This window comes from Lepisosteus platostomus, chromosome 3 (assembly GCF_059453375.1).
Source record: "Lepisosteus platostomus isolate fLepPlt1 chromosome 3, fLepPlt1.hap1, whole genome shotgun sequence".
NCBI classification, from domain to species: domain Eukaryota; kingdom Metazoa; phylum Chordata; class Actinopteri; order Semionotiformes; family Lepisosteidae; genus Lepisosteus; species Lepisosteus platostomus.
Window position 1 is genome coordinate 64,933,937 of NC_142613.1, and position 144,179 is coordinate 65,078,115.

The 144,179-nt window shown below is 37.4% G+C and overlaps 4 protein-coding genes and 2 long non-coding RNA genes across 12 annotated transcripts; 2 read left to right on the forward strand and 4 right to left on the reverse strand.

Moving 5' to 3' along the window:
* Positions 1 to 17,126: 17,126 nt before the first annotated feature.
* Positions 17,127 to 22,489, forward strand: LOC148675285 (ALK and LTK ligand 2b-like). 2 transcript variants are annotated; one of them, XM_088626458.1, is made up of 6 exons: positions 17,127 to 17,956; positions 18,407 to 18,741; positions 19,324 to 19,377; positions 19,470 to 19,550; positions 19,979 to 20,052; positions 21,660 to 22,489. In XM_088626458.1, the coding sequence occupies exons 2-5, from the start codon at positions 18,462 to 18,464 to the stop codon at positions 20,041 to 20,043; spliced, it is 480 nt and encodes a 159-aa protein (XP_088482584.1). In that variant the 5' UTR covers positions 17,127 to 17,956; positions 18,407 to 18,461; the 3' UTR covers positions 20,044 to 20,052; positions 21,660 to 22,489. The 2 variants fall into 2 exon arrangements, with proteins under 2 accessions (XP_088482584.1, XP_088482583.1); XM_088626457.1 differs by having other exon boundaries at positions 17,128 to 17,988.
* A 2,824-nt stretch (positions 22,490 to 25,313) lies between these two features.
* Positions 25,314 to 28,282, reverse strand: LOC148675286 (uncharacterized). The gene is made up of 2 exons (XR_015935486.1): positions 26,103 to 28,282; positions 25,314 to 26,072 (listed from the first exon to the last, which is right to left on the reverse strand). It is a non-coding gene; the product is annotated as an uncharacterized LOC148675286 (long non-coding RNA).
* Positions 28,283 to 28,715: 433 nt separating this feature from the next.
* acp1 (acid phosphatase 1) lies at positions 28,716 to 51,778 on the reverse strand. 4 transcript variants are annotated; one of them, XM_088626466.1, is made up of 6 exons: positions 51,663 to 51,778; positions 50,312 to 50,385; positions 49,286 to 49,399; positions 33,983 to 34,044; positions 32,399 to 32,504; positions 28,716 to 29,132 (listed from the first exon to the last, which is right to left on the reverse strand). In XM_088626466.1, exons 1-6 carry the CDS (start codon positions 51,703 to 51,705, stop codon positions 29,055 to 29,057), a joined length of 477 nt encoding a protein of 158 aa, XP_088482592.1. In that variant the 5' UTR covers positions 51,706 to 51,778; the 3' UTR covers positions 28,716 to 29,054. The 4 variants fall into 4 exon arrangements, with proteins under 4 accessions (XP_088482592.1, XP_088482591.1, XP_088482590.1 ...); XM_088626465.1 differs by lacking the exon at positions 49,286 to 49,399 and adding an exon at positions 49,461 to 49,574; XM_088626464.1 differs by lacking the exon at positions 51,663 to 51,778 and adding an exon at positions 51,411 to 51,636.
* A 137-nt stretch (positions 51,779 to 51,915) lies between these two features.
* sh3yl1 (SH3 and SYLF domain containing 1) lies at positions 51,916 to 106,579 on the forward strand. 2 transcript variants are annotated; one of them, XM_088626461.1, is made up of 10 exons: positions 51,916 to 52,073; positions 68,509 to 68,619; positions 69,612 to 69,725; positions 73,413 to 73,477; positions 87,933 to 88,045; positions 91,266 to 91,394; positions 91,752 to 91,905; positions 94,150 to 94,222; positions 94,946 to 94,996; positions 106,146 to 106,579. In XM_088626461.1, coding segments are annotated over exons 1-10 (1,005 nt in total). In that variant the 5' UTR covers positions 51,916 to 52,072; the 3' UTR covers positions 106,340 to 106,579. The 2 variants fall into 2 exon arrangements, with proteins under 2 accessions (XP_088482587.1, XP_088482588.1); XM_088626462.1 differs by lacking the exon at positions 51,916 to 52,073 and adding an exon at positions 52,272 to 52,471.
* Positions 64,993 to 67,665, reverse strand: LOC148675289 (uncharacterized). The gene is made up of 2 exons (XR_015935593.1): positions 67,354 to 67,665; positions 64,993 to 65,394 (listed from the first exon to the last, which is right to left on the reverse strand). It is a non-coding gene; the product is annotated as an uncharacterized LOC148675289 (long non-coding RNA).
* A 7,099-nt stretch (positions 106,580 to 113,678) lies between the features above and the next one.
* LOC148675290 (solute carrier family 22 member 13) lies at positions 113,679 to 125,681 on the reverse strand. Of its 2 annotated transcripts, none has more exons than XM_088626460.1 (10): positions 125,316 to 125,681; positions 124,552 to 124,652; positions 120,255 to 120,409; positions 119,264 to 119,432; positions 119,068 to 119,170; positions 118,093 to 118,223; positions 117,524 to 117,741; positions 117,252 to 117,360; positions 115,142 to 115,369; positions 113,679 to 115,023 (listed from the first exon to the last, which is right to left on the reverse strand). In XM_088626460.1, exons 1-10 carry the CDS (start codon positions 125,538 to 125,540, stop codon positions 114,963 to 114,965), a joined length of 1,500 nt encoding a protein of 499 aa, XP_088482586.1. In that variant the 5' UTR covers positions 125,541 to 125,681; the 3' UTR covers positions 113,679 to 114,962. The 2 variants fall into 2 exon arrangements, with proteins under 2 accessions (XP_088482586.1, XP_088482585.1); XM_088626459.1 differs by having other exon boundaries at positions 113,679 to 115,026; positions 125,316 to 125,675.
* Between the last annotated feature and the right edge of the window lie 18,498 nt (positions 125,682 to 144,179).

Below are 144,179 nucleotides of genomic sequence, written 5' to 3' on the forward strand. Positions count from 1 at the left end.
GCCCTGAAATACAGTTTTGATACTAAATACTGTATTAATATTTCAGCTCAAATCAATTAATGAATGTGTTAACAAATATGTGCTTATGTGATTGCACATACTGTATGCAGATTAGCAGGACTAAATGTAGTGACCTGATCAGTCAACACAAGCAATTGACAAGATACTATGCCAAAAGGCCAACTCCGTGGTGTGTGTGTCATAAATGATATTATTAGGAGTCTTGGGGAGTGACATAACAGTAGTGGGATCATATTACACAATAATGCCTTGTCACATGCATAGTAGATGTGTCTGTAGAAAAGGCACACAGATTCAACAGATTTAATAATCTTTTCTAAATGTCCCCTCTCTGTGGAAAAATCTGTTATCCTCATCACAAGTTGACATTTACAGGTCAGAAGTTCTTAAAACTCTTCCCTATGAAAAGAGTTCATAGGGAGAAATTAGTGAAACAACACACTACAAGGGACAGCGCACTACACATGACTGCATTGATTCCCTGGAGTTTAAATATAGGGAAATAAAGGGAGTAGAAGATGCAATAGTCACTTTGGTAAACATTGTTATGACTAAGCAAAGTGAATTGCTTGAATTGTATTGGCCAATTTTTATTTTGACATGATTCATCTGGGATTTAACAAGATTCTACTACTCTTTCTTAATCTCTCAAATATCTGCAAATTACAGGTATATGCTTACTTGATTAGATGGGTTACATTGTTTAATGAATAAGTCTCAACATGTAAAAGTGGGGAAATGGTTATCTGATGGACATTTTACCTCTATTGGATTACCTCTTGTCCTCTTTATTGTACATTGTGTACATGAATGATTTAAGAAGAAAACACATACTGTATAGATATCTTATTAAATTAACTGACTACGCAGCCCAGCTTACCTTAATAAGGAACTCGGTGTATCATTTTGGGCTCATTGTAAATGATTTTATTGAATGCAGCAATGTGTTCCCTTCGGAATTAACTGTTTTGAAAACAAAATAACTTAACATTGACTTTAAGAAAAATGTGGTTCCCTTCCAAACAATTGAATAAATAGTCAGATTGAAGAGGTTGTCGATATTTTCAGGTAATTGGGACTGGTCAGAAGTAAAAAATTAAGATAGGACAAATTTTGTGAAACCATTTTATAAAAGAAGGCCAAACCCTTTCACCTTCTTATAATTTCAAATCATGTATTGAAAGTGTTTTAGCTTACTGTTTAACCTGTTGGTTGGTAACAGTAACATTAGTATTGCAAATTGTAATTACAGTATGTTCTGGAAAATAGTGAAAATAAGTAGCAAAATCATTGGGGTAAATCAGATCAGCCTAAATTCACTCTATAAAAATTGAGCTCTAAAGAAGCCTTACAGCATTATGGAGTGTGTAGCGCCCTTCATTGTGCATCTGCTTTAGTCCATCTGGGGGATTCTTCTGTGCCCCAAGATGTAACGCAAATAGACTTTGGAAATATCCCCACTCTTAAACAACATATAACCAATCTTTTATTCACAGAAGTATTGTTTCCCTTAATCTCTTTTGTTAGTGATTGCTGTGTTGGGGAAAATAAAAAAGGTTTGAAATGAATAAAGGACTGTTCAGTACTATGAAGTAGGTCAGGTGTGTAGCTGCATCAGCTGCAAAGGAACAAGTAATACGTTTATTCCTCTGCCCCATTACAGTGACGGGGACACTATACTGTAAAAAGGTGCCATCCTTCACATGAGACGTAAAAAAACTTTCTGTCATTAAAAATCTTAGGTTGTTTCTCGAAAAGAGTAGGGGTGTTGCCCTGGCATCCTGGCCAAACTTCCTGCTGGCGTTTACCAAGCATGGTCTCCTAATAATCCCCATCTATGAATTGGCTTCATTACTCTGTTCTCCTCCCCACTAATAGCTGGTGTGTGGTGAGCGTTCTTGCGCACTACTGCTGTCGTTGCATCATCCAAGTGGATTCTGCACATTGATGGTATTGGAGAGGAGTCCCCATTACCTGTAAAGCACTTTGAGTGGAGTGTCCATAAAAATGCTATATAAATGTCAGGAATTGTTATTATTATTATTATTATTATTATTATTATTATTATTATTACTATTAAAGACAAAGGGGGCCACATTCTGGGAACATTGCTCTCAGAAATGCTGCAATGTGCAGACAGTAGGGTTTTCAGACTCCATCACTGAAAATCATCCACCACCACTAGGCTGTAGCAGTGCTGCTACCTGACAAGAAATGCTGTACATATGATTGACTAATAGTCACCCTGAGGGCTCACTTCTGCTTGTCAAAAGCCATGACTGCTAACATACTTAAGCAGAACCCTAAATCTGAGTAAAGCCATCACGTATTCCTACAACGCTAAATTCTGACTCAGTCACCAAAATGTATATCTGTAGTTTGTTTATACATATGGATGTCAATCCACACAATGTTGGCAAGAGGTTTTCTTGTGACTACTGTTTTTGTGTCTGGCAGTAGTAGAGCAGGAATTTACAGAATAAACTGTGAAGGGTTCACTGAGGTTTGCATAAGGGGGGAATTTCATTTTAGCATGAGGGGTTGGGTCTATCAGTGCCAGTTTTAGGACCTGGCATATTGTTACTGAATGTGTTCTCACTTTCCATGTGCAGCATTATGGTGACCATATTTTGAGACTTGTGCTCCACCTGGTGTTAAAGTATTACCAACATGAAATCCTACTTACTTCTCAAAAAAGCAATATTGCTCATTTGCACACAACAAGGGTCACATAAAACACCTTAACCCAATGAAGGATCTGTGGGATGAATTGCGTAGATGTGCAGATTAATACCAATTACTTCCAAACTATGTTGTTGGTCTGGCTGTTACTTTGTAGTTTTATATTATAGCAAAGGAACTGTGCCTTGTGATCACTTACACAGGTCAGCCACATTTGCTTTGTGCCCCCTTTACTAATGATCAAAAAAGACAAACAAAACACAGAACAAATTTCAGTCTAATCTTAAAAGTAATGATGGATAGAGTGTTCCTTATGTTTCAGTATAGATAAGACTTGGTTAGATTTTTCCCACTGCTTCATTCCTTGCATTTTTTACTTTAACAACACAGGAATTCAGAGCACTTCTAATATAAAAACAGTTTAAAATGATCTTCTGTCCTAAGTGAATTCCAGAGAAAGCTTTCCTACACTCTTCTAATCCATGGATCAGGAATGGCATGGGTCTGTTGCGGATTTTATGGGTGCTTTTGTGTTGGAAGGTAATTTCCTGTCTTATTCAAATCATGAGTTCACTGAACAAATTACTATTTAAATCAAAACTTGAGGACATATCATCCCTCAAGGACTGGAGTGGCCCATCACTGATACATACACTTTCTGCAAGCTACCTGATCTGTTTGTATGAGTTGCTAAGGCTGAGTCTTACCCTACATTGATTGTGCTGTCCCATACGGTTACGAGGAGCAATAAATCAATAGAAAATGTATTCCCTATGCATAGCAAAAGTTTCTATGTTTCTTTTTCCCAAATTTCATCTCATTCCTTTATTTGCTCCATGATTAGCTTGTTCAAAGACTCAATTAGAGGGGGAATTAAAAAGGAGAAACTGTATTATAATATCATGCAAAACAAGATTTTATATAGACAAGAGACATTTAGCAGTATGTTGCAAAATGTCCAAAGGGTGTGTCATTTCCAGTTCACCTCTTGATTGCACTAGTCAAGGTCTTACTCAGAAAGCTAAGTGTCTGCCTAGCTGCAGGTGCGCTAAGAATCAGGTAAACACAGATGATCACAGGACGTTTTTGATCGTGTACTCTGGTTAATTAACTTCATGGTAAATCACTGGAACCACAACAAAGAGTAAACATTCAGCAATCATGAAGCTCAGCATAAATACAGAGGCAAAGAAGGAGAGAGTAAAGAGAGAAAAAAGAAGAATAGAGGAAGAACAAAGACAGGGAGACAGATGAACAGAGGAGTAGATGCAGAAAGAAGGAACATGACTGTCACCCTTCTCTTCCTCCAATCTTGTGACATGCGAGAAGACCTTGTTCTGATCAGTCTTGGAGGCTTAGAAACTAGCTTGCTGTCTAAAATGTTTTAGGTAATTCTGCTTTCCTGTTTTGTGGAATCCTTAGACTAAAACATTCTCTATTCAAGCTGGTGATGCATTTTTAGAATAGGTAGATTAATTACTATTGACTTTTGGGAATGTTGTAGGAATAGTGACTTAGTTTAGAGTATTTTTCATTTTCTAATATTTTTGTCTGTTTTTAGCCTGTTTAGGCGTTGTAGTGCTTTCAGATTGTGGGGGCAGAATTCTTGGTTTTCAGATCTGTAGTACATTAGAATGCAATGCATATTGCAAAATGCAAGATTTGGAGATATACATATTTTCTATATCGCATAACAATGTAGTTGTCTTATATATCATCAAACAATTTTTACTTTTCATTGGCTAGTTATTATTCTATCACCAAAGCCAGACAATATAAAGAACACACATGTCTCAAGAAACAATGCTTTTCAGATTTATATTTTATATTCATTGGGTACTGATGAAAATACAACACTATATTTTGGGGAGTTCCCAAAGAGTGCCTCTTTTATTTTCCTGATAATATATCATATAAGGATTTGAATTTATGCAACAATCATAAAATGTACTTTTATTCTATTCATTAGAATGTAATACACAGTGTATAGTGTAATATTGCTTCACGCAGATTAAATAAATCTGCCATACAAACATATCAGACTGGAGATACTCTTAATTTTGAAAGGTGAAAGGGTTTGGCCTACCTGTCACAATCGCAAACCCCTCCTCTTAAGGGCGCTCCAGCCCTTCCTTGTTTGTTATTCATTCCCCGCTCCTGCACCCTGTTCCAGCCCCTTTTCAGTTCCCCCTTAAAAGCCAGACGCTGACGCTATTCCAGGCTCTGCATTGATTACCGCATCATGCGAGCCCGGAACCTGGATGCGCCTGGCTCCGTTATGGTTTTAGCTTCTGTTCTTGTTCCCGTTCCCCCTGCTGTTCCCGACCCAGTTCTGGATTTTAATCGTCGTTCTCGGATGGATCGCCTGGCCTTGGACTTTTTGCGCCATTTTGGATTTCCGTTTGACTCATCCCTGGATCGTTTGCCTTGGCCACACCTCCCCCGACCACTAGCATTCCAAGGACACGCCATACCGCTTCTCATCCCCGTATCCTGCATGCTTTTTCCCCCGTGTTTTCTTCACTTTCCCTGGATCGTGCCATCTGCATAGGGTTTGGAAAGAACGTTCCCTGACACTACTGTGTCAATCTATACCTTGCTACCTCTTCTAAACAATATCTGGTTTAATCTTAAAGGAACACATTACTTTCAACCTAACACCTCACTAGTGCTATGATTCCATTCATGGTAGACTACCCAAGATATACATTACATGCAGAACTATCTGAGGTAAGCAGATAAAGTCTGTACTGAATATACCCTTATTGTATTTTGGATGGATTATCCAATCACATTTTGCTTAAATCTTATGATGTTGGTGGCTTTTCCAACAGACATTGAAATATTGTTCTGCAAAGCATAGCCAGTGGGAAAGACACTGTACAGATACTGTATATTTCAGAAGCTTTTCTGTAAGAGGCAATGATGTAGAGCAGTGGTTCTCAAACTATGGTACGCGTACCACAAGCGGTAAAATCAGCATTAATTTTAAGAAAAATGTGGTTTCCTTCCAAACAATTGAATAAATAGTCAGATTGAAGTTGTTGTCGATATTTGCAGGTAATTGGGACTTTTGGGAATTTTGTGAAACCATTTTATAAAAGAAGGCCAAACCCTTTCACCTTCTTATAATTTCAAATTATGTATTGAAAGTGTTTTAGCTTACTGTTTAACCTGTTGGTTTGCGCTAGTACTGTGAATTGTAATTACAGTATGTTCTGGAAAATGGTGAAAATAAGTAGCAAAAATCCCTGAGGTAAATCAGAACTGCCTAAATTCACTCTACAAAGATTGAGCTCTAAAGAAGCCTTACAGCATTATGGAGTGTGTAGCACCCTTCATTGTGCATCTGCTTTAGTCCATCTGGGGGATGCCTCTGTGCCCCAAGATGTAACGCACATAGACTGAGAAAATATTCCCACTCTTAAACAACATATAACCATTCTTTTAATCTCAGAAATATTGTTTGCCCTAATCTCTTTTATTAGTGATTGCTGTGTTGGGGAAAATAAGGAAGGTTTGAAATGAATAATGAACTGTTTAAATTCCAGATTTATTTAATCTGCGTGAAGCAATATTACTTCTCTGTAAGAGGCAATGATAGAGTGTGAGGGCAACCATAATTACTTTCCACATTGAATATTTTAAAATAAAACATAAGTGGAATGAGGAAGAGGAGCAGCTACTACACTCAGAAAACACGGGCTTGCAGCAGAGGTCCCAGTACCCAGCTGGGTTACCACCAGCAAAACCAAAGAGATGGCTGCCATCAGGATCCCAAGACCTGGAGAAACGATGAAGGTTGTCAGTTTTTTCCACCGAGTCTACTAGTTTCTGCTTTGCTAGTTTCCACAACTCTGTAGTTTTTGCTGTTCCCTGGCAGTAAAGTTGGCCTTGTAATGACAAATCGTCAGGTGGTCGTGTCCTTAAGGGGGAAGGGGGGAGGGTTGGTCAGGTGACTGTATGGGGACAGAGAGCAGATCTGAGAAACTGAGCAAACAGAACTTTGTGAAGTTTGAATGAATTTCAGAGAGAGACTGTTTTGAAGCCAATATGTAGCTTAGCTGCCTGTCTGTTTATAGAGAGGGCTCATGAAGAGGTCTAGTTAGAAGCTGAAAAAGGAGTTTAGGCTTGTTGTTTATGTTTTGAAGTTTTCGTTATTTTGCTTTGCAATGTAAATAAAAGAGCGCTGTCTCTTTCGTTTACAGCTGTTTTGTGTGTCTGTTTTACCTTGACCAACCTATAAACAATCCTTTTTTATGGGATCTCTAGGATGGATCATAGCCCAAATCAGTACCCGTACACCTCAATTTAAATAATTAAATGTACTAACGCAACAAGCCCTTAGGATAGCCTGGAACCTCACCATTCGGTGCCCCACACATGAGCAAGAGATAGTCAATAGTCAATGCAATTTAGAGAGGACAGAAGTAACGTACTTTCTGGTCAAGATTTCTGGTCATGCTAATGCATGAGTAATGTAATTAAATTAATGTATTAATATTTCAACATTAGACAGGCAGAGCAAGGATGTTTACTGAGCAACGTATGTCATTGAGTTTCAAATGCCAACATGGGGTCAAAATTTACAACAAGGTTTCTAATATCAATTTAGGTTTCGATTTTTGATCAGTCAGCAACACTGAACAGTTGATGGCACCGACGATGCAAAGCCAACTTAAAGCCATTATAATAACTGACATAATTTTGCTGTACTCCGGCTTAAAAAAGTTTAGCTTAAGTAAATTCTGTTTCATCCATGTTGGAATATGAGGTAGACACATCTACTGAAAAAGTGCTGAAACTACAGATGTGGTATTTGAGTTAATGTGAGTCTCATAAGCACAGTATGGAAACCCAGTGCCAGGATGATAAATAATATGAGATTTTAATAGTAAGGAAAACGGTAATGCAGATATTATGTGTCAGTGTACTAAATCTGTTTTTGTATGGATAACTGTAAATGCTGTTCTTTCCTTGAAGATTAATGGAGCTGCAGACTCTGGAAATACTCCCCATATGTATTCTGTCATTATAAACAGAGAGGAGGAGAGCTCCGTTGCTACAGGAAAGCAGCAAGCACACAAACCTAAAGTGGACCACCAACAGAATGATTACAAAGATGGGCTGCACCCACAGACTGAAGAACAGATTGCTCATTTTTGCCAATGAACACAGCGTAAAACCTGGCAAATGCTCCCTATGATTTTAAAATAAAAACATGGTTAATCATGTTCATTTACAAACATATTCTTTTCTGGAAAAAAATATTTACTAAGGGGTCATTAAATTCTCTGAAGACAGTAAACACAAAATATAAAGTATTTTAATAAGTGTTGCATTAACTATTGTTAATTGTGCCTTTTCAAATTGTGAGCTTAGGTAAATACAATTATTATTTTGAATGAAATCAGAGTGACACATCTTCTAGGAATTCTGAGGACTGGTAAGGGAATTGGCAAAATCAGCAAATCAATTTCAGACCCTAATGTTTGTTATTTTTGAGTAATGTAATTTACTGAAGATTTACTAGTCTGTTAATGCATTTTAGGTCATTATAATGGCAAAAAAAATCTATAAACCACCTCCCCCAAGGAAATACAGTATGTGATTCTGGACAATGTGCTAACACTGTACCTTTAGGTTAACTTTACACAAAACCTACTCACCTCACTGATACTCCCCTACCGCTTTCTACCAATCGACCCCTAAGACATCTATACTTTATAAATAAATGTACTGTGAATCTTTATGTACAGTATTGTGAATCCTCCAGCGCTCTATCTGTAACCAATTCTTAATATGTATTCCCTGCTACTTTTCAGAAATTCAGGACCACCTTTAGCAGTCCTACATCTTTTCAGAAGCCATATTCTGTATCTCTTACCTTCTCAGATAAATTCTCCAGAGCATTGCACCCTGAACATTCCACTCATTCATTATCTAAAGTCAGTCACTGCACTCAGTGCTTTCAGATGTCACACCCTCTGCAGCCAGAGGGCGCTCCTTCTCTGTCCTGTCCCTAGTTTCCGGTCTGCTGTCCTTCCTGTCCCTCTCTTTCCCTTGGGCTATATATTTCCGGGTCTTGCACTCTGTCCTCGCTCAGCATTGATGTTCGGATGTCCTGAGACCCGCCTAGCACCAGGGCGCCCCACGTCCGCTCCCTGAGGGCATAGGTTTCTATACAGCATTCCTGAACTCTTTGCACTAATGAGCCCGGGCCTTTTTCCCGTCTCGCTGCTACGCATATGGGTCTTTTTCCGCTCTCCTGCTCCCCACGGTTAGTCCCTTTGGACGTCCGTGACATCAGACTCCCTATTTCTGCTATGAATTACACACACCTCAGACCGGCATCCTTTCCTACCCTCTATTCTTTGACAAATCGACAGTTAGTGACTTCCCAGTGGTTGCTGCACCACTTTCTTGATGCACTGAATTGGTTTCAGCGCTGAAAGCCTTGCAGCCATTTCTTTTTCAGGTACAGTTTCGTTCACCTTGCTGATAGAGGACTCTCAGTTGCTCAGGTTTAAATTCCTTGAGCGCTGGTCCTCTGAAGATCGGAAGCTTACATCCCTCTTTAATCTCACCTCGTCCCGCAACTGAAGATCTGAACGGATCACAGGGTCCTCCATCCATTCGGTCCTCTTCTTCACCCTCTCTCAAAAATTATTCTGCAGAGCATGGCCCGCACCTTCTCTCTCTGGTCGATTTGGAAAATTTACCGAAACGTCCTTCACATCTTTCATTTTTGTCTTATGCACTCCTTCTGCAAGCTGTATCATTTTTACTGTATATATGTTATATACCGTATGTTTAATTTTTGTAACTTAAGAAATCTGTATTGGCATCATGGCGGCTCTCTCATTTCTTTTGGGGGCTGAGACAGCCTTTATGGATAGGGTTGTTGTCCTCTGCCATGATCGTTCCACCAATAAAAAGCTCTCTGTTTGAATCATGCTTCTTCTTCATTTAAATTAGTGTTTGAGCAAATCGCTAAATTAAATATTCTTAATTTTTGTTTCCTTCCCAAAAGCAATTTCAAGACTATCAATGAAAGTCTTCATATAGAAAAAGGGAAAGATTTACCACTCTACATTTTGAAATATACCCTAATCTTTTATTTCCTAATGCTTGGAGAAAAATCTATATTTCTATTATTATGTGTTACAGGGATGCTAACTTATCTTATTTTGTAAGAATGGCTTTACTTTTCTTCTTTTACTGAATTTTTGTCTCATTGACTCACTGTTTTGATCTTTTTGCCTCTGAGAGACGTGGGTGACTTAGACTCAAATGCATAAAAAATTTACTGTACTCAAGCTTGTTGTAAAAGGTTTAAATAACAGTATTTTTTTTTGTTTTTATCCTGTACATAATATTTTAATGACTGTTACAGGGTCAGACATTTAGGAATATCTTTACATTCCTTGATTTCCTATTTTTATCATTCAATTTGCTGGACACATACGTCTTGTTTTAAACCAGTTTTAACTTGGCATCTGAGCTTGACAATTCCAGAAGACTATCTAAATCTATCAATCTATTTTGTATATATCAAAGTAATTTTAAACTGTTTAAATTATGAGAGATTATACATGTAACTCACAGGATATATTCATCTTAACAATATTGTATATCTTTAAATTTACTAAACAAGAACAATGACTGAACAGACAAAAGAAATAACATACTGTAGGTGTGGTCTAAATATATTTTTATACAGTATGTGCATCATACTGTAGATATCTGAATAATATATTAGATATATAAATCCTTAGTTCTCCTGTATAACAAATATTTATCTTTGCTTTATTCTCTCTCTTTATTCTCAACACTCTTTTAAAATAATGACTTCTATTATTGTTACTGTAGGTCCTGGTACTCGATTTTGTTTGTAGAAGATCTGAGCATTATGCAAACGATCCCTTGACAGCTCTAAAGGATAGAGAGGAACGCGTCTAAGGAACATACTGTATGTATGAAATAATATGTAACATATAAATGTACTCTTATACAGTAAATGCTGCACATGCAATGCATGACTGTAATGCAATTATATGGAGGAGGACTAGTGATTAATGTATTAATCATATTTTATGTTAGTAATTCAACATAACAGAATTCAAACCATTTGTGCAATAGAGTCAATCTCTTTTCATCTGCAGAATACAGGTCTCTCTGTCCATATGACCACATCATTTTCAAGTGTATTTCTCATTTATATTTTCATTAAGTATTTTAAATTAACTGGCTTTTTGTGGTTTTATTTTTAGAAAGCATAATTGTGATGTCAAGAACAAATGAAAAGGAAATGAATTGTAATGGGAGCCAATAGCATTTCTTCTAAGCACGCATGAAGCTGAAGTACTGCTATCACCAACAGTGGCTCAAGGGACCCACCCACATAAGCAGAAGATGTCAATACAAGTGGTGATGGAATGGATTTCTTTGAAGAGAGTGTGTCTCATTAGGACAAACACGGTTTCTATACCAAACAGTATCACTTGAAAATAAATCAGTGTTGGCTTTAAAACTCACAGGGCATTTAATATCAAATGTATCTATAACCCAAATTTTATTTTGTCATAGTATTTTTTGCCATGTGATATTATGCATTGCAGTCTTCAAAACATGTTTTATTCTTAAATCAAGGATTAACCATTTTTTTGCAACCATTAAAAAATCAGATTTTGTATTTGAAATAAGAAAGATTTTTTTTTTAGCAGATCTTTTTAATGGCATTTTAAAAGAAATATCACATTTAACTCACAGTGTAAAACTGGGTCTCCCCTCCCAGTATTGACTAGGTCCAGTCTTGCTTAGTTTCCGAAACCATGGAGATCAGTCAAGAAAAGTTATCTGGTAGATATAGGAATGCCAACTTGCTATATAAATAATATACAGTATATGTGTCTTCTTTGGAGTTGATCACTGCATCGCCCTACTCGATGGACTATCTGAATCACAATGAACAATGTCCAAAACGTTCAGAATTTGGCAAACAGAATCCTAACCAAGTCGCATACAAACAATACACCCGAAGAAGGCTCCACAGCTGAAATGTTCTGCTGATGCAGCTACCCACCTGAACTACTTTTATATTATGTCTGTCTTGGAGTCCTTGTACTGGCTTCCTATCATGTTTTGAGTCAACTGCAGGATTCTCATGCTCGCCTTATGCTCGGTACCTATCTGGCTTATTATCTATCAGCTCCTGACCTCCCAACCTTCATTCAACTGACTCTTGTCTTCAATTTTGTCTCCCAAGCTCACCTGCATTCTATGGGTGACAGAGCCCTAAAGCTCTGAATTCTATCCCCAGTGTATTAAAATCTGCTTAAGTATAGACATAGACTCAAAACCTTTCTTTTAAAAAAGGGTTTTTACTCAGTTAGTGTCTGTGTCTGCTGCATTTTCTAATGGCCATGTGTATTATATATTATTTATTCATTCTATACAGTATGTTGACCAGCTTTTCTGCTACAATCAAAGACAGCATAGGAAGTAATCTGTCCGTAATTCTGAGATGGGAGAATGATGTTTTTAGAATATTCTGCACATGAGGGCCAAAAGTCAAGCCAGGATCAAATATCACCCCTTAAATTAATCAATTTCAATTGAAATTCAAGCACACTGCCATCCACAGATAGGGTTACTGCACTGCCTGTATGTGGATGAAGTCCCGATTCTTGTCACAGTTTAATTGAAGGACATTATAAGTCATCTAGGTTTTTATATCCAATATGCAACTAGATAGTGCAGAAACAGCTACTTCATTCAAGCCAGAAAGATGCCACCTACAGTACATTCTAGTTTGTGGAAGACTTCCTTCTTTTAACTTAACTGGTCAGTATACCATGGGGTACAGAAGATGGATCGAGTTTATTGAGGAGCTAATGTATAAAGAGGTTATAAGCGATGGCAGCCATAGAGCACACAGTATGCTCACCACACACCAGCTACAGTATCAGTGGGGAGGAGAACAGAGTGATAAAGCAAATTCATAGATGGAGAGTTTTAGGAGGCCATGTTTGATAAAGACCAGGGGGATATTTGGCCAGGACACCCCTACTCTTTTCAAGAAACACCCTGGGATCACTATACTGGGGCATTAGGACCCACACAGACCACAGGGTGAGCTCCCCCCCCCACTGGCCCCTCTAACACCTCTTCCAGCAGCAACCTTAGTTTTCCCAGGAGTCTCCCATCCAGGTACTGGCCAGGCTCACACCTGCTGAGCTTCAGTTGGTTGTCATTTATGAGCTGCAGGGCGACATGGCTGCTGGCCTTAGCTATGAAGTCCTTCATGATTTTTTAAAAATAAAGTGATACTGCAAACATGTGCCAATAGAATTTGTAGTCAGACAAGACAAAACTGGAAGTTTTTAGTCTAAATGCAAAGTGTTACAGTACATCTGACACAAATCCAACATTGTGCACTATGTGCACACTCAGTCAACACAATCCCTACTGCCAAGCATGATGGCAGTATTATGTTATGGGGTTGCTTCTAATAAGCAGGGACAGGGAAGCTCATGAAGATTGAGGGGAATATGGACAGAATAAGGTACCAACAACTTCAGTAGGACAATGACTCAAAGCACAAGGACAAAGCTACACTGGATTGGCTTTTTGAGAAGAAAATAAATGTCCTTGAGTGGCCAAGTCAAAATCCTCACTTGAATCTGGTAAATCTTCAATTGCTGGTCGTTAACAATCCCCAACCAACTTCACAGAGTTTGGCAAGTTTGCATAGAATAATGGATGACACCTGGTGTGTAAAGTTGAATTTAAAAAAGGGTGAGATGCCTGTAATTGTTGCCAAAAGTGCTTCCACCAATTATTGACTCAAGGGGGATTTTCTCTCACTCATAAAGGCTTTCAGATTTAGCATTCTTGTTTCCATTAAAAATATTGATTTAAGTGGATTGTGAATATTTCATTGATTTTCAATACCTGCAATACTGAATGATTCAGGCTCATTAACTTACATTTTCATCGTTACAGAAACAGATTTCTCAACAATTACTTAAGATCAATCCAAATGAAAATTGACGACACAGGCAATAAACGTGCAAAAAAGTCTGAGCAATAAATAACACACACACATAAATATATGGCAGTATTATGGTGCATAACAGTAGTTTGGCCTTGAGTACTGTGAAAGGCCAGTTATAGACAGAATTCTTCTGTTTGCCCCAGTCTCTACTATTTAGGATTATTTTTCTGAACTTGCAGGGCCCTGTACATCACAATCTGAATTTCCATTGATGGTTTTTTTCCGCATTCCTAAACATACACATCAGAGATGACATTATTAAGCATACAGGTTTTATCATTAATTAAAGAAAACTCAAGTCTCATGATGTACAAAAAAAAAAGAGTCGGAACAACCGAGTACGAGTGAAGTTTTCTTGTGACAGAATACAGAAGCACCAATAGACTATACATCTATTCATCTAGAAAGTGTCACATCTCCAAATCAACAAAGCTTGAAAATCTGTCTGAATTTAGGAAAAGGTTATCCCTTTTCATTCCCTTTTCACAGTTTCTATAGCACCATCCTTTAAACGTATATTCAACAAAAATAAAACAGCTAATTAAAAAATGTTAAAAGCCCGTTGTTGTGGGATTTAGAAAGCATATTTAACTCCACACGAAAAGCAGTACAGTATGTCAAACCTGTAGCACCTCTGTTTCATTTAGGGGTGAAATTCTTATTTGAGCGCTAGAGTAGCTTTTGCTGACAAGAAATAGTGATCAGAAGCAGATTAAATTGTCAATAGCCAGACTGTGCTCAGGGAAAAAACCTAGTGGTTGTTAGACTGGTGTTCAGAGTGAAATGAGTCATTTCAAAGTCTAAAGCATATTGCCGAAAAAGAAACATATTAGCTCTAGCTACATAACATGAAGCATGTTAGCTCTATTTTGCCTGCTGCTTATGGTGTGATAGGCCAGAGAACTGAAAAGGAATTAAGGTTAGATTTGTTTCTTCTGAAAGGAATAACACACATTTTTTTACAGTTCTAACTTATTATATATGTAGAGGCTACACAACTGAATACTCTATTTTGAGTTTTATCAGTGACATACTGTACCAGTAGTAGAAATTGCTTAATCAGTGGATATACAGTACTGATGTATCCATAACTAAAAGTATGTGTTTCAATGTGATCTTTATATTTGAATCAATTTTGTGGGCTCTTGAGAGAAGGAAAGACTAAAATGCCTTAAGAACAACCTTTTTGTTATGAATCCACAAGAGGAATACTTATTTCTTGACTAGAATGTTGTAACTGATCCATCGACACACTTACTTCCTCAAGGTAGCCAACAGGCGTTTTTGAATTCAAAAGACGGAGCCACAAAAGAAATGAAAAAAAAAAACCCAACATAATTGCCTACAGCATGAAATGTGTTTCCTGTTCAACTGTTGGTAGGAATCTGGTCTAGGGCTAGACTTTGATGTGCAATTACAGAGATTCTCCAACTTCTTATCTGCAGAACTTTTTGATATGTGGAGAAAAATCCACAATTAAACTTTACATTCAATTTGATTACATGCCATTTTCATTCTCACAATTCAATATAATTGTTATCACAATGATCTAAAAAAGCTTGTATTACCCTTGTATACAGTACAGTTAGAAATATTTTGGATATGTGTCTTTACATACAGTACAGTGTAGGCCAAACGTGACAGCTAGCACTGCGATTAAAGTCATTTTTATTTTAAATAAGAGTTCATCCAACTGGGTACAAAAAGTCTTTAGAGAAAGAAAGGAACTATGGTGGATTTGGATATTCATTTTTTTTTAAATAAAACCTTCTTAACTCCTTAACCACTGCTACCCCTAAATAATTCAATCATTAAAATCAGGAATGGATAACTGCTATTCTTGAGAGCTACCTGACACTCATCACCTGTTTAATAGCCTAAAATTCCAAATGAAAGTGTTATAAAACTTATTCAAGGATGACTCATAAAGTCTGCTGAATTGTGGCTTTCTAGGTCCAGGACTGCCCACCTGTGGTATAGAGTTTGTTTGCCCAGCTGGTATAACTAGCAATGTTTTAACCACATATTATTCAGGATGCTTAACTATGGTTGTTGGAAGTATTTGTCTGGTCAAATATTTGGATCATTCAGTATTGAATATAGATAAGTTTTATTCAATTCTTATTTGAAGCCTGTTGATATTTTGGGAATGTAATCTACTGTCCCTAACCCATGAAATTAAATGTTATTAAAATTTAAGGAATTAAAGAAACAAAGAAATGTCCTTTTTAAAACTATCAGGAAAGGACTTCATTTACAATGGACAATGTGAACAATATTGTGGACAGGTATACTTAAAAAATAGAACTGGGTAATATGGATTAACTGTAGACTTCAGTAGTTGATTCACTACATTAGATACTGTATAGAGACTAAACAGTGAAACTTGGAACTGGGAGGTAGGAGAGAGATTAATGAATGCTCATTTTGCGGTTTATGCCACAGTGCCAGGAATAACACAGCAACCGTTAGGATGTTTTTTTGCCGGTCCATTTTCCAAGAGGTTTCTGAAAAGACAATCTTAATACCTTAATGCAGTCAATTAGTGTTCAAAGCAGCTGAGCAGGAAGTCAACAAATATTGCACCTTAAAACAGCGAATAATTACGTCTTCTGTGGGAAATGACACTTTGCGGATGATGTTTGTCATAGGTTTCACTACAAACCTTATTCTTAGTAAAGGTGTGCATCCGTGCACTATCCCTTCAGCACCGAATTTACAACAACAGCTAATTGTATAACCAATTAGCTTCGAGAAGGTGAAAACAAAGTTTAGCGTTTTCTAATTACCCCACACCGGTGTTCTAAAAAATATGCTGGTGTCCAGTTAATGTTGTAGAAAGAAAACTTCAATTGCGAAATTTCTGTTTGATGTATCCTTTGAAATGGTATGATTTATTTGATAGATGAACGGAGATAAAACACAGGTCCGGACTGAGGAGAATAGTCATAAAGGCTAGATAGGATAATGCAATTAACATCGTCCACACCACAATGAACTGAAACCTTTCGAAGTTTTGTTTTTTCTTCAACGAACACGTTTTCAAAGTTCTGCTGATGTTTTTGTTTTAATTCGCTAAGTGGCGGTATTGCGCTTGGATTGCTAGATACTGTATGCACACGATGCAGGCAATCGCAAGCAATCCTTCAGAAATACTGTATACAGTAACTTCTCCACGCTTCTCATTGCATAATATACTATAACACTGAGAATATAAAATAAACTATAATTACAATAAAGTAACACCCACAAGCCTGCGCTTCTAAGCACTCACAGCATGGGATGGGGACGGTTAAAAGCTTGAATTACACTGTTTTTTATTACTTAAAGGGTGTGGTATAGAAATTTAAATAGCGAAAGCATTCTTGGCAGAACCAGCTTGTGTCTCCTCCTTGGTCAGGTTTCTGAAGCGTTTGCCATTGCCTCGAGGTCTCCCGCACAAGAAGCTTGTTTTCTTTTTCCTGTTCCAAAAGAAACGCTAGGAGCATACTTACCATAATTGCACATAATTAAATTTAGTGTTTGGACTTCCAGTCAATGCTCTGAAATATAAGTGAAACATGAAGTTGCTATTGATCGAGGCATCCTCTGCAGGAAAATTGCGAGATAACGACCATTTAACCTGCGTGATCTCTTAATGTTCAATTCGGACGTAAATCATTCCCGTTTAAGAAAATACAAAATAACAAATTCCTGGTAAATGCTTATTTCCAATCTATAAGGATTGACGAAAAGGAGAGAAAAGGATCGAAAAAAAAAGAAAAACCGCAACTGCGCTTAACACGAAACGAAATGATCGGGAAAATAAAATGATTTTTTCCGAGAGGGTTCTCAACGCGTTTCTAATTAAAGACATGCCGGGCTAATCCACAAGGGACAGCTCCTTACGTCTGCAAGCGAAAAAAAAAAGTGAGCGAGCCCTGTCAAAAGACTGGAGAGAAACTTCCATCAAGACACAAAAAAAGTTACCCAGTGGACTTTTATTATTTTCCACCCACTTTCAAGTCGATAAAACCAGCCGATGCCTATACTGGCATCGTATAAACATATATAAGAACCTGCTTCTGGGCTGTCATGGTGTACTGCGAAATCTAGGAGTGTAAAACTGCATCGAGGATTTGAATTTCCTGCTGTACAAGCTGCTTCTTACAATCCCCGAGCAAAGTGGGAGATACACTGCAGGAACCAGAGAAAGTAAGGATACGATTTCAAAAAGGGGGAAAAAGGTACATTTTACTTTTTAAGTTCGATACTGATACCATTAGCAGCTGAGAAGCGCAGCGTGAGAACCGCAAGTACTTGAAATACATTTGTCGGAGCTTTTTGAAGTGTAGCTTGGAAACATTGCATTGAACAATCTTACATTTTATTTAATAGATTAAAGATTGCACAATTTATATGTCAGCGACTTCTCCAGCAGCATTAATCTTGAATGTTACTACTTCAACATAAAAACACCTGCCAATTTGAAGCGTGTTATCAAGTTCATATTGCAACTATTGTAATGTACAATATGAACTGAAGTGTGCGCTTAGCGATACAAGTAGAATCAAGAGAAAGACATACTCACAAATGGCATGTAACTTTCTCTATACTTTAACATTGAAGCAACCTCATCTTTTATTATCCTTATCTGTCTTTCAGGGCAATAAAAAACGACGCAGGGCAAAAGGCTGGTTTTAATCAGATTGCAGTAGCAATGAGCAAACCGAGATCACCTTTATTTCTGGGACTGGTACTGTTACTGCTCACAGCTGGATACTGCAAAGAAAGCACTGAATCCACAGACACGAAGAACAGTCAAGCCCTTCTCAAACTGATAATGGACACGGTGAAGCACTTGAAAAAGCATCATACCGAGCAAAATGAAAATATTGTGCAATACATTTCAAAACATAGCGACTATTCTCTTGATCCAAAGGAGCAACAACACATTGACAAATCCTACCACGAGGATCACCACGAGGATCACATTGTTGGTAAGTTTATACAAATCTACCTGGATATGGAGTGTTTTCTTTTTAGTGTAATAAAGCACAGGCTTCCTCTTTGGTGCTATAGTAGTGGTTAACCATTGTTTTTCACGAATTAAAAGTAAAGATAAAGTCATTACAGGTTTATATGCAAATAAAAATAAGGTTGCTTTGTTTAAAGACAACCTTCATTCCTCCTATTGCTGGTAATCAAAAAAGTAAATCAGTAATCAGTAGGATCCTGTTGTATACAATACGTCAGCATGAAGGAGTTTATAACTTGCAGCTGTAAAATACATCTGGATTTTCAGTGTTGCGGTGCCGAGGAGAGTACAACAGTTAACCCTTTAGCCAACATTAAAGCATCGCACAGGTAGAAAGACCTGAAGTGTAACATACGGCTTTCAGTGATTGAGCTCTTCAAGAATTCAATGGTTCGTTTTTAAAATATAAAATGGAAAACAGTTTGAGTAATATTCTTTTAAATAGACTCATCACTGCCAAGAAAGCTCTTTTAGCAGCAGCTGTAGCTTAAGAAAGGTGATTATCACAACTAATGCAACAATTGTGCGTTTCTTCACTTTACAGAAATCTTTCCTAGAGATCTCAGGACAAAGGAAAAATTTTTAAAGCACTTAACAGGTAAAACTCTTGCTGCCTCTGTACTGTGTGCATGTGTAAATTGACCAAGGGAATTTGAGTTAACTAATAGATATTATTGTTCCTTTTTCCAGGACCTCTTACCGTTAGTCCAAAGTGCAGCAAACACTTCTACAGGCTCTACCATAATACCAGAGACTGTACAATACCTGCATGTAAGTGCCACCTCCCTCAATGATAAATGAGAAAAACACCTGACTTGACACTGTAAACACATGACCATATACAGTTATTACAAGTACATTTGATATTTTAAACTAAGAAGTTGTGATAACGTTTTCATTATGCATTTTCTTTTAGCTTTGATAGATTTGAACCCGGCTACAAGTACTGTACCAGTGTGTGTTGTAGTTCAACTCCAGAACATTTTTTTCAATCCCAAATGTAACATGCAAAGAATCTAGTTTTTACGAGGATGAAGTAAAAAACCCTATTGATAGCCTGTTAATTTCATGTTATTAAGTGCATGTATATAAACTGCCAGAATGTCAATTTAGAACATAAGAATTCTGCATTAGAAATGCTATGAGATTTGTCTGTTGCAAACCAGCATTATATATTGAAGTCTGATTTTTTCATTTAGATTACAGAAGATGTGCCAGACTCCTCACGAGATTAGCTGGAAGTTCACGATGCATGGAAGGTTAGCTTTAACAGGTGAGCTTGCTCAACTTACAAAAAAAACCCCAACACAAAATAACAAACCATCATTTGCGCTGTTAACTGCACAACAGATTTGTATGAGGTGAACCAAACATAAAAATAATTTTTACTTTGGAGGTACAATTTCCCAGATTCAAAGTAGTTGAAAGCAGATAAAAAAGTAACCAGATAACTGCATGCTAATTGTTTGGAGCAATGCAGGTTGAACTGGGAGGAAATTGGAAACAACACTGAAAATATTTATCAGTTGTGATTTAAAATGGTGTTTTAATTATTGAAAAAATATAAAGAATGTTGTTATAATTAAACCACCCAAGGGAAAATTAAACATTTTAAATTTGCATTTCTTAAGCCAAGAAATGTGTACATTACTATAATTTAGAACAGCGGATCTCTTTGTTCATATCAGTTATTTAATGAAGTCACACATTTAACCATGCTGCCTACATATCACATGAATAAAACAGTAAATTAAAATATATTCTGGATAATTACATTATTTTCTTCATGTGATGTGGTTCAACTCCAGAACATTTTGTTCAACGTGTGTTACTCACAGAAACCAAATAGGGTCTGAGTGTTTCATGTACTGTAAGCATGTTTATAGAGAAGAGAATGACAAGTTTAAAGGTGCTGATGAGGCATGCCATATGGACAACTAGAAGATAATGTGAAAGAGCAGCACGTTTGTCAGTCATCAGAAGTGGCCGATAGGCAGCTTGGTGATTTTGAACAATACAAACCCCCATTTACTAAAGATACATTATGAGACTTGTTTGTAGCTCCAATACTGTTCACTAAAAGTATGCATAACTGATTTCTAGCATAATAAATTCCTTTTTAGTATCTGGATTAAAAAACAACAACATTTATTTCAGCCATAATATATCACAGAAAGTTCAAATGCGGTTAATGTTTAGTAACTGAAACATGGACGAACGCCACTAAACAACTTTCATCTCATCTGTTCTGAATCACAGTCATTCCCAATTACTTTTCTTGAAGCTATATATACACATCATACGCAAAACTCTTTTTAAATCTCACCTTCTCCACCCCTCTTCCTAGTTCCTACCCCTTAACTATTCGGGGAACGTGCCTCCTCATCCTGTAACCAGTGTGTTTAGCCAGATCTTACCAAATCTACATACTCTACATCCTCAAACGCATCTAACTCTCCGCTGTCATTTTCCCCATGGATTTTACTTAAAATGTAGAATGAGGTAATCGTAACGTAAATACTGGAGTGCTACAAATAAATATACCTTTGCACTGATCATTTTGAATATGATCTTTACAATAATATTTTCTTGACGATTAAGTGGTTCATCAGGATATGGTTGGAAGTTTGGTTTAGGGATTACAATTACTGTTGCTTTAAAAAATTCTTATTTATATCAGAAGTTCAGTTACATGAAAGAAAACAGATTTTTGTACTTACTATTTGTGTTCATTACAATAGATAGACTCCATATCCTAATCTGTGACTGCTCTGACAGTTTTCATGTTAACCTTCTTCGTTCAGAATTAACAGACAAATTTCGAATAAAGGCAAGCATAAGTGAAGTGAAATAATTCTTTATTTTTATTTCTGATTTCAGCCTAACTAGGAAAGAAATCCCAAGAACCAAGAAAAGTGCCTTGGAGAACAACAGGGAAACGACTGAACTGAAAACATTTTTATCTGTCATACTTCATTGTGAACTGAACAAAGATTTATTTTTGCAAATGAATGGAGTACTTCCATAAACTTCACTTTTTGTATGTTGGTCAGCATCATTTGCAGATGTATAACAATCCTATAAAACGACTTCTGATAACTAAAAAAAATATATATTTAGGAAAACAAAATCCAATGTTCTGCTGCCAAAAAGAAACTAGATGCTTTTTCATACAACAAGCAAAAATAATGAAAGCTACTTTTATATCGTCTAACATGCGTTTTTGGCTCATATTTTGTTACATTTAGTTTCTTCTCAGCATTGGTTATTACTTGACAAATAAGGCTTGTATAACAAAATCCTGGACCACTGCAACCACAATCATTAAATGCTGGGGTCATAGTGTATCCCACAATTAATTTATAAATTGCATGACAATTTTCATGCCTTTTTGTCTTTGCAAGACATTATCTCTTGACTAGAGGTGATTTATGAAGTGCTGCCTATAGTTTACATTCTGTAAAAGAAAAACAGCATTTCCTGAAACTCATTTGAGTGTGGTAAATATATATATTCAAGCTAATATCATTAGTCTTTCTGTACAATAAATGTATAAACATTCCAGCTAACGTGCAATATGTAAAAATTGTAAATATAAAATATATCTACTATAAATGAAAGTGTTTGGTATATGATATCATCAGATGTGATGAATTACAAATGAATATTTAAATAAAAGATATTTAAATAAATTATGAGGTTGACCTTAACAGTCAATGTTTTTATTTCAGACATGTGGGATTCGTAATTAAGCAGTAAGCAGTGATTTACAATATTGAAGAGATTTGCTTTACAGTTTTTGCAGAAACATGACCTCTGTTTACACAGTACACGAAAGGCTTAATATCTGGAATGATGCATGAAGAGAAGCAAAGGGAGAATTCAGAAGGAAGACATTTGAAAGTGTGTGGCACTTTCAGAAAGAAATTTAAGTCACTATATGGAGATCAACATGTGCATGCTCACGTCTTTTTCATTTAGATTATTAGGCGTGTCTCCGAAAGGAAATACATTAGGGTGAAAGAAAACATAGGTGGTTTAAAAAAAAAACCTACATCAACCTTCAATCGCACTGGCGTAGAGAATAACCATAATTAATAAGAATTACTTGAATTTGTAGGGCTCTTTTCATCCCAGGAGCCCATTAGAGATGGGAGGGGAGCTGCTTAATTCACCACTGAAGTGCAGCACAGCAGCCCTTATACTCCAGCAACCCCACTTTGTAGCACATCAGGTGGAAAAGGGAGAAATTAATTTCACAAACTGAATTAGGGAGGAAAAATACAATTGGAAAAGAAAACCAGAAATAAACAACTGAGTAAGTTCTACATTTTCACCATGAAATGAAATGGCTAATAATATGGTAGCGCTTTCACCATTTTTTTTAATGCAAATACTGCATGTTTAGTATTTTGTTTACACCAATGTAGGTTTTCTTGTGGTTCCCTTACAGCTCTGTTCAACAGTTAATCTATTTTGAATCAGCTCTTTTCAGCTGAAAAGCCTAAGATGATACAATTATTATTAATAATAATAACTGTCATTAGGACAAAGGGATCAAATAAAATAGAAAAAAAACATGAATGCAATTATAGATCATGGTACGTTTTCAGCAAGAAATGTGACACCGTGTCAAAATAAAACTACAAACCTAGTACTGGGTGTGACCTCCACAAGCATGACCACAATCCTCGAGCTGAGTCAATGACCTGATCAACCTCTGAACCAGCTATGGGAGGATGTACTGCAACTCTTCCTGCAGACTTTCAGTGAAGCGTGAAGCCACGTGTCCCCTGCTGATGGCGTGGCATTGTAAAACTGGTCTCATTAGACTTTCATTTTGTCTAGGACCAGGAGAAGGAGCGGCCCACAGCACGATTTTGACATTGTTTTAAGTTGTGACATTGTAGATGGGTCTAGCACTGTGTGGCTTTTCACTGTGCCGCTGGAACATGAACACTTCTAGATTCCTTTTCAGGAACAGAAACAAAAAAATCGGCTTTAGGACTTTCACTGTACTGGATTACCGAGCAATAAGATTGCACAAAGTTGCACTTTTATGTTGAAGTAGATTCCTCTGCACATCTTCACACTTCCACTGTCTCACCAGGTGGCTTGAACAACGCAAGAGCACCATGCTTTCCAAGACATTTCCACATTCATGGTATTCACTGGTCAATGGAAAAGACTCCAAAACTCTGACACCAACCCAGATGTTCTCTGGGTTACAGGATATATCGATTTAATCACCCAGATAAAGGTTTTCTTGAATAGCCGGTGAGCTATTATGGGGACACACATCGTCCCCATAAACTACAATAATTTCATCCTGAAATTTTTTGTGCTGCACTCACAAAACTGTTACATAGCTGGATCAGACAGATTTTACAGTCCTAGGCCAGTGCAACAGTGCTCCACCTTTCAAGATGTGGCCTGTCCAATACAAGACCTGGTTTCTCTGGATTAGTCTGCTGATTGTCGAAGATCATCTCTTTCTCTGGACAACCTGACAAGCTGCCTTCCTTAAGGCTGATAGCAATCATCATTACTCAAAAGGAGCATGGTTGTATCTCTCATTATTCTGCATTATTTGAATCCTGCCTTTAGAAAGGCTATACAGTTGACTCATCACCAATACTGTCAATTTTAGCACAATCTGAATATAAAACACAGCATTTCATGTGATTTTTTTACTTTAACTCTTTAACTATTGTTATTCCAAGCAACAAACTACTCAAGCAACAAACCAAAAAAAATGCAAATAATGTTATGCAGTCATTGTGCATCACTGTATCACTATACAGTAGTTATAACAGTATATCATTTTAGTTATAACACTAAACACTGGGTTTAAGGATCATCTGCGTCACTTCTTTAATCTTGAATACCATGGCAGGTGTGTGGAGGGAGTTTTACATCCTGTACATCCTCAAATCCTGTAATTTGAGCAAACATTCATTTCTTACCCATCATTAATACTTCAGCTGACATTACCCTCTTAAGACAGAGAATAATCAATTCTAATGGAATTCCTCAAAAACAGCAGCATTCATATCTTCATTTGGTTATTTTTGATCCACCTGCATAGACCCGTGTTTAACAAGCACAGCTGAACCCTTCATTGATGTTTTCTGTTAGAATCTATTGATATCTCTGCTACTTTTCCAAAACACTTTGGATCTTTTAAAATTGTCATTACCAGCACTGAAGATGCCATTTTTTAACTGTAAAAGATCAGTTCGCAAGTTAGTTGTTTAAGCTATGTTTTTTGAAGCAACATAGCTAAATGCAAAAAAAACAATAAGATTTCGAGCACTTGGAAGCTTTTAGTGAAATAACATTCAGTTCAGTAATTCAGACATGCCCCTATATCAGGTAACTGTTATTACCATCCCTATGGTACCAATGGCTGCTGGAGAGGTAGTGAAACACGGATGGTGCAAGACAGCTGAGTAACAACTGTAGGGAAGGAAATTCTGATTCATATTTATTCAAAGTGATGTGGTACCAGGTGAAGGATAGGAATGGGAGAACTGACTTCCCCTCCCAATTTTATTAACGATAATGAAAATAGAAGCTCAAGATCCCTCCATGTTTAAGGGACACAATCATTCCCAACAGATGTTTGACAGAAGAATGATAAAAAAACACATTTGTTTATAAACACTAGAACTTCGTTCTAAGTAGCTGATAACAGTTCCCACATATGCTGCTACAGAAGCAAAGAGAAATGGCATTTTTCACAATTATTTGTATTTATTTAGTCTCTTGCTCATTTTAGAAAACATGAAAGTAAATGGCATGGGACAGCTGTATTCCGCATTCCAAATGCAAAACCAGATTTGTGTAATATCATACCAAAAATGGTAACAAACACCATTTCAGACAGTCTCCTGCCAAGATTAAATCTTCTTGTGCAGGTCAGGAGCGTGATAGAAGAGCAGTGATAGATTAAGCATGAGATAACACAGTAACATCCTTAGCATGTAAAATATTTCTTATTATCTACTGTACCTTGTGTAGACACATATTAAACACTGTTTTAAACAATACAAGAGCTGATTAGATGTCTAGGTATCTTATTGTTTAAGACAACATTTTTACACCAGTAAATGTGTTTGATCCTTTTATTTTCACATTTTAAGTGGAAATAAAAGAAAGCATTCTCCTTATAAAGGAGGAAATCAATTTAAATTAGATACAAATGTGGATAAAATCTGAAAGTCCCCCAAAGTGGACCATTTTGACCCATTAAGATGTATTTGCTCTCATTTGCAAAAGTCAAGATTGGGACTGAGGACAATGTTGTTCATTCTGTTTTACTGCAAACCATGTTCATTGCTAAAACTACTTAAGCAATAGTGCACTGTAAAAATAAGAGTCAGTTGAAACATAATCATACATGCATGATCATTTTTGATAGTTTGTGCAAAATGCATTGTTTGGATTCATTCCTACATTCCAGTCTGTTTATTTAGTTGATTTTTTACAGGTACTTATTTCTTATACAGTAGGTGAGTAAATTAAACCTTTTTAAAAAGAAAAAAATATTGAGTATAAAATTGAGTATTTTAAATGCTGAAGAAAATATTGAATGAAGAACAATCAAAAACTAGGAAAGAAGTGGCTGTGGCAAAGGCTTGGCAAAGCATCTAAAATGATGACACTAAGGCTGTTCTCCCCCCTGCGCTCTGGCAAGTGGTACTGCACTACTAAAGCGAGGACCACTAGACTCAAGAACAGCTTCTATCCCACTGCTTTACACATCCTCAACAGGTAACAGGTGGAGCTGCACACTGGTGGTGGTGGTGGTGGTGGTGGTGGAGTCCCCACTACTTGTAAAGCGACTTGAGAGGAGTGTCCAGAAAAGTGCTATAATAGTGTAAGCAATTATTACTAACTGCAATGCCTCTGACAATACACATTTTTACTACGGACCTTTGCATGGTCTACCAAGTTTTTTTCCTCACTACTACATATTTACATATTTCTCATTCCTCTTGTTATTATGTTTGTAATGTACTGTCAACATTGTGTGGTGCTGTCTGTGTACTGTGTATGTCCCGAGAGATTAGTGTGATTAAGAATTCCAATGTACATGTAGATATGGCAATACTCTACTCTTAAGATTAGTGATTTCAATCTGTAACATACCTCAAGTTGTTGCTTCAAAGGGATACACAACCATATACTTGAATTTAATACGTTGAATTGTACTTAAAGTGAATACGCCCCAATATGCATGTTCATTTGAAATCAAAACAAAAAAAAACAAGAACATACTTATCATTCATATTTTTCTCTTAATCATAAATACCAAAGCTTCACTGTAAAGCAAAAATATTTTGACTTTGCTGTCCCAATACCTTTGGATGGCACTGCACCGTGCAGAAAACTGGTTAGTAAGGACAACAGTGACTTTGTAAGGTTTGGAAATATATGGTGACATACAACATAACATATGCCTGCAATGTTAAGTTGCAGTATATGCATTGACAATATACTTTTCCCCATCATAAACCTGAGTTTTACGGTATGGTCAGATTAGACCAATTTAACTTTCTGATCTAAACACAAGGCATTACACATCAGGTGCAGACCAAAAGCAGCCTATCACCCAGTCAGAAACATCCCAAGTCAAGCACAGTGGCAGCAAGAGCAGTTTAATGGGCAGCTTCTCATTAGCAGAGGCAGGAATCAAGATGAGGAGCATTTGGACTTGAGTGATGAGTGAGCAAAGTACAGAAGAAACCTGAAAACAAAACACTGCTTGAGTCACCCAAGAATAAAAAATTGACATTTTGGTATGGCAATGATCCAAAGCACAAGGGTAATACTATAGGCTTTTAACATTTTAATGAACACCTTCACCATGAGCAAAGATATTAAAGGTCTTTGAAATGCTTTGTATACCCTTCTCCTGATCTGTGTCCTTGATTGGCCCAGTCAAAGCTCTGACAATAGAAAATGTATGGATAGACATGAAGATTGCCAAAGTATTAAGCCCTCTAAGTCAGTACATAGTGGTAGCTCCTTTGGTAGTAATTACTGCAATCAGTAAATTTCACTTTTATTGTCTTCTTTCAGGTTTTGCTGACATTCAGCCTCCTTCACATAAAAATGTGTTCAATGTCATTATAGTTTTGAACAAATGCATACATGAAAGTCTTCAAATGTGTTATTATTGGCAGGGGGTAAAGCATTTTGCAAAACACCATATGCTGAATATATAGCAAAGGTTATTCCCATAAGTTGTGGGACGAAGTGACAATACCGAAAATAGCATTCTATTTTCTAGGGGTGTCTTACAGTTTAAACTATGTGAATTTATGACATTTACAAAACTTTAAATAGCATAAGCCTTCCAGCTTTCTACCAATATTACATATATGTAATACAATTTCACACACAATCAATTGTGTGTGCATAAATACTCCAGATGGGTTTTCTGTGCGGCAATTTATATTGTAAAAGCGTTCCATATTTTAAGACCATGTTGTGCAACTTAAAATATGTCCCGCTGTCATCAGACTGGCATCGCACAGGAGCCCCATCCTTTGCGGATCCACGTAGCCATTTCGAGCTGAGCCCGGCCGAGTTATGCGAGTACGGCGCTCACCGGCAAACACCACGCCCAGGCCCGGCTCCAGGGTCCTAGAGTCCCTGATTCAGGAGGGTGGGTTCACTCAGTTTTTAATGGAACCATCACGGAAGTCTAGTTTGGATCGTTCTTTCTCTGGCCCCTCACCCTAGAGTGTCTGGGTGTCTTTGAAACGAATGAATGATTATTCTACTTAATGTGTAAAAGACAGATCTTACTTTTTTTGTACAGAAACTAATATTGTTGCAGATAATACCTCTAAAACCATATAACCTCTGTGTTAAAATATCCAGATAAGTGTTTGATACAGTAAATCACTAAAAATGAAGCTGGTATTTCAAAGGAATTCTTTTATAGACAGCGGTATTCATAATTTTACACAGCTGCACATGTACAATAATATTTTGTTTAAAGTAATTATTTGTCTTAATTACATTTACTGAGAACAATTTTTGTTTGTAATTTTCTAAAACTGCCAATTAGTTGATTTTAAACTAAATAAGTAACAGAATGCACATTATAAAGGACATGAATTTAGGTAGGCAATTGTCAGATGATGCTATTAATCTGATGTTTAACAAGAAAAAAGGATACTGAGTGATTACAAGAACATAAACATTGTCATTTTTTTACTTATTCTGACAAATAATGAAGTTGACAAAAAAATAGAAGCATCAAGAATATTCTTCCAAAAATGCTTTGCAGCATCTAAGACATTGCTCATAAACTGTTTCAAAGTCTTCGTCGTTCCCCTAAAATAAAAAACACAAAATGTTGAAATATAAATGTGCACATCAATAAGACACCATTGTAGTGATGTATAAGCTAATACATGAAGTACCATTGTCACTGTATGTACAGCACTAAAAAGTTCATTTTCCAAAACGCTTGTGTGGTGGTTACCAAGCTTTTCAGGCAGTTTCCAAACATCGTCAGGTCAATGGCTGTGCTAAATAAACAATTTGAAAAGCACTTTGAAGCTCTTAAACCAGGGAAGTAAATTTGAACAATGTCTTAACACAAGGAAGCACAGTTTGGGCATATTCAATATTAACTTCAGGAATAATTTAATACAGACAAGTGTGCTATTAACATTAAATCACATTCTTACTGCTTGCAACTTAGTACCAATGATATTTTATTTCAAACTGGTTTGCATTCTGCGCTAAAAACTAGAGCTAAGGTATCTGAAAAAAAACACCAAAACACAAAGAAGGGATCTCAACTCTCCTGTTTTCTTTCATTACCTTGTTTGCTTAATGTATAAAGACTTGACAAAAGCAAACAGACGCCTCTAAAGCAATCCTGTGACGTCACGTAAAAAGCTCAGTCATGGCATACCACAAAAAACAGGATCAAGAGGAACAAACTCACACACACCTGAGGTAACTATGGAAATATCTGCAAACCTTCCTTTCTCTGCTTAAAAATGAAAGTCCTAAATTTCTCTTCAAAGACTAGTTATTCCTTTTTTAATATCCTCTACCTCTTAGAAGCTTTCATAATCTTGTATCATACAGTGCAAGTATTTTTTAAATTGAAATCGACAAATACTTATGCCTGGACTATGGTGCTAAACCTGTGCTTGAGCTTGCATTTATTGTTAAAAAAACAGAATGTAGACTTCTGGTTAAATAAAGAAAAAGGTTATATAGGTCAGTCACTGTAGTGTCAACTGAAACATAAGAAAAAAGCTACAAGTGAAAAGAGAGCATTTGGCCCATCTAGGTCTGTTATTAGTAGCAGATTAATATGAGGGTCTGACTCTGATTCTGTTTCTTGAAGAAAGCCAGGTTATTGGTTCCTGCAGCATGGCTTGGTGGCTTGTTTCATAGTCCTACAAAGCTTTGTCAGTTGTTAAGACACTTCCACACGTACTCACACAGCAAACAATGCCTTCACATAGCTTCTACATGCATACTCTGGTTCAGTTGTCACAGCTGATTCTGAAGATAACCTTTGGGTTGACTTGGTCAATGCCTCTAAGGATTTTGGATATTTGAACCCAATCCTCTCCTTGTCTTCTCTTTTTAAGACTAAAAATGCTTAGTTCTTTTATCTGTCAAGCATGTCATTCCATGCATCTAGTTGCTCTTCTCTGGACCAATTCCAGAGCTGCATTGTCTATCTTGTATCTTGGCGACCTAAATTGTACACGATAATCTAAGGATGTTCCACTAGTGCACTGTATAATCTTAGCATAAAATCCTTTGATTTAATTATTCTAGGTTTATATCTTAATATTCAATTTGTTATTTATTGGTTTATCATATTGACTTTTTCCATAAGTACTTTTTTCAAGCTCAGTGTTAGCCATATTATATTCACAGTTTGATTTTTCTACCTGCACAGTCCTCTGAGGATGTCCACTTTTAATAAAATCCGTCATGTACTGTAAGTCTTGAATTCCGTCTAAAGGACGGAATAAGCCTTGCTTGCTTCTACCCATACCTGAAGTACAACTCAGATCATTGATATACATCTTTAAAAATAAAATGGTCCTAGTACTAATCCCTGTGGTACTCCATTCATTACATCACCCCAGTTGGCATTTTTACACCTTATCTTTATAGGTTTCTATGATTTACCCTTCAAGACATATCTCTTATGAACGCCAACTGCCTGCCACAAGAGAATTAACCATTTATAAGGTATTCTGAAAACCTAAATTCAGTAAAAGCTTTACTATCTGGCCTTTTACTAACTGGAATGGTCTACTAACTGGCATTTTCTTAAAGAACCAATGCAAAGTAACGCTTTACAATCCAGGAATATTTCTGATTCTATCCAGCTTGTATTCTTTATTTTTGTCGTCATTTGATACGCTTGTTACTGCAAGCACTGTGCTATGCTGGATGCATCATCTTTACCCAATTTTGTCTTGAAATATTAACACTATTCAGCATTCTATGGCCTTAGCCCTCTCTCGCATTGCTTCATGTGCATATCTTCGCTTACTGTACATGTGTGTTTCTGGAATAATTTCTGGTGTTTGCAGTGTTACCCTCTTCGTCATGGCTGAAAAGCAAGCAAACACTTGGAATTACAGTATGTGAATTTTTATAATACACAATTTTTTGCAATGCGCTTTGCTTGAATTACAATTTTTGTATTAAATAACACTGTAATAGTGTAAATATGTATTACTATAGCACAGTAATTATGATAATGATAACTGTTAAAAGTGTGAATGTACTGTACAAGATTACATTTCCGTCTTGAGCAAAAACCAGTAGTATTTCAGAATAAATATTGAATAACGTGCATTTTTCACAATCCTGCACCTTTCAGTCCCCAAGGATGCCAAATAGTAATGCTTTTACTTACTATACTGTACTGCTGATGTTCTTTGTTCAAAGAACTCTAACGTGTTAATCAAGAAAGATCTACCTTTACTTAAATGATATCGATTAGCCCCTAGTATTATAATTCTCAACAGTTCATCCTTTAGTTTAATTCCTATTATCATGAGCATAACTGTAAATTTAATAGAAGCAAGATTTAAAGGTCTTGATAGTTGGTTTGATTTTGTTACCCTTGTTATTGCTGGGCAATATACCAGTACTTTTGCAGTTAATTGTTACTACCCTGTCATAAATTATATCTGCAAGTTTGTTAACGGCCCATGAATCATATTCATGTTTTCTTAAGTACAACTGATAAAAGATCATCAAGCAATACTTAAGTGCTTCTAGTATCTGCAGCACTCTAACAAGTTAATTAAGTTAATGAATGCTTCTTCTTTGCTGCTTTTATTAAATATATAATTTTTTTCAGACTATTTTTGATTTCTTACTTGGTAATCACCTAATAAAAATATTAAGTACATCAGACATTTTCCTTTCACCATCTAAACGTTACTGTCCCAGATACATTTTTCTTCATCAGTTGCTTCTTTTTACACACCCTACCACACACTTCATACATGAGGAAATCTTGTCTGATCTGATGAGCTTTACTTATGTTATGATGTGTGTACAAAATAACTAGAATCTTTTTCAATAAAATGCACACTTACATAATAGGGGTCTTTAATAATCAGCTGCTTTTCGGGGTCATAAATCCCAAGAAGTTCAATTTTAGCACTGGAGTTTTTCACTTGGTTAGCCTTCCTGTTGAGATCCCTGCATTGTACAAAATAAGAAGTTTTATTTAAAAGGTTTTTCCTCTTCGTTCACAATAGATTGAACAGTTAATTACGCTAATTTTATAAATTCATATCAAACAGTATAATGATTTATGGTAATAAAAATAAATCCTAAAAAGTATATATTAATTCATTAACACAAATAGATTATTAAGATTTAGTAGATATTAAGTTCATATTTTAAAAATGTCAAGTTTTATTCCTTACATAAGTTATTAAAATAATACACTCCACTTATTCTGAAATTATGTCTGCTTTATTATTTTTCTTGTAGGTCCAACTATCATCAGATTGTATATAAAATATGTTTTGCAACACCTATAGATTATATACACACATATATAATTAATAGACACTTAAAAATCTATTTTTAAAATAGATAACCCAGACATAGTTGTCTCTCTGGTCCTTTCTCTGATAATCAAAAGAAAAAAATTAATTCTACTTCGGTGGCATCAATCACTGAAGGAACCTCAGTAAGCTGATTACAAAGTGAACCCATATAAGCACATGATTACTGATGGCATTCAAAACAGCACCATGTATTATATTTGAAAAATGAACAGCTTAGGGTTATTTACAAAAAGACAATTGCATGCAAGCAATAGGATTGACAAGAATACATTTCTGTCGATTAATATCATTAGCGCTGGTAGATATTTCAGTAATAATCAGTGAACATAAGTTCAAATAAAATAATAGAAGAGGGAATATTTAGAAAACAAGTTGAATCACAAACTTGATCAAATTATTACACATTAAATCACTGCAGTTCTCCTGTGAATGTGGAGAAGAAAAGGTAGACCAGACAAACACAAGAAAATTACATATAATTACTATCACATTTTTTCTTTTCATGCTTTTTGTCTCTAGGCTATGCTGGTAGAGATATCTGTTTCTCAGACAAAAGACATGTAAAGCAGAAAAACAAAAACAAAAGCCAAACAAAAACCACACAACAGGATTGATTACTAGAACTTAGCTGGGAATGCATGGATTATTCAAGTTCTCATCTCTTTTATAACTTGAGTTTTAGATCTATGTGGCATGATAAAATATGCAAATACTCGCTAAGTATAAAATACGTTAAGGGAAAAGAAGATGAAAGATAAAGGTACGACTAATATTTAAAAAAAATACAGAAAGGGTTGGGTTACTGTAGTACTCGTTAATGATTATTTCCTTTGATTTACTGCTACATAGAGCAAGTTTTGGTAAAGGGGAACTCAGGGAACATATTTACAAGAACCCTGCAACACCAGAGGGCGCTACATCAGCAGGTGTGGCAGTGGTTTTGTACCTTAGAAAATACAACTTAATCTCTGGTTGACACTGGTAATGTTAATGCCCTCTGGTGTGTAGTCTCATTATTGGGAAGTGTTCAATGTGGTGCCATTTGCATGCATGCATAACACTCTTGTTCTGTGGTATACTGGCGAAATTGCAAGCACATACCTTAAATTGCTTTCATCCATGCAAAGAATGTGATCAAAAGTTGTAAAATCGTCCTTCGTAACCTAAAAATACAGAAAATGTTGTTTTTCAGGCAAAATTTTTACATTAAAAATTAAGCTTAATGTACAAGCATGAACACAATCACACCTCTGACACAAAAAGCCCTACCCATGTCTATAACATCACTATGTGATGCTAGCTCAAGTGAGTCCTTAAACTTCTGGATTTCACATTCCTTTATTTTTTTGTTTCTTGCATACAATTTCTCATTCCAACTCATTTCTATTAAATGCCAAAATATGCAGATGATGGCGGACAAAGACAAAGATGGCTGTAGACAAAGTAAGATCAGATAGATGTAGCCTCATTACATAAGAATTAGAATACAACAGAATCTACTTTAATGTCCACATACACTGAAAAGCAGAGGTGTGCTTAGCAGATAATTTAAGTCAATGATTAATTTTTTATCTGCTGATATCAATTTTTTGTGCCTGGGCAGTAAGAAAATAGCCAAACGCAGGAAGGCAAGTCCATGGGCAGTGTCTTAAGCATTGTGTTAAAAGGCTGCTTCATACTGGCCGAACAGAGAAGCTTGTCAACACAGAGGAAAATGGATGATGCACAGCACACGAAAATCTTAGAGGAAAACCCGCTTCAGTTTCTTAACCAGAAGAAAAGAGAATGACCTTGTTTGGCCCAGTCAAAGTGCTGACTTGAATCCAACAGAAAATCAGAGGAAATACTTGAAGATTACTGGCCATTAACAAACTCCAAACCAAAGTGACAGAGGTTGAGCAAGTTTGCAAAGATAAAATGAACGAAAATTATACTATCCCTGTGTGTAAAGCTGATGGTGTCAAGAAGACGCATAGCTGTACTTGCTGTCAAAGGTTCTTCCTCAAGAGCATTGAACTGGGGTAAAACTCATGAAATCAATACATTTTAAGCTGTTGCTGATATTTAACCTTTCACTCATTAAAGCATTCCATTTGATTCACGTTTTTAATAAAAATATTCACTTTGACATGTGCATTCAACACTTGTAAATCAGCAAAACGAGAAGGACATCATGAGAAGGGGATAAGCAGCTTGGCAAGGGACTGCTCATGGATTGGGGAAAGGGTTGAGTGTTACTCTGCTCTGTGCACTTTCCCAGCATTAAGGGGGCACTAAGCGACGGCCTTGTTTACATAAAAGTACCAATTCACTGCAAGAACAAACTGCCAGACTACCAGCGTACCTCACTCTGTTTTGTAGAACTAGACAGCCTAAAAGCAACAAAAGGTACACTATACCTAAAACCTGGCAACTTCAACAATTTGGCAATAGAGAAGAGAATTCTGTGGGAAAGATGCCATAATGTAATAGACCAGAGCCCAGGCTGCCAGTTACTGTAATTACTTTCATTCTTCTTTAATATTAAAATAACTATTCGTAAAAAATGTTAATCAAATTACAGTAAAAAAGCTGTACCCTTTACTGGATTTAAAAATCTCTCCAATAAGCATAAAAATCAGTCAGCTGAAATTCCTTAGAAATTCCCGTCATTTTCCTCCTTCAGTACCGGTAGCTGCCAATGGCAGTTTATATTTACCATAATGCATTTTGTGGTTCTTATTTATAGCATGCTGCAAATTGAAGCAGGCATGTAATGTTAGTAGGGCTCTGATAGTGGTTTGAAGTGTGTGCAGTGAGTAACATCCTGAGTGAGTTCATCTTTGCTTTCCAGGATTTTTCTAATATTGGTTTTGAACTAATCTGATGCAGAATAACTGGAGAAACCACTGATTCCTGAAAACTACGTAAAGAAAAAAACACATAAAATGCACGCATGATTAATTTTTAACCACATTATACATATATTGCTCAGAGAATATTATCCAGATGAGCATAAAATAAAGTCAGATGTAAAGTAAATTATCATACAGAACAGCAGTTTTTCAACAACCGTTTTCAAAATCCAGTTATATTTAATGCTGCTTTCCCCTGAAGCAGAGCTGTTCTCACTGTAAGAAAAATAATACTCACACAGCACAACTCTGAATGTTTAATTTTAACAATGTAGATCACACAACATATTACCATTCCACAAACAGATGTCTCATCAAACCTTACAATAACATTTCCAAGTACAAATACATCTTCATTATTTTAAAGCTTTGATTAAAAATACAGGCAAAAACTGCATGAATGATCGAAATTGCATTAGCATCTTTAATATCTCATAAAAGCAAATATTTGCCTCAGGGCTATTTATGAAATGCAAGCATTTCCAATTTAGGAGCATGCATATGTTATGCTCTTTTGGTGTGCCTGGAAAGTCACTCAAAAGTGAATTAAAGAATTCCTTTATCTGTCAGGCCAATGTCTTAAAACTCTCCATCTGCTACTGAGCTTATCATTGAAATAACTCCTCAAAAAGGGTTTATAAGGTTATAGAATGGATCAAAGACAATAATCTTTGCAAAAATGAATTCTTTACTCATAACTTGTGTGGGAGTACTACAAGACATAGATTATCCTTAAGGAGATCAAAGAATGTCATGATGAGTACAGCTAATTCAATTCAGCACTAGTCTTCAAAGAGTACCGTCTTGAAGCAGCCCTTTAAATCCTTGAAAAAAAAAAATCTTTGCAGAGGAACATAAAACTGAATAGTCATTTGTCCAGTTATAGATTCCAGGTGACAATAAACCCTTCAATAATTTTCTGAAAAGTACATGAGTAAAAGTGATGTAGCACCTTTTACAGGTTTGCAAACAGAACCTGTGTAAAACCACTGCTGAACAGAAAGGGAACAGGAACGCTGAGAAAAACGTGGACATAACTGTTTAAGATAACTGACTAACTTTACATACATAGGTACTGTGTCATTAGGAAACCGACTGGATATTACAGACTGATTAAAAAAAGTAGTTCAGGTGGGCAGCTGTGTCAGCATGCGTTGGTCGCAAAGGAACAAGTAATAGGTTTATTCCATACTGAAAAGAGAAGAGAGAAAACACAATGTTTTGGCATTGGAGCCTTCTTCAGGAAGTTGGCACCTGAAGAAGGCTCCACGGCCGAAATGTTGTTTTCTTTCTTGTCTCTTCAGCATGGAATAAACCTATTACTTGTTCCTGATTAAAAAAAGTGGCATTCAAAACAGCCGCGAGGGATGCTGAGGGAAGCATGGCCCGAGATACACACCACCGACACTGTCAAGGGTAGAGTTAGGGAAGCAGGTGTCTGCCACAGCAGTAAGAGAGACAGCTCACGGGATTGAACAGAAGCACTGAAGGAAGTCCAACGGCAGTACATGACACAACAGACAACAATATGTAACAAGACAAATGGAGCACACCACTGCAAAGAAGGACCAATGGTGAAGGGAGCTCGACAATAGACTAGACGTATTTGCAAGGGACAGGGAGAGTATTTGTGAGAGAGTAGAATTTGTACAGAGCAGACAGATCTGGTAATAGAGCCCTAGGATAGTCAGGACAAAATGCTATATAGGCCTGTGAAAGATCTGGTGATGTGTGGTTTAGAGTACCATATACCATGTTGGAACAGAGAATATTCTGTGGAGACTTCTGTTGATTTTTTTGTCAAAATCCTGAGAGCTAATCTAAACAACTGGATTAGAAGAAGCCCATGGAACAGATGTTAAAATTATTTAAGGACAGAAAATATGACTTTCTTTACACAGTAACAATTAAGAAACTAAGAATTCTGAAGAAGTTGAATCACTGGTATGCCTTAAAAAGCCTCCTGGCAAGTTCTTCGGAGCAATGAACTAATAGGAATTGAGAGAGGAGATGGACCTAATGACCTCTGCTAATTTTGATTATCAAAACTGTTATTCTATGCTGTTACTGCAAGTGTGGTTGAATTGATATTTGCCTGACTGGGTTATCTGATCAGATTCTTCAAATGGAAGTGTTTTTTTTTCTGAAACAGAAGATTTGAAACTCAATACATTTGTCTGCCAGAATCAAGGACATTGGTGTCTAGAAGAAGCTTCTCAACTATGCTGTCAAAACCATTTCAATAAATTATTTCAAGTAATCTTTTGCAGGTGCAATAAAATACAAAACAAAAACACCTTTGGGTATAATGCTAAATCAATCCATATTACAAATGTATGTAAGCAAGAAAACACAAAGATCTGCATAAATCTAACTAAAGCAAAGCATTTGAATAAGAACAAAAAACATATTACAATGTGTCAGCAGAACACTTCAATGCGTGATTTGAACGCATTAAGTAACTGCAAAACGCAAAGTGCTTGACATTGCACTTATGTCAAAGGACTTGATACCTAATCCACAGAAGCTTGATCATACCTGATCTTAATTTTTCTAAATCCTTTATAAATTACATTATTGCGGGCTTGGTGTTTACTGTTTCTAAACAGTTGCTGTATATTAATCTTACGGGATTAGTTTCACCAGGTATTGAGTTGCACCTCTTTCGAAAGGTTAAGGAAGACATTTCTGACATTTCTTGCATATTTGGGTGTGAGAAGTTGGCTACATTTCTGGGAGCTGTTGGAGAAGTTTCATGGTTGGATTGCTGAATGTTCTTTTACTTTTTAGGTGAGGTGTTAAAACATTTTGTTAAATGCAGACCCGACGGTCTCATGAAAGATACCATATATTTCTTTTTATTTTCAGTAATTTGTGTATTTGTTTCATTTTGCTAACCTTTGGTTCACAGTAACTGCACATTTTCAAAGCATAAGGTAATACTTGTTGTACTATCAAATATTAATTAACTAAAATATTACCTTGGGCTCAACAGGGCTCATGACGCATTGCAAAATGAGTCAATGTATTGTAACAGAAAGGTGTGGGGGCTGTAACAGAAATTCCCACTAGATTCCCAACACTGATAACCCTAAAGAATATGGAAGTACATTACCCTTTGTAAGGGTAAGGAAGGCCACTTTCAAAAAGTAATGAATCCTCCTAGGAGGTGTGCCTCCCCCCCTACTGATTACAAAAAAGAACACAAACTTCACATGGTCACATCAGTTCCTGGTTATCATCAGGAACTTCAATCGTCATATGCTGGAGAAGTTCCAGCAGGATAAGGAGGCATCTTGTCTCCTCCACAGCTGGGGTCTGCTTATGGCTTAGTTCAAGTGGGCTACTAGTCTGATTAAATGCCTTAGCTGTCCGAACACCTCAAGAGATATAATGCCCCTGCAGCCAGAAAGCACTCCATGAAGAGAGACAACAGCATCAGCAGTCCAAAGATTCATGATGGATTCAATACGTGTTACCAATATTGCAACAATCCGATTCAGGTCGGAGAAAAGAGAGTATGGTATCTTTTCTCACACACCTGGGAAGATGTTTTTTCATACAGTGTTGCATAAAAATCATCAAAGGATTTCTTAATCAAATGCAATTATTTTCTACAAAGAAATTAGTAACTGTTTATAGGAACAATAGCTTTTGTAACTAACCATCGTTTAGCCCTGCACAAAAAAACATTCAGCACTGGGTGAAATTTCAACTTATTTTTTAATAATGCTAAATTCAGTGATTTAATCATTACAAATAAGGATTTTAAAGTAAAAAACAACAACAAATGGACATAAAAAATAAATAATTCACTGTCAGGCCATAAACTGTCATATTGTAGCTAACTAGGACCTTACAGTATTCAAAAGATTATATATTCTGGTCAACTAAAGACCCAGTGCCCCTATTCCCCGCAACCTTTGTTCACATTGTTCATGAACACTTAACTCTTCCAAGTGAAAAACAGAAAATTTTTCAATTAAAGGATATTTAAGTAAACTGTGGTCAGCATTACTGCCTTGCAGCACAGGGGCGAGAGGTTCAATTCCAGTCCTGTGTTGTTATCTGTGTGGAGTTTTTATAGTCTCCCTGTGTCCATGTGGGTTTCTCCCAGGGGCTCTTCCCACATTCCAAAGACATACTGGTAGGTTAACGGGCTTCTGAGAAGACTGGCCCGGGTACGAGCGTGTGCCTGTCTGTGTGTGCTTGGAGGTGGACTGGTGTGCTGCCCAGGATGTATCCCAGCTTGAGCCAGCTGCTTGCCAGAACAAGGTCAGGCTGCCCCGCAACGCTGAGTTGGATTAAGCTGCTGGAAAACGGATGGCTGAATGGAGAGATAATTAGTCAAAACAGTTTATTTGAAAAAACCTGCAATAGAAAGTGTTGAATTAATATGTAGTGCTATGAAAAGTACTTCCAAGTGTTGCATTTGGCTGAAGTCTAGTTTTAGCTGACTGTTATTCTAGTTGTGCCATGATTATAAGACACAATACAATTTAAAGTAGAAGTCTGAAAATCCAACAATAATCATCCAAATTAGTTTCCTCACTGACACTTATATTCATTTAAAATGCGTAAAGAATATTACTCATGTAGTTGACATTTACCTACTGTAAATGACTTGGCTCCAATCGACCATCAAACTGAAAGCTGACCAATGTTAAAACAAAACTGAGACAAGTTGGAAAAAAAACGACTCATCTGGAAAGAATTTTGGAGGAAGTGCAATGGGAAACACCCCATGACTTAAGGAACTGCTACTCATACCATTCTTCTTCCCCGGCGGGTTTTTCTACGTAAAAGCTATAAGACCAGGCCTATTCTTCTCTACTCACCTCACAGTCCACACCCTTGCAACTCTCTCCCTGCTGTCCTCTCTGCCTCACCAAACCACACTCGCCAAATCATCCGAAAGTCTAAAACTTAAATAGTATTCTTTCTGCCTTCTTGTACACTACCCCCTTCTGCACAGTTTTCACTAATTTGTCCTGTCTTGATCCAGTCCAACATCCTTCTGCTTACCTATTTCTCTCCTTTCCTCTGGTCTTGCCTATCACCAATTCTGCACTTCTGATATTTTGGTAAATCTTTTTCAAATTTTGATTCCCAAATATAATTACACTTAAAATGCAATTGTTCCTTTGATCCAATATCCTAATGTTGTGTATGATGGTCCAATGTTTAGGAACAAAGAGCTGCACAGTATTGTCTTTGCATAAATAGCATATATTAAATCAAAACGTGTTGAAACTATGTTCTTCTATGCCTGGGTATGCATCAAACTAACATATATTCAGCTAACTATTAACCTTGCTTACTTTTATCTTATATAACTAATACTTTGTTTCTAAAAAATGCAAATTAATACAGGACTGGTCATAAAAGACATACATAATCTGTCTTGTTTAATCAACTGGCACAAAATGGACTGAAAAGAAATGAAACCCATTTGATACAATCATAACTAGTTGGTATAAAGAAATTAATGATCCTGAAGATTCTTTTACAAAAAATTCTAGCTCTAAAATTTTTACTTATTTCAAAACAGGTTTGTTAAGAGTGAATTATTTCATATTTCAATACCTAGCAACAAGGAAATTCAGCTAAGAAAAAAAAGAAAAGAATCCCTCCTAAATTTCTACCAGGGGCTGGGAAGAGTTATGAAAAATGTTTTACACCACAAGGAATGCTGATCTGTTACAAAAACAATAAGAGCAAGTTTAAGCCAACTCATGATTGCTTTAAATAGATTTATACCTAGTAATGTTAAAACACCTATGCCTTAAGCATGGAGATTTGTACACGACAAAAACAACAGATGTGGGCCACCTGCTATTTTAAAGTAAACTGCAGTAACTACAGCTCACTTCAAACATGTGATTATACAGCGGTTATGGACACTTCGTTGTGTTATAAATGTAATAACCACTGTAATGCACTGTGCAATAAATAGAAGTGAAGTGCAGTGAGTGAAATACAACATTTGCAGCTGTTAAATTCATATTTGCCCTTGCCCAGTGTCAAATAATTGCTTTCAGTTATACAGCATGTTCTATTCTGAAAGTTTCCAAAACACTTTATATACAGAATGCACTTCATCCGCCAGCCACCTAGTAATAATAATAATAATAATAATAATTGCTTACACTTATATAGCGCTTTTCTGGACACTCCCCTCAAAGCGCTTTACAGGTAATGGGGACTCCCCTCCACCACCACCAATGTGCAGCATCCACCTGGATGATGCGACGGCAGCCATAGTGCGCCAGAACGCTCACCACACATCAGCTATCAGTGGGGAGGAGAGCAGAGTAATGTAGCCAATTCATAGAAGGGGATTATTAGGAGGCCATGATTGGTAAGGGCCAATTGGAAATTTGACCAGGACACCGGGGTTACACCCCTACTCTTTTCGAGAAGCACCCTGGGATTTTTAATGACCACAGAGAGTCAGGACCTCGGTTTTACGTCTCATCCGAAGGACGGCGCCTGTTTACAGTATAGTGTCCCCATCACTATACTGGGGCATTAGGACCCACATGGACCACAGAGTGAGCGCCCCCTGCTGGCCCCACTAACACCTCTTCCAGCAGCAACCTTAGTTTTTCCCAGGAGGTCTCCCATCCAGATACTGACCAGGCTCACACCTGCTTAGCTTCAGTGGGTTGCCAGTTGTGAGTTGCAGGGTGATATGGCTGCTGGCTAAAGTAGCCCTTTACACCAGTAACTGCACTACACAGCAGAGAGACTGCTCTGGCAACTGAATTAAGAGAAACCTTAGTAATTTAGAAAGCAATATACACTTCCCAAAAAATAAATAATTGACTTCCTGTTTTTCAGATCAATTTCAATAATATATAAAAACATACAGTACATACAGAGTAGAAATTATATAATATACATTGAGAGTAGAAAGTCAACCTAAATGTGAATTTGGCCATCCTTTGTTTTTTAAGTGAGGGTGGCCACACAGTCATCAGTATCTGCTAATTAAAGTAAGAAATCTAAACCATAAGCACATTATGCGTATGTGGATTGGATTTCTGGATTTCTCAGTAATTAACTCTTAAGCTTTGAAAATTGAAGAAAAAAAGTTACCTTTAGTTAAGTACACTAAATAAAACCTTGATATTAACCAGTTAAATAGTCATGATTTTGTGATTTTTTCAGTGATCACTTTTTCCACATTCGAAGACCAAATCGGCCTATTCACAGGCTGCATAGTAGCACAGTATATGCGGGGACCTACTTGCACATTTTCATTTCACTGATCTACTTCACCCAGCGTGCATTGGCCTATGTAGTAAAGTTTAGCTGTGGTGACAAAGAGTTAACATGCTGATGTTTAAGTGCATCCTGGCTAATCTTTACATGTTCAGTTTTCGTTTGGTTATACATGGATTATGTGTAGACCTGTAATCAGCATAATGTCTGTATATGACAAAGTTTTGTACGAAATAAAAGTGAAATAGAAAAATTCTGTAGTCCCCTAAGTTATCACAGTACCAGTTCTTGCGTGTCCTGAGGAAAATGATAGAAAATAAATAGAGACAAAATTATATAAATTGCAAGAGCAGCAAAGTTGAGTTGAGCTACAGTTTTTGCTTACTCAGGTATTTTATTATTTAATTCCTAAGCTATTTCATATTTTTAATCTTTATTTCAGACAAATGCATCTTATTTACATAAAGCATTTAACTTACTCCTGTCCAGTATCTTCAGCCACTTTACCTATCCAGTCTTAATTTGTGATCAGTCTCCATTAAGATCAGACAAGAATTTAATAATAACCACATTGCCTTGTTATGGTCATTTAATACAAACACTGATTTAAGACTTAATCTTATATTCATTAAGGAATATTTTTTGGGAAAATTCACACACTGCAGAATGCAGGCAGAATGTCAAGAAAATTAAAACCAAAATAACTTAAAACAAGGGCCAAAACGATCTCTCTTACTGTTAAAAAGATCCCATCCACTTTCAATGCATAATGTGGCAGAAACTACTTGTCTAGGATGGTCAATTAAACCCCCTCCCCAAATACGGTTGTAGGAAACAGGGTTGGGTCTTGCCCCCATTTCTTGCTATGTGCAGCTGCTCCTTTGATCTGACATCAACTTCAGTAAATGTTATGTTTAAAGAAACAAAAGCATTTAACTTCTCACTGGCCAGAACCTCACATGCTCCAAGCTGAACAAAACGTAGTTGCAGGAAAGTATCCTGAGTTACTTTTAAAAAAAGACTGTTTACAAGCTCTAATAACAATAACAATAAATATTTTATTATTATTCATTATTAATCATTATTATCCCTTACACTTATATAAGTAATTTCATTCAACGTGCTTTACAGGTAATACGGACTCTCCTCCTCCACCACCGATGTGTAAGGGAACAGCCAAGTGTTTATTTTGTAAATGCAATAGAAAAATGTGTGAATTAACGAAAATAAAGGAAAATGATGATGTTTATGTTTTATTTTCAAACATCCACATAAAGTTGGTACTGGCCATCAAGTTCAGCACACATCAGAAACACAATAAAATCTTTATTTGTACACTCCTAGTTACCACTGTAGCAGATCTTCCTTCTGAATAGTGGATGTAAGGGACCTTCACATGCAAACTATGTACTTGACAATTTTTTTCCAGGTGGTTCGTGCAGTATTTATTCACCTATTTTATTTTTATTTTAGTGCAGCATTATTACAGTCAGGCTGGCCCATTCCTGTTATCAGTCATTTTTAACACTCTTTGGAACGGCCGTGAACCTGCTTATTTGTACTTAAAATGACTTTCAGTCTCAGAACTTACTTAAACCTGTGGCTATTATGCATGCTGCTCAGATTAGTGCCATCAACCGTTTTCCTAGGGTTCTCTTCAAATTACCAGCAGAACAGATCAGCCTGTCGACTATCGAGTTCATAACACCATACCAATGCAGCAAACTGGCTTGACCGCAATAGTGGTAGCTATCTCTTTCCTTTCACTGTGACTAGGCAAAGCACTGTGCTCTCTTACACGCCGTTAAAACTTCAGACCATAACCCTTTTAGTTTTTGTCGAAGTATCAACTGAATATCAACCCAAGAGAATATCCCCTATGAAAATTCCTGAAATCTTTCTCAGGGGAGTTTACTGCAAGACTGGGCATTTTAGTCTCAAAGAAACATCTCCATTCCTTTAGGATCCTTTTAGTTTATTAAAAGATGTTATATTCATATATAGCTGCAATTAATTTACATCTCAAGCAAAAACATGCTCCAGGCACTGTCTGGATTCTCAGACACTGCCAAGCAGTCTTACCCTGCCCCCTGATGTCTAAACTTGGTGTCCGCAGCAGTCAACCTCCCACGCACTGGTATTTCTTTTTTAATTTAAAATTGATGATTATTTTTTATATCTGGAACATCAAACTGTCTTTCACTTTTGGCCTCACTGCTATGAGCCCTGTGACTGCACCGTGGAGAATGAGGAAGTATAAGCAGATTCTTGCGAATCACTTGTCTTTCGACACCTCGCAGGCTACACTTCACCGACTGAAAAACAGGCATATCCCTCACCTACAGAACCTACACATTTTCACAAGAGGGGCTGCAGAAGAAATAAAACAGAAAAAATTCAGTGTTGAATAAAATCCCTATTCTACAACTCAACATGTCACTTTTACGCATGAGTAAAAGTTTGATATATTATGTGTACAGTTGCATCAGATAAACTATTTAAACATGGTTCTTGTATACAAACTTTAGAATATGTTATGATTAGGACCTAAACACCATAGAGATGCTGTGGCAGGACATAAAGAAAGCTGAATCGACCAAAAATGTTGCTGGCTCCTGGATATTTCTCAGAGCAGAGGATGAAGTACCTACTGATTGGAAAACCACAAATCTAGAACAAGACAACAAGAGGAACTGTCTAAACTACAAGATTTTTTCATTAGTGCATTAGTTAACTTCAGGAAATGGGACATGATATATCTGAACTTTTAGAAAGCTTTTCACTGAGTAAAACATGAGATTAATCTTCTAACTCATTCAAGTGTCAAACTCATTTGCTAAGCGGGCCACTTTTCATTTCAAATGCAATTAATAGTCATTGCTTTGTCACTTGATGTCAGTAAATAAAATACTGTAGTTGGGATTACTGCACATTATGTAAATCTCTATTCCTGTTCGTAAAATAATTTAGTTGGGATAGGACATTAAATGATTTGTGAAAATAAAGCATCAACTTTACTCATCCACACCTTGCTAAATAACACTCAAATTATATTAACTGTTCCTACAACAAATTGTGCATTTTAATACTGTACCTGCTATTTTGCAGTATGAAGCAATTTTCACAACAGTATAGGCACTTCTATTTGTAACCTTGTGACGACTCTCATACATGACAGATTTGGATTATGGATCTGTGTCATAATCTTAGGTTGGCACAGTGGAACAGGTGTTTTCTGCCTTGCAGCCCTGGGGCATCGAGTTCAATTCCTGGGGTTCCATCTCCATGGATTTGACGTGTTTTCCCCATGTCATTTCCCCATTCTCATGAAGGTTTCCTCTGGGCGACACGGGTTTTCTCCCACAGTTTAAAGAATACAGATAGGCTTCTGTAAACTGTCCCTAGCGTGAGAGTGTGCACGTTTGCGTCTGTGTGTGCCCTCCAGGGTGTATCCCGCCTTGCGCCCAGTGCTTCCCAGAACAACATCCGGGTCACTGTGACCTCTGGACGAGTGGTAATCGAAAGTGATGTGATCGTGATGACATGCTTCTTATTTTTGGAACATCGTGATGAGAAAATGTGTTGCTGGTGCTTCAGGTGTTACAAAGAAAATAAAGCATTTCCTTGGCTTAAATAAAACCGTGATAGAAGGATATAAAAAGGATTTGGCTCACACAAAAGGAATAAAGAAATCCCTAATAGAGAAAAATGCAAACTATAAACCTACAGTGGAATTAACTTCTAAATTCCCCTTTACTACTACTAAAGAACTAAACTTATGAATTTTAATACTGATGCTTTGCTTTTACTTACAAATCTCCTTAAGTATTATTAGATCAAATAAAAGTTTCTTCATATTCAGAACTGCTTCAGCTTGAAATAACACTATAAAATGTTATTATGTTTATGATTGGCTGAATAAAATTAAGTGCTATGGATCATTTTCAGACTCAATTAACATTAATCGGACTTATTCCTCTTAACAGTAAAATCCAGGTGTGTGGTAATAATGAATGTTTTTTACATATTCAGAACTCTATAGTACCCCGCCTACTCTTGCATTACTCATTAAACCCTCATTTACAAACACACCTGTGACACTTAGAATACATATTCAATGACATAAGTCTTCTGTACTCTTACTATGCTAGTTTGGTAATTAGTAATTAGCTTGCAGCACTTTAAAAAAAGCATGAAACAACTATGCTTTAATACAGAAGACTAATCTAGACCCAGCAGATAGGGCACTCATCTTATCTGATCAAAACTGAAACCTTTATTTTCAACTTTACATTTTAACTTAAAATAATGTTTTGGAGTAATACAATATGGTCACATTGTGAAACACTAAATGATTTTATCTTTAATGCAGTGATCACAGATATGACCTCTATCTGAAACATCTGTGCTTATATGATTAAAAGGATTTCAGAACTTGTGGATGTCATTAAAACAGCAATGTTTATAGCATAAATATAGAAACATTTCTGTTCATTAATCATTACTTTTACAGGGAGTAAAATCTAGCCAGGAGAGACTACTGCCAAAAAGAAATGGATGTTTATGTTGACATTTCCATCTTGTAGACAATATTTGGAAGTATTTAAAAAGCAAGGAAAATGTTAGAACAATTTCGTAGAATAATTTATAATTGTGTACCACAATAGCAGGGTCTCATATAGAATACTGCATAGAATTATTTCACCATTGTACTGAAAAGATATTGCTGCTCTGGAATCAGTCCAGAGAACAGTGACCTGATGCAGTGCAGGGCTGAACACATGTCCCATTCTACTGGAACTGAACCGTGATTGACTAATACATAACCCGGGCGGAACGGGCGGAGCGGTGGCTCTGTGGCTCAGGATCTGCGCCTGTGACCGGAAGGTTGCCGGTTCAAATCCCGCGGCCGGCAGAGGAATCCTACTCCGTTGGGCCCCTGAGCAAGGCCCTTAACCCCAACTGCTCCAGGGGCGCCGTACAATGGCAGACCCTGCGCTCTGACCCCAAGCTTCTCTCCCTGTCTCTGTGTCTGTTTCCCTGGAGAAAAGCTGGGGTATGCGAAAAGACGCATTCCTAATGCAAGAAATTGTATAGGGCTAATAAAGAAACATTAAAAACATTACATTACATTAAACATTATTAACCCAGTAAATATAACAAGAATGAACATTGGAACACGAACCAGATGGCACACATGGTAACTACACAACAGCGCTTGCACTTTCTGCGATGATTAAAGAAATGCGGTACAGGGAAGCACTTCCTCATGAACTTTTACCGCAGCACCACAGAAAGTGTCCTCACTAGTGGCATCACTGTGTGGTACAGCAGTACTGCCATGCATGACAGAGATGCACTACAAAGGGTTGTGGTAACAGCACAGATTATTATAGGATGTGATTCACCATCAATCGGTGAGAATCACAACATCCACTGTCACAATAAAGCCCAATCTATCATTCAGGCCACAAACCATCCAGGCCACAAACTGTTCTTCCCCCTACCCTCTGGCAAGCAGTACTGCACTGTTAAAGCCAGGATCACTAGACTCAAGAACAGCTTCTGTGCCTTAATACACTTCTGCACTATGCACTTTTTACATAGTGTACCATTTTTCTGGCATTACTACTGCATATTTATTTATTTTTCCACAACATATTTGTTGTTCCTGTTGTCTACACTGTGTGGTGTTGTCTGTTGTACTGTGTTGATCCCGAGAGATCAGGACAATTAAGAATTCCAATGTACGTGTACATACGGCAATAAATGACTCTACAAAAGCGCATTAATAACCCAGAACACAAAGCACATCTTTATCGAAGGGGTTGTGGGGGTCTGGAACAAACTACCCTACCGCGGTTTTGAAGCTTATACCCTGGTTTCTTTCAAGAAACAACTGGAAGAGATTCGTAGATCAGTTAACAATTAGCGACCTAATGGGCTAGATGTCTTCTTTCTGTTGCCATATTTTAGGGGAACATCTTGACAGTCATAAAAATGCAGCCTCTGGTTAAAAAAAGAAAATCAATTCTCGGTTTTCTTGAACAGACACATCAGGGCAAACTTTTTCACCAGCTGCTATTTATGTCTCTTCATTACCGTTTTCTTACTGTGCATCGATATTGTACATAGGTAGAAATGTAGGCACCTTTCCATTCAAAACAATCATCCAAATCAAAATCTGGCAACCTTCGACAGCGGTACACATGATTTTTATACAATCAATTAGCTGAATTTATTTAAACACACAGAAAAATGAAAGTGAGATGAATCTCTCTACCTGTCTCGCCCTGTGGTTTGTCTCAATGCCATGTTTTCTAAGGCAGGCAAGAGCTCGAGCATCAGGAGAGCACCCCACATTCCAGTCAGACACTGCACCACTGTCTATAAACCACTGAAACACAAAACACGAGACTACGGCTCATGAAGGAGAAAGAGAAAAATTAGCACTGTACCTGTCTGGCAACATGACTCATGGATATGCCATGCTTCCTCATACAGGACTGTCCTCGATAGTCAGGTGGGTTTCCTATCTCATATGTGGATGTTGCTGCACTGTCTATCCTCCACTACATGAAGAAAAAAGCACACAAGTACAGAACATGTATATATATCTAACTGTATTACCTTTTACAGATCACTGATTGGTTTGATGCATGCCAACTTGGGCAAATATGTCTGATAAATAAAAGCAAAAATTCTGATAACGCAAATGCACATTTTTAAAGTATCTTAAGGACATTTGCCACCTGCACTCTTCAATTAAACTACCTATTAATGCCCTTTTCTTACCGAATAAACTTCACAGAGGAGACTGTGTAATTTGTGTTACTTACATATTCCGTATTGGGAACGTTTAAAGATGTAAAGTTTTCAAACATGAAATGCTCACTGTTTGTTAAGTACCTCTTTGAGGAAAGAGCAGGTACCCTTGCTTGATTAATTACATTGAAATAGATTTCAGAATCTCAAATCCAGCTGGCGCAAAAGTGATACAGTTCACCTTCATTCCTGACGGGAGCTCCAGATTTGAGATCCAGCACTTGTACCTAGAAACTTTTATAAGGCCAAAATAAACACTTAGTAAAATTAGCAGAAATAAGTTTCAAGTTAATTGTTTTTTAAAAAGTCAGCTGCTAAAATGCAGCAGAAAAGTACTTTCATGGTTTTCATTTCATGTTTTGACCTGCCAAACAAATGGGAACTCACTTATCTGATGCCCTGGGCGTAGGCCATCTACAGTACATTACATAAAGACTTTTGTCAAGAAAGCAGAAGTAAAAATAATACACAACTATATACTTACATTACCTACAACACCTCTATCCGTTGCCATTTTCCTGAAGACAGCTTCAGCTATTGGGGACCGGCAGATGTTCCCTTAAAAAAAAATACTGTATGAGTTTATCTAAGAAAATAAAAAATAGTGTAGAAGTGTGGGGAATATTTTTGAGGCATATGGATACTGCCAAAGATTAGTAACTGTCTCCTATTCAAAAGACTGGGAAACAATATTACAGGATAATATAACCACAGCTAAGTTATTTACTGAAGTGTCTCAATACCAGCACAGATGGTAGTAATTCTCAAGATATTTTAAAATGAATGTCAACTGCCATTACAGAAAATGTGAAGACCTATAAAATGACAAGATGCCTGTTATTGGAAGCCACAAGATCTTTAAAGGCCCGATGTTTTAAAACTATACCGTTATCAAAATGCTGCAGCGAGCAATGTTTGGTGTTTACTGCCTGATAGTTAATTGCCAAACGATAACGTGTATTACGCTTCTAAGCCCCCCAGAAAGGCACAAACATAGACGTTTAATACAATACAAATAGGCATTTGCCATCATTTTTACATAGTTCTACTGTATATAACGTATTGTAATGCACCTATAATGACGATGTTAAACGGAACATGACCTACATCACGTTTATTACTTCTCATAATGCTGCGAGGCCGGTATCGCTTCATTTTACAGGTTCATAGTTATGTCACTCAACTAAAAACAATTGCCCACTAGCACTTGGACGTATAAAGTCGTGCTATCCATTCATATGTATAATACAGTAACAACTCTGAAATCGGTGTTTTCATATGAACCTTTCACCGAAAGCAAAGTACACCATTCCGCAAGCGCTGCTCCGTTACTGGTATGACTTGCAGGAAATGCATCGCGACTTTAATTAATGCCTTGATATAAAGTATTTTCGGTTCGGCTGTGTCTTGTGAGAAGGTTCCGGTGAAGTAAAATTTTAACCAATGCAGCCCAATTGGCTAAATCAAGGATAACAACCACGATTCACTTAAACCTTATTACTGTATATTCAGCAGTAGGTGCAATTCAAAGGTCACTTTAACAATCTGCTTTCATGTGAATCTTAATAGACAGCAGACCCTACCAATTAATTGTAATCCATTTCGGATCCCTCCAATCGGAAAAAGCACTGGGCTCATGAACAGTTACGCATGTACAGTACATCCACATGCCGGTTGTAGCACATCTACCAGATTTTAATTTGCTTCACTGAGCTTGCTATGAAATATACCCAAAGAATAACTTAATCAAATCAGTTACATTGGTGATTGAAACATGCTTTTGCTGCACGTATGTTCAAAGGGCGGAATAAACTGAAAATATAGAGTTTGCTCACCCAAACACACGAATAAAACGGACTTCCCACTGTTAGAAGCCATCTTCGCTGGAAGGGTCCTATGTCTTGTCTGACCGTCAATCGAATACGTCACCACTTATTCTTAGTACCTGTAAGAAATGCCTGATTACAAATAAAATAATATTGAGAATAACGGTGCACTACAAATTCTACAAAAGATATATGAAACTTGAAAAAAGTAAACTCTAATAAAGAACTATTTTAAACTGCATATGACATACTTTTTTTCCTTCGTAAGGTCGAGTGGTTGGGTCCTTATTTAAAGCTCACAGCGCAACAGGTTTGGCAGGTGTGTTGTGAGTTACCTGTAACAGGTGAGAATTGCTGAATCGTTGACAATATAGTTCTTCTGTATCTGGCGACGTCTGTGGATAAAACATTCTTAGAAAAGTAAGTGGAATAACTTTTTAATATATGTTTTACATTTACCGAGTTTGTTTTTATCGTGATAAATTGGTGGATTCGTGGTGTAGACTATACAGGTCTGATGCTCGCTCCCATAGTGAACGAGTAACTTGATATTCTGTTATCATTATTGAGTGATGAGCAAAGTTTTAGAATTGTTGACAGTGGTCGGATGTTGACTAAATGCTTCCTGCTCTATTTGGTTAAAAAAACGAAAGGTAAAAAGTCCAAAAAGAAGCCCAGATTGTCTCATGAAAGATGAGCTCTTTGAAGAAAACAACCGAAAAGAAAACATGAAACTCATTTGCGACAGTGCGCTGGTGTAAACTGCAGGAGAGAAACCTGGCCGGCTTTTCCCTATGAGTGTACGGACAGGAAGGAAGGTAAAAAGAGTTGGAGACTGAGAGAGAAAACTATGCCCAATATGCAATATGCAATTTGTTTTTATTTAGCGTAAATAGCGCAGGGTAAAAGTTAAAACCGATTCAATAATCAACTGATCAACACGTGATCAACAAAAAATTACCTTAAAATGTTTCTAAATCTTCCTTCAGAAAAATAGTGTCTGGCACTGAGGATTCTTCCTGATATCAATTTGGTATTGGAGACATTCAACTTCAAATAGTTCTGTTCACACCGAATGGCAAATCCACCTACAATTGGCCCATGGCCCCACTCATCTACTTGCAATAAGTGAAAGAGTCGTCTGCAAATTTAATTATGCCATTGAAATAAAAGTTCTAACTCATTATTAGTTACAGATTATAGTGCTGTACTTTTTCATCTGTTTTTTTTAACTCTGTGTATAGAGAAAGGTAGCATGTCTTCTGTTGTATATGAAAGGATATTTAACTGTCAGCTCGGATGTCTGTATAGCTTCCATCAGGTGATATCAGAAACATCACACAGCTACCTTAAGGAAAGACTGTATGTAACACAGTTAAAAAGGCTACAAGGCCAACATTTTAAAAGGCTCAATCTCTTTTGTAGATCAAAATATGGGTGAGTCAGTGTCGGTTCCAATCAGTAATTTAAAATCTTCTGCCCCTTCAAATATTTAGCGAGTTATTCTGTTTAAACCAAAATTATTCGATGTTTTCTTCTGCTAGGAAATGCTATAGCAGTGAAAAGAAATAAATATACCATTCAGGTTATTCAGCATACCTGAAAGTGTACACCTTATTAACTTTCGGTCAGAAGAAATGTTTAATGTTTCTGCTAATGAACCATTACAGTATATTTATTGGGTTTTCAATCACTGTTTCTCAGATGTATTTTTAGAATTATGAAATAGATTTAATTTTGACATTCCTATTTTCTTTCCCCACAAACGTTTGTCTTCTACATACCCTTCATCAACCTGTGCTGTGTGCAGTGTCTAAAATTATCTTTTATCAAGAATGTATATATTTTCAAAATGTTTCACACCTGACGGGCAGTAAAAACACAATCTGAAAAAGACATGCACTGTAATATAAATACAGGAATCATCTACCTATACAGATGACTGGCAATAGGCTTTTGTTTTCCTATATTGTAATTCTTTTATGCAAGTGATATAAATACAAACTGTACAATTTTGAAATTCATAACAATTGTGACGGAATATGTTAAACCAACCTGTTCCTTGGAGTTATTCAGTAATTGGAACATAAATGTCATTTTATGTATAACATCATATTGCTTTACAATGTTTTGTCCTTGTCCTAAATGGTGGTAACAACAGAGGTTGACAAGGGTTTAAAGAAGACCACGTAATAAGTTTATTCCGTTCTGAAAAAAAATAGAAAGAAAACGCAACGTTTTGGCCAGCCACTTTCTTCAATACTGCATTGAACTACACTGTGAGGTCTTGTATGCATACAGAACTATGATCAATTACATTGTGGGAGGCAGCGATGGTCCATCCTTCATGCAAATGTAACAAATAACATGCGAGTCTGAATACACGCAAAGGTACATTACTCTACTTCTGTCTCCTGCTCTTTTCACTTTCCTTCATGCCTGTACACCAATAGTAAAAAGCCAGCCAAGTTTCTGTCCTTTACATTACACTAGTGCACATCAGAAAATGATATTCAGGTGTTCTTTTGAGCTATTGTTTTCAAAATGGTTATCTTTCATGTAAAAATCTTTCCTTCCAAATGGAGAAGGATGCATTAGTTTATAGGTTACAGTACCTTTAGTGATGTGAAATGTTCCACAGGACAAATTCCTCATATCTCGGGTTTTGGAACTTTAAAATGACACTAAAACAGTGTCTGTAGCACATGAGAAGTTACAATGCCTTCAAGGAAGACGGAGAGAATAGAGAAATGGCTGGAAGTGACCACTTTGAAAGGCTATATGCCAAAAACATTTGAGATATTAATAGAAACATTTGCCTTGACTCCTTCCTTTACACAACAAATATATGCACTTAATTTCTTGGAAATCTAAGGTGGTTTTGCCAAAATAAAAAAAAGGGTTGATTTCGCATAGAGTATCCCAGTTGTTTAATTCACAACACATGTTGGGAATAAGAACACTGGCAAACAAACTTTTAACACAGACGCTACCCCTTCCCGTCATGGAGATTGATAGCCCTATTTTAACACTTGAGCAGCTGGGCTTTGCTCTGTTATTTGCAATTAGCTGCGCTTTGGGTGTCCTTGCTTGGTCGTTGAGCTGTTGCTTAAACAGCAAGTGCTACATTGCTGGTTTTTGCCAAAACAGACATAAAAGGCTCCAAGCCTCTGGTGAGACTTTTTTTTTTACCCAGCTTTAGAAGTCTTGTTAGTTTTATGCATGTTTTGGCATCTTTCCCCCACTACTTTATGTGAGTGGATGTGAGATGTGGTGTTCTTTCCAGATGTTCTCCACTACATACGCTCTGTGGGGCTTCAAAATAAATCACGGACGATGCAGTAAGTTCATTCTCGTATTCTCACTTCTCATAGAGTAAAAGTAAGGCTAGTGCTGCAAGGGAGGTTAACTCATGTTTTATAACTCATGGTTGTAGTGCCACCTTTTATTTGGGAAATTTAACTTTTAACTTCATTGCAGAAACTATAATAATAAGAAGAAACTTTATTTTATATAGTGCTTGAAAGATGGCTTCTCAAAGCGCTTTAAAGAATGACAACAATAAATAAGAAGAATACAAAAGATAAAACACAATTATAGTATAGAGAGGAGACCGTGGATGGTGGTACTAACTATAGTAGGAGCAGAGAGGTAAAGAATGGAACCAGTTAAGTAAAGGCTCTTCTAAAGAAGAAGGTTTTGAGTCTGGATTTGAAGGAGTTTAGAGAAGGTGACTCTCTGATATCCTTAGGGAGAGAGTTCCAGAGCTTGGGGGCATAACAGGAGAAGGCCCTGTCACCCATACAATGTAGATGGGCTTGGGGGGACAGTTAGGAGACAAGAATTAGAAGAGCGAAGGTTGTGAGGTGGGGAGTGGGGCGATAATAGTTCAGACAGGTACTGAGGTGCCAAGCCATGCAGAGCCTTATAGGTGAACATGAGGATTTTAAAGTCCACATAGAATTTGACAGGAAGCAAGTGCAAGGACTCCAGGATAGGAGTAATGTGAACACTTGCACTAGACCTGGTCAGGATTCTGGCTGCTGAATTTTGGACATACTGCAGTTTGTTCAATGTAGATTTAGATACCCCAGTGAGTAGAGCATTACAGTAGTCAATTCGAGAGACTACAGATGTGTTGATCAGCTTTTCAGCCACGGTTAGTGATAACATAGGGTGTAGTCTAGCGATTATTTCTGAGGTGGAAAAAATGTTTTGACAATATGCTGCACATGTCGGTCAAATGTTAAGCCAGAATCAAATATCACCCTGAGGTGATACCTATGACGCCCCAACTGTGCTTCTCAGAATAAGAATCAAAACATATGTGACATCACACAATGGAAGCGGTCAACATTTTGCATTTTAACAAATACAAATCAGTGCATCTGTGCATCCACTGTACTTGCAGAATATATAGTACATTACATTAATGCACTGATAAAAGAATCGGTCTGCGTATGGAGTGTTCCTGGTGAATGAACTGACCCACTAAAGAACAAGTTCCAGTTGTGACATGCAAAAGCTAGTCCTTCAGTGTGGATGGTGACCTTCCCACGTCTGTGAGGTGCTGTAGAAAGTATAAGATGTTTGGCATAACATATGACATGGAGTCGTTGTCATGGGCTTGAATATTTTGTGATATCCGTATATAATGAGCTCTGGTGGCAAGTACATGAGCACCCTATAGGTTGGCCATTACTAACTCCATTAATGCTGTTGTGCTTGAGCAGACCCATTTTGCAGCCAGAAGCACACATGGATTACAGAACATCCCTTCTCTTCCAACTCCACAGCTGTTTTCACTAATCAAGTGAACTAATGAACTGAATCCAAAGCAGAAATATTCTGGCTACTAAGAGCCAGTGACACCTCCTCTGGAAGCGGCCGAAACCTGGACATACTTGTCTCGTTCTACGTTCAGAAGGTGCTTCAGAGTTATAGGCGATGCTCTTCAATAGAATAAGGTGTATCTAGGACCAAGTGTCTGCTACGCAACTTTCACACCCCTTTCATATCGCAAACTCCCTGACTAGACGTGGTTTCATCTGGGATTATGAGTTCTTGGTGGTGCACCAGTGGCAGAGGTGGCTCTGCTCGGGGGCAGGTGTCTTGGAATGTGCCACCACACTATAATTTCATGGCAAGGGCGAGTGGCAGTCATGAGAGGGTGGTGGAGTTCTGGGGAGTGAGGAGCTCTGCAGCACAGTCATGCCTTCAGGTGTGAATACCTATTAAACCCAGTGGGTGAAACTGGGAAGCAGCTATGCATAGACCCATCAGTGAAAATTGTCACTGTCAATGAGGCACCCTCTAAGAACTGAAAGAGGCATGAGTTGTTTTTTTTGTTTTTGGATGGAGGACATTGTAAATAATTTGATCTTTGATATAGTATATACTTTCTGATGGAATCTACTGGGGCGAGATAGTATCTTGCCAAAATGTACAAACTTTTCAGAATAAGATTTAATAATAATACTTATACTTTTATAGCACTTTTCTGGACACTCCACTCAAAGAGCTTTACAGGAAATGGGGACTCTCCTCCACCACCACCAATGTGCAGCCCCACCTGGATGATGCGACGGCAGCCATAGTGCGCCAGAACGCTCACCACACACCAGCTATCAGTGGGGAGGAGAACAGAGTGATGAAGCCAATTCATAGATGGGGATTATTAGGAGGCCACAGGGACAGCTAGCCAGGACACTGGGGTTACACCCCTACTCTTTTCAAGAAACACCCTGGGATTTTTAACGACCACAGAGAGTCAGGACCCTCGGTTTCAATATATATACAAGTCTCAACCTAAGGAGCCATCTTTTTTTATCGTATATTGTCCATATTTGGTATTTCAAGGCCATGTTGGTTGATTGGCTGAAGAGATTTTATTTGCAAGATCAACTCCCACACATTCCCTGTTTTGTTTGTTCCTGGTTACAGCAGTGTGTTAGGGCTTTGTTTGCCATTTTAACCTCCTACTTCAGAATGTGTAATTGTTTTATACCTGTCATACTGTACCATGTATTCTTTTTCCAGTTGATCATTGCCTGCTCTGTTTTCTGTGATTGATTTTCTGAGAGAGTATTCTTTTGAGTCCAGAATTGTCCCTGGTTTGATTCTGCTGCACTAACAGCAAACATATTGCACAGTGAATTTAAACACTGTTTTTATGCGTCTGTAATTTAATTTGGCTCCTGCATAGAGTTACTGGGAACTATTATAGTGAGCGTTATCAGAGAGCTGCCATCACTTTTGTTCTTGGTTTCTAACCTTTTGATTAATTTTATATTGTTTTCACCAAGTATAACTATCCTACAGGTACTGTAGGTGTTCCTCCCTAGCTGAAACGTAGCAAACAGTCAGGCCTTATTTTTGTATGGCATAACAACCTCTAGTTATGTTTTGTGGCAGTTTGCGTATTGTGCCTTCAGTGTTAAATGATTCCCATGTCTGTTAAATTTCTATATCTGTTTCTCATACATTATATATTTTTCTTTTTTGAATGAGAGCTATATTAATTAGCATTAATAGCAGCAGATGTTCATGTACCTTTACAACAGGGCTGATGCATTCTGAAACATTGATTATCATGTCATTTCAATTAAAGAATAATTGGAATGTTGCAAACATTTACTTTTTTTATATTAATCCTAATTTGGTATTCTCCTAACCTGCATGAATGTCAATTATTTATACAGTACTAATAACAAAAATTGTATTCTACTATATCCTTGAATAACAACAGCAATGTTAAAACAATAATGTTCAAAATAAATGTTAATACTTGACAAATTTAGAACCGTTACTTCCTAGAACAAACAGGAGAAGGCAGCTGTAAGTTCTAAAAGCCTTAAGATGAGAAGTGCAAGATCTGGCTGCGATATCCTTCAACTCTAGTTGGGAGTATCCACTCGGGCTGAGCCCTCCTATATTTAAAAGGGCAATCATAGTATAATGTTAATTCTACGATCTCTATTGATCTTGCATGGCACACTAAGCCTGATATCTTGTGCTGCAGATACAGGAGTAATCTGAGAAAAAATGGGAGTTTCATGACCCTTGGCACTGGTTGGAACAGTGGGTAGTGGTCCCTGATGAAAATTTCCATAATTACAGTGTATATATAGTTCCATTAATATATAATTCTATTGGCCGTTATAGCCTTATAACGTGTAATTAAGTTGCTTTGGCAAACACTTTCTCGCAAATTTCATAATGCTCTATCTGGCTGTTGAATGCCATTCCGTGCTTTTTATCTTGAGTCTGCTTTTACCACCTCTGTAGTGAACATCAGCAAGGCCATCCTCCTGCGTGAACCACAGAACATCAGGAATGCAGTCGCCTCAATTAAGGGGAGTGTAAGAAGAATGAAAGCAATTAACAAAACATTTAAAAAAACAAGATGCAGTTAAAGAAAATGAGTACAGTAATGCCCCAGTATTTGTGAGAGTTAAGTACCTTGAAGGGTCCGTAAATCGTGATTTCATGAATGTGGGACTTACCCTATTTTTCCCATAAGGTATTATCTTCCACGGCTCGAGAAACCGGCATTTCTGTAGCAATTCAGATTGCAGCCTTTTGAAAACAAATTAGATCACTATTATGATATTATGGCTTACCCTGGATTAGAGTTTTTTTTATCTTAGTAGTGTGTATTTTCTTCATTTTACATCATATAATTACAATAACTGCAGCACTTGTACTGTTATTAAATTTATTGCACACAATAATAACAGACAACCAAACTACTGTAAGTGTACTCATTCCTCCCTGATCCTGTGGCTTGTTTAATTCTCTGTCTTCTAATTGAATGTGATCCTTTTCTGCAAGAAGTGCAAATGTGAGAATTTAGGGGACCACTTACCTTACTTGCTAAGTTAATTTAACATTTCTTTTTTTAAGGTTTTACTGTATAATGAGCTGTAAGCAGAGATTATAAGGGATTTTACGAAGGCCAAGGGAGAGAGAAATGAATACAGCAACAATAGGCTAATATTTTTTTCAGTATTGCAATCGCCAAAAGAACAACAAAGTATGAAGCAAAGTTTCTCTGACAGAAAAATGAGAATTTTAGATTATGATGATGGGGAAATGAGCGATGTACCATTTGTCATGCAGTGGCAATACCCCAAAGGTGGCCACGGGGGGGTTCAGGTCAGATCCCAATTGCTTGGGCTCGAGGAATTCCGGAGGTTTCCGGAGACATCCGAACATTGAAGAATGAGCTCGCCAGAGAAGCCCGAAGGTCATCCCTTCAGTCTGTTGAGTGGTAGATGGGATCGCCACAGTGGGTGGTGGACTGGAAGTGGCCATGATGGACCAGCAGAGCTGAGGCAGTTGCTGTTGGGATGGGCTGCGAACTGTTACTTGACTCAGTTGTTGAGCTCTCCTGGTTGAACTTCAGGTACAGAGACTGGCTGCTGGTGTATGGCGGAGCAGTGGAGCCACAGGGTGTTGAGAGGACCAACTGTTGGCTTGCAGCTGACTGGTGGTGCTGTTGAAACTGTGGCAGACTGTGATCCTAGAGAGACCATGTTGGGGGGGGGGCTATTGGCGTGTAGCCGAGCGGAGTACCACTGAAGTCACAGCGGGGGTTGGCTGCCCATTGTAGCTGTCCAGGGGTACTGAGGAGATTATGACAGTCTGATGAAGCTATCAAGACTCCAGTGAGCCAGGCAGGCGGCCTGACAGCTGGCTTGTTGCTGCGAAGCCGCAGAGACTGGTAAACTGACCACCGCAGGCTGGTTCAGGAACTGGCGGTTGGGTAAAGGCAGACCAGAGAGACCGTTTTAGTCATAGCTGGAGCAGACTGTCAGCTGGGGCAGGAGCTGACACCCTCGAAGCAGAGTCTGGCTACTGACTGGAGTAACAACTGATGAAGGTGTTGCGGAGGCTGGCTGGCTGTCCAGTAGGGTAGCAGCTGGCACAGTCACAGTGGTGGCTGGCTGCTGACATGGGGTTGATGACGCAGGAAAAACACTCGGTGGCAAAGACTGCTTCTGGGATCCACGATCCTTAGAAAGAGTCCGCATTTACTGATGGACAGTAGGTACTGCCACTGGTAGCTGAATGAGCTCGAGAAGATGCACCCCTTCTGTGACGCTTCAGGATTAAATAATCCATGGAGAGGGGGTGATTTGGTAGAGGGAGGAGCCACCTGTAAATTGGTCCCTACTGCAGCCTCTGAGCTACGGATGACTGCGATTCCCCATGGGAAGGTTCTGATCTCCTGTGGCAAATTAATATGGTCTCTGGTGTTTACCAGAAAAGGAACAGATATGTGTGACATGTTCTAGAAACACCCAAACAAATCCCCAATGTCTGGTTGTATTCCACCATTTGTATTTATGAAATATACAGTATGTAAGACAAGGATAGTACTGACTAACTGGAATGATACCAAGGCAAACGCATTCATGAAGGATAATCAATTCTGAAGATTAGTACACAATCTAGAGGCACTCATAAAATTCCAAAGGATTAAAACATTTAGGACTGGCAAGACACCTGACAGGTGACATTTAATGTAGGCAAGTCTTGGCACGCAGGGAAGCATTTTGTATAAACTAGAAATATAAAATGTGGCATGACTAGCTTGGTGAAGATAATTATGGGAGAACCTTAGGTTTCATCTGTCGGGAAGCAATAAAAGATGCACATCTAATGTTAGGTTATATGTTAAGACTGTAGAATTTAAACCAAGGTAGGCTATGCTAGATTTGCACAATGCATTTGTAATACTTTAATTTAGAATATCATGTACCATTCTGGTCACTGAGCTACAAAGAAAGTTATCACAACCCTGGAATCAGTTAAGAAAAGAAGAACCAAATACGTTTGGTGAACAGAGTGGAGTTTATTAGGAAATTGTGGTAAAGCCTTTAAATAACACTGCCTTTTCTCAGTGATGCTGGGCGTGTTCTGGTGCTGTTTACTGTACACTTAAGGAGAAACATATTAAGACCTAGTCAAAACAAACACTCTTTCTGTGGAAGGCAATGCCTGTAAAGTCATGAAACCGATTTTCTTGACTTTACTTGGCCAGAACAATTCCAAGATCTTAATCTTACTGAAACCAAGTGAAACTGGTAGAAAATGCAGTTCAATCCTGTAGATGATTTGCTTTCGTCACAAATTAACTTAAAGGCAATCCTGCTGGAGGAATGAGGTGGGATGTGCTGCAGTTATTTCTGAACTTTTTGGAACTCGCATCATGCACTGATCTGGCTCTTTTTTTGCTGCTTTTGGAAGTCCAGCACATCATTTGGTATTGATTTGAGTGAATGTAAATTGTCCACTTGCCATATTTGCCATCCTGTTTTGTTAATGTGCATCTTAAGATATCACTGGAATTGCATTTTAATCAACAAGCCAACTCAAAAAGTGACTTTTGCACTTGATCCAACTTTGCATTGATAAACTGTAAGAACTAATCAACTCTTTAGATTTAGTTTAGATTGACAGGTTAGCATACCGGTTACATTAATGTAGTGAAGGCTCGTGAGCATTCCCTTGCTGTTGCATTATTTGGCCAAATGAAGGATTTTACATGTACGCAGCTGCAGGACTTGTTCTCTGACATACACAGTCCAGGTGTACAAATGTGAAATACAATGCAGTGAAAATCAAAGTATACCACACCCTGGGTGGCAACAAAGCAAGGTGAATAATATCTCTTGTCTTTAGTCAAGCAAGAATTGCAGAATGGCATAGAGGTAAACTATCGCAAAACGTTTGGGAATTACTGTCCATTCAACTGCTTTAGTCCAACTGGGGCTCTGTGAACTGCTTCAAGTTTCAGTGTTAGTTATGCATTCTAATCGCATATCAGATGGGTTTTTTTGTTTTTATTAAAACTGGTGTTTCATGTTTACTGTGGGTTAAGAGCAATCTGTAGGAAAGTACAGTAGAACTAAGATAACTATTCATTGTTTGTTGCTATCACAGCCATTATGGTCTTTAAAATGGTGTTGTAGTTTAAAAAGAAATGGTATTGGGCAAAAGCATTTTTTTCTACTAGACTTTTGGACACAAAGATCGCAAAATAAGTGACAGTAAAAAGGCCAGATTAAAAACAATGAGTCCAATATATCTCAGGCTAAAGTGGTTTTCCAAGGATGTTGATCCAACAGATTTCAGAATTTTGAGTGAATGGGTGAGATATAGCATTAAAAAAAAACAATAAACCCTTTTCATCAGAAAGTTTGCATGATTTTATGGACAAATTAGACATATCTATAATGCTTTGTAAATTATTTGGTTATTCTCTGTTTAATATGAATTTTCCACTATTTTTCAAGGGCAGATTATAATGGTAATAAAGTAGTTCTAAACCAAAATCGGTAACTTTAGCATAGTAATTGGCAGTTATGATGTTCTCTGTTCTGAAGTGAAAAATGTTGAGAAAACTAAAATGGTATCATTCTTCCACATAATATCACCGAATTACATCCCATCCTTTCCCATTTGGATGCAGACAAATTGTTCTATATCTTTGTAAGACCTATGTTGGATTATTGTAATGCTCCCCTTGCTGGTGTTTCTAAACATGTTCTTAATTGGATCTATCATGTCCACACAATCTCTAGAATAGCATCCAAGACTTAGCTTTGTGAACACCTTCATCATATTTTTTTTTAATTCATCTCTGCGTTGATAGTCCAGGATTGATTTTTAACATTTTAAATTTTGACTTGGCCTTTAAGAATTGGGCTTCTTGTTTTGTTAAAGACTTTATCCACACTCCATAAAGAAGTCTAAGATTAGTGGAATGTGGGTTTAGGTGTGTGACTCTTAAAATTATTGGTGGAAGGGTATTCTGCACCCAAACTAGAACTGCAAGGGGAAAGCCATTCATCCATTCATTTTCTAACCACTTCATCCAGTTCATCATTATGGGGGAGCTGGGGCCTATCTGAGCAAGCAACAGCTGCAAGGCAGGCTACACTCTGGATGGGACGCCAGTATATCGCAGGGCAGAGACACAGACGCGCACAGACATCCACCTAGGATATGTAATATCCTAATGTTAACCATTGTGCCGCAATGAATGGGAATGAAAGACTCTAAATCTCTGCAAGTACACTTACATCTTATCTTCTTAAACATGCCTTTCCTGGATCTTTTCCGAATTTTTCAAGCAGCCTGAGATGTTCTAATGAATGTTACTGAAAATTCAAATTATTATAGTTGCCTGGTATATGTACAGTTTTTTTACCATAATGATTTGACTACAGGACAATTCATGTACAACTGTGCACAGGAGCCACTTGTTTTCACAAAGGGTTTTGGGAACAAGCTCTTCAGCCTTGTTGTCAAAGCGGGTATTATTTCAGGAAACCAGTGGAAGAGGTCCTCAGCTCATTTAACTACTATCATCCAGAAGAGGTAGATGGGTCAGATAGCCTTCTCTCAAATATAACCTTTATTTTGTTCAATACTATTTCACTCACGGTTGTCCAATCCTAGTCTTGGGGGCTTGGTTTATCTGCAGGTTTTAAGTCTTGGACATTATTAATGACTTTAAACATCTTCTTCTAGCTTTTCAAGTGCTGCTGCTGCTCTAAAGAGAGTGGAACCACTTCTTAAACTTTTTGGACCGAGTACCACCCATGATCAAACCAACGCATTACCTACCAACGTGTGTGTGTGTAGCCATTTTCTGACGCTTGCTAACAAGAGCAGTGCCGTCCCAAGAGCAGTTTAAGAAATACTGGATTAGAACATGTCCAGACACACTGACCCCCCGGGAGCAGAATCGCACAACCATGCCCTTGCCTCTAGAAACTGAATGAGCTTTATGAGCTGAATGGCTTCCTCTTATTTGTCAATGCGTAGTCTTCACATCTCACACAGTTGTTCACTATATCGAGAGTTTTTTTCAAAACCTGGAAGCTTATTTTTATACAATGCAGTACTGCTCCACCCAGACTAATTTATTCTTTTAGTGTAGTTCTTTTGAAGAACAAACAATCTGTAAAACTGTTTTTCCTGGGGTGATATTTATGTCATCAAGTTTAAATAAAATCTCACAGATTGATATGCCTTCTTTAGGAATATGTCTATTAAATGGATTTATTAGCTTTGACGAACTGGCTGACGTGAAGATATTGTTGAACATTATTGACTGACATTACAGGTTTTTCTTGAAACATGAAAACGGGTAAGACGGCATTGAATTGAGTATTTATAACGAGCTTACTTTAATCACTTTAAGTAGAGGCTGCCCCCCAAAAAACACTTTGCCAGTGATTGTCTATTTTAGGTGTCTAATGATATGATACTTTCACGTGGAAATCTATTTTATCACAATCTTATAATAAAACAATAACAAATATTAATTAAACAGGTCTTTAATAATAACTAGGATGCATTAATGATCATAAAATAAATGTAAACATCTTTTTTTTTAATCACAAGAAAGGACATAGTATATTTCTGCATTAAAACTGTTCATCTTAAACTATAAATCGATAATATTTCAGTAACAGTTTTTCAAAAAGAATAGTCTTTTCCATTGAAACTGAGTTTTTCACTTCCTTTTCTTTTGAAGCAAAGCTTATCACAAAGCAATACTTTTCTTTTAAAGTTGCAAATATTTTAAAGAGAGTTGTTAGAAGTATTGAAGGCTTTTGGCCACTGCCTTTGGTGGGTTTATGTTTGAAAAGCTTGCCCAAGAGCTTCTGTATCAGCAGATCAGCTGGTCAGTGTGGTCCCAGGAAGTTTCCTCCAATATGGTCTACAGGAGAAAGACGGAAACAAATAGAAAATGCAGTCATTTAGGGTGCCTTTTGTAACATGTCTTTGAATCTTATTCCAAAAAATATTTTTGCACCGTTTTGTTTCAAGCATGAAATGAATGTGTTCACCAAACTCACATGTGGTATAATCGTTGGCACTACTGTACTGTACCTGGTGGCATGTGGATCAGGCTGAATCTATAAAATCTGTTGCCACAAATTGGTAATATGAGTAAATCATCACAGAATTGGCCATCAGATTTTGTATGTAAACGTTCTCGATATTAAATCTTGGAGCACAAGTGCTTAAACAACATATTGGGAAGTCAACAGAGCAACCAACGGATGAGTCTCATGAGTGTTGGTGATAATACACAATTGCGTGAAAATTTTGAAGTATCTTTTATATTTATCGGTTTAAAAATCGAGAGGTGACTATACCTTAGAAGATTTCCTATTTAAAATTAAACATTTGTTTTAAGTTAAAAAAAAATCTACAACTATTTGCAAAACATAGGATGTGGATGTCTAAATTTCTAAGTCACAGGGTGGTGAACTCGCAGTATGAGATTTTAAAAAATATAGCAGTTCAGAAATATTTTAAACAAGATTTTCTGTACTTCTTGTGGGTTATTTGTTTAATCAATTAATGTGTTGAATCCTTAATGCACCAAGTAGCATAAAATATGACTGTCTTCTAATCTGGCTAAAAAATACAATATTGCAATGAATAATGTACATATTACAAATTCAAGTCATAAGGAATGATTAAGAAAAAACTATTTTTACAATTTAAATGAATACAGCAAGACATTCGTGGCTTAAAGGAGCTCAGACATCTGTTGTGACTAAGGTAAGAAAGTCAATGTAAATACAGAACTAACTTCTAGAATCGAATGGCATATAATATATACTGTATATGTGCTTTTATAATGATCTTATTGATAAAATAGCCTTTAAGCATTCTAAGGGGAATTTAATTAAAATGCCAGTACTTTTCTATTTCATTCACTAATCATGTTATACAGTAAATGTACTTTATGGGTTTTAGTTTTCTTCATGATGATACATTTTGGGGGTGTTTTCCATATTAATAAGCAAGCTACACACATTTGGATCATGGAGCCTGATGGAGAAAATTAGTTACTGAATGTAAGAGGGCAGTATTTTCAAAGAAAATGGCACATTTTATCAAAGAAGGAATTGGAGGAAAACAATTTAAAAACCAAGAAGAGGAGGCTTTAGGAGATCTGTTGGTGCCCAATGTTCCCCTTCAGAGGGAGGAAAGAAGGACTGATTGGCTTGTCCTATGGTCATGGATTTGGTAGTTTAGGAGTTAAAAGAATTTTTTTTTGTAAGCAGCTTAGCTGTCTGGCTATTATAAGAAAGGGCATATAAAGCGCACTGACCCCAGGCACTCTCCCTGTCTGTGTGTCTCATGGAGAGCAAGCTGGGGTATGAGAAAAGATCATTCCTAATCCAAGAAATTGTAAAGGGTTAATAAAGTGATGTTGTTATTATAAAGAAGACTTTTAGGGCTTTGTTTGTCTTGCATAAACACTATCTGTGTACCAGATTGTGGTCTGCTTTTGTTTTTTTGCCAGAAATCGCCTAATTTAAGAGGTATCCACCATACCGTCAGTTGTGTTGTACTGTATATTGTGGGGTTTTTTGGCATAGATTACAGTTTTGGGAACAATGCACTCCTGAACTGATCAGGATGATTTTTTTTTAAAGGTTATTTTTTTGTGAACAAAAAAAAAAGAAAGAAATGTAGACATTTGGAGTGGGTAAGCAGTTCTATGAATCCACTCCAGCTGAAGACAGAAGGCAGGAAGGGACTGTAAATTATTTTCGATTCCTAGCAGTCCTCAAAAACTTGCTACGGTCTCTTAAAACCCTCACATCACTATACAACAATCATTTATATTGAAGATCAAAAGAAACTTATCACTTACAGTATTATTGCAGCAAATCTGTTTGTGGCAGGTGCACTGGAATTTTAAGAGAAGATGCGAACCAGATAATGTCCTTCTGCTCCTCAACATTTGTCAGAAACAAGGTTGATCAACAGGAGGTCAAGCACGTGTGGCCACTGTGTACTCGTGCGCTGTCGCTGAAAGTGTAAGAATACAAGCTGCACATCTGTGGTGTATGCTTTGTCTTGTTGGTTTTATATTCTTTCCTTCTTTGGAGCCTGGACAAGCATGTATGTTCCATAAATGTTCAGTGGGTGAAGTCTCGTGAAATTCGTGCCACACTCTCATCTTGTAAGAATGCAGTGACGCAAGCAGCAGGCAGTTGTGCGTTATCCTGACTTGACAGCATTCCAGAAGGAGCAGCTCACGCAAAGCGCAGCAAGTGAAGAGTTGTTTACTGTGGTACCATGCAATCAGGTTGCCATTAATTGGTGAAAGTAGCGTTACACAGTGAATACACATATCCGCCCACACCATCACACATGGGTCTCTTGTACGCAGAACTTGGCAAATCCTTCTGTATTCCCTCATGCCCATTGTGCTGCTCTACACACAACCTGACTCATTTCTAAAGAGGAGTTTGGTTCGTTGAGGTTTTGCCCCAATTTGCCAATGGCACAACATAGTTGTTCCATTTAGAAGCAGGGCATAGCAGAACCTTCCTGTATTATTGTCAATTTTCACAGGTCTGTTCACGATTTTAATAGCCTTACCTATGCCACATCAGCTCATTAACTAATGAGGTGATTTACTGTAAGTGCTTATTCAGCAGTTAAAATCACCATATCACAGCTAGTCATGAGATATCAATTAATCAAAATGATGCCAGCAGCATTTAGTTAATAACCCGAAACCATCTACTTTTGACTAATGAAGTATTTTGACAATGAGAACTATGAAGAATTGAGACTACGGGATATGATGGTTCTTGCAGTCCATTTAATTACAGAAGAATGTGTATTTTATGTACTGTATGTCACCTATTACAATATACTATTTCCTAAGGACAATCCTGAAAATGCTAATACACTATATGATTTTATGCTATATATTTAAAGTGAATACACAACCTAACTTTTTAGATCCTACAGTGTTACCCACCTAACCACTAATTCTTATTGTTTTTATTCCTAGTGAATAACCCAATTCCATCAAACTTGAAGTCTGAAGCAAAAAAGGCTGCCAAAATACTCAGAGAATTCACAGAGATTTCTAGCAGAACTGGCCCTGACAAACTCATACCTGGTAGGCACAAATCTTTTTTTTTTTTTTTAATGTCAGAAATATTTTCCATAGAGGATAACCTTTGTGAATTATGGAAATTGAGTCCAATAACTTCTGACATCAAACACATAAACATGTTTATTAGCGCATGTTGTTAGATTTATTGCCTTGTAGTGTGATATTTAATTGTCCGAGAACAGGGAATGAACTTTATTTTGTTTAGCATTCTTCTATACAGAAGACAATAATCTGAAGTCTTTTGCTAGTATTTTTTACATACTTAATTTAAATTAAGTACACTAAGATAAATAAAGAAGAGAAGCATAACTTATTTTACTTATTTTTTTTGTAGGAATCTTATTTATCTCAAACCAATTCTTTAACAATTTTTTAATGTCTAAACAGTCACAGTTAAACAAGCATTCCTACATCAAATGGAAATGCATGTACTGTGCACATCCCACAATAAACTCAAGTTTTCAATAGATGCTGTTCCTCACTAAGTACTGAATATTTGGAAAAAGCTTGTGCATACAGATAGACATTCCTACAAAATGACTGCACAATTGTACAAATGAATTCCACTTCATTTGCCACTGGTTTGTTTTCCTAGTGCTTCAATATGACTTGTGTATCTTTTATAATAGAGATCTTATTACTTGACCCTCAGATTTTCTGTGAATATAGTATGGGCCTATACCAAGCTTAATAACTTGTTTTATAACTAGTATCTCTAGCAGAACATCAGCAGCAATAGCTATTCTACAGTATCTTTGCAGGTTTTGCTGACATTTAACATTTTTGCCCATTAAAGTCTTCAGTTTCAGCATTCAACATTTGATTAAAAATATGCACTTTAAAAATGTATTGTTTGTAATTAACCCAAATGAAACATCATTGGAAGGAGATGAATGCTTTTGCAAGTCTCTGGATGTGTATGAAGTACAGTAAATTTTGTTCCATCTTCTTTGCGTTCCTTGTAGAGCTTCATTTCTTTCCCTGTGTCCTTTCAGCTCATGTGATTGCCAAAGCTCAAGGTCTTGCCATCATATCGGTGATAAAAGCTGGGTTTATGATCACCGCTCGTGGAGGAAGTGGGATTGTAGTGGCCCGTCTTCCAGATGGACGTGAGTTTAACGTTTTTCACTCAGTGCTTCTAATTCTTTCCTATTCCAGAAGGTTTCATTGTTTATGTAGGCAGATTTAGGCCCACTTTCTAAAAATTACAATTTGAAGAACAAATATGCGTTGAATCATCTGGGTTACACTCATATAAGGGTGCTTTTCCCCAATTATTTGGAATTTGCTTGCTGTAAGGTGACTTTTTTTTTTATTTCCAACTTTACCTTTCAAGTTAGATATTGCCACCGCATCCACCACAATGTAGAAATCCACTTTGTCCAATGCTCTCTTACAAGGTGACTCACACTAGTCTTGATCTTAATGTGAAGGAATCATTAGCAGGTACTGGGTATAACTATTTTTTTGCATTGTGGAGGGAGACTAAGAAGATTTCATAAAAAAATAAACATGAAAGAAGAATAAGCTTCAGGTCAACCCCTAAAACCCCCAAAATAATATGCAGTGATGTTATAGTGTTATATAAAGGTAGGATTGGGGTTGGCTTTAGAGGTTAAATAGGCATGGCAGGGTACACCATGATAGGACACCAGTCCATCACCGAGCAGACGCACAGATGCGCACACACTCACAACCAGGGGCAGTTTTCCCCATATTAACATACAGTGTGTTTTTGAACTGTGGGAGGAAACCAGAGCGTCTGTAGAGGAAGCCAATGTGAACAAGAGGAGAACATGCAAACTCAATGCAACGTGTGTCACAGGACACCAGGGCTGAAAGGCTATTACGCTAACCTCTGTGCCATTGTGCCATCCTTTTAGGTAATATCTTCAAAATAAAATTACAAAAATACAATTTTAGAAACGGCAAGTACACAAGATGCGAAACACAAAAAAATAATATTTCGAGAACACGTACATCTGGGGTGAGTTTCCGAGCCAAAAACACTCCACCCAGTTTTCTCCATTCAGTTTCTCACACTGACACGCCTGAATACACTCTGAGGTAGACACAAATGTTCGAAAATAAAACTGTTTTAATTAAATCCTTATTTTTTAAAAATGTATTACTGCAGGATCCAAAGTACGTCCACACCCTAAACTGATACTTAAACGAGGGAAACATTGCTTCCTACAGTATATCAAAATGCATCCAAATACAAACATGAATGAAAATGTCTGTCTGGATAGTTAAAAATGAAAAATATATAGTTCCTCAAATATGAAAATGCAGCTTGTTTCCATAATTGCATCTTTCTTAAAGTCTTTTTGGTATCCAATACAATATACTGTAGGTTTCAGCTCATTAACTAGGAAACCAAGTGATAAGGATAAGCATTCAATTGTGGAATATGCTCACACTGGTTTCAGACCACTCGTGACCCTACCAAGGTGTGCAGTGTTGGTCCCATGACCCTGGCTTTCTCATCCAGAAAGTCCAGTCTGTAAAGTTGACAAGCATGTCTTCCACTCGGTCTCGGGCTGCTTTTCTGTTCAGGTAACACTGAGCTGCTAAGACACTATCAACATCTCATCCCCCCTCTATCTAGTAGTTCAAATAAATCGGATGCTGCTTGGGATAATGGGAAATCACCAACCTTTACATCCATAATTGGCACATAACATTGCAAATCAAAGTGCAAGAAAGGCATTAAAATCTCAGATAAGAAATTGAATGTACATGTTAATACATTAATTGACTTTTTTGCACAGCTTTTATTTAAGGTGGGTTACAATAGGATAGAGCTGTTTAGGCTGAAGACATGCATCCTGTTTTTTTAAATGTCCTCTTGCTCTCGGTGGCTGTATAATATTAAGGTTAAGATAAGGGGAATTAATAGAAAGCAAATAAAATATAGAATGGAACCCCAAGAACTCTTTGTAGGTTATGAGATACCTCTGAAAAATACAACTTTTATTTTTCAGTTGGTTGATCGATTACTGTATCTAGTCAATGCGAGGATGTAACGGATGTCTCAAAAAAATATGATCTAATCAAGGTAGATAATGTTCAAATTCCGCAACTCTGTAAGCGGTCTTATTTAGAGCATCTCGTCCATCTCTGGTCACAGTATTTATTTTGGCTCCCCTTATTAGATTCTGCTTGTGTTTCACTCACAGCACTGCTTGACAGTGAGAAATGTCAACTGAAAAATACTTTGTTAGTCTCCTTCTTCTTTCAGACCTGCAGCAATAAAACAAATAACCTAAATGCAACAGTTTAATCTTGGTGGATTAAAAAAAAAAACAGAAATCTTGGCTGTAGTTGGCTACCGTTAAGGTCATATAACAAGCATCTCTGACTCATAGCAATGCTTTTTATAGCACAAGGATGAATTTCTAGTGGTTCAAATAGGTTTGTTGACATCAGAATGCTCCCTAACATTGAAAGGATAATTAACAGTTGAATAAATCTGGTAATATCGCCAGTATGAAAAAAACAATGAGAAAACAGAAGTGCCCAGAACAGCTTTTCCTTGAAAACATTTAACATTCAGTTTGAATTTGGGAAAAATTGTAATATTTAGCATATTTGAAAAAGATTTAACATCTGGACACTGCAGCCTTTAATTACTTCAACTACCATATACATTTTAGAATTAAAATGTGTTGTGGATTGTCAAGAATCCTAACAAAAGTTTTTAATTACCTTGGGTCACGAAACAAGAACCTGAAACAACAGTAAGATATAAGCTGTTGTTTTTCTTAAGAACCTTTAATTGAGTTAACCTGCTACTGAAGTACATGCAAAAAGATTTTAAACTAGTTAATATAAGTAAATTTCTCATTACCATGCCACCCACCACAAGAATAAAATTTTATTAATAAAGGCTTTGAAGTTAAAGACAAGGAGATACAGTGCAGAAGAAATTAATGATTCTCCACATAAATTAACAACCTCCTTTACTCTGGGCACAAAATTATCATAAGGACTGTGTCCCCTTTGGTAATATGTGAATGATGTTCTTTGCTTTCTTCTCTGAATCATATACAGTTACTTATGATTTGTTAGCACTGAACTAATTGCAGACTTCACTCAGTACCTACTAAAGTACAGCTTCCCTGAACCGCATAGCAAGCTAGACTGGGTTGTAGGGAAAATGTGGAATAAACCATTCTCTACTCCTTGTATACATGTTGTATTTTCACCCCTTGTGCATGTATTTAGTTTCATTTATGGAACACTTAAAGAAAATGTTCATCCATCCATTTTCTAACCGCCTCATCCAATGTAGGGTTGCAGGGGCCATAACCTGGCAAGCAGGAGGCTCCAGGTAGATCCGGCCCTGGAGGGGGTACCGGTCCATCTCGGGGGGGGGGGGGGGGCCCACACAGACATTTACACTCGGAAAAGGGCAAAATGTTAACTGGCTTCTGGAAACCTCCCGGCGTCGTTTTTGGACTGTGGGAGAAAACCGGAGCTCCCGGAGGAAATCCACACGAACACGACGAGTACAGACTCCATGCAGGTGGCACTTCTGGGTTCACAATTGAACCCAGGGCTCCAGCACGGTGAGGTTGCCATGCCAACCACTGCGCCACTATGCCACTCTGTAAAAAAAAAAAAAAAAAAAAAAAATGTTTTCAAAGTAATAATTGTTATTAATGTACAAGGTATGCATTAAAACCACTACTTCTCCCCCCCCCCCCCCCTTAATGTTCTTACTTTGTACCTTTTTGCCCGTTGTATTTGTGTACTTTAAAGGGTATTTCTTTTTTTTTTTCTTGCGTTAGGGTGGTCAGCTCCTTCTGCGATTGGCATTGCAGGTCTTGGTGGTGGATTTGAAATAGGTGTGGAGGTAGGTTGCTTTGTTGTTTGAATTGTTTTCTGATCTAAGGGGAGAAAAAAAGATATCAGATGGTAAAAGTAAACACACCTTTCTGTTCTTAAGAGCTTTTAAGACTTTTAATTTGTATCACTTTCTTTAGAACTGAAGAATGTAGTGTAGCGAATTACCCCTTGATAATGGCCTGTTCAATTCATGGAAAAGATGTCCGAGTCCAGGGGTCTGGTCTTTAAAATTGTAAATGAGTTTTTAAAAATAATTTTAACATCACTGCTGATGATTTTTAGAGAAACTCAAAGCATTGGTGATGGTTGATTTTGCCTCACATGAAGTAGCTGTAAAATGGCTTTTTAAGATTATAAGGAGACTAACTTGCAGTTTTTATAGTATTTTAAGAGAATAGAATAATGTACTGTATCTCCTAGATGAATGTTTCATTTCACAAGTGAATAGGAAAATATTGCCTACTCTTAGGAATACATCATTACTGTTACGTCCCAGTGTGTGGTCCATGTGTGTTTTTATGTTCCACACTGCTGACCTTTGATTGTTCTCCCTCCCCCATTGGTCCATCATTACACCACTGTTTCAGTATGATGTCCTCATCAATCAGCTTCTCAGCCAATCAGCGTGCATCTTATTCAGTATATAACATGGAGTTTTTCAGAAGGAAGGGGCCTTTCGTTTGACTTTGGTTTTTGCTTCGCTTTTGATTTTGCTTCAGCTTTGTTGGTTTGTTGTTTTGCTTTGTGTGTGTGTGTTCGTATAGCTTCGGCTTTGTAGTTTTGTTGGTTTCTGTTTGTTTCTTTGTCTTTTTTGTTTGTTTGTGTTATCCTTATTTTGCCATAACTTTGCCCAAACTTGTTATTGTATCAACCTCTGTGTTCTTTTGTACCCTTTTACTTGTTTACTCTCGTTTGTATTCATAGTTCACTTGTGTATTTGTGTGAACTCTTGTGTATTGGGTTAGTTTAGGTTGTTGGGTACACTTTACACACGTACTGTAGTTGATTTTTGTATTAGTCACACTAGTTTAGTACGGGTGAGTGCCGTTTGTCTTGTATGGTTTTGGGTAGTCAGTGGAGGTTAGCTAGGGTGTTGAAGGCGCCGAAGACCGTGTGTTTCGGGTTTTCTTTTGTAGACAGGTTAGCTTTCCCTCACTGTCCTAGCCAGCTCCATTTTGTTTATTTTCTTTTCTGTGGCACCACTCTAGTTCCCTTTCCCTGTGTGTTATTGTGTCCAATTACAAACCAGTCACTTATTCAACTTAAACTCATCACTTTTTGCACCAACCCTTGTTATCACGCTTCCTAAGTCCCTCACCAGAACCCGCCTGCATTCAAAAACTCTCCTAAATGTTACGCCCCTTTACCCCAAGACACTTGGGGCCGTAACAATTACAATCGGAGAGACATCTTCTGTCTGAAGATCTTACAATGCAGGAAATCTGAAATTATCGATTAAGTATGACACCAAGCTCTTATCCATAATGACATGCGGGACTCTTTTCACTGTTCAGATTACCAGAATAAAATCTGGTTTCAAGTTGTTTGGAAGGAGAAGCTCTTCCAGAGTGCATGTTTTGATGATGCTGATAATGACGCCGAATGATGATTTTCTCTTCTTCTCTCGCTGTTCTGTCTCCTTTCTCTGTATTTCTGTTTCTGTATGTACAGTATTTTATGGTCCATTCCTGTGGCAGCCACTTTAATGAGCTCACTGCAAATGGCTCGGTCGCTGTTGAATGTTTATCCTTTAATATGGGGGTCTTAATAACTTACTGTAAATTATTAGAACACCTTTTGATATGGAGTGCCTCCTGGCCCAAGAACGGCAACAAAAATAGTAAATAATACCGACTGCTCCAAACCTTCTGATTAAGGGAATCAACCTAGGAAGTGCAAACCTTGTATAAAAAATGTATTTTGCTAACCTTTCTCGAACTCAGCTGCATCCTTCCCTTCCCAGTCACAACAACATGCCTGGGTAGTTCCATGCTTGCAGTGGGTCATATTTTAAAATAAAAACATACTTTCCAAACAACCTAGGGATTTCAAGTGACTATAAGTCTAGGGAAACATTCAATTTAAGTGCATTTCAGAGTGTAAAAGTCAGGAGTTATTACAGATCCCTTTGAGCTAATAACTCCATGAAGTCTGACCTATTGAATTTGCCAAAATCATTATTTAATCATCATCATTTTTACCCAGGCTTTATTGCAGTCACTTTCAATTCTTGCCTGTTCTTGGGGTGTTCCGACTTCGTTTTTCTTCCCCTTATAAAATGCATCTTGTTTTGGATTTAAAACTAGAGACTGACTTGGTCAACGTAAGGTTTTCTTTTTTTCACCGGATTAAATTCTTGGTTGCATTAGCTGTGCATTTTGGATCATTGTCATGCTGCATGCCGATGAGCTGTGAAAGAAGTTTCAACTGCTTGCAACTTTTCAAATCAAAGTTTATCAAATGCACAACAATACAGCGTGCAGCAGTAGTTGCTGGCAATGAAATGTCTTTTCTGCGAGCTCACAAGAATCGCAAAAATCACAAAACTAAGGTTACAATCACAAAATTAAGGTTACATAATAGATGTAATAGAAATTGAATAAAGCTCAATATGAATAGATATTCATGTCTTGTTATAATGTTCCTAGCAAATTCTCATATTGTGGAGTAGCCTGTGAATTTCTGCTTTATGGGTAGTCTGTGAAATATGGGTTTTGATACCTTCGATACTCCTGAACTCTGGTGCTTGTTGGTTATATGACAGTAGTTTTAGTGTTCTCATTGAGAGCCTTAATACATTTTTCTATTGTCAACGTAAGTTTTTCTTTGCTGACCCAGTCATGGATGATAATTACAACTGTTTTTTTTTTTTCAAAAGTATAGTACAAAATACTGATTTTGGAGTTTTTCTTTCGGCTTCAGAATTGCCTACTTTTAGTTTGGGTTTTCATTTTTACTTTCAATTACAGACTCCAGAGTTTTCAGCCATAGCGGCAAATAATTAATCGATAGATTTTATGGGATGCTCGCAGCTCTTTTATGACACCAGGCCATCCAGAGACACCTGTCAGCTAATTATCCCAGTAACGTTTCTCCTTCATAATAGAGATTCATCTACTAGGAAGTTCTTCAGTTAAACCAAAAGGTTAGAATTGCATAGATTTTATTAAATATAAAATAATTAGGAGTTGTACTTATCAGTAATGTTTTTTTTTTATATGAGAAAAGATTATTTCATAGTGAAAATCCCATTTTATGCTTTAATGTTCCAATACTTTTGGAGGGCACTGCAACTGGCAATATGACCTGAACAAGATTAAACATTGGCCTCGGTTCACTATTTTTAGCTGTGCTTATGCTACATGATTAAAATAAGTATTCCCTAACAGTAGTACTAATGTTAAGAGTGATTCATTAAAATAATATGATTATTCCACTTTATGCTGCTGACAATATATTGTTCCCTTCTGAAATTTCTAACTCAATTCCCATTGGTTTAAATATTTTTGATAATTTTGTACATTTTCTGGGTATAAGAATGTCATTAAGTCTTTGTTTTTCCTTGTATATGTATTAAATTGTGATTTTATCTTAAATATTTTCTTCACAAAGAAACACATTGGGCCCTACGGTACAATATATTCAAAACACCCATGTTTCCTGTAACCTTAAAAAGTAATGGGAATTATAGTATTTACTGCAGTTATTTTGAATGTCCCCTTCTGCTAAAATCTCCTCGCCTAAGTAAAGGTGACAACTGGGATAGCTGGCTCTCTCTTTGATTTGAGTTTTCATGTAATCAATGTCACTTAAATCTAGGTCATGTGTAATTTGGATTATTTAGCAGGAGACAAACCTAACAGCTTTATTAAATGTGAATTGTAGGTGTTGATTGTTATTATATAAAAGTTTTAATTTTGAACAGAAGGAAAACGGATGGAGAAATTACTGAAAATTATATTCATTGTGATAAATAGCAGTCGGATATTTCAGTTAGTGTTCCAGCATAATTAATCGGAATGATTACTGATAAATAGAAAAGTTCAGATAATTAACTACATGATCTCATCCAAGCTCCAATAGTAACAGCTTGGTAAATTATATATTTGTTCACACTGAAACTCAATTTGTGTTTTATGAGTCATAAACACACCACATGAAACAAAGGACTGCTAAATAACTTTAAAGCCTCCCATAAAACCGACTACTGTGTCAGTAAAATAGGTGTCCTCAATGACAAAACTGTAGAATTTCTGTTTTGCCCCAAGCATTTTAATTTGTTTCAAAACATTTGGTGGGTTTTTGTTTTGTTTTTTTCCAGAGGTGTGGTTTTGTCAAACTTCTTTGAACTGATGTATACAACTTACAATTTAAAAGTCTTCTTTTTAAGTTGGTGAAAATATAGTTACGTTTTTCAAATATCTTTATAGAGAGCTGTTCCAGTGCCTTATTATAACTCCTGTATGCAATTTGTGCAGCTGAATTAATGTGAAAAAATGTATAATAAATATGGGGGGGTGTAAAGAACTCTTACTGACATCATTGCAAAGCAGATGGCATAAAGTGCCCTCTGCAATTATTTATAGCCTTGATAAATTTATGTGTTTTGATAAATTGGAGCACAACACATCACATATTGGTCTTATGCATTGGATAAAGTGGCCAGGACAGGCTCTGGGTTGCCGTGACCCTTACAGAGAATGAGAGGCTTTCTGAGAATGGATGGAGGAAGGAAATGGCAATTGATGGCAATAATAATCTTCTGTGACCTGATGCCAGCAGTATTACCAGGCAGAGAGTCTGTTGAATAGTAGCCATCCCACAGGTGGATTATCTGAATCTGATTATGATGTTGCTGCTTTGTGACATGAGGTTGATGGCAGAAACTTCCTGTCCGTAGGTAGTGCTCATGGCGTCTAGTGATATACTAGCAACTTTCTCTGACCCCATTCCTTTTGTGCATGAATATACTGGACAAACTCTTGAGGGGAAAAAAGACCTCCTATTTATATATTGTTACGTACTTATGAAATAACAAAGATGGGAGGAAAAAAAACTTTCTCAAGACGCATGACCTCTCATAATATCATGCTTGAACACGTTAATTAAACCCAACTATTGTAGGTAAATCATTTGCTTTGATTTACTTTTTTTAAAGTATGTACTTTTGGAATGCCGGTCAGTTTTGGTGGTATACGCGGTTTTGGCAGTTAATTGGTAGTTTGAAAGAAACAGTTCTGGAAGAAAGTGTAAACAGAATTTGTTCAACAGTTTATTATAATGCAAAAAGTGTTAAGCTTATTGGTGGTGAGACGTTGTCAAAGGGGATGGACAGTCAGTATGCCCAGAATTTCAATAAATTCTAAATAAAGACTAAATAGGCATAAATAGTGTTTAAGCATTGAAGCCTTACTACAAATTGGATTTAAATTGACTTTATTTACATTTGTGTAATAATGTACAATGGTATCCAATTTGCTCAATTATCTTGATAATTTTGTCTGCCAATAACACGAGAAAAGCATGAAAATGTTATTGCAGTAATTGTGCTGGCTATTATTATTATTGTTGTTGTTAACTTGTGTATGTAAATTTGAATTTCCCCAGTGAGAAATGAAGTTATGATAAATGTGAATGAGACTGACTGTTTTATAACAAGATCTAACACACTTGATGACATTCTAAGTCCTCTCAGGATCTCATTTCCCTCCAGCTGCTTATTTGTGGAAGAAAAACTTACATGCAGTTAATTGCTGTTTTCAATTTTTCCCAGTTTAAGCTTCTTTCCAGTACCTTGTCCAATTTCATGCTGAATGTAAAGCAGATGAAGCTGTGCTGCAGGTCTTTTTTTTTATATTGTTTCCAGCGGCCAGTTCATGTCTTTAATCTAAAACAGGGTTTAATTTCTGACTTCTGTAGGCATTCTATAAAATAATCAGTAAACTGCTTGTTTCCCTAAAACACTCTTTTTGTAGAACAGCAGGGTGAACCACTTCAGTTTTTTTTAAGTTCGTAATTAAACTGCTGTCTGAAAAATACATGGATGTAAGATCTTGCAAGAAAAATAGTTTAACTTTGGGCTTAAGGACCGATTTAAACAATTATAAGGCTTTTTTTTGCACTGTTATATACATATCATATACACTGGTGGCTCTGTGGCTAAGGATCTGTGCTCATGGCTGGAAGGTTGCCAGTTTGTATCCAACAGCCGACAGAGGAATCCTACTCTGTTGGGCCCCTGAGCAAGGCCCTTTACCAGCTGCTCCAGAGGGTGCTGTATAAATGGCTGACCCTGACCCCAAGCTTCTCTCCCTGTCTTTGTGTCTCATAGAGAGAAAGTTGGGGTGTGTGAAAATATACATTCCTAATACAAAAAATTGTATATGGCCAATAAAGTGATCTGATCTTATTTTGTAAAATGGCATGGAGTGCAAAGTGTCTACTTAGATAAATGTATTTTGTTTTCAGTCAATAATGACATATGTAAGGGATTATGGTACGGCTTACTATCTGACATTAACAACACAGGTTCTTTAGCACTCATAAAAAGTTAATGGAAATGCACTGCTGTGCAAATGTCTCAAATATTTGGCTCAACCTAATGCCGTTCAAAGAACCCCAAAGCCTCCATTCGTGTGTTTGACCTGTTATAACAGCTTTGACTATTACTATATCTAAGAGGGAGAAGATGCCAAGCTCTGTTTCACACTCTTTAATTCACGCTAATCAGATTGCTTGCGTAGAGAGGAGGGAATTTTGGGCAGCCAGTATCGCGGCATCATGCCCCCTTGGAGCCTGCACTTCTTGGGTCTGGGAAACTAAACGAGGGAGAGCCTGAGCAGTACGGAGTTGGGAAACCTCCAAGAAAGAGCGTGTTGCTGCTGTAAATGCTTTGGGTGGGCCGCTGTCATTTTGGACCAGATTTTTCAACCCTCACTCCACAGGGAAATCAGGTGGAGAAGTGAGAAAGTTGTTCACTACCTGGATTAAGGGGGATTCTTTTTTTTTTTTTTTAGTAGGCCTGATCCTACAAGCTCAGAGATTAATTTGGCCATGGCACAGGGGTTGATGATCCTATTTTTTTTAACAGCTAAATGGTGTGGGGGGAGATCAGCTTTAATGACCAAATAGTCAAGACCTTGGTTTAAGGCCTTGTCTGGAAGATGGCCTACTACAATCACTGCATAAATCAGTGGGTTTCGATGGCCTTTTTCCACAATTGTTCATAAGGAAGAGAGGAATGTTGTTCATAATCCCTTAACTACGATATTTAAATCTCGCATAGAAAAGGAGCAGTACTTACAGTTTGGAGACTTCCAAATATGACACCAATTTAGAAAAAGGGAGCTAAAAATGACCAGGAAACTATTAAGTAATCAGTGGCTCTGCTCTTGCTGTTAAAGTACAGTAACGCTAATAAAAGCTAAACGTGAAATGTTTTATGAGACGGCCAGCCTTAGAAACAGGAGGCCCTGTTTTTAAGTAACATGCTTGAATGTCTTTGAACAAGTATCAAGGACAGCTGATAACACTGAAGCATATACTCTAGCACAATATATTTAGACTTTCGGAAAGGTTTTGATAAGGTTCCTTCTCAAATTTAAACACATTAGGATTCAAAGGTATCCATGGGAATAGGTACATGGATAAGGAACAGGTTATCAAATAGACAATTTAAGAACATAATTGGTCATATTTAAGTAGTAGTCTTAATACGAAATCAGCTGTTTTAGGCTCATTGCTCTTCGTGATATAAGTGACCAATTTAAATTCTGGTATAACTAGCAGACTATCTAAAGAAATACAAAGACAGGGGGAGTGTCAGACAAAAATGAGAATTACAAAAAGACTGGGCAGACACTTATTAAATGAAATGTAGCATTGATAAGTACAAGATATCCACATGAGAAGCAATAATTTATACTGTTACATAATGTGACTGCAGGATTCTGAGGTGTGTCCTTATGTTATGATTTTTAGGTTTAAGACAATGTGGAGAAACCATACAAATATCAAACTGAATGCTTGGGTATATAGCAAAAAGAGTAGAATATACATGGATGGAACTTGTACAAAAGCATTGCAACACATTAATTCGGAACTGGGGTAGAGCATTTTGTTCAATTTTGGCCACAAAGGATATTATTGTGTTTTTGCGGTTTTGAATGCCACTATTATTTCATCTTATAAAGAGACCCCACCCTTGACACAACAATGGCTGAAATTGCTGGATAATATAGTATCTTGCTAGATAACAGACCAATAGGAGTAGAAATTGGAAAGCTGGGCTACTTCTTAGGCCGAACATTTCCAGAAAATTTGACTAGGTGATAAACAAATGACAGGCAGCAAGGAACAGTAAAGATGTATGAGAACAACTTACAGCCTACAGCCCCTCTTCACCACTGAACCTATTCTTGATGAATGGAATCCTATCAGGGACATGGACTCAGATTTTGGGAACATTTGTTAACGTGTTTTCTTATTAGTGGAAATAGGGTGGGAATAGCTTCAGAAGAGGATAGGTTAGTTCTTATTTGTTTGTTGGTTTCATAGGAAAACAGTTTTTGGAAATATGTGAAATCTACCTATTCCTCTGTAACTTGCAGCATATTTGTTACAGTATTATACTTGCAGTACTAATGTGTGCCTGAGCTATCCCTTGACATCCAGCCAAGTTTGAAATCAGGTCAGAGTCATATTGATTGGAGATATTTAATGTTTCATTTTTCTGAAGACAATTAGCATCCGCTTTTCCCAATACAAGCAATCTTGGAAACATTCACAGATAATATTTGACTTATCTCTAAAAATAGTGTATACGTGTTGGCTTTTTAGGACACTTTTTTGTCACAGTTTGATTTCATTATCTTAACATAGTGCTTCCAATTTTGCTTGATGTTTAGACTTGCTTGTTTTAATATTTTAAGGCATGAAAATATTATATACTAGGAATTTCAGTGAAAACCGCATGAAAACTTGTATTTAATATGCTCGGTGAAGTTACACAAACCTTGCCATTTCCCTTTTTTTTCATGACATGGGGGGGGGGGGGGGGGTTTCCTAAAAAAGTGGTCATTAAATGGCCTGGATCTGTATTTGCCTTTGACAATATGGCATGTTACACACAGGAATTAATTCCATGTCGCTCAAGCTGCTGTCTTTGAGGGTGTCTTTAGAGTGGCACTTTTGTTGTTTAAACAAGTATGTGATCTGCAGGCTTCCAGTGTCTGTTCTTGGATTTTCCTCAATCAGTATAAAATGTGATTATTCCAAATTATATTCCCAGGTACTGTGTTTTAATTTTCTTTTACATCCAGGTTCTCCATGAAATTCATTAAGTCCTCACAGGAGAACTGTTGCATTTTAGATGACATTCAAAAGAAATCTCAAGAGCATTAGATAAGAAGCATAGCTCTCTTCAGTGTTTGAATAGCAGCTGCAAGGAAATGAAGTGTTTAATTTAAAATATTATGTTATGAGTTATGTACATATGTTTTCTTATCTGTCCAGCCAGTAACTATGAGTTTGCATTTAAGTCCACCATAATAAGCAGTAAGCTGAAAACATGCTGAATTATATATCATCCACAAAGTTATGATATATGAAGTTAGGCTTTCTGGCTTTAAATTGTAAAAAAATAAAAAGAGCTTCACAGCAAGGTGAAAATAATTGCTTGACAAGAAAAATAACTTGTCTTGTCCAGAAGTATTCCACACTAATAAGTGGTGGACTTCTTCCTGTGCAAACTAAATTTTAAAAAATCAATACAGACAAGTACAACTGCCTTCCCGAAGTTGGCCATCCTGATGATTTTATGATATATCACCTCCAAATGCGCAGGCTGAAAAGTTGCAGAGGTTGCAATAGAAATTGCCAAGCTAGGCGAGAACCAATTGTATAAATTACATCCGATTTCCTTAGATAATAAAAACCAATGACTTATTTCCTGTAGGTTTGTTGAAGCCTCTGTAGGAGGATGATTCACTGCACTCCCAAATCTTTTGGGTAAAACAGTAAGCCTTGTTCCCTCCTTAACTAAGTAAACTTTTAATTCATTACCGAATCAGCTGTAGCTTTACTTTGATCTAATTGTTTTAAAAGAAATGTTTTCAATATCCTTTAGTTCGATGGTTAATGTATTTTACTACTACTTTTAATGATTTTTATTGGTTTTGCTCAGTGTAATGTACTTACAGTATAATAACAATATAAGATTAGATCACTTTATTGCCCATATACAATTTCTTGCATTAGGAATTTGTTTTTTTTGCATACCCTAGCTTGCTCTCCATGAGACACACAGGCACGCAGACAGGAAAAGAGAAGCTTGGGGTCAGAGCGCAGGGTGAGCCATTGTACAGCACCCCTGGAGCAGCTGGGGTTAAGGGCCTTGCTCAGGGGCCTCAACGGAGTAGGATTTCTCTGCTGGCCGCGGGATTTGAAGTAGCAACCTCCCTGCCACAGGTGCAGATCCTTAGCCACACTGCCACCACTCCGCCCCATTATAATGATTTTAAGAAATGTTTGCGGCAAGACGCCGTATCCAATCCGTATCTCAATTTGTTCTTTCCCCCTGCAGACAGTCCCAGATATAGGTCGAGGTTTGGGAACTGAAAGTAAATGTAATAACGGAGGGTTCAGGACTAAAGGGGAGCTTCAGTCCCATTTCTCAGATTAGTTATTACATTTTGGTAACCAAATAAATTAAAACATATCACAAAATTTGACAAATTTTGTGTTGAATAAAAATCGTGGAATATTTGAAAGTACTGTATGGTTGCTATATTGCAAACTCCTGGTTTCGCCACAGACAAAAGGGAGATTTGTGTGAATTGTGACGTGAAAGCGGCCCTACCTGCTCACTAGGCACTGTAAGCAAATGAGAAACATGGGCTCCTAACAACTTGGATTTTTATGAGTGCGTTTTTGTGGATTATAAGGTTGCTCTTTTTATGCAATACTTGAAAGGGTGTCTCAAAAAAAATTGTCTCCCTGTGTGTGTCGGTTTCATGAAAATATTTCAAATTAATAAGCCGTAGTAGCAGAATTCACTTGCACTAAAGCAGTCATTCTCGAACTGTAGTACGCCAGATGACCCTGGAAATGTGTTTTGTGCCCTGAAAAATTTGGCATTAAAAATTTGAATAATTAAAAATTGTTCTATTGATTGGATTAGTGACTTATTGCATGGTGGCGGGAACTTCAATGTTGCAGAATAAGGATTTATATTTATATTTATGTCATGTGCCACTGAGATGCTTTTACCTGTAAAAAGGTACTAAATGATGTGCTTCGGCTGAGTGTAAAACCCTGATTGGTACCCAGGGAAGAATGAGAGATGCTCAGTTTTGTAGGAAGTTGGTGCATAAGGCTTTAGAAAGTTAATAGTAAAATATTTCCCTGAATGTGCAGGGTAACGGGGAGCCAGTGAAGATGTCCTATTCTGTTCTACTGTTTTAAATACCTAGTGTTATTAATTTGGTTCTTAACAGATACAGTAAAGGCCTCATTAATGTCCTTGTGCAGTAAGGACTGTATTTTATGTATAGGCTTATTTCTATATAAGCCTCATGTTGTATCTTACTTGTAAATGAGGCCCCATCGCCTTTATCTCGTCAATCCTCATATTGCACAGTATGGTAGCCAGCAGCCATATCATCATAACATTTAGCAGGTGAGCCTGGTCAGTACCTGGATGGGAGACCTTCTGGGAAAATCTAAAGTTGCTGCTGGAAGAGGTGTTAGTGGGGCCAGCAGGGGGCGCTCACCCTGCGGTCTGTGAGGGTCCTAATGCCCCAGTATAGTGACAGGGACGCTATACTGTAAAAAGGCGCCGTCCTTGGGGTGAGACGTAAAACCGATGTCCTGACTCTCTGTGGTCATTAAAAATCCCAGGGCGTTTTTCAAAAAGAGTAGGCACACTGGCTCACGTCACATCATCCAAGTGGGGGCTACACATTGGTAATGGTGGAGGGGAGTCCCCATTTCCTGTAAAGCGCTGTGAGTGGAGTGTCCAGAAAAGTGCTATATACTGTAAATGTTAGGAACTTATTATTGTTATTACATGTTTTTAAATGTCAACATACTGCAATATGTGGATTAGACGTGTGTAAGTCATGATAAGTATGCATTTTTGTTTGCCCTTTATTGCACATGTACAGCTTCAGAACTCTAAGGAATTGAATATACTTTTTTTCAAGTTTTCAGGCCATCCATATACATTTAATACACTAGCTGCCATAAATCTGTTTTTAATCGCGATATTATGTATGATAATTGTTGTCTTACACGAAAGCTTAAGGGAAGCAGTCTCGCATGCAAAGATGACAAAAGGGGTACAACTTAGTTTATTAACATGGGAATGGTTCCAAACCTGGTGTCATATTCCTGTGATGAAATGAAATAAAAAGTAGTCGTCAACTGTCAATTATTTTTTAGATTCTTCTGGTGATGAAAGACTGTTGGTGGAAACACCCCTGTCAGCATGATTTAAGAGATACTGTATGTGCACATACACACTTGTCTTTTACACTTGATACACTGTGTTTATATAGGAATTTAAAGGTAATGAAGAAGGTTGTAATGTTTTAATTCCTGCTACTGCAAGTACAACACTTTGAGTTATTATGCATTAGCCCAGCCTGGCTTAAGCTTGTTTGTTTGCAAGCTTGCCGTTATGCTGCTTGCATATTACTTCAATGTTCCTTGTCTCCTAACATGCATTTCAAAGCTCATCCTTGTTTCTTTACTCTTAAAAAGTATAATAGTCATGCTGAAAACTCAGCCTTTGAGCTATTACTGTAATGTGAGCTCTATTTTTAGGTACAGAAGAATGTAGTTATTCTTCATTTGAAAATTTGGGCCCAAAATACTTTAAGACCCTTCAAAATGTTACTGTGGGATGGAAACATGATGTTGCATCACTCCTTTTCTGTGTTGAGTCTACCTTTCACAAATCTCAACTTTTAGACTAATCAAATCTGACGTTTGTGGAGTCTGTCAGTCACTTATGTTTCAGTGGGCATGCGGTCTTGAAATGTAAAAATGTTATACTATTTTAAGGGTTTAAAGAGAGCTTCTTTGTGGAAGCCATACTGTATGGTTAATCGTCTTTCAGTCTGAAATAAATTGTGGTTGTGATTCCATGTGTTTCTTCCAGTCATAGGAATATATAAACATCAGAAAAGTTGCAAAAACAGGAGGCAGCCATTCAGCCATTCCTAAAAGACCTGAGGATATCGGTTTCAACAGTATGGCTAGTTGCTAATTCCACTTTTCCACAACCCTTTGTGTAAAACAAAGAAAACCTCCTGTTTTTCTATTTCAAATGTACTTCAAAATCGTTTCCACTTGTTTCCCTGCTGATTGTAAAAAAAAAAAAGTCCATAGGAGTGACTACTTCAACTCCTTTGAAGAATTAAATTGGGTCTCCTCATAGTTTCTCTGTTCAAGACTAAAAAAGGTTCTGGTCTTTTATCCTGTTAGTGTACAAGTGCCCAAGAATGTATCTAGTTGCTCTTCTCCGGGCATATTCTAATTCGGCAGAATCTTTTTGTAATGTTGTACACAATATTCTTGAAGAGGCTTTTATAGTGCATTATATAATGTTACCATAACATCCCTTGGTCTCATGCATTTAATATTTTAAAACTGCTGTACCTGCAGTATCTCTTAAGGTTATGGGTTATAGCATAGATATGCTTTTCTTTTGCTGATTTACTTTCATAAACATGTTTCAGGGCACTCCAGGCACCTTCAGGGGTCACTTGTAATTTGTTTTCCACAATTATTCTTGTGCTGCAGCTTTTTCTTAGAAATTAACAACCATGTGCGCCTCGGTAGTAAATAGAACCATGTGTGTCTTGAAAATAGGTCTCATCTGTAAATCCGTGTTGTGATTTTGTTTTGTTTGTTTTTGAGCAAATGTTAGTGCTTTGGAATGTGGAAATCTTTACTATGTGAAGTGTTTATTAAAAAGTTTGGAAAAGCCTATTGTTTTATTGATTGTACTGAGAAAATTTACGTTTTTCGCTCTGAAGTTTCCTGCTGTTTGGCTTTTCCAAACTTTTGAATAATGCTGCGATTTCTTCAGTGAAAGGGAAGTTATGGAGTGTGATGTCTATTAAGATGCTGTACTGTTTTTGAAAGCCTTTCCATACAGATTGCTAGCTTTCCCCTGATTAGACCTAACTGTTCTGCTGTAATACAATGTCAGTAAGGCTAAGTGAAATTAAAGCATAATGACACTTTTTAAAGACATAATAATATAGAATGACTACCTCTGAATTGTAGAACCTACAAAAAATGTCAAAAACGCAGAAAAAACTGTATTGACATTTGCAGTCGTTCTCAAAATACAATTTGCAAAAATCTGTTAATCTGATATTCATATTGATATAATAGTTTCCCATGTATTTCACTTTTTATCAGAATAAAAAGTAATAACATTTTTTTGACAGGTGTCAGATTTGGTCATCATCTTGAATCACAGAAGAGCAATTGAAGCTTTTGGGAAAGGAGGTAACCTCACACTAGGAGGGAATTGTACAGTGGCAGTTGGACCCCTGGGGAGGTAAGAATATTTCTTCTTAATTCTAGCTATCCTTCGTGGAAGGCAGACAAAGTTAAGTAGATTTAAATATGAGTGTTTAAATGGGTTTTATGTATTTGTTATTTTTAATTTAACATTAAACTACAGAGCGGATTTCAATAGAACAGTTCCCCTTTCTAATGTGTTTTGGTAAGACTGTGTTTTGGATAATATACTGAAGAACATGTGGTTTTATTTTAAGCCTGAGCAAACAGTCAGTTCTTTGACTCATGGTTTTGATAAAACAAATAATTCCTTATACAGTAGCTTAGGCTTTAAATCTATTGAAATGATGCTGAAAATGTAAATCAGTGTGGAATACCTATGATATATTGCTATTCAATGCAATAGTGCCATTTGTAGCACATTGCTGTAACCAATTTGGTAAGAGTATAGCTCTTTTAAGATCATTATTGTAAAAAATTTTCATACTGTTGCTGCATATGAATTCTGGAAACATCTGTTCCTCTTTTGTTTTGAAGTTAGATCAAAGTATGCAAAATAATGCATTTTAAGTGTGTCAGAAACTCTAAAAAAATATATTTTTTAAATATATAGGTTTAACACCATGAAAGTCTTTTATAATGATCCAATTTGCCAGAAATGAGAATAAATGAATAAATAAATGAGAGAACAACAGTATGAGTGCCAAAGACAAAAAACAGTCACAAATAAAGAAAAAGGATTTTTAGTCGGTGTGGTTTCTTCTTTCTCTGCATCCTTTGCTGAGGTTAACGTAAGAAATCTTAAAAGCAACAGAAGACTATCTTACTTATTTGCTGTTAAGGTAGCATATTGGTCCAAAGGGCACATTAAAAAGAGCATGAGTTGGAAATTGAAATTACAAAACAAAAACAGCCCATAAAATAAGCAAATAATTTATTCAGAAGTATAACATGAAAGTAAAAAGTGCTAAATGTATTTAAAAGAATCTTGAAAGGAGTAAAAAAAAATGTGAAACATGTGGACAAAACACTTTGACAAGGATGTCCAGAGGAAAAAAAAATGTTGTTGGCTATTTAGCTCTTAAAAAGATGCACAAAGACAGTTAGGGTGTATATGCGTGTTGGCATACTCTTCTGACCTTTTCCAGGGAACATCCCTTAAAAGCTTTTATAAAAACAAATAAATGCAGCGAGGAACAAATGTATAATAAATTCAACTGACATCTAAGAAAATTAATCTGTATAGAAATTCACAGGTACCTGTAAATAGTCCCATCCAACATGCTCCCACAAGCCTTTGATTTCATCATCGTCTTGGCCTCTTTTTCTCTTTCTTTCCAATTTTTTCTTGGTCAATAAAGATCTGTTTTTGCTTTTGTCCAGCCTGTTGCCATGTTAGTTTCTCAATTAACACATATTATGATGTCTCATACTCTTTGATTTATGATTCATTGATTTTTTTTTTCTGCCTATATATGCAAGTGTACATTCAAGGTGCAGAGTTTTCTTCTTTATTTGATACAAGCAGCACAAGATGGTCTTAGGCTTCACTTTTAAGGTGCAAATCAATTTCCACTTAATCAAAAGGCACTCCAATTTTACTTTTTTTTTTCAGACCTTTGATTGATTATATTTTTTGTAAATTCACAGAATTGTTGACCTCTTTAAAGTCCAGGACAAAAAGTAAATGTTATTGACCTTTCACATAAATATTAAGGCATTGCTTTTCTTTTAAGTTAATCTTCGAACTATCTTCATGTAGTTATTGAATTCACTATTGTTTTTGTTTTTCTTGTTGAGTGCAAAAACAAGGATATTGTCAATAAATCATAAGTGGTGTAAGTAGGTTACGTTAATCTTCAGAGTCTTTTTTATCTTAATCCATTGTATTGAACGTTTTTTCCAATATGGCTTAAATATTTTTGCTGTACTACCTTGATGATAATGATAATAGAGCTGTAACTATCGGACGTCTGTCTACTTTTGAGGGTAGATGTACAGCTTAACTGGAGTAAATCACATTAAATCACTAAAACATGTAGAACTGCTTATTTCTGTTCCGCACTGCTACTATTAATGGTAAAAACAACTATCTTTATTTTCCATATTGCTGTTCATGGTACATCTTTGGTGCTGTACAATCCAGAAAATAGGCAGGTATACATATTTTGATATTAAAGAGTGCAAGGAATTGCTAGCTGATTTGCGGGATGAGATATGGACAGTCTGGGAGGGCTGTGGAGAAGGAGGAGGGAGAAAGGTGACATTTTTCATATTTCTGTTTTTAAGAACTACAAAGAAAGTTAGATTTTTTTGTTTTTTATTGTGGAACAGTGTCTTGAACAGAATCTTATCTTCTTCAAGCCATCAGGCAAAGTCATACAAAGTCAGTTCTCTGCACTCCTGTTAAAATGACCAGTTTGCCTTGTTTAATTAAATGCTGAGATACCCAAGCAGTGCTATGAAGCTGAAACTCTTTTCAGGAGAGTTTAATTTTCACATCTTCTTATCCAGCACAAAAAAATAGAGGACTTTGCAACATGATGGTGTTAGGTGATCTTTTGTGAAGTTGACTCAACCGTGTACATGATTACATTCTTTCCCTGATTGAAAAAATGTTGTTGGTGTGACATTAGAACCACTAGGGCTCAATAGCCATGATTTATCAAAAGTATATAACATTGTTTGTAGTGCTGAAGAACCTTTGTTTCTGGCTATAAACTTTACATGAAAGTAACCATCTACTGTCTCCTCTTATTGTGTATATATTTTGCATGTGTATATGTTTTTGTTTTGTAAAGCACTGAGAAGTCACCTTTTAAAATGAAGTTCATTATTATTATCTTCTGCTAAATGTCTTTAAATCACATTTAACTTGGAAAACCCTCAAGTATGTAAGATTAGAAAACAATTGAAAAATGTCTTTTTAAAATGTATTTAATACTTGGTGTTTTTGAATGAGCAAGAGCAGAATCCCAAAAGTGTTATTTCTGGTGTAATCAGACGTTTCTTATGAGATCTGTATAGTTTTTTTTTAATGGAGGTCTCAAACTGGGACTGGAGCTTGGATTTTCACCTACCTGGTGTCATGGTGTCCTCTTACCTCCTAGGCTGTTCTTAAACTTCCACCTCAATGAGCCAAAAGGCTTCCCCACATCTGTGGACTCCTTGATGTCCTGTCGAATAGAGGAATATAAAGTACCAAAGTCCAGAGGAGAATGACTTCCTAACTTAACATGCATGCATGTATGTTACAGAAATGTTGAAGCAGATGTTGCCTTAAGAAGTACTGCAGCTGTGTACACATACTGCAAGTCACGAGGGTTATTTGCTGGCATTTCCCTGGAAGGATCCTATCTAATTGAAAGGAGAGAAACCAACAGGAAGTAGGTGGTCTCCAACAGTTGTCATAAAGGAATTACTGTGTAATGAACAGTCTGTTGTAGTATTGTCCATCAGTTTTCTGAAGTAATGTTCGTTGAACAAAAGCTTTTTATATTGAACAAAGGCTTTTAATGTTTGAGAGGCTGCAATATGAGCCACATTTTCACATTGTTCCGTTTCTTGAAAATGAATATAGTTTTAACACAGAAGTGAAGCTCATTGGGGAAAAATGCTTCTGTTATCAGGTCATCATCATTACTGACATATCTTCTATATTACATTGCAACCAGAAATTTACAGGGACCTAATTTTTAAACCTATGTTATTAGATTATATTTCTAATTGTATTTTTCTGATAGATTTTATGCTCAAGATATCCGTGCCTTTAACATTTTGAATGGTGATGTGGAGCCACACCCAGCTGCAAGTAATCTTTATGAAATTCTTGAGGTCTACACCGAGAAGTATACAACTGATTGGCAACGTAAGAACTTGAGGGCAGCCTCAAGTAAGGTTTGTACAACACATTCATGCATTCATTGTGTGTGGTGTGAACATTGCTACAAGATTTCTTATCATGCTTTGAAATCAAGGGAATTCATGATACCTAATTGTGTATTACTTTACGAGATTACTTTGCAGACTCACTGAAATTCATGTACTTCAAATAAATGTTGTTGGCTGCTTTGAAGATGCACTGTAATAGGTATAAACAAGGTTCGCATCCACACTGGGGAGTATTTTAGTACCAGGCAGTAACACTACCTTAGAGACCACCTCAGACATTCACTTCAAAGGAAGGGTAATTCTAAATCGTAGATTGCTTCATATGCAGTGGTTTGCCTGATGCATGGATGGTGGAAAACCCAGCTGACCCTTTTTTGTTCTGTCTCCAGTGACTCAAAATGCGCATTTTGCAGTTGAGAATACACGGAACAAGCAAGGATTATTAGAAGGTCCTATGTTTAACACAATTCCAGGGCATTAAAGCATGCTCACATAATGAGTGTAAACCCATCTGTTCTCCACCCAGTACTGAAAACATGCAAAAGATATTAGGAAACAAAGGCATGCACATCATGCCAAGAAGTGAACTTCCTTTTGGATATGGATAGCATATTTACGAGGTGGTAATTGTATAATAAAGTTCAGCTGCAGCATTGTGCCACTAAACTGTTAGGAATGGTTGCCAAACAAATGTAATAGCGTTTGTTTAAACCTGATTAAACAAAATGCAATGCGTCAGAGCTGGTGCTTTCAGCTGCTCAACATGCATCTTCTGACATGGATAAATAATTGCACAGTTAGATTTTGGGACAATTTATCTGAAACAATATTATTCACTGATTTTTTTTTTCTCCATTGAACTGTGTTTGTTAGTGAGGGCTTTAAGTCAGTTGGATACCTTTCTTGAGATGAGATGACCGTGTGTTCTTTCAGACTTAGTCATGATGTAAGTAAAGAAATGAGAAAAAAAACAAACGAACACAGTATAGTAGTACTATCCTACACTTTTCTGGACTGCTATTTCTAAATCCCATATAGCTGCCAGATTTGAACTGCTTTGAGCGTCATCCCACCCCAATCAGAACTGACTCTTTCCCCATTTAAGTCTGTGGGATTTGAGTTATATAATCAGATATGGAGGAGCTACATGATCAATTGTATATAATATCTTCTTAAAAGCTGTAGAACAGACAACTAATAGCATAAGATCAGCATAACTTAACAGAACTGTCTAATACCAGGAAAGAAAACTATAGCTATAGTTATAGCTATAACAGAATTACAAATGTCAAGGCTTCATAGACACAAAGAAGCTAACTTTTCCAAATACCTGCACATTATTTAATCTACGGACATCTAGAGCAAGTGGGTTCAGCTCTTTAGAGCTGTAAAACACGATAGATTGTATTAATAAACCTCATTAGATGTTATTTCAGTTTCTTCCCAGAATGTTAACCCATATAAGAACGCACATTCAGGAAGATGCAGACACAGCCATTGCTTAATAGCTAAGGAGTTGTCAAGTTCTTGCTAAACAGGGACCCTGAAAGGGGCAGAGAAAGAGTGTATGGTAGAGTGTCAGTAGCTCGAAGGTAATGGACAAAATGATAATGGTGACTGTCTAACAGTTCACAATTCAAGAATGAATGTTCCGTAAGAGTTATTGCAAGAAGGCAACATTTTGACTAGTGAGTTCCAAAGAGGTATAAGGTCAATATTTTCATAGCTTGCACCTTCATCCACGTCCAGTATAGCATAATTTCTCACCATTAATGAGGAAAAGATATTTTTTAAAAGCTAAGAATTGTTCACAGGAAACAGCCATAATGTACGGTAACTCTCTAGATTGTTCTGATTACTAAAACGGAAGAGTTTCATATACAAATAAAATAGTTGCAGCTTTTCAGCTCTATTAATGGATGGGGCTTGGGAAGAAAACTGGGGAATTGATTGTTTGAATGTACCTATTGCAAAATCTGCAGGGAGGTAGGTTCTGTGGTGTGGAATTTACTTTAAAACAGGAGGTTAATGCAGTCAACTAAATTATTCAGGCGTCCCTATATCGTTTGTATAAAAAGGAGAAGCATATGATGGCACTGAATATGATTTAGTGTGCAAAGTTGAAGTATACTGTTATTTAGAAGAAATACACAGGAATTATAGTGAAAGAACACCAGATAACTGCTTAGTTGTTTAAAATTGCAATTGTGTGAAGCAACTAAAAACTCACTTGTGGCTGTCTCATTTCAGGTGAATAATCCCCCAGAAAGACCTCTATCAAGACCACAGTCACAGAGATCATCAGTGAATCAGAGACCACAAGGTAATACTCAGTAAATAAACATTAACAGTTTGAACAAGTGTTTCCTTAGAAAATAATGTATGTAAATATTATATAGATAACTGTGTAAATTGTGCTTCTGGGTTGCTGTGGAGAAGGCTGGCTTCCTTTAACCTAAGAAAAAAGGTGTTTCAGGTTTAGTGCTGGTGTGGAGATGCATGTATTTGTAGGAAGAATGCAAATTTCAAGAACACTGAAATATGAATAACAGAGTCCTAACTGTACTCCTTTCATCATTCTGTAGGCCAATCTACCTGCTGACTCTGAAAACATAACCCTGACCAATACCATGTTTCTTTCAGATAATAGAGTAGTTTACCTGTCACATAATTTTATGTTTTTGTTGATTTCCTTTTCTCTGAAATCTTGAGTTCTCTAAACTTCCAACAAATGATCACTCCGCCAGCAAGAAAGGTTACAAAAAAGAAAGTTTTGCACCTGTGTTTGTTCCAGCCTTTTATGCACAAATATCCAGTGACAGTATGAAACAATTGCATGTAATAAACCAAGGTAAACTATCAGTTGGCCCACCAATAATCCTGCAGCCTTTTGTTTTAGTTGTATACAGTACTGTTACACACACTGCTCCCATAGCGTACCCCTTCTATCAATTTATCCCACATTGCATCTTGTGAACTCTAGAGACTAAGCAGTTTTTATTTATTTTATTCAAGAAAAATAACATTTGTGTTTTGGATGTTTTAGATCAAAAACCAAATCTCTACCCTGGTATCAGCGATTACAGATCAGACATGGGTAAGCAGGCAGATTTGATAAATATGTTATAAAGCAATGTATTTAAAACATGGATTCTGTAAGTCAATTTGATTATTAACCAAGATTGTTGTGCTTTCTTCAGGGAAACGGCAAATATGCATTTAAACTGCTTGCAAAATGTGATGTTCCACATTCCCCAAATAACTGATTAGGGCTTAGTTATTCTAAAGTAGAGTCAGGTGTTGGAGCCAGTAATTTCAATAACCACTTGTTCCAAGAGTACTTCTAAGAGAAATGCAGTGCTAATTATGCTAATTATTTTTTATTGTTCGTTCTGTTGTCATACACTCGTCGTAGAGGTAAATGGCATTCAGGTGGTGAAGCAGCTTCTCACTTCCGTACATGATGTGCAGTGTAGCGGGACTGCTGGAACACAATATTTCTGTAGCTGCTGCACCTCAGTGGTAGATCTGGTGGTAGACAGAAGTAGGTCTCCTTCTATATGTGAAGCTCTATATACAGTAAATACAAAGAATTATGTTTCTTGTTATATCTCATACCTCCAACTTGTGTTTTTCTTTCAGGTGCAATAAATGCACCATATAAGCAGATGCTAATGCATAAAGATTAAAACAACAAATGTCTTAATAATAATAAAAGATACTTGCGTGTAGAAATTCACAGCTTCTACAGCCTTTCTACCAATTTAGTTAACTCCAAATGCAACCAAAGCTGTTGGCATGTGGAACCTTCAAATTGTGGCAGAGAAAAAGTGATTTTAACAGTTTAGGACACAGTTCAAGACCTTTAAGATCTGAAGCACCACACGCCATTCCAAGCTTTGCTGAGAGGTTTGATTTCAGCTGAACCACACAAAAAAAGGACAGAGGTCATGATCACAGAGGTTTGGTATGGTCATTTACCCCTATGATAGCATCGCATTTTATTGTGAGTGTGTGAAATGCTAATGAATTTTGCAAGAATTAACCTACTCCCAGCTGTTTGTATTACATCTTACCAAAGGATTCTTGCATGGTTCATCCAAAAGCCTTTAAATACATTAAAAGCTTATAATTTCATAAACATAGCACATCATTACATTATTGCCTAAAAAACTCTGGCAGTAAAGAGTTCTGATTCTACAGCACAAGACAAAATGACTATTGAATAGTTAAACTTTGCTAATAAACATTTTAAAAAGCATTTTAGTGATGCACTATACAGTATAAATAACATTTTAAACAGATGTTTGATACTGAGGACTGCATAATTTCCAATCTCAGTCTTCCGAGAAATTTTTGGTCCAGTGTGCTTAAAATTGGTAAAAAAACTTTCAATGTTGTGGTTGTAAACATTTTCCCATAGATGAGAACTGAAAATAAGTAAGTGTTACAATGCGATTTAAAGGGCTGACTTAGCGTGTCACCATGTCTCATTTCATTGTTCTGTGTTTGAGGCCATTTCCAATTAGGGCTTTCACATGATCTGTTTGTCATGGAAGTTGCAAATGAAATGTGGTGTATATTTGAGTAGTCTTGATCATCACGGTCTAGATGACAGCCTGCTTTAATTTTGTCGAAAGGTGTCAGGCAGGGTCCTGTGGTTTGCCGCAGGGTTATATGCAGAGATGAGTGATCACAATTGAGCACTTCTGACTGTTGGCGTTTTTGCTTGGCTCTGTTGGACTGCTTCCCTGCCTCTGTACCGTAAGGCAATCAGTTAAGACTCATGGAACATTGAACTCTGTGTAATTAATTTATTGTATGTTCAATGTTAGTTCTCAGGCTTTGTTAGTGTCTGGCTTTTTGCCTATGGCTCCCAGGATGTCCCCAGGATACCAAGGATGGACTGTAGCTGCCTTTGGCAAAGGTGTCCTTGAGCCAGAAGGCTGGAGCTAGAAGAACTTATAAAGAAACGCCAAGCAAAAAAAAAAATCCTTTGGTCTGTTTATTTCAGTATCATTAGAGCTACCACACTGATGCACTGCAGTATTGTGTAGAGTGAGGAATACTGTAGGTAACAATACAAACAAATGTATTTTAGAATGGAAGATGGAACAAACGCTGATTTAAAAAATCAGTTGATGTTTAGCTTCAAGAAAATACCATATATGTGTAATATATTTTATGTCAGTTTGCTTTTAAAGAAAGGTTGAATATTTGTACTGAGTATTATTCAGTGAGTACTGAGTTTGAGTACTGTGCAGTACTTAACTAGTTAACTGCCAAACTGTTATTTTCTACCAAAAAATGTGTATTGGCTCATTCTTAATTCCACTTAACAATACCCTTTTAACTCAAATGCTCAAGGATATTCATTTAAATAGTGTACATTTTTCACATACTTTCCAAGAGTTTGCATCAGGAAACTTAAGAGAGTTGTGGTTTTAAAATTAGCATAAATGTTTTTGTGGTGGTTTTGTTTTTTATAGAACTTGATTGCTAACAACATACAGTAAGTGAACATCTGGCTCACTGTTAAAATGAAAAGGATAGCCATGGAATGAAAGAATGAATTGGTTGTCACAACAAGGTTGCCCCAGGCGCTTGACAAAGCAAGTGACCATCCATGCTGTGAATACAGAACAGAAAAGACCAGAAGGCAGTGGAGGAGAGGATATTCTGCTTGTATCGCCTAACAGATCACCTAACAAATTAATCTCTAGAGCAAATAAATGAAAGACTGCAAAGCAGTGATCAGTATTTCTTAATCTTTGGAGGGCAGTCCTGAGAATGTTGAGAGTTTATTTAGTGGAATAATACAGTGGTTTGTTTAAGGACCACTGCTTCCTGCAGTGCATTACACGCAGGAAACAGAGTATAATGTATAGAGGCACTGTAAAATGGGAAACTTCCATTTATTTATTTCAGCAAATTGGAGCTCTTCAAATTCCTTATGTATATTTTGGACAAATTCAATTCATGTTTGAGCTGTTAAGCAAATCACTCTTTAGCTGATGTTAAGGCACCATACAGCAGCATGAGGGGAAGAAAAAGTTCTTCTCTCCTTTTTCTTTCTCTGCCCATTTCCCCTAGCAGAGTTCTCTTTATAGATAAATGACAGAAGTTAAAATTCTCATTCCCACGTAGCCCCTTCTTTCAGTAGCTGGATGATTTTCCTTTCTTGCCTTTATCAAAAACCTAATTTGTAGCTGCCTGCAGTCTAGGCATTGTGTCAGAGTCACAAGGACGTATTCACAAAAGAAGTGTTTTGAACATAAACAACTTTTTACATATGCCAGGTTATTAGTGCTTCGAGTACAGGCGAAAGGTTGCAAGTGTTGTAATTGCAATCATCTGGAAATTATCGTGGTGTTATATAAAAGATATATATATATATAAATGATCATTCATAGAGATCAAAACTTTATATTTTCTAAACCCTCTGTTGTAATTTTGGCTTGTGATAGATTGTTCATCACTTCCATACAGGCCAATAACAAAACGGCAACACGCACCAAAAAAATGTACAAAATGATCTGCGTTTCCCCGTTTTAAATTCCTAAAAAAAACTGTTCAACAAAGGGCTACACTCAGTCAAATCAGTCCACAAAAATTAAATATTAATATAAATTATTTGGTCCTTCTTTGGTGTAGGAAAAGCTTGCTCTCGTCTCATTGGTGAATAAGACTAATAGACACAGCTTCACATCAAACAAAATTGAGTTTGTACATTTGTGCACATACAGTTTAGAAATGATGTTTATAGATGTTTGGAGACATAAGTCTTTTTTTGCTTGTGAGTCACTCATGAAGAATGCTCTTGTGCAATTTTCACTCTTATGAGAGTCATGGCACCCTCATCCCGCTATGCTACTTTTCTGCATTGTTTACTGTATTTTAGAGACTGAGGCATGTCTGTCATTTTAACCTCTTTGGCAGTCAGCCAGTATTCTGTTTGAACCGTCTTCTTAAATTGGCTCAGTTTTGTTTTTCCCCGTCATGGTGGAATACCTTATAAGATTAATCTGTGAATTATCTGTCGAGTTTTTATCTTTAACCATTACTAATAATTCTCATTCAAAATAACATTACACAATAGCGAGAGAAGAAATTGTTGCTCACTGTTATTAAAATTTGTGTGTTTTGGCAGTGTGTAAGTGGGTTCATGGTGTATAACGATCTACCTATGATCATTTTACTTCTGTTTTGTTAAAGGTAAATTTCCTATATCAACCCTTAAGTACTCATTCTGATCTGTTCCTTTCTTTTCTTAATCAGACCAATAAAAATACATTATTACAATGATAGCCATTATATTCGTGTAATTGCATATGCTGTTAAAATAAATTACATATTAATTACATTAAGCCTATACATAATGATGTTGATTTATGTGTAAATACACATGTAATTCTGTACATTTTTTAAACATTTGCAACAATGTGAAAAACATGACATCTTCATCATTGTCTGAATTAGGATGTTTGCTTTGTTACGAATTGTAATAATGGCCCTTAAACAGTTGTCTGTTTTTCGATTTTTTTATTCCTGACTTGTTTTTGCCTTTCTTCTAAGTATAAACTATTTTATTACTTTTTTTTATTTAGAATACAAAGAACATCAATGTGCCACATTAAATTGGTAGTAGTCAATGCCCTACAAATACATTTGTTGTGTCCCTTGACACAGCTGCAGAAGATACTAATATAGTCATCCTGGATTGAGATGGCTGTCTTTTTTTCTACCTTCCAATTATACTGTAGTTCAATGTAATTATGTAATGCTTATTTGGAATACAATATTGAAAAAAAACTTTTAATTATCAGCATTGTCATGATTCCCTAAAGAAAGTAATTCCTAAGGCGCATTAATGAATTTTTGCCTTTATAAAATACCTAAATGCACACACACAAATGCAGAAATACATTTTAATAAATGCACATTATTTTTTTCTTAGGATATGCTAGAGGAACACCCAAGGAGTGAGTTCGATTTTAGAAAACTAGAAATTTAGGTTGTGAAATGAAAGGTGATGGTGTAAAATCCCTCTATTTTATTTTGAATTTGAAGGAATCTGATAATACGTTTCAGTGAAGATACTAAGGGGTCTTTTAACGTGAACAAGCCAGTATTGTCTTGGGTTCTCCGGTTTTGCACCATAGACTAGCAGACTGTAGAGGAAGCTGCATCATTTTGTTTGTGGTATAACTGAGTGCTTATAATTTCAATTGAAAAATTATCAGTGTAGATATTGAAGGTAAACCAGTCTTTTGAAGGACCTACCATTTAAATTTCTCGCCATCACCTAGATGTAGCCTCAGTACTTCAAGTTGATTGGTCTCATTGCGTTACATGAAAGCCCTCTTTCTTTTATCTTTATTATAAACAGTCATCAAACACCATGATTTAGTGAGTGTGATTGTACAGTATCTGATAAGATAATATTATTTATAGGTTTATTTTAATTCACATGACCTATATATATCATATCCTATAACAAGGCAACAGAGTGCATTAGAGTGTGATAACCAAAGAGTGAGTATAGACTGGGGAAAAGGAGCAATAAATGTTTTGTAGAACTCTGCAGGGCTACAGGGCTTTCTGTAGACTAATTTTGTAATGTGAAATAAAAAGTGATCAACCAGGATGAAGCTCCAGTTGGGCTGAAGTCTAACCCCGAGTAGTGCTCTTTAAAAGAGAAGCAATTATATGCCCAAAATTGTAGGATTACAATGTTGATGCAAGTACATGTGGTATTATTAACTGACTAAGGGAATTTTATTAATTTTCCTTTTTTAAAGTTGCTGTGTGTGTCCAAATCAAAATATTTTTTTATCTGATAATAGCTCCCCTTTTGCTCTCTAAATATTTAGCCTTGCTCTGAGCTGTATGTCTGTCTATAGAGTACAATACAAAACCAAATAGATCCAGCAGATGCTTCCATAGGTTTGGAGGACAAATAGCATGACAGTATGGCAGCCTAGTCTCGCACACCCTTCAACTTCCCTCCAACAAGCTCAGGATGTCCCAGCACCCCCAACTCTCATCCTGTACTGGTCGAGTCAATATTTTGCTGGCATAGGAGTATCTCGAATAAGTTGTCCTTGTGCTGACAGACTTGTTGAGATCCACATGAATTCTGTATTGATTAAATAGGTTCTGGTGTTGCTTAACAGTAGGCTCTTTCAGTAACCTCATTACTCACTATATAGCAGTAAATAGCACTTGCCATGTATATAGACACTCCTTTATTACGTGCTAATATTTTATTATCATAGTGTGGGAAAGTCGTTCTGCATTGTATCCCAGTTCACCGTTATGTATAAATATTGCTGCAATTGTTCAAATTTAACAAAGTGCATCAGCTAATATTACTAATATTAAACAAAAAGCAGTGTAATAAAGCTTGTCAACTGCTGAACTATAAAGTTCACTTAATAATAAAGGTATAAGTAAGGATTCTAATACTCCAACAAAGCAAATGAATGGGCAAAGCCCTTTTTTGATTTTTCTGACATCATTGTTAGGCCTGCGGTGTTTTAATAAAAGTGTAATTATAGTAAGGATTAGATTGTCGAGCTATGTAAGGGGAATGTCACCTGTCAAACTAACTGAAACGCAGTACAAACGAGCAATTACTATAACAATGGTTCTCAAATTATGGGCCATGACATAATTGACATCTTCTGAAAGCATTGTAACAATCTCTATCGGAATGTGTTGTATTTCTTACTGGAGACGTGCCTGAGTGAGGGCATTTTGTATTCTAAATAGATGAAGACATTACACTATTAAAAAAAAATGTAGCAAACAAAATTATTGCATGTAGTTCAGAAGGCATCCAGAACACTGGAGACCATACGAGGACAAGTTTCAAAACACACCTGATAGAGTGTGCACTAGAAAAACATGCCTTATGTCTGTCTGCTCTTCCTGGGATATTTGCGCAAGTGAAAGTGCACCTAATGCACCTTTCAAGTGGGTAGCTGCCTGGATTGCAGTTTCTCCACACTTTGTCATTCGTCCATGTTTGAGCCCCGTCGCACTAAGCACTGAGTTACAACAGCTGAGCTACCTGTATATGCTGCAAAAGTCTCTGAAGCTTAAAGCCCCAACATGAAACAAAGGGTCCAATGCAGGCTTCTGAAACTCAGAAGCCTTTGAAATGTTCTGAGTTTTGAGAAGTTGTTACAATGTGTTAATAGTTTTATATCCCAAGAAAGCCTAAAGCGAATTGATAACATTTAGAAACCAAATCCTGCAGTATATGCCTATATAGCTTTGGGATGTGTTCAAAATGCTGCATGTTTCACAAACATTCACATAATAATTAATTTAATTATATATAAATATACATACATTCATTTAATTTCACTTCTCATTGAAGTCCTTATTTCAGCAATACTACTGAAACAAAAGCAATGGCAAGACAAATGCACTCAGGTTGAGGAATCTTCCTATTTATGAACATCTCTGACAACTTGGATGTCTGATCACAATAATTAAGTACTAGTGTGGGAGAGAGAGCTTTCACAGTTGGTGCCAATATAGTATTGAATGTGCCGATAAGCTAGATGTCTTTATCCCTTTGCTTAGTGTAACCTAGTGCAACACAGTAAGTCTACCTCAATGTTCAATAAACCAGTCCTTTACATGGAAAGTAGTTCTGGTAGTTTCCTTAATTAGTTTGCGAATAAAAATTAATGTCCCTCCAAATTCAAGTCAACTGTGAAATTTCAGCAAAGCAAAATGAAAACTTTTTTTTTTTTTACTGGATATCTGCTAACAGGATAAGCTTACATCCATGCTAATATATTATCTGCATTCAGTGTTTAAATAATTTATTTTTTATTATAGCCCTTAATGTGTTCGCATTGCAGTTTACTGGATGGAGTATTGGAAACTGACTCAACTAAATTTGGGAGCAAAGGGGTATCTATATGAAACACGTACAAAAATACATATTGTTTTTAATACTTCTGTATGAACAGAATGTGCTTTTTTAGGCCTTTCAATGTTAGCTGATTGGAGCACCAAAACAATAAGATCTTCCCTCTGCAGAACAAAACCTCAGACGCTTTCCTGCTCACTAAAAGCCTTGAGAATACTTTTCTATTTGGAATGTACTTTTGAAAACCTGAGTTCCACCTTTTGACATATTTAAAAAAAACAATTATGTGAAGCAAATGATGGACCTTACAAAGCCTCTTCCCTTTCTAAATACATAATAATATGCTATTTAATTGTCTGTCAGTCATGAAAGCTTTTTGAAATGGTTGGAATTTACAGTTTCCACAGTGTCTTGGTCCTAAAGGGGTGTAGTAAGAGGCTTCAACTTCTATAGACTAAATGAATTTTAAGTTGTTTTTTTAATAATTTACCCATAACAGTTGCTGTGAACGGAGATCTGGATCTCATACTGTTGTTTACAGCAGTCCCAATGAACCTTTGTGCTTGGTGGATGGTGATTTGGCTGTGGTACAACCTCTGATCCTTCTAGTGATAAGATCTGTATGCAAATCATAGCTGGAATGTGGGATATTTATTATGTCCATGTAGTGTAAGATTGTCTTTGGATGAACACTTGTTCAGTAGTTAGAAATACAGTATTGACAATGTATTTTGCAGAAAGTCCTCAACATCTGTACCTTTTGCTGTTGAGACGAAAGAACTGTAGGGGAGGGTCATTGACTCATTTAGGAGAGAACCTTCAGGCACTAGTACAGGTTCAGTTACTCTAGTCTGTAGAGAGTCTTGCAGAGAGAGTAGGACGGTGCCATAAACACTGCATAATATACATCTGCATATGTTTAGGTCAAATGTCCTTGGTTTTGATTGTCTTTAGTTACATCCCAAAGGGTTTTTAAACTTCCGCACTTCAAACCGGTCATGCTCATTTTGAAAATTCACCTTGTGTGATGTTGCAGTTTGATGCCGTTGTTGTTTTCTGCAGCTGCTGTCTGTAGGGAGATGTCGGAATACGAGATGTACAGTAGAGGTTAATTCCATGCTGGAAGAAAGACGGGGACAAAACACGTTTCAGCTGTGGAGCCTTCATTATGCGTGTGGCTCAAGCTGCTGATCTTTGTGAAGATGTCAATGTTAGTCTATCAGATTTAAGACAGAAGAGTTTATCATGCGAAGAACTAGATTATGTATTATGGCCTCATGTGAGAATCTAGGTTTTCATTCAAGCTGATTCACAATTGGCACATTCTCTAGCAATTATTTGAGAAGTTAAAAGAGCAGTTTTTGGTTAATCTTTTTTTCACTAATTTTGTTTTGACAGATTTACAGTTAAAAACCCTTGATTCATTTTTAAACAACACAGCTCTTGTGTTGAAAGATGCCCATGTACAGGAGTGCTACACTAATTAAGAGTAATAATAATGCATTCAAATATATATACGTTCTTTGAGTTGTGAGTAAAATAAAATGCAGATGAAGATGGATAAGTTTAATATTTAACCTTTTCGTACTGAAGAGTAGTTGTTCTTGCAAGATCTCAGATTCACATTGCCTGCAGGATGTGCATTCAGAAAATTAAACACAAATTAGCTGAAAAATATAATTCTTTTGGCATACCTTCTATACTCTGACAAAGGAGATTTAACAAAAACCTAATAAGTATGAAACTTTCAAGGAATTTCCTTTTTACATACAAACTTATAATGGGTCCCTTTCTTCAGAATGAGTACACTGCCATCTAGTGTCTAAAGTTTAGCGTTTTTGGCAGTGCTTGTTAAACTGTTTTCAGTAAATGTACTTTTAAATTTCCCTGATAGCATTACTTAGGAAGTCCATCTCTGCTCCTTATTTTTAACAAAAAAAGACACCACTAACAGTTTGCATGGTAAACATTAACAATCTCTTCCACAAGCGAGCCCCTCTTGTCTTAAGGATAGGATTTTGGGATATGGTGAGGCTACTTTTGCTCTTTTATAACAATAATATGGTGGTGGCCAGTTACACTTGTAGCCACCTGGCAGGTCAATGTCATGATAACATGTACCTTTGAACATTTTAAAAACTCCGAAGACAGTGTGAATATTTCCTGCAAGTGAACTTGGATGTGAGTCTTGATTTACAAACTTCACAACATTTGAGATTCCTGTGGCAACTCTGCACTCTGTAAGTGCTTACCTTATCCATCCCCTAGCACACAAAAACAAAGCTCCTTTGCCCTGTTCAGTACCACATTCTTTAAAATATTTAGACAAGGTGATTTTTATGATGTCTCAAATCTTATGTATAGGACTTTGATCTCTCCTTTACAATGGTAAATATTGTAATTAGACAACAATCAATTGATGCATCTGTTACGAGTTTAATCTTCTGTTTACTTAGCATGCTGTTATTGCCATAAGACTGAACAGAATCATTAAGGAAAATGTTTACAGAAGAAGATAGATATGTGGAGGGCAATAGCTAATGGAATTTGTTCTTGTTCTCTTACAACACATTTGTAAATAGGAGTGGTATCTTGGAAACGGTGTTTGTGTGGGGAATGTGCTTTAAGTTGTAAGTAATTAGAAAGTAAACCATTCAGGACTCAGGGTAGTTTTGTTCAGTACATGTGTACTGGCACAGACGTGACCCTAGTCATGTCAGCAGATTGGAAATATTTTACAAAAGTACTGGAAGTCTGACAAATTGTCCAAATCACAGATGCAGTGTTGCTGATATGATTCATAAAAAATTAGCACACAGGTTCACATGCTTAGTGCATGACTTATTGAAGAAAACACTAAAATGTAAGTCAGTAAGTGTGCCTTACCACATGATTCACTATTATAGTGTTATTTTTTAAATTAAAAATAGATTTTTTTAATTAATACAATGTAAGACTTGGGACTGTAGCTTAATTCAAAATTGGAAGAAAAACGTTGGGTGTTATAATACCAATAAAGGTTTTTAAGATCTGTCTGACTATGAAAATGGTCAAATCTGTGAAATCAGATTCTAAGGAAGGTCTAACAACATATTTCAAATAATTCTGTCTCGCATCATCTACTGAAATTTACTTCTCTATACTCACTAGAATGGACAGATTTTCATTTCATATTTTATTAGTTATATTTCATGATGTATACGCCCTATGTGTTTGATACATATAATTCAGAATATATTTGAATGTATCACCAAAATAGACAACCACAGGATTTTTAACAATAACATTAACGAGTTCAGTTTATTTTTCTGATATTTTGAAGGCGACATAAAAACATGGTTGTATACATTTTCAGGGAGACCCTCAGAAGGCCCACTGGTTGTTACGGCGATGCACTCATTCGTAGGTCAACAGCCGGGAGACCTCAGCTTCAACGTTGGAGACAAAATCACAGTGATCACAAAATCGGACTCCCAGTACGACTGGTGGGAGGGCCAGCTGAGAGGAGAGGTTGGGATATTCCCAGCAAACTTTGTATCCTACAGCTAAAAGCAACAGAAGAACTTTGTTCTAACATTGGGTTTGGTAAAGCTGCTTCACATTACTGCATTGGGGTTTGGATTTTCATGGCTTAAAATGAAGGGGAAAAACCGCCTTAAAATGTGTATGGTGTGCCTTGTAGGTTTATTTTATTTTTGTGTTTGTTATATCTTTATGCTGTACTTAACCTCTGGTGTAAATGAAGTGTCTTTGATTAAACAATTGTCTATTTATAATTTGTATAATGAGGTATCACTACATGGGCTGATAAGAAAGCCTTCAGCGTTCGTTGCCTTGTAACACTGGCTGCCAAAAGAAAGCTGGCATTACTCTGTAGTGCAGCATCTTGAAACACTTATTTAAAAATGTGTGAACACTAACACTATGAGAGTTATCTTTGATGTATTAAGTTTTTTAAATGTGTTCATTTTCTTTATATCACAAAATTACTGTGGCAATCTTAATCTCATTAATGTACAGGTTAATACATTTACGATTGATAAAAGTGTAAGTTGTTATAATGTAGATTAATTACTGCCTGGTTTTTGTAATGTACTTTTAAAGATTGTTTAGATAATTTATAAAAAATATTCTGATTACAAAAAACCACTTCAAACATAACATGTATGTAATTGGTTGCAAATGGAAATATTTTTAGAAGAAATTATGGTTTAAAATAAAGACATTGCATTGTGATTGTAATTTGTGCAGTGTTTTTCTTTTCATTAAAAAATACAATTTAAAATTTGCATGGGTGGGTGTGAAAGTACTGTCATGATGAAATGGAGTGTGTGACATTAATCAAAGGTTAAATCAAGGCATGCCCATGTTAAATTATACAATGCTCTAATAAGACCGTGTTTAAAATACTGTATACAGGTTTGGTCAAGCTGATAAAGACATTACTGCTCTGGAAGGAGTCCAGACATTGCAAGGATTAAGGAATGTCCTATACAGTAGTGACAGCAGAAAAGACTATGAGGGTACCAGATTCAAATATTCAAACACCTCAAAGGCACTGACAAAGTGAACCTGTGGGGAATTTCTCAGAGCCAACAGTGAAACACTAAACATAGGACACTAGGGAAAACTGTGAAAAAACATTTAGAATCTGGAATAAACTACCCAGCCATGTTCTTGAAACTGAAAACCTTTAATCCAAGAAACAGCTGGATGTGTTTCTTGTGTCCACAATCTACTTAGCAACAAAACAAACCAGTCCAGCCAAATGGCGTCATCTTTGTTTAAATTTCAATGTGAAATTTGCATGATGGCACAGTTCAGTAAGAAATTGATTGATAGTTCACTACTTTTTAGTTCTGCCCTTGGCTATTCTTTAACAATCTAGTTAGAACTGTTTTTGAAAACCAATTATCTATTTACAGAACCATTATAACAAAGGAGGGCACACTTGGCTGTGCATCTACCACAACTATATTTTCTATACTGTATATATGTTTGAAGGAAAGGAAATAAGATATACCAATTTCTAGTAGAAGTTTCTTCATTGTATTTTTTTTTATATGAACTTTTTACCCCAGGAAACAGGAGATCTTCACACCATCATGACCTTATCATAAGTGAAGCACTAGTGTTGGAGAGACTAGAAGCAATTTAAAGGAGTACCTCTTTTTGGCTGTAGTGTATGCATCCTACTGAGTTAGAAGAAATGAGGAATATGACACTTTTAGTCATTCCCGAAGAACTGAGAATTGCTTCAGGTAGGGAGGGAAATTGAAAGCATAATACTGTAACTCTGCATAAGACATTGGACAATGCATTATAACAGATCTGTCATCTTTACATTTATTCCAGATCATTTGTATTTCCAATAATTTTAGTAATAAGATTATCACCTGCAAATGTCATGCACAGTACCATTTTGAAAGAGGTCTTGTATTACCAACACTAATTCTCTGAAATAGCAAAACCATCATGAACAGAATATGCAGACTTATATATCTGGATTACTGGAACAAGTAATAGGTTTATTCCATGTTGAAAAACAAAGAAGAAAACAACGTTTCGGCCGTGGAGCCTTCTTCAGGTGTGAGAGAGACAAGGCAGTAGGCAAAGGTAATGTAGCCGGAGAACAAAGGTTGTGAGGGAGGAGGAGTGAGAGGCGGGAGCAGGGGACAGAAAGGCTAATCAAGAGGTGTGAAGTCAGAACAGGTGTAGAGAGGTGTGAAATGAAACTTCCAATGAATGGAGAAAATTTAGAAGAAGAGTAGTCTGTCGTTAAGAGAAGGGGGAAGGTGTGATCCTAGCTGCAGGATAAGTTTGGTTTCGGTAGTCTTTCTTATGTATGAGTTCTCTAGAGAGAGGCACTCTCTATACCCAGTAAACGCAGGTCCAACCTCAGCCAAGAAGAAAATCAGACGCTCCAGTCTCTCCGCAACAGAGATGATATCGTCATCAAACCAGCGGATAAATGTGGCGCTGTTGTGGTGTGGCGTAAGGACCTATAAAGGAACAAGTAATAGGTTTATTCCATGCTGAAAAAAAGAAGAAAGAGAACACAACGTTTCGGCAGTGAAGCCTTCTTCAGGTGTCAACACCTGGTGTTGTTCCTTTTCAGCCTACGCATGCTGACGCAGCTACCCACCTGAACTAGTAAGGACCTATATATCTTTGAAGGCTCTAGACAACTAACTGACACTTCTGCCTACCTTCCTCTCCAACAGGACCCTACCACTGACCACCAAAAGGAAGTGGTATCCACCATTTCTCTTCTTATCAGCAGTAATTAGCTCCCCCAGGAGGCGAACCGGCTCATCATTGAACATCCACAGGTATCTCAATTTTACCTCCTCCCCAAAATCCACAAACAGGACACCCCTGGACGCCCCATCGTATCAGCATGTAACTGTCCAACTACTTACATCTCAGCCTTTCTTGACAGCCTCATGAGACCGCTGGTTGAAGGTCTTCCCTCATACATCAAAGACAGCAACCACGCGCTCCAACTTTTTAATGATTTCCAATTTCAGGGCACCAAATGCTACATTTTTACAATGGACATCACATCTCTTTACACCGTCATTCCCCATAATGACGGCCTTACAGTCCTCAAGCACACGCTGGACAAATGCACAGTGCTTGATCCACCCACCCACACCCTGGTATGCCTTGCAGAATTGGTCCTCACACTGAATGCATTCTCTTTCAATAACCTTTTTTACCAACAGGTGAGTGGAGTTGCCATGGGCACCAGAATGGGACCCAGCTATGCCAATATTTTTGTCGGCTGGATAGAAGAACGCTTCTTCGCTTTCTACAGTGGCTATGTCCCTGACCTCTACAAGCGATACATTGATGACTGCGTGGGTGCCGCCACATGCTCTAACGACCAGCTAGAGCACTTCCTGCATCACTTCACCAACTTCCACCCATCCCTTAAGTACACAGTTAACATATCTTCCACTACTCTTCCGTTTCTAGACATAAACCTACCCATTAACAATCCACAACTCTCTACTTCTGTCTATTACAAAACCATGGATTCACATCTAATTCACAGCTGTCTCCTGTACAGCTCATTTCACTCCAGACAAACTAAAAATTATCTCCTCTTTTCACAGTTCCTCAGGCTCTGACAACTCTGCAGTGATGACATGGATTTCCAAAACCAAGCCCTCAAAATGCACTCTGATTTTTCATCAACAGAGGATACCCCACCCATGTTATTGACAAGGCCCTCACCCGAGCCAAAAACAGCCCTCTGATCATCAACTCAGGAACTCCCGGCCTCACAATAGAATTTCATTGGTGCTTCCCCACCACCCCAACACCCCTCAGGGCCCCTCAGGACAATTCCGGATCTCTCAGAAGATATCTGATACCTCCAGCAACCTTATTTACTGCATCTCTTGCAGAAAATGCCCAGCTATCTACATTGGGGAGACAGGAAGGAAACTGGGAGACCATTTCAGGGAACACATCAGGGCTGTGAGGATCAAAGCTCTCTCCAAGCCCATACAGTAGTTTCTCATTTCACTTCTTACAGCCATGATCATACTGAACTCTCTGTCTGCATTCTCAAAGAGGGGTTTCTCATCTCCTATTACAGAAAGACATCCAGAACCAAAATTGTCCTGAAACTAGATACACACCTTCCCCCTTCTCTCAACGACGGACTCATTTCCTTCTAATCCTCTCTAATCATTTGCAGGTTTTGACTTCACACCTCTCTTTACCCCTCTTGACTTCTCACCACCTGAGTGCCCACTCTGCTTCTCCCCTGCTCCCGCCTCCTCTCCACTTCCAGATATTGTTTTCCCATGCTGCTCACTTTCCTCTTTCTCACACCCGGAGAAGGGTCCGCAGCTGAAACATTGTTTCTTTTCTTCTCTTTTCAGCATGGAATAATCCTCCGTTATAACAAATGAGATGGCTGAATCTAGAGAACAAAAATCTTGACCTTAAAGGTATCACAAATGGTGCTCACTTACTTGAATCAATTAGATCAGCACAATTTTCCTCTTCCAATGAGAAAATAGGTAGTCTGTTCATGCCACAGAGAAAAAATACTGTTATTCAGAGATAACAATGAGTTATTTCACAATACACATTGTGTTATTAAGAGATAAGAAATCACCACCAACAGGACTCTCCCTTCATACTGTAAATGCATCAACATTGCTGTGGGAGCAGATTCTAGGGACTGGAAGTTGTTTAAGTCACGTATCTTTTGTCTTAAGTGGGCAGAAAACTACAAAATTTCTATGTTCTAATCCAGGCTGAAAGTATCTCTTGATGAAGCTATCGGGTGTCGTCTAGCAGTTCCCGAATGAACAACCTGAAAACGATAGACAAAAACGTTTTGCATGATAATTGGCAGGTGTCAGCGTGTGTTGTTTATCTTCCTCTACATTTTGCCCCTTATTTCCAGGCCTGTTGGTACAACTGTATATGGACTGCGTGATGACTCAGAGGGCTAGTATTGTATGATGACTGACAGGTATTGGGTTAGGGTTAGGCTGGGTCTTGTCTTCTTCTGTCTTTTGTTTCATCTCCGTTCCTCACTTACAGGTATGATCCACACCCTAGTTGTCAGACCCTGACTATGTTAATTGAAGGGCATCTTGATGAACTGACAAGTGCAGCCACTGAGCTAATTAAATAAAAAGGCAGGAGCTCCCAAATGAAAGGAGTAGAGACTAAAAATGAATTCAGACAAATGGTATAGAGATTTTCTTTAAGAGCCTTTACAGACCTAGAAGAGGACTGTTGAGCAACGTAAAGATCAGAGAAGGAGATATAGTGTACTGACAGGAAAAACGTAGATGACAATGAATGAGGTAACAGTTTATTTAATGTTGCTTTAAAACATTAGGGCTATTAAGAAAACATCCCCCTTATATACTCTCTTGCACTACCAAAACTGGTGTGCATTCTTGAACTCAAATGATGATTCAGGACAGGAGTTTTTGCACAAAGCATGTACTGAAATGACCATTATGCCCATGGAAAGGACACATATCACGGGTATCAGTTATCCTCCCTTAAAAAAATTAAGATCACCTGGTCTATGAATCTAATGGTAACACCATGATAAGGATTCACTACTACCATTTGAATTCAGATCTTTATGAGATTCTTAGATTAAACAAATAACAAGACCATCTGTACAAAAGTTAAACAGGAGAATATGGCCCCTTGTGATTCACAGACATAAAAATACCACAAACATGAGAGAATGACAGGACACTTAAGTTTCTCACGTCCTTAAAGCAAATGGTGCTTCTAGAATTAGGCTGCTAAGGAGACTATAGTTCTGTCATTTTAAAAGATGTTTTCTCTTCTGGGTTTTGAGCTTTTCCTTGTCCTTCATTTCAAGAAATTCATTAATTTTCAAAAAAAGGAAATTAATTTTTCCTCAGTGTGGTGCTCCGACTGCCTAAAAATAAGCAAAGGCGAATCTGAGTTATTTCCACAGAGACAGGAAATGACATACAGTATATTGAGCTGTGCTTTTGCAGTCAGAATTGTAAAATAACATCAGACACTATCCTACAGTGATCCTGTTATGTTTACATCAGAAATAATGTGTACAAAAAGCTCCATCAGTTTCTGAACTTGCACAAGTTTCACAAAGGTCACAAGGTTGTATAGTGAGGGGAAGAGTTTCCTGTGCACACATTAGCTTGTGACGGGATGGCGCAGTGGTGCAATGGTTAGATCCAGATCTGGTGTGCTGTCTGCATGGAGTTTCCTCTGGGTGACGTTGTTCACATGGGTTTTCTGCGGAAGCTCTAGTTTCCTCCCACAGTGCAAAATTATACCCCCTCACAACCATGAATTAGAACAAGTGATTAGAAAATGGTTGGATGGATGCGCATACTTTAAGCTTCTGAAACAAAAGGTGACAAAAGCGAATACAGACAGACATCTCATCAAAATTACAGGGCTCCAGATACTTATATTTCTTTCATATTGTCATGAGAATTTCTGAGTTTCTTTCCAAGTTCAGCATCTGGAAAAAGTTATTTGACCTTCCTCCTTTTCACTGGTTAATGTGGATATGCTTCCTCTAACAGAATCTACAGATATCACTGGCAGTATGTTTGCTTGATTTGATTAACATGTAGCTGTTTTTGTGACTGTATTTACATGGGAATGTTAAAAGGTCCCTGGTCAATTACTCATGTGCTGTTGGTTTGTTAGGAGAATGGAGACATCTATTTCCTTTATGATAAACCCTTGCCAAGGCCTCACTGTAGTGTGATGTAATGTTGTATAAGAATCCCGATCAGCTGATAAACATTGGAAGGAAGTCTTATTTTAATGCAAAGACTCACCATTCTACTGCAATAATCCAATCACTTTTAACAACAGTCTACTGTATCACTTTCAGAATCAAATCAAATATGCTCTTTGTTATATTTAATTAGATTTGTATTTAACTAGTTAACTAGCATCAAAACTGCTCGCAATAACAAGAATAACAATCAATAATGTGTTGTTTCCTGTAGACTGATGGTTAATCAGGAGGATGTCTCTCCCAGTTCTCCTATGGAATTAGGACAAACAATGTCATGGTGTTTAGGCATTTAAATCAGCATAGGTGAGTGTTAGATCTTGGAGGGGATGCTGTTTATTTGAGTTGGGATGAAAATGAATGTGAGTGATGTTTTTTTACAAATACAGTTTGTGTATGATGCCCTCCCTATCATTTGTGAACAGGAGATACTAAAACAGCTATACTGTAGCTACATTATGCTACTCCAGCAATAATTATAAACCTTTCTATTTCTAGCAAGGTAGAAATTTCAGAGACAGACAGAATAATCCACACATCACAACATATGTTGGTTTATATAAAAAATTGAGAATGGTATACACAAGATTTAAGTTACAAATTGATTTTATTCAAATGGAGATGCTTATGAATTCATGAAAAACATGACCATACATTTTCCTCAAGAAATACTGTGAAACTATTTGTCGCACTCTTTATCAAAGGTACCAGCCTTGATTCTACCTCAGAAGAGGTTTTCTGTATCCAAGCAAACTTCCTGATGGTATCCATGTGGTATTAAAAACATGCGGTATTCTGAGCTCTGTGACATCTCTTAGCTAGTTTCAGGTAATCATTGCATGAGGTAATGCTTTTATCTTTGAACAGCTAATCAAATACAAATTCGATTATTTTACTATAAATCAGGAAAGCTTTCTAGGCAGCACATGCCTTACTCTCACAGATGACCACAGACCTGTCATATCCCTTCTTAATCATGCATTAAAATCTCAAGAGTGACCTAGAGTTTAATTTTTAAAATGACTAACATTTACTTTTACACATTCGTGAGGATTCAGTGCAGAGAACCATTGAGAATTCGCACACAACCAAGTCCACTTCTATACTGTTGCACAATGTACTACAGCATCTAGTATGTACAGTTAAAAGACATAAGTAACCATTCCTTACATGAAAAATTAAAATAGTAATGCATTGGGTTTAAGTTAATTAAAATTAAATTTTTTAAACTCTCTGGGGGCTGAGTTGCGCAGTGCACAGCGCGGTAATTGTATCCCAAAACTAGGGATTGCATCAAAAGTTGTCACCAAGCATGAATTAATCTCATTTAATTGCAACAGCATTGATCAACGGTCTTCATTGTTTCCCACTCATACCTTTTGCGTCGGGGAACATGTCAAAATCAAATGCTCAGCGAGGCTCAGATACAGATCGCGGAAATGCTCAATTGACACCCCAGGTAGGGTTAGGGTTAGGATTCACACATTATTTAGACAATTTTTAAGATCAGCCCTGAATTTTGGGGCACACGTCAGGATTAGGATGGGTGGTATTGCAGTCCTATCTGAATTTTTTTTTCAGAAACTCTCTGGGGCCTGGGTGGCGCAGTGCAGCACGCGGTAGTTGTATCCCGAAACTGAGTCGGTGGGATCAAAAGTTGTTACCAAGCATTATTGAATCACATTTAATTTGACATTTGTCTGTGTCAACGTTTTGTCTGTGATGCCTTCTTAATACTGGTATCCCCATCTTATCTGGCCAGAAACTTTGCTTTCTCCTGCTTTTCCTCAAAATATTTATAACCTAGCACTGAAAACGAACCGGTGTATCTTCCAGGATGTTGTCTTGCTTTGCACCCTCGTCTTGTTTTTCCTACTGTAGTTCTTGAATAGGCTCCAGGCCACTGCAAACCTTGCCAGGAACATGCACTTTTCTGCTGGTAGATGGATTAATAAAGTTACACAAGATGTAGTCATCATCCACAAGGACAAAATACAATTCTATTTTTAAAGATATATACACAACGTAACCTGATCTGAAGTTATCCTTACTTTTTAGAAAAAAGGGATGGAACTGGCTGCTTCTTGCAGTCTTGAACGGTGTCTGGTAGAGATATTCCGCTCGTCTCAGGCAGCAGGAGACATAGGCCTGCTCCAAGTATCGGGCCACTACCGTAACAAATCATCGCCTCAAGAGAAATTCCATCTTTTGGGGACAAGACCGCATTTAAAATGCACCCAATCCGATACCACAGGTTCACAAAGCCTACACATTTCTGCCTGTGGAGAAAAAAAGATTTAATATCAGAAGGCATTTGAGTGAATACAAACCACTGCAGCAAAGTGAGTCTGTAATGTGCAGATTACTAATACTGGTACGCAAAGGCAGTGCTTATATTAACTTTTCCATCCATCTATTTTCTAACTGCTTTAGCCAATAGAGGACAGTGGGGAACTAGAGCCCATCCCAGCAAGCAAAGGGTGCAAGACAATCTTTCTCATTAACGACCTTTCACTGCCAAGGTGGGTTGAAAAGGAGTGAGAAAGATACATTCAAACATTTCAATGATCCTGTGAGTTACTTTACCATTGATATGGTAACCTGAAACTACAGAGAAGACCATTTGTATATGGAATCCAAAAGCCTGGGCTCTTGGATTTGTGAATTTAATCAGTTTTAGTCAACCAAAAAGGAATGGTAAAAAAAAAACTATCATTTTGATTACAATTCATTACAATGTCACTTTTACACAACGCTCCCACAAAAGAAACGTAGTAAAACATGGAGTGTTCATGCATTGGCTGGGATCGATTGGCAGCAAACCCTGCCAGTTCACAGGGACTGGCAGACTTGCAGTGACCTCAGTGAGGGATATCCTTTTCCTTCAATCAAGTCTGAACGTCTGGTACAGAGCTACTGTAATAGAGCAGCTGTCATTTTAAGGCCTTTTATCAGTTTAAACAACTAGGAAGAAGACTGTAAATCATTAAGGTCATGGTTTAAGGGCGATTTAAAGACATTGGCGCAGTATGTGAATAGCAGCTAAGGTTTTCATGTGGGAACATGCTGCTGCAGCTGTTGCTGATTAATGATCTCTTTAAACAGGGTGAAGAAGGTTCATAGATGACTGTTCCTCAGTCAACATCAGTCACTCTGAGTGAGCCAGACTCTTAGTTCCTATACCGCCCGGTTGAGGACTTCTAGTAAAAGGTTAACATCAGTCTCTCAGTGGCAAAGGTTAGACGGAATAGGTTTGACACGGCTGGGTAGACCAGATGATTGAAAGGAGAAGAATGGTTGGTTCTCCTGAGGGATATGTCTAGCCACCACCTGGGGAAAATTCTCTGAGGACCAGGTTTACTCGAGGTTATGCAATACAAATGTATTTTATACTATTCTTATGTTCAATAGTGCAGTACTGTACCAGAATAACAATTGTTTTCCATAGTCCAAATGCCTTTGTGTGTTACAAACAGCAGGCAGGAAATAACAAGCTATTCTTCATAACTAGCATTATTTTTACAGCTCCAGTACAGGTCTGATGAAACAGTAATAAGTCAGGACCAAAAATCAAGAATTCTGCCCCTGTAATCCAAATACAACACCGAACACCTCAGACAGGACAAAGAGAGAGATGACAGATGATGAATGTTCCCCCCATCTCTCTCGTCTTCTTTTTGTCTCAGTCTTCACTGCATTTATGCAGTGGTCCATTCCACTGGAAATGGGTTCATTGAACTCCCTAGAAATATACATCACTGGTGAATGTTCTTTAATATGGTGGTCTGAATGATGTATAGTGAAGTTAATTAACTTAAGTAAATCATTAGGAGCACACTGTGTCACACATCTGTGTCTTGCCCATCTAGGTACTGTAAATACAGCAAACAATACAATGTGTTCTAAGTGATAAAGTGATGCAGTTGGGAAACATACTGTAAAAGTTTAGCAACATTTCTACCCCCAGTCATAACAATAGAAACTATCAATATATTTATTTAATAATTAAATATATAGGCACTAAACAACCTCAAGAGGATAGGTTGCTCTCAGTTTATTGTTTTTCATTCCAGTATATTCAATTCATAGGCATGATATAGTGATGTTCTCCCTAATATTTGTGAAACCAAAGAAACATGTAAGAAAAAGCCAATTAATTACCTTATAACTGTAGGAAACAGTTCTATTCCATAGAGCAGGGACACAAATACTGTAGTCTGCATACATAATTTCCCAATTAAAGCTAATGCCATTACAAGTGAAGGCATGTCTAAAGAAAAGATAGGGAAAAACAAACGATTATAATTTTTTAAAATAAAGTCTCCATGTCAACTACGACTATAACTATTATAGTTGTTATTCAACATGAACAGTTTCAATGTATTGAAACAAGAATAATCTCATAATACAAAGTTATATTTAGGATTGCTCACCACACAACTTGGAAACCAGGAGGGACAGCAAGCAGCCTGATCCACTCATCAACAGGGAAATCATGGTGAATGTTCTACGACCAAATCGTACCAACAGTAAAGGTACCAGCAAAGTCGGCATTTCAGTCAGTCCTGAGAAAAACTGGGCAAGATAGATATTCACACCAAAATTTCCCACGTTGAAACATATTCCATAGTATGTAAGGGCAGAAGACAAACTGCAGATACAAAAATAGTAACATCCTGTCAAGCGCAGAGATCCATGGGGACTGAAAAACACTGAAAAGTTGTGAATACTGAATTAATTGTTACTACACTCCTTGGTGGTGCTCATCCCACTATGTGTTGCCACTTCAGTTACCACTGACCAGTCACAGTCAGCTAGTGACATGCCCCAGACTCAAACCCATAATCACAGAGTTCACCCTGCACGTGGGCTAGTGTCCTTATCAGCTGAGCCACTTGCAAGATCCCAGTTTTCTTTTTACATTAATTAGTTAACCAGCTTTGAAATAAGGTTTCATATTGATCAACAGAATTTGTAATTTGTAATCCCAGATACCACTTACCTTATAAAACTCATGATACAAAGACGCTGGACTATAGTTTGCGATTTGAAGTGCTGAAAATCAGAATTTCTTTCACTTGCATTATTTTGTTCAATGGGTTGCTGGGTTTTCATTCCAACAGTATCCAAAATCTATGAGTAACAGGTAAAAAATAGAGGTATTAACAGTTTATTAACTAGAATAAACACTAAATGTCAGTAATTATAATGCATATTCATACATGCATTGCCACATTACATCAATATTAAATAAAAATTTATCTCTATTTCAAAGAAAATATTTGTCATATCATCTTTCTTTCACACTGAAATTAGGTTAAAGATATGTATATGATATGTATTGTCAAACTGCATCCCCACATTTAAAATGATCAACTGCAGGGGTAATAATAATTCCTTTTAATTATATAGCACCTTTCTGGACACTCCACAGTACAGTGTCCCCATCACTATACTGGGACATTAGGATCCACAAAGACCACAGGGTGAGCCCTTCCTACTGATCCCACTAACACCACTTCCAGCAGCAACCTTAACTTTCCCAGGAGGTCTCCCATCTATCTAGGTACTGGCCAGGCTCACACCTGCTTAGCTTTAGTGGGCTGCCAGTTGTGAGTTGCAGGGTGATATAGCCGCTGGCATTCATGGCATTTTCTATTCTGAATTTAGACAGGCAATTAAAATAAATATTTGTTAACCTCCACAAGTAATAAGTTAAGAGCTGAATGATACTTTTTTTGATTACAAGTAATCACAAAGGTTATAAACAAGGATAGATTATTTGGGCCATCAAATGTATACAGTTTCGTTCATTCAGTTCAGCTTTTTCTTGAATGCCAGTGTTAAGAGTTTGTTTGCTGAAGGCTGCTTCAACAAAGTCACTGTGCTGCTCGCTGTTTCTGACTCCCATAATCTCTGTGCAAAGAAGTGTAATATTGCATTCCAAGCACAAAATGAAAACTGAGCAAGTCCTTACTAGATCCAGATTTTCCTGGTCCTTTCTGCTTTCATGTCTGTACTCCTCTAGCGTACTGAACCTTTTCTTCATCAGTAGCCACCTCGGTGACTCTGGAATACAGCTACCCAAAAAAAAAAATGTTGAATCAACACAGGAAGAAAAAGGCTTGAAGTATTAAAATGCAAAAGGAGCAGATACCGTATTTATTTCTTACAAGTAAAGAGGGATACAAAAAAGCTGTGGAACTGCAATGGCTAAATAAAACTGTTGCCAGTTTGATGCAAGATATGCAATCAGAGCCAGAAACATCATCCCAATGCTGAAGGAAAAGGAAAGCAAGGCGGGGGGCCATACGTGGTATCTGGGCAAGCTCCACTCAACTCCTGAGGAAACAGAGAGAAAATGGTCATAGAGTTCTGAAGCTATGTGGCATTATGAACAGTACTTCAGAAAAACAGTCAAATTAAACACTGTATGGCATGAATCTGTCTTAAATAACTGAATTATTTTTTTAAAAAATTTAACTCACTAATGATTTTAATAATGTTGTACAGAATGTATTTTTTCTTTCTGTAAATTGGAATTGCTGGTTATTTATTGTTTATACAGTACTCCCCTCAATCTGCAATTCCACACATAATCGTATTTCATACCAGCACAGAAGCACACAGACACGTTCCATTCCTTCCAAAGGCACGCAATTAAGCAGCTCATCCCAGACAGCAGAGCTAGGAGTAGGCAGCAGCTCTCCCTGACACCACTGTAGTTTCACACTGGCAGCACCAGACAAGTGCAAACCAGGGACACCTAGATCAAATTCAGCTTATACAACCCTGATGGGTCTCGCCAATTGAGCTGCTGTCTGGGAACAACCATAGTCGATCCATGACACAGTGCAGACTCAAAACTGCAATATCTGGACCATAGGGTTCACCCTTACTGAGAAATTAAATATCTGCTGTTTGCAAAAACATGGTACGATAGACAGAATAATACTGACTTAACTGATCATGTCATGTACTACAGCAAAGAAAATTCTCCAAGGTCTTCCAATACAATTCTCACATCCTTAATTTTTTTTCAAACTCTCCTAACTGCAAGTTCACGATGTACAGCCTAAAGAGATGCACCAGAATATCGGTGTGCATAATTCCAGCTCTTGTGAAGCGAGCCTTACCTCCAAGAAAAAGTGAAAAGTGTCTTACCCAAACTAAAGGAAGCGATGTTTATACCACAGCACATTATTCCACCAATCAGACGAGCAGTTAGATGGAAAATGGCATTGGGTATAAATGCAGGCATCAATGCTATGATTGCCTGTATAGTACTGCATCCCACAAGGAGGACTTTCTTTCCATATCTTTATTAAAAAAAAGATTGTTAGACAGCCCTATGAAAAGCAAGAAATAAAGCTAAAAACACTCAACAGCACAAAATAATAAGTCATGTTTAAAGTAGTGAAAATAGAATGTAGAAGGTTTAATTTGGTATTCTGAGTTGCAAAACAAGCATCTGAAGCACCACTGGAGAATTTCAAAAACAATTTGTTGGTTTTCACAAAAAACAAACAAACTTATCATCCATCCATCAATTTTCTAAACACTACATCCAACTGACAGTTGTGGGGGATCCAGAGGCTATCCCAGAAAGCAAAGGGCACGAAGCAGGGTACATCCTGGATGGGACACCAGTCAATCACTGCGCACACACAGGCACAAACACATACACACTCACACCAGGACTTATTTTCCCCAGAAGCAAATTTACCTGCCAGTTTGTCTTTGGACTGTGGAAGGAAACTGGAGCACCCAGAGGAAACCCAAGCAGCATACAAACTCCACACTAATAGCACCCCATGTCCAGAACTGAACCCAGTGCCACAGCACCACGAGATAGAAATGTTAACCACTGCCCCACCATGCCATCAAAATGATAATCTGTGAGCTTAACGTTTTAAATATAATTTACAACAGCCAAGAAGAGAAATTTAAAAAAATTAAAAACAATGAAAGTTGACCCTGGTAGTTAATTCAAATTAACCTTCAGTTACATAGTCATTAGGGATTTTACTGAAGGGGAAAACTAACTGAGGATATTTGGGTAAACTGAAAATGAGAAGTCCCTGACCACAGCAGTATATTATACAACCACCAAGATAACATAGAAGCCTACGGTATATCATCTCCACAACCCCATGAGGAATGTGTAGTGTTGAAGACGGTGTTGTAGTAATGGGGGATTTTAAATCCCTGAACACATATAGTAAATACAGGAAATCACCAAAATGGATTCCCGGTAACAGTCACTGTAACAGTCTCAACCTGTCACACTTACCATGTTTTAATTAGACCACATTTGGAATATTACATACAGTACAGTTGTTGTCACGGACGTCCAAAGGGACTAACCGTGGGGAGCAGGAGAGCGGAAAAAGACCCATATGCGTAGCGGCGAGACGGGAAAAAGGCCCGGGCTCATTAGTGCAAAGAGTTCAGGAATGCCGTATAGAAACCTATGCCCTCAGGGAGCGGACGTGGGGCACCCTGGTGCTAGGCGGCTCTCAGGACATCCGAACGTCAATGCTGAGCCAGGACAGAGTGCAAGACCCGGAAATATATAGCCCAAGGGAAAGAGAGGGACAGGAAGGACAGCAGACCGGAAACTAGGGACAGGACAGAGAAGGAGCGCCCTCTGGCTGCAGAGGGCGTGACAGTACCCCCCCCTTCATGGGCGGCTCCCGACGCCCATACAAATAAATGAGCTGCCCAGCACTGGGGGGAGGAAAAACCTCATTTAACTGAAAGGAAACCTCCGGGAATCCACGGCTGAGAGCTACCCCTTCCTCCGGGGTATAAACCTATATTGGGTGGAGGAAGGGGGGGGTAGAGAAGAGCTCCGGAGACTTAAAACAAAAAAGTACACAAGCACAAACACAACAGACAAAAACCTGGGAAAGGCCAGGGAGACAAACCACAAAAAACATATAGGAACCAAAAACAGGTAGGAACCAAAGTTCCGAGACACAGGTAGCAGGGGGGAACAAAAAGGAGGGGAAACCAGGAAGAAGAAAAAAATCAAAACAAAAGGCAAAAAACAAGAAAAAAAACACAAAAACCCCGGGGAAAAATACCGCAGACTGGGCAATTGGCACGTTCACATTCTAACGCTGATATCGGAGTGGACAACCTGAAAAAAAAAGGGTGGACTGAAAATGAATGCAGAAAAATCTGAAATAATGGTAATGGAGAGAAGAGGAGATACTATGACCAATGTTGAGGAGACAAATGGAGGAAAACTGAAACAAGTTGATGACTTTAAATACCTTGGATCAAAACTGGTAAAGGGAGGAGAAACACTGGAGGCAGTAAAACAAAGAGTGAAAGCTGGATGGAACAAGTGGAGAGAAATAACTGGAATAATCTGTGACAGGAAAATTCCCAGAAAGTTAAAGTGCAAAATGTACAAGACTGTGATTAGACCTGTATTACTATATGGAGCTGAATGCTTGGCAGTTGGAAAGAGGGAAGAGAACTTGATGAGAAGAACTGAAATGAGGATGTTGAGATGGATTCTGCAGATTTCAATGAAGGATAAGATCAGAAATGAAGAAATCCGTAGACGATGTAGGGTGGTGGATGTGGTTGAGAAGATGCGAGAAGCGAGGTTACGGTGGTATGGACATATCATGAGGAGGGACGTTGAGGAAGTTACAAAGAGGGTAATGGAATTTGAGGTGGAAGGTAACAGAGGAAGAGGCAGGCCTAGAAAGAGATGGATAGATTGTGTGAGAAAAGATATGGAGGTATGTGAAGTGAGTGAGGAAGATGTGCTCGACAGAGACAAATGGAGAAGAGCAACCAAAGCAGCTGACCCCAGGACAGTCTGGGACTAAGGCTGTGAAAAAGAAGAAGAAGAAGAAGAAGAAGAACCTGAGGTAAGCCAGACCGAAGTCTGCTCACAGACACAGATGCCCGGAGTGATATCCAGCGAAAAGAATGGAGGAACGGCAGAAAGCTTACCATTCTATCACTGATATCGGAGAGAGCCAGACCAGGAAGAGCCAGGCACGAGAACCCGCTCCAGACACAGAAGCTCGGAGTGATATCCAGTAATAAAAATAGGCAAGCCAGCTCAACATTCAATCACTGATATCGGAGTGATCTACCCGAGGAAAGCCAGATGCAGGACCCGCTCACAGGCACGGAAGATCGGAGTGATATCCAGTGCTTAGAATAGAGGAACTGAAAAAAAAAAAACAGCCCAGAGAAAAAAAAGAAAAAAAAACTGCGGCAAGACAAAAAAACGCCGCTCGCGGGGTCAGTAGGTGGCTCAGCATTCTGTCACGGACGTCCAAAGGGACTAACCGTGGGGAGCAGGAGAGCAGAAAAAGACCCATATGCGTAGCGGCGAGACGCGAAAAAGGCCCGGGCTCATAATGCAAAGAGTTCAGGAATGCCGTATAGAAACCTATGCCCTCAGGGAGCGGACGTGGGGCGCCCTGGTGCTAGGCAGGTCTCAGGACATCCGAACGTCAATGCTGAGCCAGGACAGAGTGCAAGACCCGGAAATATATAGCCCAAGGGAAAGAGAGGGACAGGAAGGACAGCAGACCGGAAACTAGGGACAGGACAGAGAAGGAGCGCCCTCTGGCTGCAGAGGGCGTGACAGTTGTGGTCTCCACATGGGAAAAAAGAACAAAAAAAGCTTTAGAAAAAGTCCAAAAGAGAAGCAGCAAAAGTCATTCTGGAACTAAAGTCGGTGATATAATATGAGGACACATTGAAGAACCACGATCTCTTTAATATCTGAGAAAGATAGCTAAAAAGCAGTTCACAAAATTTGAAGAGAATGAAAGTTGACCTAAGATGTTATTTTCAATTAGGCTCAGCAAGCAGGAGGTCTGAAAGATTAAGTTATGCAGTCCTCATTAGCGATTTTACTGAAGGGGAACAATTGCAGAGGATAACAAAATGCACAATTTACAGCTCCATTCCTGTTATTCGCAGTAATATGACTTGCAGATGCATCTATATAGAATTTTGAAATTCCTTTATTTTGGGTCAGCAGTTGCTTTTCCCATCTTAATGCATGTAACAAAACACTGCAAAAACAATACATTGTCCTTTTCTAGCAGTAACTGTAATTAACTGTTCTGAATAATTTATTTTAAAAAATGGAAAAGGACTGTGTTCTCACATGAAGGCTGTCACCTAACTCATTAGCTGTTTTCATTAGAAGTGAAGTAGTTTAATGTCTTTTACTGTGTTCTCTTCTACACTTCCTTCAATCCCTATGGCCTGGTGACTTGTGATGCAGATGAGAAGAATCATAAACAACACACCTAATATCGCCAACATTCATTTCCTCTCTTCAGCTAACCAAATTTCATTTGAAATTATTTGTATCTCCTCTTATTACATTAATTCCCAACTTCATTGTTTAGCTCCAGTATGTCCACGTTAATGAGAAAATCCAAATTACGTTTCTTAAAGGCAATCTTACTTGTCTGAGAGAGCACCACCAAACAGTGAACCAAGCAGGAGTCCACTCATATACATTGTTAGGCCGTACTCCCGAAGTTTGTTGTCTCCACATTCTGAACTCTGCGGTACAAAACAGATAGCAAGCTTCATATTTTAAAAACTGAAAGGGAAAAAGAAAACCTGGACTCTTCCACTAAAAAGCGATTTTATTATTTTTCTATACTTACAGTAAACTAGTTAATAGTCACTTAATATGATATACTCCATGATTACATTATGTGGAGAGGCTTTTTTTAGTACTTACAGTTCTGTTTACAGCATGATTTACCATTACATGCTTGTTTTTATTTTCAGTACCTTTAAATGTTATTCATGGTCTATAAATGATCTCCAAAGACAGAAGTGCACACAGCCAATAAATCTTAAAGAGCTTTTGCACGCTCAAAAACATCTCATTCACGATCACAGTTTTTCTTGCTGAACAGTCTTAAAGCTTCCGTCAGCAAATCAACTTTCTTTAGTGGTGCTGGTCTGTGCGTTCATTTTTTAAGATACCATCGAACATAAATGTTACAAATGAGAGCTACTGTAGTAGCTACCGTAATTGATCTAAGGCAGCTGTTTCTTGAAAGAAACTAGAATATCGGCTTCAACCTACATTACCTAAGTAGGTTTCTATAGCAAATGTCTATCGAGTTGTGACCATGCTTTTAAGAGTACTCCGCGATTTCATTAACAACAACAAGTGTTTCCGCATAACACACCTCTTTTATTGGTACTCACGTTAAAACTTTCTGCAAACGCGATCGAGAGAGACCTGTTTTCGTTGGATATGTCGTATGAGAAGTTCTTCTCTGGTGACTCATCTAAAAAGTTCACATTTCCAGACTCCCTTAAACTTGCACAAGAAAAATGATGTGCCGTAAAAACGTCTACAAAAAACATAAATGCCGTAAAAACAAATATTAGACTGAGCCGCCAATACACGCTCTTCTGTAAAGGACCCATTACTCGAAAGACACAGATTCGCCTCTCCTCACGCGTGGGTATTAATAGCTCAAGCTGCCTGCCTGTCAGGCGCACTCCATTTCTAATTAATGGTTACCTAAACGGCACACAGACGGCACAGTGGCGCGGTGGTTAGCATTGTAGCTCTGTGTTCATTTTCTGGGGTGCTACAGTATCTATTACCCTCTGCAAAAACAATACATTGTTCTTTCTCTGGCAACAATAGTCAATTTATTTTACGGGTCTTTATTACAAAGGCTCCTGAAAAGCACATGGACATAAAAGGGGTTTCTCTCAAAGTCTGCGAAGAGTACCTCCAAAATTCTTTTTCCATTTCTTTTTTCAAAAACGTCTTGGTTTTCAAGCTTAGCCAACGCGTTACTCGATAAACGGCAGTTTTCACTGGGTGCAACGTGTGTGTGGAGTTTGTTATCGTGGATTTCCTCCCACAGTCCAAAGACACACTGGAAGGTTAATGGTTTCTGGGAAAACTGTCCCAGGGTGTGGGTGTCTGTGTGTCTGGACTGTTATGGACTGTTATGGACTGCTTGCTTGGATAGGCAATCCTATATTGGAAAAAGCGGCTAAAAATGGAGGGACAGATAGTGCCTGTGCATTCATTTCTAATGGTTCAGAGATTTAAAATTCGGTTCAAAATATACTGAATATTTTTTTTGTTTTTTAAATATTTAAATATTTCCACCATGTACTTAACTGATAATAATGATAATGTTTCTTTATTAGCCCTATACAATTTCTTGCATTAGGAATTCATCTTTTTCACATACCCCAGCTTTTCTCCATGAGACACAGACAGGGAGAGAAGCCTGGGGTCAGAGCACAGGGTCAGCCATTGTACAGCACCCCTGGAGCAGTTGGGGTTAAGGGCCTTGCTCAGGGACCCAACGGAGTAGGATTCCTCTGCCAGCCACGGGATTTGAGCTGGTAACCTTCCAGTCACAGGCACAGATCCTTAGCCACAGAGCCACCGCTCTGCCCTGGAGCTCTACACAACCATGCATACTGCATGTGCATTTACAAAAATATCAAAATACATCTTAATAATAATGATAATGTTTCTTTATTAGCCCTATACAATTTTTTGCATTAGGAATTCATCTTTTCGCATACCCCAGCTTTTCTCCATGGAAGTATTAAGACCAACCTTGAAGTGATACAGTATACCTTGGACTCTTTTACTGTATATACCTTGAACTATTCTATTAAAAAACTTCATATTTCCCCATTATTATCCATCCATCCTTTTTCTAACCTTTTTATAAAATACAGGGTCACGGGGGAGGCAAATCTCCCTATTATTACAGTATATTTGTAAAAAATCCTTAAGTAAAATAGTGATGTAATGTGCAAGGCAATCAAAAAGATGTCTTTAAATAACTAAAAAGAAATCATGCTTTGAGGACACCAGACTGTTTGAAAAGAAATTCATGTCCACAGTAAGCTACTGCAATTGAAAAACTAGTCCCAAATGGGGAGTTCTCATCAGTTAAAACATTAGGGTTGATGTGAGCTACTGTAGTTACTACCAGGCTTTTCCACATCCCAGTTCTGCCTTAGTGACTGCCTGCCTTTTGGTGGGTAGTTGCAGATAACATAACTAAACATTCCCCAGCATGCCTTGAGGCTCTCCAACCTCTGTATCTTTCTAGGCATGGAGCCACACAAGAGGTAGCCTGTCTTTGCCATCAGTGTTGAACCCTCATAACCGGCCTGTATTGGTTAAATAGTATAGAATGTTAAAAGGCTGAGTTGTATTCAGTATTGGAGTAGGTAGTATACCCCTCAGCATGCTACAATACAATATATAACACAGAACTATTTGCAACACTCCAGTTTCTGACCCCATGGTTCAGCTGTGACTGCATCCCAAAGTAAGAAAAGCAAATTAGGATCTAACCATGACAGTCGATTGCCTTTGGTACTTGAGCAGCACCTGTGCAACACAGAATTCTCTGTGCTGCTGTATTTCTGAGGAAATGTTTGATGTCTTTTCGCTTTCTTTATCCATACAACAATCATGCGTTCATAATTTCAAACACCTGGGTCAAGATACCGTACTAAATAGAAAATGTGTTAATGGATATTGTTTCTCATATTTTATTTGGGTTATGTAATGTCATCTTGAATTAGGTAGAAACAATTTAAGAGTTAAGAAACAATCTACCATATATAATATGGTGGGGCAATTTTCTTACAATGCTAGAATATTGCTGCTGTCTAGTTACTTACAAGAGAACTTTGTCCCCGGTTGTTCCAGGGCTCTTTGTTGAACTTTCCTTACACACAGTACTATGAACAGAACACTTTTCCTTAGCCTGATAATGCAATGGCTAACTGATACAGGGTATTTGAAAGCAGCTGACCATTCAAACCGACCAGAGAGGTAAGGTTAAGGTAACTAGGAATCTGCCCTTCAAACAGGTGAACTAAGGAATTAGACTGCTTTCAAGATTAATAGGGCTTTCGGTGTGTAGTTTATAATTACACATTTCTTCTCATGATCCTTTGGAGCATCAAGACTAAGAGAGACTAATTCAGGTGGTTAATAACACAGCTATCAGTTACATACGCAATTTCCATACCTGATCTGGTTAAGTGGTTTTGGAGTACTGTATGTGTGGATACTGTGCTCATACACTACAAGCTGCCCTCAGGGCTCAAATTCAGCCTGATTGAGATAAACATTTTCTAATACTTTAAAACATGAATGAATTGTAAACTGCAGCCACATTTTGAAGGTACATAAAAGAGAAATGTACAATTTTTAGGACTGAAATTGCCGAAGCAACCTACAAACGGTGTTTTGGGGTTTATGTTGCGTCTGCCATAGTCTTTACAAGGAAATGATAAAAAAATTATAAAATGTAAAAACTGGATTATGACGTGCCAAGCACAATCCATAGAAATAAAGCAAAAATTAAAGTTTATAAAAAATTGTAATATTGTGTTGATTTTATCATGAAAAAGTTACAGAAATACCATGAAAGCTACCAAGATAGTTCAAAGAAGAGGAACCAAAATGTTTCTCAGCTTCAAAAAATAAGGCTGAATTCCCTCCTATCTTTTGTTTCTTTTCTAATTTCTTAGGCTCTAAAACTGGCTTTAAAAAATTAGAGTGGTTGATTCTCTTCTATCAAGGGACTTACTGTATATTTTGCTTCAAACACTTTCCACATTTTTAGAAAAGAGTAATAGTTCTTAGACTCTCTTTCATCTATCAAAACAGTATTTTTACTATTATGTCATCAGGTTTTTAAAATGCTTAATTTCAGTTAATGCTCTTCCTCTGTTGCTCTCTGTCCTCCATGGTTTTATGTGACAGTTACTCAGCAATCTCAGAATGGAAAGAGGACTGGATCGTCCTGATTACCTTACATGAAGTACACACAGTACTTCTTTATAATAATAATAATTGCTTACACTTATATAGCGCTTTTCTGGACAGTGCACTGAAAGCACTTTACAGGTAATGGGGACTCCCCTCCACCACCACCAATGTGCAGCCCCACCTGGATGATGTGACGGCAGCCATAGTGCGCCAGAACGCTCCCCACACATCAGCTATCAGTGGGGAGGAGAACAGAGTAATGAAGCCAGTTCATAGATGGGGATTACTAGGAGGCCATGATTGGTAAAGACCACTGGGAAATTGGGCCAGCATGCCGGGGTTACACCCCTACTCTTTTTGAGAAACGCCCATGGATTTTTAATGACTACAGAGAGTCAGGACCTTGGTTTTATATCTCATCTGAAGAACGGCGACTTTTTACAGTATAGCGTCCCCGTCACTATACTGGGGCATTAGGACCCACATAGGCCGCAACCTTAGTTTTTCCCAGGAGATCTCCTATTCAGGTACTGACCAGGCACTGACCAGGCTCACACCTGCTGAGCTTCAGTGGGCTGCCAGTTGTAATTGGAGAGTGAAATGGCTGCTGGCTTTATCTGGCTCATTCATATACAGTACAGGAGTTTTAAAAAAGCAAAAAAGGCTCGCCAACTGACTCATATCTAGTGACGAATGTGCTTTAAAATCAGGATTTTCTGGTTACTGTATTTAAATTGCAGGTGTGGCAAAATTCAAAAGAGGTATTATGACAAATTGCATGGTTTGTTAGATAACACTTACCACACAATTAAAAAAAAACTAGATTAATTCTAATTCCTTTGTGAAACTGCCTTCAGAAAAAACAAAAATCTAACTACTAAACAATTACAATACTTAGCAAGAGAATAAATATATTTAATTAAGACAGATCGATCAACAGGAAAAAGGAACAGTGTAAACCCTTGTAGTAAGTAAATACATTACATACAGATGGAAATTGAAATAGGATGGAATAAAAAGCAAAATATCTAAAATCTCTTTTGTACAATAAATGTAACATACAACTCTTCGAGGTCAACCTCAATATGCCAAGAGACTTGTAGTGTGAAATAATAAAGAGATCAAATAATAATAGTCATAAAGTCTTCAAGAGTTTTATAACCTGTAAATCAGTTGTTGTACAATTGTTCATTCGGAAACTAGAAACAACAGTATTCTTCTTTCTGAAGACCACTTTTAGTATAAAGAAACACATTGAATCACATATCCAACACATTGAATCACTGCTATTGCTTTGGGAAGTTTTAATGGCAGAACATAGTTAGCAGATTCTGTTGATGGTGTAGACTACACTAGGTGAGCCTCGGCCCTAGCCCACCTCTTGATGGACAAAAAAAGAGGAGACACAGTAGTGCCAAATAGACCTCTGCCTGCTCGGATGTCACTTCAAGAGAGTAACTAACTTTCTCTGTTTTCTAGACTTTGTGCATTATTTCACTGTTATTACTGTTACTATGTATGTATAACAGGGGTGGTGTGGTGGCTCTCTGGCTAAGGATCTGCGCCTGTGGCTGCAAGATTGCCAGTTCGTATTCCGTGGCCGGCAGAGGAATCCTATTCCGTCAGGCACCTGAGTAAGGCCCTTAACCCCAACTGCTCCGGGGGTTTGATTGGCTGACCCTGCACTCTGACCCCAAGCTTCTCTCCCTGCCTGTGTTTCTCATGGAGAGCAAATTGGGGTATGTGAAAAGACAAATTCCTATTACAAGAAATTGTATGTGGCCAATAAAGTGATTAAAAAAAACCAACAATCTGTTATGCTGCGGCTGGTTGTTGTACACTGCCACAGTCACAGTGACAGGCTGAGACCTAACTGCAGCACTCGGGACTCTCAGCAATGCTTCGGAAGACTGGAGGGTGATGGAAGTGGAGCCGGATGATGAAGGCAGACAGACAGGGAAGTCTGGAGCAGTGAGGCTAACAGAGAAGCCTGAAGGCTTAAGGCTGACAGGGAATTCTGGTGCTGTGAGACAGAGAGGGAATGCGGAGAAGATCAGGAAGCTGAAGAAGAAGGCCATTTCTGAACCTTGCAAAGGCAGGTTTTTAAAGCAGGCAGGGGACTGCCCTACTTAAGATAACTCAATGTCAGAGCACTGATCCCGCTGGGTTTTGGGACTTAAATGTAGTGCCTAATTGGATGATTGATTGGATAATTCAGTCTCTGATCAAGAGGGAGATGGATGCGCAGATAGGAGGCCCAACCTGGTCCTCACGGTCTTGGTTGGTATGTGAGCCACTCCCAGCCCAGACATGACACAATTCTGTTAAGGGTGTTGAGTATTCTCCTTAAATTACAACTGGTCCTGCCTTTTCACTCAATCTGTTCACCCACATATTGAGCCACATAAGTGAAGAAGAGAATCCCACATTGCTTTTCCCTCTTTAGGCTCGGCACTTACTTTGCACACTTCCTGTTCTATCAGGTTTCTGAGTCTATAGTTTAGACAAAGTTTCCTTTCAAATGAGGAAAACTATCAATTCAAAGCTTATGGTCTCTGAGCCATAACTATACTTTAGTATTATAATCATTTTGAATCATCCAAACTTTTACCTCTGGTTAAAACTATATGAAAAGCCATATATTCATATACACTGACCTTCCTTATATGGTCTAAAGTTCTGGTGATGAAGGTGAAGAGGACTAGGGAGGAGTATTATGGGATTTAAGATGGAAGGGTACATGGGAAGGTCAAATGGTGATCATTTATTGGACTGTGCAGCTTATTAACCAATTAAGATTAAAAATGATAGTGTAGGTGGGGTATTAGTTAATCAGCCACCCTCACCTGAAAGTGTATTTTATCTCTGAAGCTTTCTTTGTTTCTTCATGTTTAATTTGTACGAGATTAACTTGTTGTATTGTGGATCCTCTATTGTGCGCACATCGTGAAGAAAGGAAGAAAATTCATCCCACTGCTGTCTTCGGTCTGGTTCATTTGGGGTTGCCCTGACTGAGTGCTTACACCTTGAAGTACCAAAGCTGTAATTGATCCATTAAATGCACTGCTGTACAAACGTTTAAATTTGTGAAAGTTTGTTCTCAATTGACCTATGTAATGTAATGTAGGATTAAACTAAAAAGTGTAGTGTGTGGAGGAAGTATCCTAAGTCTTAAGTGAGTGATCTGTCCAGTCAGAGGCACAGTATAATCTGCAAGCGATTCACACTGATGCGGAACAGGCCTTCTGAATGTGCAGTTTCTATAGCTTCACTTGACCTGGAACCCCTTTCCTAGAAGCCATCTCACCCCCCATATCAAGAGACCTAAAAACGTTCTATTAAAAAACAATTGTGGCAGCAAGTGCTGTTGCATCTTGGGTCATGAGTTCTGGCTTGCATGTCTTTTCCATCTTCGTGCTGTTACAAGCTGCATACCGTAGACACATGAAATAAGGCTGTCATGAGAAATGAGGAAATCGGGTCCTGGTTAGGAAATACACACCCCCTGTTGTAGGTGGATGGTTTCTTTTTCCTGGTCCTGTGAGAAGTTATTAAAAAAGCACAAACGTTAAAAGTGTACAATGACGAATTAACCATTTTTAACATTAAGTCAGAGACACACAACTTTCATTTCCAGTAATGGTGAGTACTAGTGCCAAGCCTTCCACACAGCCCGTAGACTGATCCAAGCCCTGCAAATGAGACACAATTATGGTCGGTGGAATGCAGAACCTGTTTCTTTTACAAAACTCCTCTCTAGACAAAATAACCCCCAAAACAGCATTGTGTAAAATCCCTGAACAGTATGCCTGTTACAGTAAGGCTTATTGCTTGCCTGTTAGTTGAAGTGAAACCACGTTGTCACTGTAAAGTGATTCATACAAGGTAGAATAACTTCAGTCGTGGAAAAGTGTTGTTTATTAAGCTTTGGCTTCACTGACCGTGAATAACCTGAAAAAAAACAAGTAGAAGTTAATTTCACACTGAAAGGAAAAAAAAGGAAAACATATTTTGGCTGTGGAGTTGAAAACATTCATTGGTAGGGCTTAGAGGGACTCTTTCATTGTGCATCTCCAGTCCCAACATCCACTTGCTCTGATTGATTGATAAAGGACAATCACTTTATTTAGAACACCTGTAATATAGTAGAGATTGCATGACTTTGCATGAGTGTGTACTTACCCTGAGATGTTTCATGTGAAATAAAGTTTATTTTGATAGAAAAAAAGAATAGCGAAAACTATGCCATTCTGACTAATAAAAAAGCTCTTCCATTACCACTCATTTGTGTGTTTACTGTCTGCGTTACAATATGTTCCATTGAAAGGCTTTGTCAGGATTTGCCTGCAGCCATTTTCACTTGTTGCTTGTTTGGGAAGTTTTCAGCCTTTTAAGACCCAAACCATATACTACAAAGGCTGGAACTGAGACTGTAGATTTTCACTGATCTATTTTCACACTTAACGCAACATGGAACCCATGGGCAATTGGAAACAACGGTCAGCCATTTATCCCAATACTTACACTCACCCCAAATGGGGGGATTGAGCACAACAAATGGCATTGTTCAAACATATGTGCTAGACATGTATGACAAATAATACCCAGAAGCAAAAGCTGAAAGTCTATGTCTACACTTTAGCCTTATGTTACCCTTTTGATCTGAGACACACATTTCATTATGCATCCCGGTTGCTTTGTTCCTGGCACTAATGAGATAAACAAAAGATTATTAACAACATTTAACACAAACTCCTGTAAAAAGATTATTTACAACAGCAGCCAGTCCTAGTGCCCTGGTCTTATGCAAATAAAATAAACAAAGGTGAGATAATGAAGCTTTTCCTCCACTGGACATGAACCTGAAAGGGATTTTGAGAGCCCTTGCTCTAACCCAGATAAGGCTACTGACAGGTACAAGCTCTCACTGATGGGTGCTAAAAAAGGAAATACATCTTTCTTCAATGATTAAAGCCCAACCCTTTTTGCCCCCAAATTTACTTCTTTCCCTTCCATGACCAGAAATCCCTACACTTTTCCAGACTCAAATGATTCATCCATTTTTGCACTGTCCCAACAATCTCTGTGTGTCCCAAAATAAGCATGAAAAATGCCCACTTGAATCTGCGATATACAGAAATTACCTGAATTTTCCTTAAAGTTACATTTAAACTCAGACTGAAAGATGAATATTGTTTTAAATATTGAGCTAAATATCTTAAATACCCACTGAAGGGATAAAGGCCCTATTACTGTAAGTCTCAAAATATTTTCATTCTCCCTGTGTCACATACAGTATAGCTGTGTTCCTTTTGAAGTGCAATATTTACTATATTTCAGCACCCAGTATATCTGTACATAATTGATCATTTTTCCCCTGCTTTCATGTGCTAAGCCTCTTGTGCCCTCTCCTGGCAGCAATACAAAAACGCACACTTAAAAAGGACAGTAACAGTGACTTCCTGTGCAGGTTTTTTTTTTTACCTTCTTGTGCAGGGTTGTTCCAGCCCTGGTCTTAAAGAGTCAAATAATTCTTATTGTATTAGCTGGGGTACTCTGTTGGGACCCTAGATCAAATTGAAGAATTTGTTCTGGCATCGCTAACTTAATACAGCTTTAACGTTCGGAGTTGTTGGCACCATGCTGAACTACCAGACTGTAGGAGAAAGTGCCGTGTTAGACTGACCTCACACCGGAGACCTGCTCAGAACAGTTAGACCTACCAGGGGATAAGTCTGCTCTGGAATAGCTACCAGAATCCCCAGGGTTCACAAGCTTCAGTGCCACTACAAAGTCACACACAGCACATGGTGAGGCAGTAAGTCTTTCTCAACATGGCAACTCTTGAAAGTTATTGATCAGGTAATCTACTACACTTTGGTCTTAGAGGACTGTCAGCTCTATTTAAAATGACGTCTAAATTACATAATTTAACAAGCAATTGATCATAATCACATTACTACAACACAAGTTTAATTACAATTATTACAATTACAGTCAACAACACTTACATTTCTTATTTTACCAACACTTTGATAAAACTAGTCCCATAATTCCTATATTAAGCCTGCTAATTATCATTTAATTTAATAACTGAAGAGCTTCTGGTAGCAAAACTGTGTAAAAGAGTGGATTGGGAGAGTTTCAGGTTGAGAAGCCATGCTCTATAGCAGGCCAGAATGGGGATCTTCAGACACTAGGCTGGACACCTCTGTGTCACAGCAAAGTCTCACTAGGACATATGATCCCTGTAGCAGACCTGCAGTTTATGGAAGGGAAGCAGATCTGTGTGATTGCTTTATACTGCAGCTTGAACTCCTGTTTAAAACTGAGGCTGTGATAGTAGTGATTTGTGATTTTGGTTGGGGAATCATTTGTTCTCTTACACATTTTCCCAGACAATTTACTGTATAGTTTTGTTTTGTAATCCTCTATTACAATGGTACATTTTCGCACTAAACTTAAAGTTAACTGTACCACATGACAATAAGTATTCTCCATTTAATATAGAATTGTATATATTTTAGTATAAATGTATTCCATCCATTTTCTAACCACTGCACCCAATTTGTAAGGTTGCAGGGCAGCTAGAGTCTCAGGAAACTATGAGCCCGATGCACTATACACCCTGGACCCTGGATGAAAGGCCAGACCTTCGCAGAGCACAGACACAGAAACAAACACAGATACACACTCACCTAAACCAGGGCCAGCCTCTGCCTCTGCCTCTAACTCTGCATCTTACTCTTACTCTTACCAGAAGGAGAATATACAAGCCCTTCATACAGATAACACCCCAGGTCCAGGTTAATTAGCTCTGAGGACAACTGACCCTGGTGTGAGTGTGTGTGTTTCTGTCTGGATGTCCCTGCAATGCACTGATCCAATTCACAAATCCAAGAGCCTAGTTCTTCTACTCTAATTACTTATGCATCTATTTTAGATGTTTCCTTTACTCCTAGCCTGAATGTGTATACAGTCTTCATATCTCAAATTAGAATCCATACGGAAATGCTTTTCTTGGTAGTTATCAGGTTACCATTTTAATAGTAAAGTAACTCGCAGGCTCATTCAAATGTTTGAATGTGTCCTTTTCACTCCTTTTCACACCACCCTGGCAGTGTAAGGTCATTCATGGGAAAGAATATGAAGTTTTCAGAATTTAATTGTAGAAAGTTCATATTTGCTTCAGTGGAATAAAGTTTTGGAATGAACATTCCGTCCTGGGTGTTTCCTGCCTTGTGTCTTCCCCCATGACTCTGTATTTGACAAAACAGTTAGAAACTGGATGGATGGATAATACAATGTCAATAACACAAAGCACATTTACCTTTCAAACTTTTCAGATTCAAACCCCTTCTCCTTTTTTTTTGCTGGCTCAGATTCCAACATGGAATCTTAAAAGACATTGTACAACCAAACAAACACATCTGTATAGAGTCCACGGTATTCTATGTGAACCTAAATTGGCAGTCAGCATACAGTTTGTATAATAAATTCCACTGTAATACTTTGTGGATTTGTATTACATCTTTATATTACAATTTACAATCTTATCATTTCTTATGTTTTACCTTCTTTTGATCATTAGTCAGCAAACAGTGGCAGAGAAACAGTAAAATGGCAGCTATTACAGATACAGATTATCGGTATTTCTAGACACAAACTTTCTCTATTTGTTGAACATTTTTCACTTATAGTGTTCATTTAGTTGCGCTTTTGTCTTGACATGCTATGATACCTGTGTTCCCATAGCAGGTTAATAGCACATAAATCACATCAAAGTATATGTTTCAACTGTCATTTATAAGAAAATATACTTTAACATAACTTACATCATCTCTAGCTATAGGCTATTCCCTATAAAAGGGGGAAACATGAAGTTGCAAGCACACATACTGTACTGTATCTTCATCATATTATAAAGAAAGACATACAATATTTCAACATCAGCAATATAAATACAGTATATTAAGTATATTAATTTATTATCTAGAAAATACAGTGAAGAAAATGAATAATATTTTCGATTCTTGTTTTTAAATTATTTTAAATCTATTTTTAAAAGACATTTGTATATTCTTTGCGGGCAATCCATTATGACCTTATTTTTTGTAACTGGCTGTACTCATTTATTTATTAATGTATTCATTTATAGCCTGAATTATATTTATTGATAGAATATAGGGCACAAGTTCCACTTTAAATTTGCTATTTAAATATATTAATAGTAGTCATATACAGTATAAGCTACATTGTATTTACTGGAGACTGGTTCTGCTTTGAATTTGCTATAATGATTAACAGTGCATTCTAACAATATTAACAAAAGACTCTTATGTTGACATATGTGGAAAACATTTCTTGAAGCAACAATTAAATAAGAGATCACTAAATTCAGTACAGGAAACTGGGTTTGCCGTTAAAATAAAGTAGAATTATGAACTCCTTCTATGCATCAGTGTAATTGCTTTAGCTGACAGAGCTTTTTATTTAATTAATAAATTTGAACAGTACTTGATATTATAATTTCAATCGTATATATCTGGTTGGACTGTGCTGGGATGCAATGACGATATTGGCCACTAGAGGTCGCCAGTGGAACAGTCAGAACATATTTTGAAAAACGGAAAATTCACTTGGGTACTAAATCGAGAGTGGGAAAGCACTGCCAGAGCAATGACAGTCAGAACATTATATGGAATTTTGTATTTGGAAGTGTATGTCAGTAGTCTGTGGGTATACTAAGAGTGTCCCATTTTGTGAAATTGCAAAATTATGCACTGATTTAAATTTGAATGAATGTTAAAACTGAGAACTTCTAAGATAAGATAAGATCACTTTATTAGCCATATACAATTCCTTGCATTAGGAATTAATCTTTTTCACATACCTCAGCTTGCTCTCCATGAGACACAGAGACAGGGAGAGAAGCTTGGGGTCAGTGCGCAGGGTCAGCCATTAATACGGCGCCCCTGGAGTAGCTGTGGTTAAGGGCCTTGCTCAGGGGCCCAACGGAGTAGGATTCCTCTGCTGGCCACGGGATTTGAACCGGCAACTCGTGACACACGCTAACTCTGAGCAATTGTCGCCCATTCTTCTGGGCAGATTCACTCAAGCTCCCTCAAGGTGCTTGGGGATTGCTTATGGACAGCAGTTATCCTTCCAGATGCTCTAAAATTTAGGTTGGGACTTTGACTGGGCCACTTAAGGATTCTTAAGCCTCAGCAGTGTAAAATTGGCCTTGGGCTTTTGAGCATTGTCCAGCTCAAAGGATAAATTCTGTCCCAGTTTTGTCTGTGGCAGGATTTCCCTTGGATTTGCCTGTACTTCACTCCCTCTACAGTACGTTCCCATCAATCTCAACACATTTCCCAGAAGACAAGAAGAACTATAATATAAAACTGCCACCACCATGCTTGATAGTAAGGGTGGCGCTGATAATGAGGCATTATGTTAGACATAGACATTATGTATGCAACACTTTGAACTTAGACTAAAAAGTTCCAGTTTTTCTTGTCTGAACACAACACCAATCACCACATGTTTGCAGTATCACATACTGTATGTTCTTTATTGTATCCCATGTGGGTTTTGAGGTGATTTTTCAGTTCCGTACAAGTCCCCTTTGTGGACTGACTGGGATATTCCTGAGCCACGGACCTTTTCTCCCATCTCTGCCACATAACTCTGTAAGACTTTCAAAGTCGCCCTTGGCCTCACCAGTTTCCTCCTTGCTTCCTTACTCAGTTTGGAGGGACAGTGGGATTTAGGTCCTGTCTGAGGGCCTTCCACTTCTTAATGATTAACTTCACCACACTCAATGAGGTATTTAGAATCTCTGAAATGTTTTTATACCCTTATCTTGATTTGTGCCGTTATTCACCTTTATCCCTGAGGGCAGAGAGAGCTGTTTTAATTCTGAAATTGTGAGAACCAATATTATCGCACACAGACAGAGCAACTCATCTAATTGTGTGGCTTGATAAGTTGCTTTTGTGGACCTAAATTAATTTAGGATTGCCACAGCAAGGGGTTTAAATACTAAGGCAGTCATGACTTTGATATTAGTTATCCATTTACTTATTTATCTTTTTTATGTGTACAGTATATGAGAAATATTAATTGGTGCTTCAAAACAGCATTACAGTAACAAAATGAGAAAGCTGTGCAAGGGCCTGAATACTTTTGCCCTTTTTGAATGGATTGTATTTCTACGTTTTTCCTTGTAGAAATGTTGGATGAATTGTGCTTTTTTGAATTGTTTGTACTGGGTAAAAAGTTAAAACTATCCCAGTGTTGGCATATCTTTATGCTCAGTTCGGAGTCAGGTGAGCTGGCTTGTGTTTTCTGTTATCTACTGTGAGTCTTCTGTTGACAAGAGCCCATCATCTTGAGAAACAGTGGAACAAACATGTACTTCAATTATTGAAATCAGTACTGGGCATCCTTCTGCAGAGTGGACCTTCCTTAACATTTGGCATAATCAGAACCTTTTTCTAAGACTTTATAAGAGAACATTAAGAAGGTTGTATTCTTGAGAAATTCGGAAAGTAAAGGTTGCTGCTGGAAGAGGTGTTAGTGGGACTAGTAGGAAGCGCTCATGCTGTGGTCTGTGTGGGTCCTAATGCCTCAGTACAGACACTGTACTGTCAAAAAAAAAGGCGCTGTCCTTCGGATGAGACATAAAACCAAGGTCCTCGCTGTCTGTGGTTATTAAAAATCCAGGGCGATTTTGAATAGAGAAGTCACTTTTCACCTGATCTGCTGTATAGTGGGGCTGCTGGCCCACAGTAGGTGCTACACCTCAGTGGTGGATGAACTGGGTGCCTTCATATGTGTGAAGAGTTTTAGGATTCTTTGGGATGCTAAATGAATGCCTATTATTCTTGCTCTTGCTCCTGCCCTTATGCTTATTCTTTAGTAAATATAGGTTTTAATCATTTTGATTTCATAGAGGATGATATTAAACAATACTGAAAAGGTTATTATGGCCAAAAGTCAATTAAAAGACCTTTAGAGTTATATAATAACCCCACGGGCTGAATCCAAATCAAAAGTCTACAGTTTCAGGGAAACAGACTTCGAAGGAGTGAGAAAAAAAAATCTCCATAAGATACAGTCAATGTGAAGTCAGGAGAGAATTTAGATTTCAGATAAAAAACAGAACTAAAAATAGAGCTAAAAACAATCATACAATTATTTGACAAATCAATAAGGAAAAGTATAATTAATTTTCTATTGTTTTATCCAATACAGGGTCACAGAGGAGCAAGTGCCTACCTTGGCAAGCAATAGATACAAAGCAGAATACAGTCTAGACTTGATGCAAGTCCATTGCAAGGCACACACAGACACAAACACACACACACACTCACACCAGGGCCAGTTTTCCCAGAAGCCAATTAACCCACCACTATATCTCTGGACTGGGGGGAAACCAGAGCACCAAGAGGAAATACAGGTAAACATGGGGAGAACACACAGACTCCAGCTAATAGCAGCCCAGGTCCAGAATCGAACCCAAGGCCCCAGTACTGAGAGGCACCAATGCTAACCACTGCACCACTGTGCTGCCCATACTATTAACCATACGAGTCAATACCAATGCACCAGTGTTACATTTTCTGTTTGTTTGTATTTGAACTGAGTTACTGTGTTGATATATTTATGAGATGCAACGAGTAAAAAGGCAGTGTATATTGAAAAAATATGGGCCACGTGTCTTGCCTCTGTTTCAAATGTAAATAGCTAAACTACTGCAGAACATAACTGCAGTATTTATTTGTCATTAAATACAGGTTTTGTATGTCAGTTTTACTGCAGGGACAGAAAAGTTTTGGCCTTAAAGCTTATCAACATGTAATTCATTTTTTGTTCTATTAATGAATGAATAAGCATGACAATTTGTCAGTGACAATGCCTATTGAAGCTTTAAAAGCATCTGTAAAATTTCCTTTATTGGCAGTTAATTTTTATTTATTTATCCCAAAATGTGTGATTGCCATTTTCTTTATTTAAACAGTGGCAGGAGCTCTATGTCTTTTTTGATAATAGTCTTTAACATAAATGAAACTGATGTTGTCTATCTCTCTAGAAAGCTTTTATAAATATAAAAATGAAAGTTAAAACAAGTCTTTGTCTGAAGCTATACTACTGTATATAATTCTTTTTAAGATTGTTTCTTATTGAGTTGTGATTTCCCTTCCATGCACAGCAAACACAGAGCTGTGTGAAATAAAGATTGGGCAAAAACATGTTTTAGCTTGTGGTACTTATTAACATTTTTTTCCTTGTCTCCACACTTGTGCTAGCTTCAGGTGGGTGCTGAAAAGCAAGAGATATGTGGAGGAGTATTTCTAGTGCACAAGACGTATACGGTAAGGAAGCATACCCTTGCCACTCATTGAACAGAACTAAAAAGTAAATTCAAACCCTTATCAAAACATTGAAACCACACTTTTACTTTGGAACGCGGCACAGGTGTACTGTACTTCAAAAACAAAAATGTCTGTCTGCACTTCTTGAAATTCAGACTGTCTCAGTGTTAGCAGATTCTTTGGCTGAAAGCAATTGGCAAACTGTGTCAGAAAACCCTCTTTCTGGGAGTGTTGTGTGGGATCCTGGAAATACTCATTAAACTGCAGCAGGACAATTTAACCCAGGTTCCACCCAGAACACAACTATCTGTTAACAAGAACTTGTTTGGATTACAAGTTTTGAATTCTTGCCATTAAAGCTAGTAAACCCAGAGAACCAATTTATACACTACATAGCATGGTTGGATTGAATAAAAACCTTGCAATATGTCATTTTAAGGTCTACATTATATATCTTATAACCAGATACAGGCCTCCCTTAATACATAATCCAAAAGTATTTTTTGTATTTATTTTCTTGTTTTATTAACACTATCATCTATTTTTACTCATACACATTTATTTTGTACATCTGCTCTTGATCTCTTTATGCTTTGATCAGGTGAAACATGTAGGCGTTTATTTTTAGCTTCATAATTTTCCAGAAATTCTTGAAAGAAATTGAAGCATTGTTGTGGAGAATTCCACTGCAACATGTGCAGTAAAACCCAGCTACTGGGCTATGGAATGCTACAGGGTATCATTGGTGAACATGCTGGATGCTTAAGACAAGAGCAGTCATGTCTACTGCTGTAATAGAGCTGCTGTATTTGGTACTACAGCAGTTTTTTTAAAGGCTGTATTATTTATTGTCCCATTCACTGGAACATTAGTCATTTTTAAAGTCACATAAATAATATGATAAGATAGAATTAGCTTGAAATGCTATTTGTGTTTGCTATGTCCAAAAGCTCTGGAGCACCACAAAAAAAGACATATGTGCTTCAGCCATATTCATGCTTTTAAGTCTGGCGTACAAAAACTTCATTTTCCAGATACAATAAATGTTTAAAATGCAGTTTATTGGGGTGGAAAATTACAAAACAATATATATATATTTCATAGAATACATTACAGAGAGGATTTGTAAGTTTTAATATGTGTGTGTAGGGGTGGTTAGGGCTCTGGACTTGTAACTGCAAGGTCATGGGTTCAAATTCCAGGTGAGGTAGTGCTTTCATACCCTCGAGCAACGTACTTGATCAGATCACTAAAGTGAAATGCCCACCTGCTGAAACGGGCACTAATGTGTGATACTTTGGACAAAAGAACCAGTCAACTGAAATAAAGGTTGACATTTAACACCTCCTGGTTGTGTGGCCCTTATGGAAAGTGAGGTATTTCTCTTTCAAGACAGGCATCTCTTCAAGCCCCCTGTGTTTTCACTCTGTGAAGCTGGAATGCAAACAGCAGCACCTATTTTTGTCAGACACAAAATGGAGAAAGGGCCAAATCTCTTAATAATGTTCTAACGTGCTAAGCCTACTGACCTCTTATGTAACGGCACTGTAAAGACTGTATGAAAATCGTATAAACCGTCTAAACGGAAGGGAAACTTAACTGGGCACTCTTGGGATTTGTATGAATTTTATTGCGATGTTTTTCCTTTGTAAACAATTTCTGTTATGGGCTCAGAAAATCATTCTTATCAAATATGGTCATTTTCAACAATCACCAATACGACAATCTCTTTAAGCCCCCTCTGTTTCCTCACTCTTCATATTTCCTTTAGGAAGAAAATTTTGCAAATGCCTCCTTATAGGCAGTCATGGTAGATTTATGCTTTTGAGTAATTTCTGATGGTCAGACAATGGCTGAATTGCCCTCCATAATGTTGTGACAAAAAGACGATACAAAACTAAACATTTCACACCTTTCTTAGCAATCTTGGACTAACTGGATTCTCTGATACAATATTTAAGATAGTTTAAATGAATATTTTTGGTTTTTTTCTATCAGTTATTGTCTTGGCAACATCATGTTGTGAAAAGAGTCCAAGAATAGACTCCTTTTATTTGTTCTCCTTATATGGCTTTTTGATAGTAAGAGATAGGGAACTTTTAAGCACTATACTGCAATGCACTTTGAATGTGGTAAAGCAAAATCAACAAAACACACAGCAAGATGTTCCTCACAGCAGGAAACAGTAAATAAAATTAAAAGCCTCAGGTTGTCAATTTCCAAAGCAACATCCAAGGATGATTTTAAACAGCGGTAATGTAGTATAAGGGATTTTCAAGTTTTTTTTCAAAATAGCTTCTCTCTATTAGAATAAGAACTAGAAAAAATGAATGAGGTGGATATATTATGCAACCTGAGCCTACACAATTTATTCTGCTACAAATTAACACTTAGTGCCAGAAAATGCTTTGAAGTTATGTGACCCACAGAAAGTAGAAACTGTTAAATGGGCCAGATAACACGTAAGGATACGTTTTAAACCAAACACAAAAATTAAGTGAACGTTTAAGGAATTCAAGTTTAAGTTCACAATATTTTTTATCAATATGGTGACCAGCAAATTTACACTTGTTTGGAATGAGATTAAAATCACTGTTTAATCATTGTTCAAACTTTATAAAGTTTTCAAGTTGAATGCGTGATGTTTCAGTAACGTTCAGATACAGATTGATAGATTATTCAAAATGAAATTTGACCCAGTTACCTTCTTGTTCTCTTCTGTTCTTGAATTGTGACAAGAATACGTAATAAAATGTAAAAGAACACACTCTCAATTCAAACCATAACTGAATCAGCCCCATTATAATATGAAGATGGCAATGTTTATTTTGTTTTCAAACCACTAGATTTGAGAGTCCGGGATTCTGTACAGTTAGACAAGAGAGGCTACCCAACTCTATCAAACCTATC

Bases quoted from the DNA above. Each gene is read 5' to 3' on its own strand.
- LOC148675285 (XM_088626458.1), top strand. From the start codon at position 18,462: ATGAGCAAACCGAGATCACCTTTATTTCTGGGACTGGTACTGTTACTG. The intron at 19,378-19,469 runs GTAAAACTCTTG...TCCTTTTTCCAG, and splicing joins ATTTTTAAAGCACTTAACAG to GACCTCTTACCGTTAGTCCA. The intron at 19,551-19,978 runs GTAAGTGCCACC...TTTTTCATTTAG, and splicing joins AGACTGTACAATACCTGCAT to ATTACAGAAGATGTGCCAGA.
- acp1 (XM_088626464.1), bottom strand. From the start codon at position 51,465: ATGAGCCCAGTGCTTTTTCCGATTGGAGGGATCCGAAATGGATTACAA. The intron at 32,505-33,982 runs GTATGTGCTTGC...TGTACAATGCAG, and splicing joins ATGGATGAAAGCAATTTAAG to GGATCTCAACAGGAAGGCTA. The intron at 29,133-32,398 runs GTAAGTGTGCAT...TTTTTATTTTAG, and splicing joins TTATTAAAGACCCCTATTAT to GGGAACGACGAAGACTTTGA.
- sh3yl1 (XM_088626461.1), top strand. The intron at 68,620-69,611 runs GTAGGCACAAAT...GTGTCCTTTCAG, and splicing joins CCCTGACAAACTCATACCTG to CTCATGTGATTGCCAAAGCT. The intron at 88,046-91,265 runs GTAAGAATATTT...TGTATGTTACAG, and splicing joins GCAGTTGGACCCCTGGGGAG to AAATGTTGAAGCAGATGTTG.
- LOC148675290 (XM_088626459.1), bottom strand. From the start codon at position 125,540: ATGGGTCCTTTACAGAAGAGCGTGTATTGGCGGCTCAGTCTAATATTT. The intron at 117,742-118,092 runs GTAAGTGGTATC...TTGTATCTGCAG, and splicing joins TGTATCATGAGTTTTATAAG to TTTGTCTTCTGCCCTTACAT. The intron at 117,361-117,523 runs GTGAGCAATCCT...TCTTTTCTTTAG, and splicing joins CCTGGTTTCCAAGTTGTGTG to ACATGCCTTCACTTGTAATG.